Genomic DNA, 102,723 nt, shown 5'->3' with positions numbered 1-102,723 from the left:
AGGTAAATGCGGCAAGGGGAGATCACAACCACTGACTCAATTCAGGACCAAAAAGACTGACTGACTGACTGACTGACTGACTGACTGGCTTGCTTGCTTGCTTGCTTGCTTGCTTGCCTGCCCCCGCCCCCCCCCCCCCCAAAGGAGCATGTGTGCTGATTTACATAGCAAGCGAGACTCATTTAAATATAGTTAACCAATAGTGTGTGAAATGTTAATCACTAATCAATAAGTGTAGATTTAGGCATGTTTATACTCATGATTTAACCTGATAAATATGCTGTGGTTTTGTATGATGGGGTGCTTGATTTGTGGAATTTCTACTGAGCACACTGCATAGAATAAAGCAATGTCAGCTCTCTAAACTAGACTTTGGGTTTTGTTTGGAGGGTTTTCTCAATTACAAGCAATGGTTTTGGCAACCTAGATGGGACCGTGAATTCAGACTGGATCTCAACTAGGATGCTGCCACTGGAGGGAATCGCATATCGGACCCCAGCTGGTACCAGAGGACTTTCCTTGGGGACTCCTGACTTGCGATCCCCCAGTGGGTAGTGAGTACCTAGGGGACATCCAAAACTAAGACACTGCTAATTTATTTTGGGTCTATTCCCCAAGTAACTTGTATCTGCTCGAGGTGTGGATTGGTGGAGTATTTACATAAAGGTCTTGTGAATTTGAATATCCCAGGTTATCCCCGTGTGATATTACGGTGACGACTGGAGCACGAGGATTTGATTGCGGAGTACTCCTAGGTATTTTTGTGATCGTAAAGGTTATCTTGTTCTTGTTGTGTGGGTGTTACAAAATGGGTAACTAGTCATCTACCAAAGGGGGAATCCCCAAGAATTCACCGTTAGGATGTATTTTAAATCACTGGAATAGATATGGGGGTGACCCCCTAACTAAAAGAAAATTAATTATGTATTGCAATCAGTGGTAGTCTGTATATATTTTGGAAGATCAGGAGAAATGGCCTTAAAATGGAACTCTGAATTATAATACCATCTTGCAACTTATGTTGTCCTGTAGACAGGAAGGAAAATGGGATGAAATACCATATGTTGACATGTTTTTTGGGTTGAGAGATGATTATGACATAGAAAGGATTGTGGTTTGATTGCCAAAGATGCTAATGTGTTGGCATTGGAGAAAGAAAGAGATGGAAAAGTACTAAAATGATGTTGTTTGGCTTGTAGTACTGGAAAAAGATGTAAGAAGTTGAGAGAACCTCCAGAGGAGGATGTGGAATTGTTGATAACTCCTAGGAGAAGGGCAGTGCAAGTAGAAAGAGAGGAAGAGAGAGCTGAAGCCTCTGACTTCCCCCCCCCCAGTGGAGGAGGAAAGTAAAAACAGAGAGGAAGACTTGTCTGGCCCTGTAGCTAGTCGAACAAGGCCGGGGGAGCAGTGTTGCAGGCACCTTTGAGACAAGCGGTAGGACCAGATGGAAATCCAGTATACATGAAGGTCCCGTTTTCAATGGCAGATTTGAGAGCATGGAAGGAAATGGCAGGGACTTTCAGGGAGGATCCAGATAAAATGGTCAAGGTTTTGGAAACTATAATGGTGAATCATGATCTGGACTGGCGGGATACACAGGTAGTTTTGGGAAACTTGATGTCTTATGAAGAACGTAGGGTTGTATTAGTGAAGGCAAAAGAAGAGGCAGAGAGGGTTCATGTTCAGGATGCCCAAGACGGGAGGACAGAAGATAATTTTCCTTCGACCAACCCGGAATGGAATCCGAATAATACAGTACAGAGGTTGTTGATTACTGAATATCAGAGGCTCGTGTTGTTTGGAGCTAAATATGCTATACCTAAACAGAAGAATCTCTCTAAATTGTATCAGTTCAGGGAAAAAATTAAGATCCTTCATCATTCTATGGATGATTGTGTGAGACAGCCAGGAAATTCACTGACCTGGACCCAGAAAAAGAAACTGATAGTTTCACTTTTATAACCTTGTTTCCGGGGCAGTCTAATCCAGATATCAGAAGAAAGTTGCAGAAAATAGAAGGGGAGAATGCAAGGTCACTAAGTAAGTTGTTGGAAGCGGCTTGGAAGGTATATAATAATCGAGAGGAGGTAGAAAAGAAGAGACAGGAAAAGGAACAAGTTCAGAAGGAAGCTCGGAAGGCCCGGCTGTTAGTGGCGGCAATAGCTGAGGGGAATCAGAATAGAGAAAGAAGGGTTCAAGCCTCAGGAAGAAGTACGTTCAATTCAAATCGAGGGTTTAGGCCCCCTTTGGGAAAAGACCAATGTGCATATTGTAAACAAAAGGGGCATTGGAAAAGGGAATGCCTGCAAATTCTGAACTGAGAATTACCCCCCCAAAGTAGGGAGGATCCACAGGTAGCAAGTGTATTAACTATAGATCAAGATTCAGACTGAAGGGGACTGGGGGTGAATTAGGAAGAATCCCCAACAGAACCCCTGGTTACCCTGAAGTTGGGGAATGAAAAGATAAAGTTTTTAATAGATACGGGAGCAACTTATTCAGTATTAAATACTTGCAAAGGGAAATTAAGTGGAATTGGTAAGAGGAGTTTTACTCAAATTTTTATATATTCTAGGTTGCCCGATGCCCTTGTTGGGGAGAGATTTATTGAGTAAATTAAATGTACAAATAAGCTTTGAGCAAGGAACCATTCATGTACAAATACCTGAAGAAAAAGCCTTGGAGGCACAAGTCTTTGTCTTACAGGAAATAGGAGAGAATGAAAAAGAGAATAAGGACAAAATTCCTGAAGAAGTGCTGGATGCAGTAAACCCACTGGTTTGGGCAGCCGAGGGTTTTCTCAATTACAAGCAACACTGTGACTGTAACAGGACCAAGATTACAGGTTCGCATGGTAGGAAACCTTTAGCTACAGGTGTCTGCTTTTAAAAGCATCATGCCACACTGTGCATATACAGCTGTTTTCTACAAGAAAAGCTGCAGGCTAAATTGTAAATTTATGCCAACAAAGTTAAGCCTCCAATGTGGCAATATTATTGTACTGTTAGGTCTACTTAATATAACTGTTCAGAATAATGTATTTTATGTAGAATTTTTATATGACGTGATAAAAAATGCTCTTCTGATTTAATTTTTAAAACCTTCCATGCCAACAGGAACTAACTGAAGGAGACGGTCCATGTAATGCATTTTGCTAAATATTAGCAAAATTAACTAATTATTAATTAATTATCAATTATTATTTAATTATTATTAATTAATTATTAATTAATTATCACATTAACTGCAAATGATTCAATTCACATGTCCATTCGCAATTGAATTCGGCTATTTATGTTCGATTTCAGTCCAGAGTCTTGCTCTACTTGCTTTGTGAACTCCAGATAGCAATCTTCTTTCAAGATTAGGAAGATAACTGAGAACCGGGGTGCCCAGAATACACCTCAGCTGATGTTTGTATTTTGTCTCCCTGAACAGTCATAGAATCATAAATTGTTAAGGTTGGAAAAGACCCTTAAGATCATCGAGTCCAACCATTAACCTATCACTGCCAAGTCCACCACTAAACCATGTCCCTAAGCACCATGCCTACCCTTCTTTTAAATACCTCCAGGGATGGGGACTCAACCACTTCCCTGGGCAGCCTGTTCCAGTGCCTGACTACCCTTTCAGTGAAGAAGTATTTCCTAATATCCAACCTAAACTTCCCCTGGCGCAGCTTGAGGCCATTTCCTCTCATCCTGTCACTTGTTACTAGGGAGAAGAGACTGACCCCCACCTCGCTACAACCTCCTTTCAGGTAGTTGTAGAGAGCAATAAGGTCTCCCCTCAGCCTCCTCTTCTCCAGGCTAAACAGCCCCAGCTCCCTCAGCCGATCCTCATAAGACTTGTTCTCTAGACCCTTCACCAGCTTCGTTGCCCTTCTTTGGACACACTCCAGCACCTCAATGTCCTTCTTGTAGTGAGGGACCCAAAACCAAACACAGTACTTGAGGTGCGGCCTCACCAGTGCCAAGTACAGGGGCACTATCACCTCCCTGGTCCTGCTGGCCACACTATTCCTGATACAAGCCAGGATGCCATTGGCCTTCTTGGCCACCTGGGCACACTGCTGGCTCATGTTCAGGCGGCTGTCAACCAACACCCCCAGGTCCTTTTCTGCCAGGCAGCTCTCCAGCCACTCCTCCCCCAGCCTGTAGCGTTGCATGGGGTGGTTGTGACCCAAGTGCAGGACCTGGCACTTAGCCCTTGCTGACCTTTCCACCTGTTACTTCCACAGCCAAAGTTAAAGGCTTGTGTGGCGTTGTTTCAAACTCTGTTCGTGACTCGTGAAAATATGCAAGTATGTATGAAACATTATAAAAAAATCAAAATAGCACTGTCTTGTATTAAATAAAAAAGATTGTATTCTAAAATGGTGCCTTTAGAAGTTATGTTCCTGTTTAGTTTATTATTACATTTTACTATTTTTAATTATTAATGGAGGGGGTAGGGAGTAAAATATTTGTTATTTCCCCAAGGCATGAATTGACTGATTTTTTGTGAGAGACAAAGTTGGCCAGACAGTAAAGGTGACACAGTTACAATTAGGCTCATGGGAAAAGTGTTCATAGGCAACTATTATTGAAAGTGAAGACTGATAAACTAACAAATCTATACTCTGCGACTGAAATGAGAGCAAGTGGAGGAGATTTTGATGAGGTTTCAAAAAAGCAGACGACTTCCCTCATGTAAGCAATTGTCAAAATAGATTTAAGCAGTATTACCAAGCTTTTAAAGATCACAAATTAGCTACTAAAATAACTAAATAAAAAAATATTCAGTGTTCTTGTGTTATTTCAGTTCTGGTTTTAAAGCCTATATTGTGAACTCTGGTCACATTTGTAGACTTTATCTTACCAGGAAGAGAATTAAAAGGTTACATTAATGTGGAAAAGAAAGTTGAAATTCTCAGTCACTGGTCTCAGGATCCTGAGGCTTTAAGAAAATCATCGTTATATACTGGCATCACTTTTTAATATGCCAATCTTTCAAGAAAGTAAATCTCATTCTTTAAGTTATATACCTATGAGGAATTAAATGCCTCAGGTTATCATTATTGAACCAGACAACTTTTCAGTTTTGATCATAAATGTGAATTCTTTTCACTTAGCACACATTCTTTATTATCTTAATTTAACGACTGCTTGGCAACTACTTACCGTGTAGAGTGGAATGTGATCACAGATCCATCTTTTCATTACAGATGCACTACTGAGGTTTGCATGAGAGCAGTTGTGTTTGGTTGGGAACTCAATTTCTCCTCCCCAATGTAGACACCTAAAAATAAATCTTTCAGGCAGTTAAATCCAAAATTACAATCCCCAAATACTACCTACAGTAGTCAACCCCTTTAGACAATGCCTAAAATTCTGCTTAGAATGTTCTGGCCCGAGTAGCTGAGGTCCTGTAAATTACTTCAATCCTCTGAGATGAAACAGCAGAAAACTTGAGATAGCTAAGCTAGCAAGACATATCCTAAACACCCAATAACTGGATTAAAACTTTCACCAAATGTAGTTATGACCGCTTATAAATATCCACTAGAGGAGTTACCTGCTTTATCCTAAGTTTTAGACTGTTAGGTAACACGCTTAATTCAGAAGCAATACTGCACAGACCTGCAGTGTCTGGTACTGAGAAACCACAAACTGCAACTTTGTCACTATTCGGAACACAAGCACTTTTACACGTTTGGTTTTTTTATGCTGACAACGTATTTTAATTAGAAAGACAGAGAGCGCTGGTTCTACCTTTTAAAATAGAATATATTATTAATAATTGGAATTATATTGATCTCTATCATACTGATGAGGCATGTTGTTGCACTAGTCAATGGTTACTGAGCCCAAAACACAAAGCACATATTAGCACATAAGCCATAACTCTAAATGCAATTTTTCTCACAAATTTATTTAAAAGCACAGTAGTCTCCTGAACATCTAGTAGTAGGGTATCCTATTAATCACTCTGAGACTCGTGTTTTCAGTGCTTAACTTCACTTCTAGTCATAGTTCACCAGTTGTGAGACTGGAAGCTGTATGACACCGTAAAATGCCTCAGGCAAAGCATATTTTGCATAAACAGTTGCACAGATTTAAATGTTAAAAATTAAATGTTAAATTTAAAAAAAAAAAGGCTAATTTAAACCTAGAAATTACAGATTGTGTGAAATAGGGCAACATATACATGCAATAGTGTAGGCAACCTGACAAGCTGCTCTCTGTAAACTGTCTCTAAACGTGCTATTGCACGTTTTCTTTATCGATTCATATGTTAGTATTTATACAGTTGCAAGAGTTCCTCTTTTTCTTTTATCCTCCCGTATTGTAGAGAGCCGCCGGGCCACCCCTCCCCCGCGCGCAGGCGCCTGAAGCACGAGCATGAGCCGCCGGCAGCACGCAGACGCCACGTGACGGGCACCCCCACTACCTCCTTCCAGAGCGGGGAGAGGGACGCCGCATGACCCGTCTGCTCCGACCTCCGCACTCTCCTAACTCCTTCCGGGTTGGCGGGCGGGCAGGCCCGCCCCGCCCCGCCCCAAGGTCGGTCAGTACCGTGTCGGGGCTGGCGGTATCGGCCGGTGGGTGTGTTGTTCTGTTCTGTGGTGTGGCGGGCTGGGGGGTGTGTGGGGGCACCTTCGCTTTCTCCTGGCGCGGGCGGGGGGCGGCCGTTGCTGAGGAGAAGGCTGTGGTGTCCCGCTTTCGCAGCGCCCAGGGAGCGGCGGGAACGAAGGGCAGGCGGACGTATAGAGAAGGTAGGTGACGCAGAAAGGGTCCCCTGGGAGCGCTCCCAGGTGGGAGGCGGAGAGGTGGTGGCTCCAGGCTTCCCTCTGGGCGGGCGCGATGACCGCCAGCCGTTGTGGCTGTGGGAAGTGGCAGGCCCGGGCGGTGGAGGGCGAGCCGCCTGCCCAAGGTCAGTCAGTGGCCGCGGGCTATAAATAGCGGTGGGAGTGAAACGGGGCCGCTGCCTTGTGGGCCGGGCCGGCGGGGAGCGGTGGGCCGCCTCTGTGAGCCATGGGGAGGGACGGGACGGGACGGGACGGGACGGGACGTTAGTGCCTCCATAAACGCGGACGGCGGGATTCCAGACGAAGAGCCCTTCCCTTCGCCGGCCAGTAGCCATCTGCTAGCGAGGGCGGCCCAGCAGCCGGCGGGGAGTGCGGATCGGCTTCCCTGCTCGCTCCTCGCTGCCCCACTTTTCCCGGTGATGCCTTTCCCACTCTGAGCGTCTGCTTTGGTATGTTTCCTGACGCCTGTAAGCTGCTGTCCCGCTCAGGGTAACTCCTTTGGGAGGTCTGGCTGGGGTTTGAATTGTTTGTCTGGTTCCTTGGGATGCAGGAGATTTTTATTTGTCAGAGTTGCTTGTTTAGAGCAACGGTGTAAAGAGAATACGGTCTTGAGTCACAGAAATATCAATCTGTAGGTCAACTTGTAATGTCAATTCTCTCATGAGTTTACTGCTTCGGTTTGATATTTGCCTTACTCAGTTTGGAAAAAACAGTGGATTTTGTTTTCTAGCTAGAAAGAAATGGTGGGGAGAAATGACCATCTTGCGGCTAGTGTCAGTTGACTGGGCTTAAGCTGGTGAGTTTACATGCCTTCTGTCTAGTATCATTAATAATTCTTGCTTTGTTTTTACATATGCAGCAGGGATTCCATACGTGGCAAGGAGTCTGCTGTGAGGTCTGGGTGAAATGGCGAGCCTTCTGCGTATTGCTGTTAGTGGGTGCTCAACTCCTGGTTTTGGCAATGTGTTACCACCTAAGGTGCATTCTGCGAAGGTGCTGTGTTTACGAATGTTTAGAACCCACCAGATGCTCAGGTCTCAGGCAGCTCCAAAGCCAGGTAAATCGATTAAACTATTGTAAATAATTTTTTATTTTAAAACTTGAAGATAGCTTGAATTTTTCTTTCAGATATTCATTAGTACAGAAAAGACTTAAAATAAAAAACACTCTTAAATTATGTCAGCAGCTTACTTGAGTCAGTCAATTGCAGTACAATTTTACACTGGTTTTAAAGGGCTTATGCAGAAGGTGTTTGTGTTTATTATGAATACTTTGGATCCAAATAGTCTTTAAAGGTAGGTGATCAGAGCTCCTGATGACACCTTGCTTGAGGGAAGTATTTAAACAAATGCTTTTCTTAGTTAAAAGCCTGAGTTCCCCACAAGTTTTGGTAGTGCAACTCTGTGCATGCAGGGGAAAATACAGCCTTCACAAAGAGAGCATCTGCAAGCATAACTATATGTAGATGTAATTATCCCATCTAAAAAAATCTCTTAACTTTGTTCAGGAAACTTTTATGTTGTACCACGTTGAAGAACTTTTGATCTGCATCTTTACATGTAGGGTTTGTTGGTATATTTGTACTGATTACATTTTAGTGCAGATAATGGACAGGTTCAGGTATTTTTTTGGGGGGGGAGAAGAGAAGGGAATGGGGGCATCCTTGGTTCCAGTTTATGATGCGAGCCGGGTGTATGAAAATCAGAACTGACTCTTTTTTTTTTTTTTTTTTTTTCTCTGTCTTACACTGTGCATAGCCTGACAGCTAGAAGACTGGAGAATACGTAAAACTGGTTTAATGATGTTTTTGCCCATTATCCTGCATGGGTCATGTCTCCCTGAAGGAATTTGGAGACCCTGCTTCAGTGCTGATCTAGGGTCTTCTCAGTCTGGGACAGATTAATGTGGAGAGTTAGACTGATTGTACATGTGATGTTTGGTTCTACACATGCACAGTAGGTACTGCATTAGATATTTTGGAGGCTTAGAAAAGTAGCGCTGTTTGTGAACAGAAGTGTCTGGTTGTAAAAACACAGGATGTAAGATTAGACCAAATAACTCAGAGAAGCCTTTGTTGCATGGAATTTCTAGGAATACTAACAATGGCTGGTGCATTTTGGGGTCCTTTCAAATCAATGACCCAGTGTTTGGGGCTTCTGAAGAAATGTGATGAGAAGAAGAGTTTCTTTACTCTGAGGGCTCCTGGTAATCTGTATCGTATGGCTTTTTAGCACAGTTGCATGGTGAAACCTGAATTTCTTTGCTCTGACTGACAGCCCAGGGATCTGGGGTCTGTCAGAACTGATCAGGTAATGGTTTTGCCATCCTATGAATTTGTGGTGTTCCAAATTTTTTTTTTTTTCCGTATTCGGTATCTGAATGAAAGAGGCATCTGTCTGTCTTGATATGGAAAATTGTCCCTTGGTTGGGAGTGTTAACCTGGGACATAGGAAACTAGGTTCAAAGTCCTTTCTCGGATGTCCCGGGTAAGTGCCCTCGTTGTATGAGTTTGGAATCAATCTTTGTATTTGACTTGGACCACAAATTTGATCATGAAACTGAAAGATCTCTTCAGTTTTACTGAAATCAGTATGCTCGTGTGTGTGTGTGTATGTTTTCTTGTTTTTATGAATCGGTTTTCAGAAATTTTTCCACAAGGATGGAGAACTTTGATTAGTGTCGTGTGTTTAAGCATTCAGTGCTGTCTCTTCAGATCTCTCATGTGGAAGCCCTTATTTAAGGGAGAGTAGTATTCATGCAATGCAGTTATTTAATGCTGAGAATTATAAGTTTGATAAGTCTTTTTGTTGATAATTAAGCTGTCCTTATAGTTCATTTTGGTAACATGAGATTTGTCATTCAGTAGAGGACAAATCAAGGATAAAATGGCAATTGAATGACAAATTAGTAGCAGTACTGTTGCCTATGTATACTTTTTAAGTGCTCTTGAATCAAAATTTAATAGCATCTGAAATAACTATGTTTTATTTTTACTTTTTAGAAATTATCTTTGATTATAGTGACACTTGGTAAAATCACTGTAATACTAAGAAGTCTTAAGTTTTCTGAAAAGACTAGTGTCACAGTAATTCTTCTTAAGTCTGTAGTTATTACTTCCATTCTCTCAGATTAGCTTTCATTTAGTCCAGGATACGTTATATACAGGAATAACAGCTGCCTGGGGAGTGAAGAGATTTGGAGTTGGCTGAAAAGTAAACTTGGAGGATGGATGCTTTTCTTATTGCTATTTATTTTATTGCTATTTTCTTTGTTTTTTAGAAACATAGGAATTTTCATACAGGAATAAACAAGTATTCCAGTAACCTATCTCAAATAGTCGCTAGCACCAGATGCTTCAGAAACAGATGCAAAACTTTCCCAAGCCCTGGGAAAGGTGCTTACGGAGTGACCAATTCTGAGGTTTCCAATATGCTTCCAGATTGGTTTGTCCTATAGCTTTGTGACTTTTACCCCTCTCTATCTTAGGAATTTTAATGTCCTTTTTATTTTTATGCCTTTTTCTTAAAATTTCCTGTTTTTTTTTCTAAATCTTGCAGAACTTTGAAACCTATAACAGCTTATTGTCAATTGTACATTATTTATAAACCATAGACATTCTTCTTTAATTTCTTTGATTTTTTTTTTTTTTATCTCCTTACTTGTATAAGAAGAGGTGTTTGTTTAATCTTCTGTACCATTCCCCCCCCCCCCCCCCCCCCCAACATTATATTGCTGTTCTCTGGAATATTTCTTCATCTTCAGAACAGGTGAGGTGGTTTGTTTAAAGCTGATGTTAGAGTAACTTAGAAGTTAGGCAGGTTTCGTATCCTGTTTTCCCATCCCAGAACATGTGGCATATAATCAAAACTTCTCCCTTCTCTTTTCGCTGAGTCAGTCTTTAATATTTGTTGATAATATTTTGCTACAGGCTACTTCCTGAAATCAGGTTAAGGAGATTAAAAAAACCTGTATTTTTCTCTATTTCTCTACGTACAATGTTCTGAGTTTTCTTGATAGTTTTAATTTAGGATCTTCTCTAAACACTCAGTTTGTAGATGGAAGTTAAATGGAGAAGATCGCTTTTATAGTTATTTTTAATTGTTTGATTTCTAAAGTTTGGAGATATAGATTACCTACTTATTTTGTTTACTTGAAGTTTGAGACTGTGCTTTGCACATGTCCTTATTATGCAGTGGAGATTATGTTAAGGGGGTGAGAAAGCACAGTAATAAGAGTGGCTTACTTAAAAATACAGTATTCTTATTAGTTTTTCTAAATTCTAATTTACGTACGTTGCATACTAAGATTCTAAGGCCTGTGAAATTTAATGATTCTACTTTTGATAGCGGCAAAATCCTTTTTGTGTTGATTCTTTGTATCTCCTACTCAATGAACAATACATTCAAAATCATGTGACTCAAAAAGGTGCTCAAGGTATGTGTAACTTGGTCTGTTTTTGGAAAACGTTCTTGATGTCATAAAGCAGTAAGTTACTAAAACATACCCAAGGCAGTTCTTAAAGAGATTATCTGACATAGAGGCTTAGAAAGGCAACTTGGAAGCTTTGTTCCCTCACGCAGTTCTAAGCCCATGGCAAGGATAGCAAATGTACTATCTCAAAACCTAAATCAAGATCCTAAGTTTATAATTCCAGATTTCAACCTTTCAAAAATAATGACTTTGAAATTGCTGAATTCAACAAACCAAATCTGTATTCTGTGTTAATAGTATAGCTTCCTTCAAACATATTATTTATCATATCCTGTCCTGAAGTTTTAACATAGATCTTTTCTTTGCAGTCTGCTCCTTTTTGGTATTAAATGATGTGATAACTCAGGGTAGTTTGCTTGAAAAATGTCGTATACCTGTTCTAGTTGAAGGATGGCAAACTGACATCTGTTTGCTTCTATATTCACTGGTTGCTAGAAATTTGGTAGTGGGACAGAGGAGGAAAGAAGGTGAGAGATGAATGAGACTTGCTGAATGTTTAGCTTGGATTTGATCTCTCAAAGCACTGGAAGAGGATGTAGTCCTCAGTACTGGTCTCTGATCATTCTGCTTACTAAAGAAGGTACAAATACTTTCTATCTGAAAAAATTTTACTTATTTTACCTATTTTTGTTGCATGCAAGATGTAATAATGTGAAAGAAATAAATGAGAAAACACATTTTGCATATAGCGAGTGCATGTTCCTGTCCCATCCTACCTAGCCATTTACTCTTCTACTCTGGTACCTCACACAAAATCAAGTGAACAAAAAAGAAATCAGAAGCATCAGTTGTCATTTAAACTTGGGCCTTAGGAGCTAATCACTTTCCCTGTTAATAAAAACATCAATTTGGACCTAGTAAGATACTATGGAAGGCCTAGTTCTTATAATTGTTGTATACTACCCAACAAATGATAGAATCATAGAATCATAGAATGGTTTGGGTTGGAAGGGACCTTTAAAGGTCATCTAGTCCAACCCCCCTGCAATGAGCAGGGACATCTTCCACTAGATCAGGTTGCTCAGAGCCCCGTCCAACCTGACCTTGAATGTTTCCAGGGATGGGGCATCTACCACCTCTCTGGGCAACCTGTTCCAGTGTTTCACCACCCCCATCATAAAAAAATTTCTTCCTTATATCGAGTCTGAATCTACCCTCTTTTAGTTTAAAACCATTACCCCTTGTCCTATCACTACAGGCCCTACTAAAAAGTCTGTCCCCATCTTTCTTATAAGCCCCCTTTAAGTATTGGAAGGCCGCAATAAGGTCTCCCTGGAGCCTTCTCTGCTCCAGGCTGAACAACCCCAGCTCTCTCAGCCTGTCCTCATAGGAGAGGTGTTCCATCCCTCTGATCATTTTTGTGGCCCTCCTCTGGACCTGCTCCAACAGGTCCGTGTCTTTCTTGTACTGAGGACTCCAGAGCTGGATGCGGTACTCCAGGTGGGGTCTCAGGAGAGCAGAGTAGAGGGGCAGAATCACCTCCCTTGACCTGCTGGCCACGCTTCTTTTGATGCAGCCCAGGATACGGTTGGCTTTCTGGGCTGCGAGCGCACGTTGCCAGCTCGCGTCCAGTTTTTCATTTGCCGGTACCCCCGAGTCCTTCTCTGTAGGGCTGCTCTCAATGCCTTCATCCCCTAGCCTGTATTGATACCAGGGGTTGCCCTGACCCAGGTGCAGGACCTTGCACTTGGCCTTGTTGGACCTCATGAGGTTCACACGGGCCCGCTTCTCGAGCTTGTCCAGGTCCCTCTGGATGGCATCCCGTCCCTCAGGCGTGTCAACCACACCGCTCAGCTTGGTGTCATCTGCAAACTTGCTGAGGGTGCACTCGATCCCACTATGTCATTGATGAGGATATTAAACAGTACTGGCACCAGTACGGACCCCTGAGGGCCCCCACTCGTCACTGATCTCCATCCAGACATTGAGCTGTTGACCACTACCCTCTGGATCCAGCCAATTCCTTATCCACCGAACAGTCCACCCATCAAATCCATATCTCTCCAATTTAGAGAGAAGGATGTTGTGGGGGACTGTATCAAAGGCCTTACAGAAGTCCAGGTAGATGACATCCGTAGCTCTTCCCTCGTCCACTGATGCAGTCACTCCGTCACAGAAGGCCACTAGGTTGGTCAGGCAGGACTTGCCCTTGGTGAAGCCGTGCTGGCTGTCTTGAATTACCTCCCTGTCCCCCATGTGCCTTAGCATAGCTTCTAGGAGGATCTGTTCCATGATCTTCCCAGGCACAGAGGTGAGGCTGACAGGTCGGTAGTTCCCAGGGTCCTCCTTTCTACCCTTTTTAAAAATGGGTGAAGTCATCCTTCTATTCCCTATATGCTATAATTTATTCCTTCCTTCCTCTGCATTTGTGCACTGCAAAAACTTCCAAAAGGAGAAAGGGAAGGTAGTACTCCAGTTTTTATTTTCTCAATGCTTCTTGAGAAGCTTTTTGCCATCTGTCCTGGAGATACTTCCTTTCTGAAATTATGATTCATCTCTGTTATTCTAACAAATTTAAATCTTCTAAGTTTCTTTTCTGCTTTTAAAAGACCAGAGAGCTCATTTCTACTGAGTTTCTTTAATGAAAATCAGAAGCAGGACTTTATTGTGTAGTAATTAGGAGAAAAGGTGAGGGGAAAGTTCTCTTCAAATGACAAGGGTAATTTGTATGAGTAACAGCAACAGTTACCATAGCTTTCAAGTGGCTAGTGCTGCTGTGATAGGGATGCCTTGAGTTGCATGGTGATGCTTAGATGTGGTGTATGCTGATGAAGCACATTTTTGCAAAGCATTGTTACCTTTGTGGTTCTGTTTTATATGTGCATTCTTGCTTCTGTTATGACTTCATGTTCCTTTAAAGCATGTTTTTCTGAATCTGATTTTGTCTTGTAATTTCAAGAATTTTAAATGTTCTCCAACATATTTAATATCAAAACACTCGTGTCTTCAAATTATTTCTTACCATTTTATTATTTTAATTTCAAAGAGAAAGCTAAAATAAAAAAAGAAAGTAAAAATAATTAGAAGTCACTTTGATCTTTCATTCTGTCGTCTTGTTGGATGTGTTCAGTCATTAGGTTTCTTTAAATGGGTGAGAAGACTGACAAGTACAGGTAGATATTTAAGTTCCAGTTCTTAGCAACTCTATTGTTTTAGATTAACAACTCTCATGATGCTATCAACTTATGTTCTGAAAATACATTTTCAGATGTTCAATTTTAAGCACCTGGAATGTTTTTGGCTTTGTTTTGCTTGTTTCTATCTTAAAAAACAAACAGGAAAAAAAAAAAGTGAAAAGGAGGCCTTCCTAAAACATGCAACACATTACTACTCTGGTACAATTTTTGTAGCAAAATGCATAGTATTGGTGGCCAAATTAAAAGCAGATTTGTAATTTAAAACAAGCCTTTCATCCTTTTTTTGTGTGTGTATTTGGTTGTGGTTTTTGGTGGTATGTTGTGGGGTTTTTTGTGTGTGTGTGTGTGTGTGTGTGTTTGCTTGACCTTTAATATGAGTGACTGCTTAGGCTGCTCAAGTTATATTTCATTAATGTATATGTGGTGTAGGTCTCTCATGTATAAATGTCACAATCCAGGTTTAAATTCTGGATAGATATCAGTCAAAGCTGTTGCGGATAGATGTCAGTGAAAGCTGGTGCAGAACTGGGCCTGGGTGCTGGACTGCATGCTGTCTAGTGTAATTGAATCAATGTGGTAGTTTGATATACTATTATTCTGCCTGAGTCTGTGTATTTATAAATAATGTATTTAAATGCTTGATTGGATCAGAGGAGTTTAACTGTTCATGTACAATTTGCAGGCTTCCAGTCTAATATCTGAGAAAGTTAGATGTTTGTAATTTGAAACCTTAAGCTAAAACTGGTAAATGGCATCTTCTGCAGTTTTATGGTGTTATTTAGTAGAGCTCGGAACAAGTTAAGACAAGGAGATAACATTGAAGAGAAGTATAATTGAACAAACTAGTAGACAGATATTCCATTTTTCTTCCACTACTCCTGAATTCACATTTTTCATTTCTGTTGCAACTCTTGGAGTACCTTATCAATGTAATTGTGCCTTTCAATGTACTTTTGTGGTACGCTCATTAATAATGATCTGAGACAACTGTAATTTGGTTTTGATAGACATTTAAAACATGTTCAGTTAAAATGCAGTTCAGGCGTTCAAGCTCATTTGTTTATTTCTTCACAGTAAAGTTGAAGTAACTAGAGAGGGATTTAAATTCTTCTTACCCCAGTTAGAATGTATTATCACCAGAACACTGTGTATCGTATAATTGGTGTTCTGATTTATACAATCAGAACTGTATAATTTCAGATGGGTATGAACTGCACCAAACACTTGTTATTGCTTGTGTGGCTAATTGTGCTGACCTGCTGATGCCCGAGAGAACAGGGATTTCTAAAAAGATGGTATAATTTAAGGAAATGTAAACTGCGCTGCTAGAAAATATCATTCTGCTTCCTCATCCCTGAGGAGGGAGAATTGCTAGTGTGACATGTCTGCATGTGTCTATTGTTATGGAAATTACGCATGCTAGCCACCATAACAAGGTTCAACTCTATGTTTCTGTTGAATCAATAGGCCAAAAAGAGATTCTTCTATAAAGTCCTTTTTATTAATAGCGCTACAGCTCAAGCTGGGTGCCTCCAAAGAGAGACCCCGAACCAAGAAATCCCTGGGCAATTATACCCTTACAATCTAAGTTCCCCACCCCTCACGTGACAGTTCAGACCAATAGTAATATTAAGGTCTGGGATCTTCTTGTTTGTTATTGCTTTGATTTGTTTGTTGTTTTGTTACTAAGTGGTTGCTAAGTGGTCATCTTATACAATATACAGTGGTTCTATATCCTGTTTTACATCCTCTTAGGTCAGTTTCGGCTAGTTCTGTAGTTAGCTTTTCAGCATGTTGTAATATGGTTGTTGCAGTTCATGTACAGTGTTCTATAGGCTTTATTTACTCTAGCTATTAATGCTTAAGCTGCTAGTGCTAAGTTTCGACTAACTTTTTCTACAACACTATACAACACTGAAGAGTTCCGTTAATATCAATTCAATAATCTTTAGTGCAACTAATGCTGTCTTATCTGCCACTCTTACAGGAATTCCTTATAAGCAGCTGACTGTAGGTGTCCCCAAGGAGATATTTGAGAATGAGAAGAGAGTGGCACTGTCACCAGCTGGAGTTCAAGCCTTGGTTAAACAAGGCTTCAGTGTTGTGGTGGAGTCTGGTGCTGGAGAAGCTTCCAAATTTTCTGATGACCATTACAGAGAAGTTGGAGCAAAGATCCAGGGAACCAAGGAAGTCCTGGGTTCTGATCTGATTGTCAAAGTAATTGCTTTATTAATATATTTCCTACCACATTCTTTTTGGAGAAACATATAGGTCAAATTTTTTAAATAGAGGATAACTTCTTATCAAGTTTTTAACTACCTTGGAGAAGGTGTGTTTTCTAGAGTGAGGTAGACTAGTTCCAGACTCTAATCAGACAAGATCCCTGCTCTAAGAAACTTTTGCTCTAAGAGTAGTAACATAGAACTCAAGTTACTCTTCAGAGAAAGTTTCTTGGAATTTTGAAGATGCAGGTTTCTAACTTTTCTCAGTAAGACATCCAACAGCTTCACAGCAACAGTGTGTTTCAGAAGTACTTGTAACTAGAGGAGTTGTAGCTGGTCTGGGAAGACCACTAAAAGTAAAGTTGCTTGAGAGGTATTAGGTTGTGCAGAGTCCTGAAGAAAGAAGAAAAAAAAAAAAAAAAAAAAGACCTTAAACTTGATGTTGAGGCTTCCTTTTAAACGTTTTATATGGAGTTATTCTGTCAGGATTGAACAGAGAATTTCTGTGCACTAGGTTGTGAACAACCCTTTTAAGTAGGTTTCTTTTTGAAGAAAAGTGAGAAATTTCTAAGAAATGAATACAGATAAAGATGGGTTTCTATTGGACTTCATGATTGAAATTCCCTGTATGTGATGGTGCATTGCAAACTAATTAGTGATTCTTAGCCTGTAGAGTTTAATTGGCACATCTGTTCAGTAATCATTTTGCCTGAGAATGGCTGGTTTTGGGGCAGCTGTCTGTCATAAAAGCCAGTAACTGCTGGTTAGAAGTCATCAGAACTTTTCTGAAAGTGTATGATGACTATTGCTGCTCTGTCACCCATCTGCCTAGAGTTAATTCTAATATGTGGACTGCAGCTAAGAAGTGCAGTTACTCAGTCTAGTTGTGTAAACTAACATGCTCCTTCCTCATGTACTTTGTGGGTGGGAATAGACAGACTGCAAGCTGGGAGAAAGGAAGTGGAGTGTGCACTGATTTATTTCCACTAATTAATTTGGAAACTTCTTTCTTTCTTCAGGTGAGGGCTCCTATATATAACTCGGCTTTAGGTGTACATGAGGCAGATCTTTTTAAGATGGCGGCTACCCTGATTAGTTTTATCTACCCAGCACAAAATCCAGACCTCCTGAAAAAACTTGCAGAAAAAAAGACTACTGTCTTGGCTATGGATCAGGTTCCACGGGTCACCATTGCTCAGGGATATGATGCACTTAGTTCCATGGCCAACATTGCTGGGTATGAATCTTATACTTTTTTTTTTTCCTCCTTCTCTCTAGCTTGAGTAAGTATAGCTGGATTAAAAGCTATGCACTTTGATATTCATAGAATCATTAAGGTTGGAAAAAACCCTTAAGATCCATCGAGTCCAACTGTTAACCGTTGGGTATATCTAAACCAATTCTGTGTGTCTATTTTTATACAGCTGTTTCAAGCAGGATGAAGCTGTTGGAGGTACTAAACAACTTTTAAAGTTTCTAATGGTCAGTTTTGCAGCAGATCAGAGGAGGGCTTTTTAAAAACAAACAAACAAAAATTCAAGGCAATTGTTCTAATTCCTGGACTGCTTTGTCTAGTGCCTCTTTGCTCTGAACTAGATCAGAGCAGGCTCAAAGATATCCTTAAGACAGATTGAATACAGATTGTCTGTCATTGGGATCTGATGTTGTTGGAAGAAGGCTGCCAGATTATTTTGTGGACACCAGTAGTATTTATCAACATATATGTTTGGTTGCTTCTCTGTGTTTTTGTTCTGTGTAATTTTACTAAAATATCCTAAGAATTCATAATGTATTTAAAGGTATAAAATCTACAAGCTGTATTTTAAATTAAAACTGGTTTTATGGTATTTAGATCTCCATATGTCCCTGTTAGGGATGGGAAAGAGAGTGGAATGGGACTGTTGAACTACAACACTGCTAGTAAAAATGCAAGAAAATGTGCACTGTTGTTGTCGTGGTTTAACCCCAGCCACCAACTAAGCACCACACAGCCGCTCGCTCACTCCCCCCCCCGGTGGGATGGGGGAGAGAATCAGAAGGGTAAAAGGGAGAAAACTCGTGGGTTGAGATAAGAACAGTTTAATAATTGAAGTAAAATAAAAAAGAACAGTTAAATAGGCAAAGCAAAAACCGTGCACGCAAACAAAGCAACACAAGGAATTCATTCGCTCCTTCCCATCGGCAGGCAGGTGTTCAGCCATCCCCAGGAAAGCAGGGCTCCATCACGCGTAACGGTTACTTGGGAAGACAAACGCCATCATGCCCAATGTCTCCCCTTCTTTCTTCTTCCCCCAGCTTATATACTGAGCATGATGTCACATGGTATGGAATAGCCCTTTGGCCAGTCTGGGTCAGCTGTCCTGGCTGTGCCCCCTCCCAGCTTCTTGTGCACCCGGCAGAGCAGGGGAAGCTGAGAAGTCCTTGACCAGTGTGAGCGGCACTTAGCACCTATTTAGAGACAGCTTAGCACTACTTAGCAAGAACCAAAGCATCAGTGTATCATCGACATTGTTCTCATGCTAAATCCAAAACACAGCCCCATACTGGCTACCAAGACGAAAATTAACTCTATCCCAGCTCAAACCAGGACAGTTGTTAAGAAAAGACATAATTGCATGTTAATCTGCATTTTCAGATATCTCTACTGATGTTTACTTGGTGTCCAGCTGCTCATTCTATGATGGCTAAAAAGCAGATGGGGCAAAAGAAGCAGCAAGGTTAAGCTACTTGCCCTAAGCCATATAGCTCTGCAGAGTTAGGGTATCTTTTTTGAATGTGTGCTTGCTTGTCTAAGTGAGTTTACTGCAAAATTACTCTGGGTTTTGCAATTGCTTGTTCGTGTTTCCTTCCCTAACAAGCCTCAGGTTACAGCCTTTGTAGGTAGGTTCAAAGATGACAAAGTTAACTTTTGGTAAGTTAGCGTTTGTTATTCATATAAAATTTTATTTGAGAGTGTGAATAGTTGTGGACATCCAGTATATTGCAGTCCAAAAGTTCTCTCTGAAAATGCATTCAATGATTAAAAAAAAAGCAAGAAATATGAACAAAGACAGAAAGATTATTAAACTTGTGCTCAATAGTAAAATATTAAACTTGCTTCATCCTACACATGCTATGGTCAAATGTACATCCTTTTGATTGCTGTCCTGAATGGAATCGCGCTGAGCCTGGGAAAATACTGATATGCGTTTGTCCTTACTTGACAGTTATAAGGCTGTGGTACTGGCAGCAAATCACTTTGGCCGATTTTTCACGGGTCAGATCACAGCTGCTGGTAAAGTTCCTCCAGCGAAGGTATGTGCAATTAAACAAATACTGTGGCAGAAGACTATGTGAGTTCTTGAGCACAGCTAACCACTGCTGAACCCATGTTAAAGGCTTTTTTTCCTGCCTTGGGGCTAGTTCTAGAGACTTTGGAAACCCATACAGTTATTCCCATACCAATTTTGTTCACTACCTGTAGTGTAGATTTTTTTGTTTGTTTTTGTTTTGTTTTGTTTTTTTTGTTTTTAACAATAGAATAATTTGAGTTTTATGTAAGCTTGCTTAGTTTTAAACTTCAGACTAGCTATACATGGATGGATTTTTTTTGTTTTTGTTTTGTTCTTCCCAGATGGGGAAAGGTAAGGAAGCAGTTAAGAAAAGTCAGAGATGTTGAGATTTCTGGTGTGTTGAAGACTGTGATGGAAGGGATTGCTTGATTGGAATTGCAGGTGGCTTGGGATGAAGAGAAATGAAAGTAAAAGAATTAGGGAAGAAAAAAAAAGGAAGAGAAATTAAGTAGAAAAGCCTGTATTTACTTACATAAACTGTTAGCTACCGATGAATCTGCTTTCAGATAAGTGAAGTTAGCAGTTACAGCTTTTAAACTGTTACATTTACAGGGCAGCTTTACCAAAATCATTTTTGGCTCTGTGTTACAAAGGTAACTTGTTCAAATTGCTGGTTAATGAGGCATATCTGCTGTTGTGAAAGCAGTATAATGCTGCTGCTTTTCTAACCAGCTCTAGTTTTAGTTTATGCTCCAAGCATGATGATGGTATCATTCTAGGTCTTGATCATTGGAGGAGGAGTTGCTGGCCTGGCTTCTGCAGGAGCAGCTAAATCAATGGGTGCAGTTGTTCGTGGATTTGATACTAGGTAGGTATGTGAAATGGTAATAGCAATCTAAAATTATTTTAAGATTAAGTAGTTTATAGCTGTATTACAGGTGAAAGCACTTGTACTGCACTGAATCACAATTCCCTTGATACCATTTTTATTCCTGCATTATTTCTCCATATTTTTTTTTTATTCCCCAAAACAACCAAACCTTCCAAAGAGTCCATCTCATTAAATCATTCAGAACTATATGAATAAAAAAATCATTGCTTTATGAAAATGAGAAAGTTAGGGCTTTTGTCCAGAGTTTCATGTCTCCCCAGTTCTTGGGGACACGGGGAAGAATAGTAAAGAAAGAATCTGTATGCCATCATCTAGAGCTTGCTTGATCCAGGTTCATAGCTGCTCTCATTCACATCTACTCTCCTGATCCCAGAGAAGCCAGCTAGGAACTCTTTGGAGACACACTTCTTCAATCTACTGAAGGAAAGAAAGAGATCGAGTTATTTTATATATGAAACTCAAGATGAAAGATCAGGAACTGCAGTTGAAGCTGCTTTAAATGCTGCTGTCTTGGGGTCTCTTCTTTATGTTCAGAAGGATTATTTTGTCCCATAGACATTTTTAGAGAAATAGACTGGGAAAATTACAGACCACAAACGTTTTTCTTCTTATTGCTACAGGAACTGCAAACTCGATTTTTTTTTTTCTATTGAATGGCCTTCTTGTATTAAGCACATACAAATTGAATATTATATCTGCATTAAAATTACTTATATGTGTTTGTTTTTATGCAGAAGTGGCATCTAGTGTTAATTAACTATATCTAATATGAAAGAATAAAAATTAATATATCTTCAGGTTTATGATGTGCAATAGGAAAAAAACCTTCACTCTGGTTTGTTAGAAAATCTGCATATGCCTTAAAACAAACTGGAAAGAGTTTTTTTTTCTTAAAAGCATGATCAAAATCTGTCTAAAACTTTTCAGACTTTTTAAAAATTCCCTTCTTTAAGCATCCTTGTATACTTTTATCTTGATGTGCAAGAATGTTTGTGTTAAATCCTCTGCATGTTGTGAATGTTCACCTCACACTGGAATTTAGTCCATCATTATTTACTGTGATATCGCATGATGCAAAATAAATGACAGATTTACAGGATAACTGTAAAAAAAAAAAATCCCTGTGGAAAAACAGGCTTGCTGGTGTTTCCCATTTCACAGATTAAAGACAGGGCCACAGGCTGTGTATTTATCACCTATCTTAGGCATCTAAGTTTGGGCTGTAGACTTACCTAGTCATGACAAGAGAAATGGGTGAGTAGCATTAGTCAATAGTTAAGCTCCCAGCTTTGAGTCTCTTCTCGGAGCAACTGTTGACTGTACAGGAAACTGTAGGCTGCCTTCATTCCTTAGGCTGCCTTCATTCCTTATCCAAGTATCTTCATTAGGGACTTAAAATTAGTGATGCAGTTACTTTTTTTCACTAAACACAGAAAGTTGAGGACTTTAGTTAGTTATGGTCTCCTTAATCCTAGAATAAGCTTTAGATCTCTTGTCTGAAGAAGACTACTACTAAAAAGACCAGAAAAGTCATGGTGGATTGAGCTGCCTCTAAATATGGATCTCTTTTAAAGTAGTGGTTGTGTGTCCTGTCCTGTGTCCCCTGTACACACACACACGCACCCCACCCCCCCCCCCCCACCCCCCCCCAATTTTCTTTTCCTAGAGCTGCAGCTCTGGAACAGTTCAAGTCTCTTGGTGCTGAGCCTTTGGAAGTAGACTTAAAGGAATCTGGAGAGGGACAAGGTGGTTATGCTAAAGAAATGTCCAAAGAATTTATTGAAGCTGAAATGAAACTCTTTGCCAAACAGTGCCAAGATGTTGATATTGTCATCACTACAGCACTTATTCCAGGTATGTTTTACATGCAAGATACTAATTTTCCTTTAGCTTGTGTAAGTTGGCATGTTTGGAGCTGTGCCTGCAGTGAAAACAGAGGTGTTAATGAATTATCTCTGTGTGAACATGTACCTTTTCCCTTCCCTGATAAATGACTGTTTTTAAAGTGTGTGTCTTTTTTTACAACTTTTGTTTTCACAAACTAGCAGTCTTTGACTTATTAAACAAGGAGTAGATAGTAATAAAGTAAGAATATATAGTTCTCTTGCATATTTATTGCATCACTGCTACTTCTGCTATGCAGCTTGTGCACTGAAACAAGTCCAATTGAAACAGTACTGTCTTTTGTAATTGAAACATAGTAAGGTAGAACTTAGGTTTTAGTACTTTGTATTGTACAACATGTGTCTTTTAATAAGTTATGATGTGGAGTTTCTTTTTTTTTTTTTTTTTTTTCTCCCCAGTTATGACTTGAATTGTAAGATTGGATGTTGTCTGTTTACTGAGGACAAAATTGGACTTGTCAGCATCTTTGTTAGACTGCCCATGCATACTTTTTTTTTTGTAATATGCTTGGGTGCAAGATGTTTTGGCATCTCTTCTCTCTGCCTGTATAAACAAACCCTCTGTGACATTTCATCCTAGGTACCAATTAGTTGAAAATTTTGCTTACAAAAATAAGGTTTAGCAAGAGAGAGAAGGGAAGAACTCATCTCCTGAGCTCTACAGATAAAAGCTTTATTTTGTGTTTAACTTACTGTGCCTTGTCTTGTCAGGCAAAAAAGCTCCCATCTTGTTTAAGAAAGATATGATTGAATCAATGAAGGAAGGTTCAGTTGTTGTGGATTTAGCTGCAGAAGCAGGGGGAAACGTTGAGACTACAAAGCCTGGAGAAATGTATGTTCATAAGGTGAGTGTTTTGGTCTGCAGATCATTCTCTGCATGTATTTTTTAAAATGTATTTTGTAAACTGTGTGCTGAAAATGAGTAGCTGATTTTGCTATGTAGGCTTAAGTAATCCTTTAGATTTGCATTTGGTCACTAACATCTCTATGTATAACAATTTGAAGATTTTTAAAGAAACAAATACCCTTGTATAGTGTTAATTTGGTTGGTAAGTATGGAAGTGTTATTTCTTAGACTTCCAAGTCCAGTGGCTTGTCTCTGATTTCAGGGTGTGGTTTGATGTCTGTTTCTTGGTATACCTAAAGAGACAGCAGTAGCAATAGCTTCTTTGACTTGCTCATCACCTCCCACAACTGGAGGTTACAATCCCTGTCACTCTCTGAACTCTGAATTCTCTCAGTGCCAGGAGGCACACAAGGCGCGAACATCGTTCTTCCACTTCGATCGGTCCGCGGCTGCATGCTCTAGAGTCAAGGGCCACAGCGCAGTCTTCCGTCGGTTTCCCCCTCAGGACACGACCGATCCAGCTCCATCTCCTCCTCCTCACTTCGTTACCGATTTTCTCCATCCCCGCCATTTCTGATGCTCGTCGTTTCTGCAACTTTTTTATTTATTTATTTATTTATTTTATTTTTTTTTCCCCCCGGGAGGAAGTAGTTGGCCTCCTGCCCAACCCCCATGACTTGGAGGGCCAGTGGTTTTTCTGTCAGGGTGGCCTTCCCTTAGGCTGCGTTGGTTTGCGGCACCTTCTTCAATTTTATCTGGTGCACCCTCCAGAGAGGGATCCCCTATCCACCACCCAGGGGACGCGCCTTCTAGCCGTGCAGCCCCAGCCGAAGGTACAATCCCTGTCACAGGTACAGCTAAACAGGTTAAGACTATGTCAGTGTTAACTTCAGTGCAAAGTCTCTGGCTTAGCTCAGTATAATTTCAGCTTCAGGAGGGTGCCGTCTTCATATGTCTTTAGCTTTGCCAACGTGAGTGTGTCTGCCTTAGAGTATCCAAACCACTTGTAACCCAAACTAGGAGTAGCATGAATTGGTACATTAAACTAAGCAATTTTGCCCTGGACTGAGCTAACTACTTTGGTTTTGCTCCAATGTTCATTGGCTCAGTTGAGAGCTTGTTTTCTTTTTTGGGGGGTTTATTTTTGGTATTTGTGAGAAATCTACTAGCAGTTATAGAAATCTGGGTGATGAGATTTAAAGTAGCAGATTTCCAAGTTTGTTATTTGGTAATGTAAGGGCATAATGCCGTTATTATTCTGCTCTAAGGAAGCCTGTAGGACATATTGCTGTCATGGTTGTCCTTAATATAAACAGGGCTGTGTGTGTATGTCATGAGTCATGCATTGTATTTGGCTTTGTGGTTTTCTAGGGCTTTTGATGTCATTGCTTAAAAACTGAAATTAGAGTATGTAGAACAGAAATAAGCAGATACTTCCATGAAGAATTTATATGGAGTGCTTTTAACCAGAGGAATATTACCCCTGGATATAGCGTGCTGGCACTGAGCTGTGGAAAAGAGCAGCAGTGCAGAACTACTAGTAGCATGCAGGAGCATTGCATTAAGAAGCCAGAGTTCCTGGAAGCATGCATGGATCTTTAGCTGTAAGTTGCGAGGAGCAGTGTTTTAACACAAGCCTGTTTGAGCATGAAGAGTGTATGACAGCCTCAGCTTCCCACACCTTCTAAAAGCTCAAGAGCTTGATAGCCAGGTATACTCACATTTATTCTTTAAACAGTGTGGATATATTATGTTGCATCTTTACATAAATGTGAACCTGGGCATATTACTTGCACAGCTAGCTAGCTCTGAGGAAGCTCCCTTTGCTTCTCTGTCATGTAGAATGTTGCCTCCAGTGCATGTTCTCCAGAAGGACTGAGAAGATGCCAAGCACTGGGTAGGATCATCTGTTACCTGGTTGCTTTAAGAAGCTAAATTCTGAGAGAATGGTAGGATTTGGAGAGGACAAGCTCTTGCACCAATATGTTCTCCTCTCTCTGTAGGCTTGTTGCTAATAGCATTTAAGGTGTTGAGTTTGATCATGTTGAATTTTGTAACGATTGCGAATAATCCTCCCTCCAGCTAATAACGTTAGAGCTGCAGGTAACAGTTTTAGTTGGGATTAAAAACAGAAATAAATTAAACAGTTTGGATATATATTTCCAGAAGGATGTATTGGAAGAGATGCTGCTTCTTCAGCGATTGAACTAATCCTTAATATTTTTTACTTTTTTTTTTTTTTTTTTTTTTTTTCTTCAGGGTGTTACACACATTGGCTACACAGACCTGCCTAGCAGAATGGCTACTCAGGCCAGTACTCTGTATTCCAATAATATTATCAAACTCCTAAAGGCTATTAGTCCTGACAAAGAGAACTTCTACTTTGATCCAAAAGATGAATTTGATTATGGGACTCTGGATCATGTTATTAGAGGAACTGTAGTAATGAAGGTAAGTCAGTAAATATTCTCTTCTTAATTTGTGAGTACATACTTTTACATTTATCAGTGCTGTCTCTTTAAAATGCATTCAAAGATACTGCATGCCAACAGACTTCAGAGGTTGCTTGATGGAGGGTGTGGGTAATTGTGTTTGTATTCAGCTGAATATTCCCCTGTCCCTTTTTGTGAAGGGAAACCTCTTTGCTTTTGTCTTCTTCTCAAGGTTAAACAAATACCTTATGTGTCTACTGTTGAAAAATAGGAAAAAGATTAAATTTGCATGTTGTATTCGTGTGACAAAAACGTAGTTATTTAAAACATTTTTGAAACATTACTACAGGACCAGAAAAACGTTCTTTTTTTTTTTTTTTTTTTTTTTTTTTTTTTTTTAAATAAATACATGTTTCTGTTCTTATAAGAGTAACTTCAGAAAAAAACCTGGTGGAACTAGAATATGCAGGATAATTTAAGCTCTATTACAAAATAATAAAATACAAACTTGGGGCATGGGCCAGTATGGGCTCTCCTTGTGCAACTATTAGGAAATAATAATCTGCGGTTTTGGTAAGAGGTATTCATTTCTGTTGAGTTTTGCTGGATAATGTTGCCAAGATTTTGTAATGCTCATTAATATCTACTCTGGAGGAGGCTTGAATTGACTTCATCTCTCTCGGACCACTAAAGTGGCATGTACAACTTTTAGGTCTGACAGCTCCAGCAGTTGTTCCTCTAGAGGCCTGGAGAACAACAAGAAATGTGAGACATCATGTCTGGAACCTTGCTGAGGTCTGGGCAGGTACTGATTACAGTTAAGATCTGTAGCAGAACTTGCTTTTTCCAAGACCCTGTTTTATTTTGGATAAATGTTTTCCATTTAAGGAACTTTCCCTCTTTGTTTTGGTTCCTGCTTTCAAGCCCTGTGCTGTGTTTCTGCCAGGCGCTCTTGGACACTGATATTAAATCTTGTCTGAAAAATGTGTAAACCAGTATGGTTAATTTGGTCAGGCTGTACTGGTCATCTAGTCTTGCAAACTTCTGATGCAGGAAAAAGGAAGATGTTGTTCTTGTGGCATGGCTCTAGGGTCTTAAGACTTATCCGAGTTGCAGGATTAAGAAGAGTAGACTCCTCAAACTATAAAGCATCTGCCATGTTAGGGATAACTGTAAATATCTCTTGTCAGGATGGCAAGGTGATTTTCCCAGCACCTCCACCAAATAACATTCCTCAAGGAGCCCCTATGAAGCAGAAGACTGTAGCAGAGCTGGAAGCAGAAAAAGCAGCTGCTATTACACCTTTTAGAAAAACTATGACTAGTGCATCTATATACACAGCAGGTAGGCAACTTCCAAAGTTGGAGAATTGGTGTAGAGTGTTCCTCATTTGGCTAATACTTTTCAGTGATTCCTCGTTTTACTCGTTCAATTTAATAACTGGCTAGTGTATCCTAGTGCAAAATCAGTGTAGTGTAATAATTGCTTTTGAGAGGGGGAAATAATACTTTTGGTTAAACTTCTAAAATTTTAACATTTCAAACAGTGCTGACTCATGCTGTGTGCATGTATGTGTGTTTGGCTTTATTTAAATATCAGTAAAATACTTAAAATTCTGAAGGACTCCTGCTAGGGACTGTGCCCATACTTTGCAGCAGAATCAATTTAATGCCATTGTTTTCTTCAGTCTTTAATGTATTGTATGAGACTTAAATGCCCACAATCTACTGAAGTATTGGGAACAGGACATTGTTTTGACAAATAAATACTGGCTCTTCCTGTCATTTGGTATTCTGTGTGTGTCAAACTTCTGCACAAGGCAATTAATGAATTGAGTATTCTTAATGTTAACCTCTGTTCTTCATACTCACTCTGAGTCTTTCAAGTAGTATCTCAACATGATTGTGACTCTTCTACATTTTTGCTATAGAACAGGAGTGTGACAGGAGCCAGTGTTGGGGTAGAAACCTATCCTTGCTGCTTTGTCTGCATGCATAACAAAGATGTTGGTATTATATTTATAGATTTATTTTCTGTTGTAAAAGAACCGCTAGCACTTAGAGCTTTGTAGTTGACAAAGATGATCCAGCTGATCTTGAAACAAGTCCATGCACAAAACTCCTTTTTACTTTTAGCTCAATACTGGACTCCTGTTTGTACAGAGCTTAAATGTAAGAAACAATTGAAAAGTTACAGAAAAGTTTTGCTGTGCTTTTCTTCTAGGTTTAGCGGGCATGTTAGGACTAGGCATCGTAGCTCCTAATGCTGCTTTCACACAAATGGTGACAACGTTTGGCCTAGCTGGAATAGTGGGGTACCATACGGTATGGGGTGTGACTCCTGCTCTTCACTCTCCACTCATGTCGGTGACTAATGCTATCTCAGGTAAGTAGCTGTCATACAACTTCTTGTTTTCTATTTAAAATAAACACCGCTCCTTTTACTTGAACTTTAGACAAAAGTCTGCTGGTATGCCTTTTAAAATGCCAAAGAGCCTAGTACTACTTTGCATCTCTGAGTTGTCCTTGCTATTTATGAAAATAAATTGGAACATACTCTTTCCAAGAGTATGTTTTTTCAAAAGAAAGGCAAATGTGGTGCTGTGTATTTCTTATTTTTATAAGTAATTTTCAACTCTTAAACTGTTTGCTTTAAAGCTTGTTTTACTTGGAGTGCTGCAGTCTCTCCTTTCATACATCTTTCCTCACAAAATGTTGCCCTGAAAATAACTTGTCTTTCATGTTTTCTGCTTTCTCTTTTTTCCTCTCCTCAAACTATGTGTTTTGGGGGGGGGAATAAAATCTTAAGTGACCTGTAAGATTCATAACCTTATAAATATGTAAGACTTTATATATCTGTGTGTGTGTGTATATATATGTATGTGACAGGTCATGAGTCTGATCTATTTTGACTATTAAAAGCAAAGTTTCTTTTATCAAACAAGTACTTGGAGGCTGACTCTGTGCTTGAGGCACTTTACTTCAAAACTACATTCGTATACTTTTTTTTTTTTTTTTTTTTCTTTTGAAACATGTTTATATTGCTGAAAAAGATCATGGCAGTCCTTTGTTTAAATAGTAACATGTAGAGTAGGGGTAAAAATTTGAGTTGACTGGTATCTTTTTGACAGGTAGAAGGAAACTTGCTCTAGGTATAGAGCCTTTTAAGGTTCAGTAATGCTTTTTTCCCTTTTAAATAGGACTAACTGCAGTTGGTGGACTGGTATTGATGGGAGGAAACTATCTCCCTGAAAACACTCCTCAAAGTCTAGCAGTGCTTTCAACCTTTATCTCTTCAGTCAATATTGCAGGTATGAATGTTAGTTTTTTGTTTGGTGGTGGTTTTTTTTGTTTGTTTGTTTGTTTGGGTTTTTTTGGTTTTGTTTTTTTTTTCCCCCCTGAGGCTAACTTAAAGCATTTGTGTCATTCTTCTAATTCTTCTAGCTCTTACAGTGTGCAGATTCCAGAAATATTCCCAGAATAGGATCTGAGAGCATTCATCAATAAAGAAACACCCCCCACCAAATGTCATGGTAGTTACTGTATCTAGTTCACACACCCTGTGGTATAATCTCTTTTTATGGAAGCGTTTAAATGTGCATTTTTCTTTTACAGTATCCTTTGGGTGATGACTATATAAAATAGCTTTTTCCTGTATACCCCAAGATGGTACTGCATTTGTCTTTGTATTCCTTTTCCCACTTGAAAAATATACTAGTGGCATAGAACAAAATTCTGCTTGCTCGAGCTTCAAAAGTCCCAGCTTCATGAATAAAAAAAGATGTGAAAGTGAGCAATGTGACTTATAAATACTATTTTTTGCTAGAGTAGACAGGGAAAAGAGCATGATCATAAACTAATCCATACCCTATAGTCAGCGTAGAGTATGGAGCCAGAGCAAGTCCTCCAGGCTTTCATAAATTCCCTCTAAAGTTTAAAAAAGACAATGGGATCTCACCCTGATTACACCTTTGTTTCCTGGTGGTTTTCCAGCTTACTAGCTTTTCAGAGGCTTTATTAGGGTCAGTTACTAAATTTGTGTTGTAATATGGTTTAACCAAATATTTCTCTTATAGCTTGACATATGCTTAGTTTTAGATTTTATTTTTTTAAAAATTGTTGCTTTCTTTTGGCCAGGTGGGTTTCTAGTTACACAGAGAATGCTGGATATGTTCAAACGTCCCACAGACCCTCCTGAGTACAACTACTTGTACCTACTTCCTGGTGGTGTATTTGTAGGAGGCTATGCAGCCGCTCTCAACGGCGGCTATAATATTGAACAGGTAAGAAGATAACTTAGTGCCTCTCAGCCCGCTGTTCGCAGCAAGGTATGCTTCTTCACTGCTTACTCTGTTAAGGAGTAAATAGCAAATTAGCCATGGTCTTTTAGTCAGCTATGTATTCTTACAAAGCCAATATGAAGTTGATTAAGTTTGTAATCATACCTCAAATGCTGAATCTGCAAGTTTTAGAAGCTTTAGTCCTCCCCTCCAAGCAGCAGGTACTTTGTTATTTATTGGACAGTTTTCCTAAATTACAGCTTAAATATTAGAGTGACTATAGAAACCAGTCTTTGGTTTAAATGTTTCTGAAAGTTTAACTTGAAGTAACAGTTAAAGTAGGTATGACATCTGGATGGGATGAGATTTCAGTGCAGAGGGATGTATAGGGATTGTACCTATAGCACCTTTTATGGTAGACGGACTTCTGTTTGCATTTAATAGTAAGAAAAATCAACGTGTATTGCCTTTTGTGTTTGGAAAAAGCAAATCCAAACACAGCTTTATCCTGGGGGCTTGCAATACATGGAGTTTTTTTAGTTATCTAGACAGGTATAGCTCAGTTCATTTAAGCTTGTTTATACTTTTTGAAAACAGGAGTTCAGATGCACCATTATAAGAATAGTTTTGGAATTTGCTTATGAACAGGACAGTTTAGCTTTGGGGTTGTACTAAAGAAAAACTTATTCTGAACTGATGAGGAAAGTTGGCTTGATGCAAGTTTAGTATTCACAGTGCAGATAAACCAAGCTCATATAGTGGGGAAAAAGCTTTAATAGATATCGCATATTAATTGGTTGAAATCACATCCCATACAACAGTTTCTCACAGTCAAGAGTTTGACTTCTACTTCAGTTATGAACAAGCCATCTGGTGACTTATACACATTCTGGAGAAATTTGCCCTTTTGTGTAATAATCAAAGATTTTGATAATGATTATGCACTTTGTGCCTCTACTTCATGTATGCATATTGATGTTTTTCTTATTTTAAAGATGATGTATCTGGGCTCAGGCTTATGCTGTGTTGGTGCCCTGGCTGGTCTGTCCACCCAAGGAACAGCTCGTCTTGGAAATGCTTTGGGTATGATTGGTGTTGCAGGAGGTTTAGCAGCAACTCTTGGAGGCCTTAAACCCTCACCTGAATTGTTGTTGCAGATGTCAGGTGCAGTGGCACTCGGTGGTACCATAGGTATGTGTATGATACTATAAACTAACAATATATGTTCTATATGTGCACTTATGCAAGCTGTATATATGCAAAATATTGTATAGGTCACAGGCGAATTGACTAACTTACATTTATGGCTTGCTTATGTTATTTTGCAAGTATGCGAACAAAGAATCATAAGTCCCAGGGCTTTTATTAATGCATCAGGATGCGGTAAAGAATGGAGAGACTGGTGGAAAAGCAGGAGCACATCATCTCTGTTAGGGAAACTGGGTATGCAGAGGTGAATGAACTTGCCCAACTTCATACTTCTGTTCAGTTGCTGACTGAATACTGCCAAATTCTCTTTTTCACACTGTGCTTTCTTAACAGAAAATGTTGAATTTCTCAATATTTAATGAAGCTTTTAAGAACATGATATGCTTTAATCTTGTCTCTAATTTCCATTATATCCTCATTGTACAAAATGCACGTATGCAGCTTTCAGTTAAATGCCGTAGCAATTTCTAGTGTAGAACAAATTTTTCCATTGGAACAGGCATGTGTGTGCATGTATTCATTGCACACTGAACCATGATATATCGATTTCTAGCTGCACAGATTAGTTGTGTTTTGTAAGACTTCCCTCCTGTCTTCAACTCTCAATAGGTTTGACGATTGCTAAACGCATCCAGATTACAGATCTGCCTCAGCTAGTGGCTGCTTTCCATAGTTTGGTTGGTTTGGCTGCTGTGCTCACCTGTGTAGCAGAATACATGATCGAATATCCTCACTTTGCTACTGATCCAGCTGCAAACCTCACCAAGATTGTGGCGTACCTTGGCACATACATTGGCGGGGTGACTTTCAGTGGCTCTCTTGTTGCTTATGGAAAACTACAAGGTGAGACCTTCTATTCAGAACTAAGTATTTGTTAAAGGTCCCATGTCCCCCCCAAGATTTAGCTTTGCCTTTAGACTGTTGTGTAATTGGAAAGAAACATTGTATTTTGCATCAGGTAAAAGTTTATATGTTTAATTCTTATGAGTGTACATTTAAAAAATTCTGTTCTTGCTTGTGTACAGTTTTAGTTATGGTTTGTCTTCATTGCTTGGACATATTACTGCTATTAATTACCAAATCATATAAGCTTCCCTCAATTAATCTCATCTAGAAATGAGTGTTGCTTTAGTGTTGTTAAGACACTGTACCTGACTACTTTATTGAACCTTTATGATCACAACTTCGTCTTCCTGAGCAGACATTTTAATTGAAACCCTGATGTTGCTGGACTCAGTGAGCACCGCTAATATTTATGGGATTTTGTTCTTAGTGTTGCATTATCAGTTAAGACTGACTCACTTCAAACCATCCAATCCGCTATCTATTTACCTACTATGCAAGCTCCATGCCTCTTACTGTTTTAGTAAATATGCCTTCTAAATTAAACACTTGCTAATTCCTGATTCTTATGCACCTGAAGGTTTCTTTATTGCATTTATTTTTGGTTTTGTAGGCACACAGCTTTTGAGAGACTGAGATAGCTGGAACTTGTTAGTACAGGTATTAAGAGCTTCCTATTACTAATCTTGTTATTAGCCTTGCAATAGTTCCTTTGGGAAACATCTGTTTGCTTTCTTCAGTGTTTATGAGACCAGCCGTTGAAGGAGGAAGCATGATATGGATGGAAAGCTGTCTTCTTTAATAATCTTTTGAAGGCTTTGTCAGTAGTATGTATTTCTGATGTATTTCTGCTAAGTAGTTACTCATTTCTTCTCAATTATTTTCTCTCTTCTCCATCTTCCTCTCTCCACCCCTCCTAGTGATTTATGTGCATGTCCCTGGTGAACTTCACTGCCTGTTTCAGCCCATTCTCCTGTTGTGTGTGTTGTTTATTTTTTTTTTTTCCTTCCCCCTTCCATTGTCATATCAGCACCATAATAATAAGCTTGTCTATACTATTGAACTACAGGTAGCAGGTCACACACTTTGATCGGTTCATTCTTTCTCTTGAATTCAGCTAAATTGAAATGAGACACTTGGTAAGTAATTACTTACACCAAAAGTAATGAATAATTATTTTTATTCTTTGCTGTGTTGTTTTAAAGCCTAGGGTAAAAATAAATACTTGTTTGTCTTTTTAAACTGAATCACACAAATCCCCAAACCTCTCCCCATCAAGTCTGCCAATGTGGGAAGCTGTGGGAAGTCTGTGTGACTGAGGGTACTAGTGAAACTAAAGCATTTGAAAGCAGGAGTATTTTATATTTGGGGTTATCTGTGTAGTCATATTTTTCTAAGCATACAGCTTTTGAGAGACTGAGATAATACCTGTACTAAGAAGTTCCAGCTAAGAGCTTCCTGTTACAGAGCTTCATGCACAGCATGCAAAGACTTGGGGCTAGATTTTAAGTAAGTTTAATGAAGGAGGAGGGGAAAAAAAGAAGAAAAAAAAAAAAAGGTAAAAAAAAAAAGGCGCTTTTCAAGAGGAAAAGAGGTCTTCGTGATTATTCTGAAACACTTAAGAGAGATTAGGAAGTAAAACAAGAGTTTAAACAGGAGTATTTGAGAATCTAGAATAAGTCTGAATGTGTTGCAATACTGAGTCAGCACAAGGTCTCAGCTTCAACTAACTTGTTTTATCTTCCACCCCTTTTTTTTTCTTCAAATTTTTTTTTTTTTTTTTTTGCTGAGGTATTCGGTCTCCTCTGGGGCAAGAGACAGGTTCTCCTGCATGTATGTGTCAATCTCTGAATATGCATTTGACTGCAGGTATCCTGAATTCTGCACCACTGCTCTTGCCTGGTCGACATGCATTGAATGCAGGGTTGCTGGCTGCCAGTGTTGGTGGAATGGTTCCATACATGATTGATCCTAGCTACACTATGGGAATTACTTGTTTAGGTTCTGTCTCAGCTCTCTCAGCCATAATGGTAAGTTGGGGAACTATAGGAGGTGAAACAAATTAAACAAGCAGTTCATCCTTCAGCTTTGCAAGTTTCCTCTCGACGACTGTATTTTACCATCCCGAGTCACTATCATCATAGCGTCTGTATGTTAACTTGCAGTAGCAAGTAGCAACTGACTTTCCTAAATCTAGCTGTAAAACAGAACTGTTCCAAAGAACAGGCATGTATGTATATAATTATTTTTTGCGGCTATGACTTAATGGAGGCTTTTATATGATAAACTGATATTTTAAAAGACTTCTTGGAAAGTTCATCCTTAAAATAGTTATAAAGGCACTGGATGTACAGGTTGTCATGATAACTTAAGATTATCCCCATGTGTAACTTCCCCCATTCACTCACCCTAGCTGTTGCAAAATTTACCTTACATATTAACATTCTGTTAATCGAGTCTTGCAAAGTCTGCTCAGTATGAATACTTTACTGGTATGAACAATTCCATGGAGCTGGTGGGATATTTTTCTGAGTAAAAATATGTGACTAAGCACAGGATGAGGACAGTGGAGTGCCTTCCTGTCCTCTCTAAGAAGGCAGAATCAGTAAGTCAAATCCTCAGGCCACATCTTGGTGTCTCCTATGTTGAAAATAGGTGGACTGGGTTATTCAGTAACTTCATATTTATTTTTTTAATGCTGCAGGCAGACTGTCCTCTTTGCATGTTCTCCTTAGTCATGGCTTATACTGAAGTGTGTATTTTCTTTCATTTTCCAGGGTGTCACTTTAACAGCAGCTATTGGCGGTGCTGACATGCCTGTAGTTATTACTGTCCTGAACAGTTACTCTGGATGGGCTTTGTGTGCTGAGGGCTTCCTACTGAACAACAACTTGCTGACCATTGTTGGTGCACTCATTGGCTCCTCTGGCGCCATCCTCTCTTATATCATGTGTGTGGTAAGAAGAGAGCAGAAATTGTACTTGTCTTCCAAGTAATGAGAAACCTTATTCAGCATGTTTGCTAGGAAGATAAGCAATCAGAAGATCAGACTGCTAGGTGTTTAGAGACCAGAAAATTCTTGATTGAAACTGTTGGACTAGATGTCAGTCATCTCTCTCTGATTTGGAGAGATACCCACTTCAAAACTGAGGAAAGCCTTTGCATTGACTTGGGGATTCAGGGTTTGAATCTGGGCTCAAATAGATATGATTACCTGTTGTCGTGGCTTAACCCCAGCCAGCAACTAAGCACCACACAGCTGCTTGCTCACTTCCCCCCCCCCCCCCCCCCCCCCCCCCCCACCAGTGGGATGGGGGAGAGAATCGGAAGGGTAAAAGGGAGAAAACTCATGGGTTAAGAACAGTTTAATAATTGAAGTAAAATTAAAGAGAACAGTAGTAATAATAATAAAACCAAGCAGTAATAATATAATAATATACAAAGCAAGTGATACACTGTACAATTGTTCACCACCTGCCGACCGATGCCCAGCACATCCCCGAGCAGCGATCACTGCCCCTCGGCCAACTCCCCCAGCTCATATACTGAGCATGACATCATGTGGTATGGAATATCCCTTTGGCCAGTCTGGGTCAGCTGTCCTGGCTGTGCCCCCTCCCAGGTTCTTGTGCCCCTGACAGAGCATGGGAAGCTGAAAAGTCCTTGACCAGTGTGAGGGCCACTTAGCAACAACCAAAACACCAGTGTGTTATCAACCTTATTCTCATCCTAAATCCAAAACACAGCACTATACCAGCTACTAGGAAGAAAATTAACTCTATCCCAGCTGAAACCAGGACAATATCCACCCCTTATTCCATACCATATATGTCATGCCCAGGTCTTACACCTTCCAACACATTCCAATTAATCACCACCACTTTCCCGGTCTTTTGAGACAGATTATACATACATACATACATACATACATACATATATATATACCCCCACACACACCCCCACCCACCCACCCACCACTTCCTTAGTTTATGGGCTGTCCCTCTAGAACATTTGTTGAGTTCGTTTAGTCCATGACTTTGGGCTTCATCTGTCATAACAGTCTTTCAGGGCAGGAGAGATGGTGTGTGGTATTCGATTGTTGCATGCTGAAGCCATTTCTGGTTCTGTCACCTCTGCACTTTACTGAAGAATGAACTCTGAGCAATCTGAGTGATTCTTACTGTATACTGTTGATATGGCATATAGTAATCATAGAAGTGATGACATCCAGTATTATATAGCAACTAACATCATACAATTCAGTTCATTGGCTATTTTCACCCCAAATCAAATCCCCTTGAGGTACACATCGGACTTTCCCATCCTCCTGCATCACCCACCAAGTGCACACAGGTCCTTGAGCAAAAGCAATCCCATGAATGGGTTTACTTATACCTGAGGCGGGAGTAACCCAGACTGTCTTCCCCAGTATATTTTTTATGTGCACTACAGAGACTTTATCCCCCTCTACAGTACGTAAAAGTCTTGACTAGGCAGGGCCAGCTCAATTGGCAGATCCCCCTAGTGTTGACTAACTAGGTGGCCTTTGCTGAATGTGTGTCCCAATGTTTGAATGTCCCAGCACCCATTGCTTTTACTGTAGTCTTTAACAGTCCATTGTATCGTTCGATTTTCCTGGAGGCTGGTGCATGATAGGGGATGTGATATACCCACTCAATGCCATGCTCTTTGGCCCAGGTGTCTATGAGGCTGTTTCGGAAATGAGTCCTGTTATCTGACTCAATTCTTTCTGGGGTGCCATGTTGCCATAGGACTTGCTTCTCAAGGCCCAGGATAGTGTTCCGGGCAGTGGCATGGGGCACGGGATATGTTTCCAGCCATCCGGTGGTTGCTTCCACCATTGTAAGCACATGGTGCTTGCCTTGGTGGGTTTGTGGGAGTGTGATCTAATCAATCTGCCAGGCCTCCCCATATTGATATTTCAGCTATCGTCCTCCATACCAGAGAGGCTTGAACCGCTTGGCTTGCTTGATTGCAGCGCATGTTTCGCATTCATGGATAACCTGTGCAATAGTGTCCATGGTCAAGTGCACCCCTCGATCACGAGCCCATCTATAGGTTGCATCTCTTCCTTGATGGCCTGAGGTGTCATGGGCCCACTGAGCTAGGAATAATTCACCCCTATGTTGCCAGTCCAGACCCACCTGAGCCACTTCAATCTTAGCAGCCTGATCCACCTGCTGGTTGTTTTGATGTTCTTCAGTGGCCTGACTCTTGGGTACGTGAGCATCTACGTGACCTACTTTTACAACCAGGTTCTCTACCCGGGCAGCAATATCTTGCCACAATGCGGCAGCCCAGATGGGTTTGCCTCTGCGCTGCCAGTTGCTCTGCTTCCATTGCTGTAACCACCCCCACAGGGCATTTGCCACCCTCCATGAGTCAGTACAGAGACAGAGCATTGGCCGCTTTTCTCATTCGGCAATATCTAAAGCCAGCTGGATGGCCTTCACCTCTGCAAACTGACTCGATTCACCTTCAGCCGTTTCTCCGACTTGTCATACAGGACTCCGTACAGCAGCTTTCCACCTCCGATGCTTCCCCACAAGACAACAGGACCCATCAGTCAACAGGGCATCTTGCTTCTCATTTTCTGATAGTTTATTATACGGTGGGGCCTCCTCAGCATGCATCACCTCCTCCTCTGACGATATTCTGAAATCTTTGCCTTCTGGCCAGTCCATGATCACTTCCAAGATTCCTGGGCGACTGGGGTTTCCTATTCGAGCCCGTTGTGTGATGAGTGCGACCCACTTACTCCATGTAGCATCAGTTGCATGATGTGTACAGGGGACCCTCCCTTTGAACATCCAGCCCAGCACTGGCAGTTGGGTTGCCAGGAGGAGCTGTGCTTCAGTACCAACCACTTCCGAAGCAGCTCGAACCCCTTCATATGCTGCCAATATCTCTTTTTCAGTTGGAGTATAGCCAGCCTCGGATCCTCTGTATCCCTGACTCCAAAACCCTAGGGGTGGACCTCGAGTCTCCCCTGGTGCTTTCTGCCAGAGGCTCCAGGTGGGGCCGTTCTCCCCGGCTGCAGTGTAGAGCACATTTTTTACATCTTGTCCTGCCTGGACTGGCCCAAGGGCTACTGCATGGACTATCTATCTCCTGTTTAATTTGTTCAAAGGCTTGTCGTTGCTCAGGAATCCATTTGAAATCGTTCTTCTTCTGGGTACTTGATAGAGAGGGCTTACAATCAGACTGTAATTTGGAATATGCATTCTCCAAAAACCCACAATGCCCAAGAAAGCTTGTGTTTCCTTTTTGGTAGTTGGCTGGGGCCTAGCTGTTATTTTGTTGATCACATCCATTGGGATCTGACGACGTCCATCTTGCCATTTTATTCCTAAGAACTGGATCTCCCGTGCAGGTCCCTTGACCTTATTTTGTTTTATGGCAAAGCCGGCCTCCAGAAGGATTTGGACTATTTTCTTCCCTTTCTCAAAAACCTCTTAAGCTGTGTTGCCCCATATGATTATGTCATCAATGTATTGCAGGTGTTCCAGAGCCCCACCCTGTTCCAGTGCAGCCTGGATCAGTCCATGGCAAATGGTGGGGCTGTGTTTCCACCCCTGGGGCAGTCCATTCCAGGTGTACTGGACCCCCCTCCAAGTGAAAGCAAACTGTGGCCTGCACTCTGCTGCCAAAGGGATAGAGAAAAACACATTAGTGATGTCAGTGGTGGCATACCACTTGGCTGCCTTTGACTCCAGTTCGTATTGAAGTTCTAGCATGTCCAGTACAGCAGCACTCAGCAGCAGCATGACTTTGTTCAGGCCTCGATAGCCTACTGTTAGTCTCCACTCTCCATTAGACTTTTGAACTGGCCATATGGGACTGTAAAAAGGTGAGCGAGTCTTGCTGATCACTCCTTGGCTCTCCAGTCGACGAATCAGCTTATGGATGGGAATCAGGGAGTCTCTGTTAGTGCGATATTGCTGCCGCTGCACCACTGTGGTAGCGATTGGCACCTGTTGTTCTTTGACCCTCAGCAACCCCACAATAGAAGGGTCCTTTGAGAGACCAGGCAAGGTGGACAGCTGTTTAATTTCCTCCGTCTCCAAGGCAGCTATACCAAAAGCCCACCGGTACCCTTTTGGGTCCTTGAAATACCCTCTCCTGAGGTAGTCTATGCCAAGGATGCATGTAGCCTCTGGGCCAGTCACAATGGGTTGCTTCTGCCACTCCTTCCTGGTTAATTCCACTTCAGCCTCCAATACAGTCAGCTGTTGGGATCCCCCTGTCACTCCAGAAATACAGATGGGTTCTGCCCCTTTATAGCTTGATGGCGTTAGGGTACCCTGTGCACCGGTGTCCACTAGAGCCTTATACTCCTGTGGGTCTGATGTGCCAGGCCACTGAATCCACACAGTCCAGTACACCCGGTTGTCCCTTTCCTCCACCTGGCTGGAGGCAGGGCCCCTCTAGTCCTGGTCATAGCATTTGTTACTCCCTTCTTGTAAATGCGAATCAAAAGTCCCTTTATTAGGATCGGAAACAAAATCAGCCCTTCTACTCTGTCTGGGGAACTGCTCACTGGAAACTGGAGCAGCAATTGTCCTGGGAGAACCCCCTTTTGTAGTTGTTTTTCCTTGCAACTCACGTACCCGTGCCTCTAGGGTCGAGGTAGATTTTCCATCCCACTTCCTCATGTCCTCTCCGTGGTCATGCAGATAAAACCACAGGGTGGCCCATGGTGTGTATCCACTATATCGTCTCTCTTGAACAGAGGGACGCCTACTCCTAATGGCTGAGTCCTACTGGTCCGTACAGGTGAGGAGTAGGACATATCCTCTTTGAGTTGCTGGACCTTCTGGGACAGTTTCTCCACAGCCGAGATGCAGGCCTGTAGGGAGGAAGAGAGACTTTCTTCATATTGTCGGAGTTGGCCAGTCATTTCATCCACCGTCTGTCCCTCTTCATCTTTCATGTCATTACTGCCAATGAGTTTGCATGTGACGGTTTGCATGGTGCGCTCCGTACAAACTTCTGCCACATGGGTCGTGTGCGCTGGACTTCATCTGGATCTTTGGGTAACTGCTCATTGTCCAGGTCATTATAAATCACCTCCAGCACAGCTAATTCCCTCAGGTACTGGATACCTCTCTCCATGGTGGTCCACTTGCCTGGGTGACATATAGCATCTTCCTTGAAAGGATACATTTCCTTCACGCCTGACAGGAGTCGCCTCCAGAGGCTGAGGGCTTGTGCCCCTTTTCCAATTGCTTTGTCAATGCCCCCTTCCCTAGAAAGGGATCCCAGCTGCTTGGCTTCCCTACCCTCTAATTCCAGGCTACTGGCCCCATTATCCCAGCATGGGAGCAGCCAGGTGACAATGTGCTCGCCTGGATGATGACTGAAATCTTTTCGCATATCTCGCAGCTCACTCAGGGACAGGGATCAGATGGTTGCCATCTCATTTATGGGTTCTGCCTCTTCCTCCTCCTGTTCCTGTGATGGCCCTGGTTCATCTTCATCCCTTCCTAAATGAGTTGATTTCCTTGTGTATTTTTTTCTCTGTATCGGGGGAAGTGATACTGTCATGGGTTGGTTCTCTGGTTCAGCTGCGCAGGCTGGGGCTGACACAGCTGTGGGGGCTGTCATTTTGTCGTCCGATCCAGAGACTAACTCTTCCCCTTTTGCCTCTGCCACACAGCCGCTCGCTCATTCCCCTCACCCCATAGGATGGGGGAGAGAATTGGAAGGGTCCAAGTGAGAAAACTCGTGGGTTGAGATAAGAACAGTTTAAGTAAAATAAAATAGAATAGTAGTAGTAATAATAATAAAAATAAATAATAATAATACAGTAATCATATAATAATATACAAAGCAAGTGATATACTGTACAATTGTTCACCACCCACTGATCAATGCCCAGCACGTCCGCAAGCAACGATTGCTGCCCCCTGGCCAACTCCCCCAGTTTATATACTGAGCATGACGTCATATGGTATGGAATAGCCCTTTGGCCAGTCTGGGTCAGCTGTCCTGGCTGTGCCCTCTCCCAGCTTCTTGTGCACCTGGCAGAGCATGGGAAGCTGAAAAGTCCTTGACTAGTGTAAGCACTACTTAGCAACCACTAAAACATCAGTGTGTTATCAACATTGTTCTCATCCTAAATCCAAAACACAGTACTATAGCAGCTACTAGCAAGAAAATTAACTCTATCCCAGCTGAAACCAGGACACTTGTGCTCAGCTGTCTTTTTAGTCATCCCTCTGCAGTGTTGTTAAATTTAAACTAAATTTAAATTTTATCAGCAGGAGATAGTTTAAGTAGTGAGTTCCTTTAAAAAACAAGAACAAACACCAAAAGCCAAAACAAAAATGAACAAACCAACATGTTTGGTTTGACTAGAGATTAATTTAAAGTTTGTTTTTTTGTAGTGTAGGTAAGTGTGCTACTTTCCTCAGAGCAGCTACTTTGAAGTACTGTGGGGTGGCAGCAGGCTTGCATTAATGTATTGCTGATATTAATGTCTGTGTCAGAGCAAACTTGAGCTTCAGCTCTATGTGTAATCGTATTGCATTATTAGTAATGATCTCCTTTTTTCTTGGAACATTTGTACAGAAGTCTCTCTTGTCGTCCTGTGTGTGTCTCCTTTTTGTTTTTGAAGATGGAGAGGTAACAACTTAAAGAAAACTGTTCACAGTGCAACAGCTGCCAGCGTCCTGATTCTCTGTTATGTAATTCTGTTTCACTTCTGCTTGTGTTCTTGTATGATCTGTGTTGCTATTCTCCTGTCCTGATGTTTTTCTATGGTCAGCCCTGACTGTCGTCTTTTACTTCCTCTCTGCTGATAGAGTTGTTATCATGTTAGGAATATTCAGTGTCATTCATTTTCGTCTCTTTTGAGGAACAATTTTAGAAAAGCTTAAAAAAATATTTTTGTGCAGCTTCATGGAGGTGAGTTCAAATGAACAATCCCAGGTATGAATTTTGAAGAATCTTGTTCTTTCCTGAACATTTTGTATCTCCTTATCAAAAGGAAATGAGATTATGTGGCTTATAGGATATCTTTTTATATATAAATATATGTATGTGGGTTTTTTTATATAGTCAGCAGTTTAGTCAGTATCAGTAGAAAGATGATGCTTATTGGGGTAACACAGGTATGAAAGGTATGTTCATTAAAGATCAAATTCTTATAAGTCTTGGTGAAAACATGATCTGTTGAATACGTATTTACCAGTAGGCATAGTCACTCTATAGCTTCGTTTTTCTTTTACTGTCCCCTTTTTTTATTGCTAGTTCCTCTCAGAACTCACAGAATTTTGAGATACTTGAATCTGTTGTTTGGAAGGATCTAGGTAAATAGGAAGTCTGGGGAAATAATTAGCAAAATAGTTATTCAGTGACAGAGTGGCTTTCCTCTATGTATTTCTCAAACTTCAGGAAGTTTAGTTTTTGAGGTAATATTTTAGAAATCTTGTGCTGCTTCACATAAGCTTAGACAATTAAAGTTGGTCAGCTAGTAAAATTAAAATTATTTTGTATAATTTCTAAACAATAAGCAGAATAACTTGTTTCTCCCCCAGCATTTTTCTCTTCTGCTTTATTTCCTGTAATGGAAATCATTACTTTTAAAAGCATTCTTATAATCAAGGGATTCAGTATCAATATCTTCAATCTGTGTTTCAGGAGAAAAAAAGTATTCAAGAGTTTCAATAAACTCTGTTTAGGCCATTGCAACCTGTGCTAATGAAGCAACACAGTTTTTCCCCCCCTCCCCCATATGACTTTTATTTAAAGCAGTATATTTATTGAAGCTTATCTAGTACAGATTAAGAGGTGTTTGTGGAAACACCTTAATGGTCGAAAACTTCTTTTTACAATATTTCCAGTTACTTTTTGTGATAAAACTGTAGCTTAATAATCTAAAGCCTATCCAGATAATCTCTTAAAGCTTTTACATGAGTTGATAAAATTGGCCAACATATATTCTTATATCATCTTAATTTTTGCACTCATATCAGTTTGATTTTTCCACCCATCCCTCTTTTGTGCGTATTGAGGTGAGTTAAGGACAAAAAAATTTAACGTCAAAACAAAAAAGCAAAGCCCTGTACTGTTAACTCATCCTGTGAATTGTGACTTCAGCACATTTGATTGTATTAGCATGTCCTTCTCTTTTTTTTTCTTTTTTTCCCCTCCCTCTTTTTCTCCCCCTCTTCCCAGTGCGAATACTTGATGATTGCAACTGTAGTATTAGAATCGGTATGCTTAGGGATGGGGAAAATCATAGAATTATAGAATTGTTAAGGTTGGAAAAGACCCTTAAGATCATCAAGTCTAACCGTTAACCTATCACTGCCAAGTCCACCACTAAACCATGTCCTTGAGCGCCACATCTACCCTTCTTTTAAATACCTCCAGGGATGGAGACTCAACCACTTCCCTGGGCAGCCTGTTCCAGTGCCTGACTACCCTTTCAGTGAAGAAGTATTTCCTAATATCCAACCTAAACTTCCCCTGGCGCAGCTTGAGGCCATTTCCTCTAGTCCTATCGCTTGTTACTAGGGAGAAGAGACCGACCCCCACCTCGCTACAACCTCCTTTCAGGTAGTTGTAGAGAGCAATAAGGTCTCCCCTCAGCCTCCTCTTCTACAAACTAAACAGCCCCAGCTCCCTCAGCCGCTCCTCATAAGACTTGTGCTCCAGACCCTTCACCAACTTCGTTGCCCTTCTCTGGACACGCTCCAGCACCTCGATGTCCTTCTTGTAGTGAGGGGCCCAAAACCAAACACAGTACTTGAGGTGCGGCCTCACCAGTGCCGAGTACAGGGGCACTATCACCTCCCTGGTCCTGCTGGCCACACTATTCCTGATACAAGCCAGGATGCCATTGGCCTTCTTGGCCACCTGAGCACACTGCTGGCTTATAGTCAGCTGGCTGTCAACCAACACCCCCAGGTCCTTTTCTGCCAGGCAGCTCTCCAGCCACTCCTCCCCCAGCCTGTAGTGTTGCATGGGGTTGTTGTGACCCAAGTGCAGGACCTGGCACTTAGCCTTGTTGAATCTCATGCAGTTGGCCCCGGCCCATCGATCCAGCCTGTCCAGGTCCCTCTGCAGGGCCTTCCTACCCTCCAGCAGATCAACACTTCCACCCAACTTGGTGTCATCCGCAAACTTCCTGAGGGTGCACTCAATCCCCTCATCCAGATCATCACTGAAGATATTGAACAGGACCAGCCCAAGTACTGAGCCCTGGGGAACACCACTTGTGACCGGCCGCCAACTGGATTTGACTCCATTCACCACCACTCTCTGGGCTCGGCAGTCCAGCCAGTTTTTAACCCAGCGCAGAGTGCACTTATCCAAACCGTGAGCAGCCAGCTTCTCCAGGAGAATGCTGTGGGAGACAGTGTCAAAGGCCTTACTAAAGTCCAAGTAGACAACATCCACAGCCTTCCCCTCATCCACTAAGCGGGTCACCTTGTCATAGAAGGAGATCAGGTTAGTGAAACAGGATCTCCCTTTCAGAAACCCATGCTGGCTGAGCCTGATCCCCTGGTTGTCCCGCACGTGCCGCGTAATGGCACTCAAGATGATCCACTCCATGACCTTCCCCGGCACCGAGGTCAGGCTGACAGGCCTATAGTTCCCCGGATCCTCCTTCCGACCCTTCTTGTAGAGGGGCGTCACATTTGCTAACTTCCAGTCATCTGGGACCTCCCTGGTTGACCAGGACTGCTGATAAATGATGGAGAGTGGCTTGGCCAGCTCCTCTGCCAGCTCCCTCAGTATCCTCGGGAGGATCCCATCTGGCCCCATAGATTTGTGGGCATCCAGGTGGAGGAGCAGGTCAGTGACTGCCACCTCTTCGACAACTGGGGCTTCATTCTGCATCCTATCTCCATCTCCCAGCTCAGGGGCCTGAAAACCCCGAGGATGACCAGTCTGACTATTAAAGACTGAGGCAAAGAAGGCATTAAGTACCTCAGCCTTCTCCTCATCCTTCAGATAGAATGAGAAGATGGAATGCTTCAGATAGAAGAGAAACCATTAATTGGGGTGATGAAAGAGAGCAAGAGAAGGGACAAATTGTGTTAATCTTACAAAGTGTATGCTGGCCCATCACCTGTACTAGCTGTGTGGTTTATGTGGGCACAGTGTAGTGTGGAAGGACTTGTAGTTCTCAGGGATGAGGGGTTTGGTTTTCCCTGTATGGAAGCTCCTGGCCAGTATCACCTGTGTACGCACAGCAGAGAGAGCTTTTTGCTGGTAGTTGGATGATCTGTGAATGGTGAAGCCTGCACTTTGTTCATATGTTTGTGGTCTGTGGTGGTAAAGAAGGTGAAAGAGGCTATAGAAGACTTACCACAGTGCCCATGTGTTGGGTAGGTCTTAGCTGCATTGGTTAATTGTTGCCTGATGAGGTCCTGGCTCATTTTGAAGCCTTCTGTACTACCCTCTTTTTGCCAGACTTCCCTCCTCTTTCTTTGGCTCTGTGGTGCATAGCCAGGCAAGGGTGCTTCAATCTTATGCTTGCTTTGTGTGGATTCTCAGATTTCTAATATTTCAACTTTTTTTCTTTGGTCTGGTCTTACTGTTGTCTTTTGGTTTAGATACGAGTAGAAAGTGCTTTGCTTGTAAGCTTAGTGTGCGTAACATCTGAAGAGGGTATTTTCTGTCTAGACTGTGTTACCTGACACTTAACTGATGCAATATACTGTTTTTCTCTTTGAAGGTTTAATATTGTGATACATGTCAAAGGCAGTGTGTTCCTAGAGGATATGAACTACTGCTCACTGCAGTCAGTAGAAAGATGCAGATTTCACAGAGCCTGCGTTTGTGTGGCTGCCTTACAGTATCTGAAATAGTGATGATGTATCAGGATAAACATAAGTTCTTCTAACGTCTTTGCTTATTTGCTAGATGCTGAATTTCAGAACTGCACATCTTCTCAGGCTATAGCAAAAACCTGTGGAGTTGCATGATTTGAAATGTCAGTGGAAAATGGACACTTGGAAGCATACTTTTATGTGGGTGTTTCCTCTTGCTTGTATGTGTGTCTCTCCAGATCAATTCTTGAATTTTGCTGTAGTTTCTGAGCTAGCACAGCAGATCTATGAGACACATTTGTTTAAAGAAGTGGTTTATCCTGTTCCTTTCCTGCTTATGAAGTTTTGTTTACTGCAATTACAAGTTTTGCCTACTTCCAGATATTGACCACGCTCACAAGGAGATGTGCCAGTGAAAGCATTTAGCCAGTGGCTTTTCCTGGCTATGTATCTACAGAGCCAAATTTTCAGGATGTGTTCTTCTCTTAAAGCTCCTAGTTTAAGATCTCTTGTTCTTCTTTGGTGCTCTGACAGTAAGTCAATGGCCCCCTTCAGTTCATTACAATTTGTTTTGAGTTAGCATTTGGTTAGTTTTGTGTGGCTACTTAGCTTTGTTCTGTTCTTTTCTGTCTTGATGTTGTAGGAGCTTTGCTTCTGTGGTACCTGTAAGAGCTATGTGTCTTCCATGCTGCCATATAGCAGTTCTGTGCTTACATGTTGAATTGCTCAAGAACTTAAGAAAATATCTTGCAAAAATTGTGTGTATATTTTATTTATATATATATATATATATAAAAAATAAAAATCTCATCAAATATGCATTCTTTTATAGCCCTCCCTTTTAAGAACAGAAAGAGACCAATATTTGCTGAGGTGTTGTTTTTAATTTGTGTTGTTTTGTTCTTTGACTTGGGGAAATGATGATCTCTTGTTATGTGTGTAATGTGTTTAGAAGCTGATGTTTGGCTATTGCTGTTTTAATCTGGGTCTCTGTTTTAAGGGAGCCTGTTTTAAGAAGTTTTGAGTTGAAAACAGGCAAAACCAGCAGACAAAGACTATTGTCAGGAAGGCTTTAATATCTTCAGAGGTTTTATTTGTGGTCATCCCCTCTCCTTTGTTTTGGGATTTCGTCTTTAGCTTATCAAAAATCCTCTTGTCTTTCAGGCTATGAACCGTTCCCTTGCAAATGTGATTCTAGGGGGCTATGGCACCACATCAACAGCTGGTGGGAAGCCCATGGAAATTACTGGAACCCACACGGAAATCAATGTGGATAATGCAATTGAAATGATAAAGGAAGCCAATAACATTATTATTACTCCAGGTAAGACACTCTTGACTCATACAGCAAGATGTTCAGAGGATGTATTATTAAAAAAACCCAAACCAACACAACAAACAAAAAACACAAAACAAAGCAACCTGTAGCCTGTCTTGCAGTTTCAACATAGCAGCAGCAGCATGTTAAATGTTGACTGGAGTTGTGGGGTCTGTTTTTGTTCACAGGCTAGTCGTTATTCCTCTATGTAGAAATGTGTATGCTACTTTATTTTTCCTTGTGTGTGTCTCTTCAAAGTTTGTCCTATTTATTTAGATTTTAAATTCTTCAGGACAAAGGCTGTCTTTTGTAAATTATGTTTGCAATTAACTTTGTGTACAGCTGTTGTGGTGCGAGTTTCCAAGCACTACCACAGTACCAATGGTACCAATAACAAAATATCTGTCCCTTAAGTTACTGAAAGAGAGGTTTTTGTTTATGCTTCTTGTCTACTTGCTCAATTCTGCATTGTTTTGTTAAAAAGCCTGCAGAAAAAAATCTCAAACTTAATTAGTATCCAATAAATACTGGAATTAAAGTAGAAAAAAAACCCACAAACCTGAAAACCAAAATACTGAGTTCTCTGAAACTCTTATGTTGGCCATAGACTTACATAGTTCAATAGCACATTTCCTATTAGAAGTCAGGTGGGGAGTAGTTCAAGACTTGTTTTCCTTCAACTGAATGGCACAACTATTGTGTTAAATTATATTTTGGCATCAGAATGAGAAGAATGCTAAAAAACTAAGTAGTCTTTTATTTTGCTTCAGCTTAAATGAAAACATCAGTGAGATAGGGTTCTAATTTGGGAAGTTACCTTTGTTTCAAACAAAGCTTGCAAACATCTTCAAGGAGTTTGTCTTTTGCTCCTGTGGTCAAACCTTGAGGACACCATTAATAATTTATACTCTGCATTTTCTTCCTGGGCTTTATTGCTCTGCTGACTTAATTTAGATAGAAAGACTGAAAAGATTATTTGCTGCTAAAAGCCATATTCGGCTACTGAATTACAGTGGTCAGGCTGAAACTCCCCTAGGAATATATGAGTATCTGATATATATATTGGTTTTTTGTTTATTTTTAATTATGAGAGCTTCTGTTTGTGTGGAAGGTACACTTATTCCTCATAACTGTTAACACTCTCGAGGGCAGAGAGGCCCCGCAGAGAGATCTAGACAAATTAGAGAGCTGGGCAATCACCAACCATATGAAGTTTAACAAGGGCAAGTGCCAGATTTTGCACCTGGGACATGGCGACCCTGGATGTACATACAGACTGGGGAACGAGAGGCTGGAGAGCAGCCCCGCGGAGAGGGATCTGGGGGTTCTGGTCGAGGGCAAGTTGAACATGAGCCAACAGTGTGCCCTGGCAGCCAGGAGGGCCAACCGTGTCCTGGGGTGCATCAAGCACTGTGTTGCTAGCCGGTCGAGGGAGGTGATTGTCCTGCTCCACTCTGCACTGGTGCGGCCTCATCTTGAGTGCTGTGTGCAGTTTTGGGCGCCACAGTACAAAAAGGATACAAAGCTACAATATTCAAGAAGCATTTGGACAACACCCTCAGACATATGGTGTGAATTTTGGGGTTGTCCTGTGCAGGGACAGGAGTTGGACTTGATGATCCTTGTGGGTCCCTTCCAACTCAGGAAAAAAAAATTATGTAAAATTATGTAAATTATGTCAATGCGCCCAATGTTGTCCCAGTCTCCGAAGTTGGGTGCTTCCAGTGATGGTGAGAACCCTCCATGTCTCTCCTGTTCCACCTCATCCTTCTCTGCCCACCTACAAAAAAGGTCATACTGACACCAAAGTAATAACTATTCTGTCTGCACTGAAACAGAAAAATAGCTTAAAATTTGGAAATTCTTTCAGGTTATGGTTTGTGTGCAGCAAAAGCTCAGTACCCCATAGCTGATCTAGTGAAGATCTTGAGAGAACAAGGGAAAAATGTCAGGTAAGTACTTTACTTGATGAAAAGTATTACTCTTTTTTTTTTTTTTTTTTTTTTTGTCTCTCTTTCTTTCATTCCATTAAAATTTCCCACAAATCTGTATTTTGGTTTAACTTTTCTTTCAGCAGTCATTCTTATACTGATCTCTCTCAGAAATACTAGCTGGAAGAATGCTCTAGTCTTTTCTACAAAAAAGCAGTGAAGTTTCTTGAAAAATAAAATTTCAGTGTAGCTTTTTGTATTCTTTTCATTTTTGTATTCTGTTCAAGAGAATAGTTAGCAGCCTTTTCTAAAGGCGGAGTTTGGAGAACTCTGAAAGCAGTCGCTCTGTTGAAAATTGTTACTGTGCAGAGTAATCGCAACGGCTGACTTCAGTGCAGGGAGAATAGTTTTTCCTCTATGCTTGTTAGTCAATGGGGAGAGAGAACAGGCCTAACTTAAGTACTTTGAATTGCTTCCTAGAGAAACCTCTGTTAAGGGGAATTGTTTACTAGGCTAAAGTAGCTTTATTATTTTTTTAAGTCCTAATTTCCTAAGGAAATTGACCTCTCTGCTTGTGAAACTGTTCGGGAATAGTTAAAAGGGTGCGATGGGAAGAGTTGAGGATTCTAGGCAGGAAATGAGGGCCTCCTTGCAGTATGGAGAAAGTGTTTGCTGGGGTCAGTCTGGTATGAAATGGCAGAGTAGATCAGGTAGCAGCCTCTGCACCAAGAACACAGGACTTATTTCTTTCCTGGGATAACTGACTTGCATTAATAGCAACAAAAAAAACCCCAAAACAAAACCACAAACACCACCCCCAACCTAAAAAAACCCCAACCAATGGAAAAAAAAAAACCAACAAACCCAACAAAACCAAAAAAACCCCAACCAAACAAAAAATCACCACCCCACAAAAAAAATGGACAGTAACATCCAATTCTGACTGGCATGTTTGAAACAATGCTGGAAAAAATTTAACCACGCTGTAATGTTAGATGCCCTCCTTTGGTTAAAAATCCACAGTCTACATTACCTTTTTACTCTTCCACTAACCCCTTCTGCACTCTGGGATAGCTAAAGACATTCAGTGTGTATTGATGAGAGGTGTCTTGCAGATGCTCAAGAGCTCCTGTGTTTGGACTGATGTGCTGCACACAGTGTCTCTGTTTAAAAGTAGATCTCCTGTCTGTTACATTCCTCGAAATCCTCATAAGTCAATCCATGTGATCTTATGTTAGCAGCAGGATTTTAGCTTCCACAGGATATACTGACTGATTTCCCTCTGCCTCTTCCAAGCATTAGGGCTGTAGTACCTTCTCTCACACCATGCTTTTAAGGTTTCTAAAGTCTGATTTGTTTAGAAAGCAGCCAGTGAACACAGGAAGGTCTGAAGATGTAAACTTTTGTCACTATTTTAATGTAACCTGAATCTTCACAGAATGGTTGAAGTTAGAGATCTCTGGAGACTGTCTAGTTCAGCCATCCCCCTTGCTCAAAGCAGAGTCAACTATAGAAGGTTGCTTAGGATCTTGTCCAGTTGGGTTTTGAATATTCAGTCTCCAGGGATGGAGACTTGACAGCCTCTCTGGGCAATCTGTTCCAATGTTCAATCACCCTTAAAGTAAAACGGGTTTTTCTTATATTTAAATTTGTGACCATTGTCTCTTGTCTGTTCATTGGATACCACTGAGAAGAATCTGGCTCTGTCATCTTTATTCCCCTCCATTGGTATTTATACACAGTGATAAGATTCCCCTGAGCCTTCTCTTCTCCAGGCTGAAGAATCCCAGCTCTCAGCCTCTCTTCTCATAACAAATACTCCAATCCCTTAAGCATTTTAACCCTTATCAGGTTCCCATAAATTTTTGCTATTGCAAGCAATACTGTTGTTAGAGTTCTTTGAGTATTGCATGGAAGGATTATTGGAGTGCACGTGTCCAGTCCCATGGACTTATTCTGCTGGAGTGCTACTCCAAAAAGTAGAGATAATTCTTAGGTGCCAGTATTGGCCCAAGTCCTTTCCTCCTTCAGTTTTTCATAGACCTTATAGGTATTGAAAGTACTGGAATGCTAACATCATGCCTCCCTTGCTGATTTTTTGGGAAACTATTTTCTAATTATGGTAATTTAATATTTTAAAATTAGTCAAGGTTCAGTTTTCATTTGAAACAAGATATTTGGACAGACGCTGGTTAGCCAGACTCATTCTCTGATTTCCATGTGTTTTTCAATCAGATGGTGACTTACCTTTGGAATCAATACTCCAGCAATTAGTGGGTGTTTTTTTTTTTTGGTTTTGCTTTTCTTCTTCCACTATTTTTCCAAGTTCATGGAAAAATTGCATATAAGTCTTCAGTGTTTTACAGCATATATTGTGATGGATAACAGCAGGGTTGTTGTAGGGTTTAGCAGCAATTACTTGTTAATGTTTGCCCAGAATGTTGCAATTTTGCATATAAAATTGCTTTTTAGATGTATTTGTGCATGCATACATGAGAAATGAGGGTGTGTGCTGGTGTATCTGCTTCCTGGAGCAGTTCTCTTAACACCTTATTTCTCCATGTTTAGCAAAAGCTGTATGTGTGTCTAAATTGCATTAAAAATTTTGAAGACCCATTAGTTGTGCAAAAAAAGAACCTTTCTTGGCTAATGTGATGAGTGTCACGTGCTTTTGGCTTTCCTTTCAGTGCTTCTGTGTGTGCAAGCTTTATTTTTTATCAACCTTGGTGATATAAAAGATTATTGGTTTTGCCTTTTGTGTTGGCTTTGCAGGGGAGAAATGTGAATGAATTCTTGAAATAACTGGCATATACTTGAAATGAGTCAATTTCAGGAAGGGATCACTTCAGTGGTTACCTAGTATTTTAATGAAATAAATCTGTATTTACAGTTTGTGGTCATTTAGGCCTTTCATCACTTTGCAGAGCTCCCATGGTGTTCATTGAGTGCAGCTGCTGTCCCTCTGGTTTCAGTAGGCCTGGAGTGCCTCAGGACCCTAGTATGCTCACCATCCAGATGTAGTGACACTCTCACACATCTGCTGTGGAACGGTGCCAGTGTGGACATACGATTGTCATCAGTTTGTAATGCCCATAACGTGCCAAGAAGAATTGAATCTGTCCTATGGTCTTTTTTTTTTTTTTTTTTCTTTCTTTCTTCATGGCTCATGATTGATCCAGAGACACTGTTGTTTTCATTTACTTTGCCTATAGCCATAACATTCTCACTGAAGAGCACAGATTATATAACATGATGCATAAATTTTATGACTAGGATTTAAATTTAGAAATATGGGAGAGTTTGGAAACTTCAGACTGTTTTAGTTATTTAATTGCATAGCTATATCATCACTTACTTGAGATGGTCTTGCAGCAGATCACATCTTTAATGCATTAGTAGGATAACATAGAAAGCTGGATATTGCTGACCCTTCATTATAGCTTTCCTTGTTATGGATGGGTAAAACAACAAAACTTTTCATAGGCTAAATCCCACAGTCCCCAGAATTCATTGGCCAAAGTTACAACTGAGTAAATTGGTAAGGCGAGAACTTTCAACAAAGTTCTTCAACCATATGCTATGTTGTTTGTAGGCCCCTAGTTGTGAAATTCAGATTTCTTATATATAATTAAATTCTATTCTATAATAACTCTATATATAGAATATATAATTCTTCTATAGTATTATAATACAGTTTAAAACTGTATACATACTCATATGTGCATGGGTAATTGACGCTGTCCATGTCCACATAAAGTTAAGTATCTTAGCTTTTGCCACAGCGTAACTTTCCTAAGACTTTTTCTGTCAATGTGTTCTTTTTTTTCCTGCATAGTACTCTTAATAAGACAATTGAATTCCAGGGTGAAAGGACTCTTAAAATTGTGCTTTGTATGGACTTTCTAAATCTGACTCATAACTAAAGTATGGTGTTTTTCTGGTAACTCTCATAGTTGAGGGAAATGTAGATTATCTCTTTAACAATCTTTCAAATTAGTTGCTAATATGTTAGTGTGTTTTGTGTGGGTTTGTTGTGGTTTTTGGTTTTTTTGGGGTTTTTTTTGTTTGTTTGTTTTGGTTTGGTTTTTTTTTTTTACCTACTTTTTATAGGTGGATATCTTGCAGGACTTGCATTTCTGTCTTTTGATGCTGGAGAATCTAATTACTTTTGAGCACATGGAAACACAGCTTTCTTACATTATTTGAAAATGCGACAGAATGGATTTAGTGTTATATCTTCATTTTTGAATTTTTTTTTTTTGTTACCTCTACACCTGAGCTCTAATCAAATATGTTTAGGGTTCTGTTTTTTTTTTCTCTCCATGGTTCTCATTGCTTGTGAATAATAGAACATGCGGATGGGTACCACTTGCACATTTCTCTATAACTTAATAAATAAAACTGATTCATTTTAATTGTTTTAATTATTTCAGTTTACAGTCATCATTCTTTGTTGCTCTACAAGAAAGTCTGGAAGAATTTTAAAGGATGAGCAGTTAAGATGCTGTCCCAATAAATCTTAACATACTGCATAGCTCAGGTGTGCATAAGATGGAAATCACTGTCACAGTGCTGAATGGCAGCTTAAGAACAATGTGTGCTGATGCAAGTTTCTAGGAAGCTGAAGTATGTTTACTAGGAAGACACTAAGTGTGTATCAGTTCTCAGTTTCTTATAGTCAAATTAACTGGGTGGGTTCTGAATTATTAATGCTGCAGATGGAGGGACAAATGGAGTCCAGCAGATCAGTTAGCTCAAGTGCCATATCAGTGTAGCTAGAGAGAACTAGCAAACCTTTCTGTACCTGATCTCCTTCTGCATGGATGCAGCTGTAGCTGCATGCTCCTGGTGGTGTATTGTAGGTGTGCCATTGGTTCCATATGGGCAAGCTCAGCTCTGGGTGACCTTACTAGGTCAGTTTGTGATGCTTTGTGGAGGCAGGCTCTTCTTTCTTCCCTGCAGTTGGGTTCTTGGGAGGGTTATTGCATTGAGCCATGTACTTGGATCTTGCCCTTGCTGTGATAAACCATAGTGGTCAGAAATAGGGAGCCAGTACCAACCCTCACTTAAGTATGCTTAATTTAACTAATTAAATTCAGTTTAAATTTAACTGACCTGACCCCAGCAGAGCCACTGAGCTTAGTCCACACTGAAATACTGTTTCTGGGGACATCTTGTTGCCTCAGGCATGTCACCAGGCCTGAGCTAGCTTAGTTAGCTATGTGCTTTGATGCTAGTAATCTACATATTCATCTATAATGTGTGATGAGAGCATTATACTGTGATACTTAAAAGTTGTGCTATACTGCAACTGTTGTTATATGACAGGATTCAAGCTGTGGAATATCTGAATGATTGTTGTGGTTTAACCCCAGCCAGCAACTAAGCACCACACAGCCGCTCGCTCACTCCCCCCACCCCAGTGGGATGGGGAAGAGAATTGGAAGGGTAAAAGGGAGAAAAGTGGTGGGTTGAGATAAGAACAGTTTAATAATTGAAGTAAAATAAAAATAGAACAGTAGTAAGAGTAATAATAATATAATAGCAATATACAAAGCAAGTGATACACTATACAGTTGCTCACCACCCGCCAACCCATGCCCAGCACGTCTCCGAGCAGCGATCGCTGCCCCCCGGCCAACTCCCCCCAGTTTATATACTGAGCATGACATCATATGGAATGGAATAGCTCCTTGGCCAGTCTGGGTCAGCTGTCCTGGCTGTGCCCCCTCCCAGCTTCTTGTGCCCCTGGCAGAGCATGGGAAGCTGAAAAGTCCTTGACTAGTGTAAGCCCTACTTAGCAACCACTAAAACATCAGTGTGTTATCAACATTGTTCTCATCCTAAATCCAAAACACAGCCCTATACCAGCTACTAGGAAGAAAAATGAACTCCATCCCAGCTGAAACCAGGACAATGATGTACTTCTCAGTACATCTAGGTTGCTTGGTTTTTTTTTTTTGGTTTTTTTTTTTTTTTGGTGGTGTTTTGGTTTTGGGTGTCCCGTCCCCCCCTCCTGTTACCTTGAATAACAGATTATTGTCTGTACAGGAAACAGGTGGAGAAGTGTCAAAATACAAAGTGAATGGGGGGGAAGAGGGGGTGAGGCAAAACACTTGGGCGAATTATTCTCTGTATATACAACTTCTAAAGTGTTGAGGCACCAGCCAGATATTACTTGCATCACTGTCCAGTTTTGGCATAATGACAGGAATCCTATCTTTACATGGATGAAGTGATCCTGAAACACTTCTGCATTGGGTTAGGTAGGTGCTAGCTCTTTCAGTATTTATTACAAGAATATTATCTAGCCAGTTGTAATAAAGATAGATGCTGACTTTATGAACTATAGAAAAACTAATTTCCATCCTGAAATTCTTCAGTAACTTTAATGCAATAGTTGTCTTTTTCATAGTACTATAATTAACTTCATACTACTATAATTAACTTTATACTACTTTAAGTAAACACCACCCCCACTCCGAATTTAAATGCTTTCTGTGCCGAAAGTGCTGTCCTAGATATGCCGTGTATGTTGGGAGTTTTAGATCTTTAGTCTAAATTTAAAAGAAAATGTTGTACTCTCTGTATTATAAGAAAAGGTTCAAAATACGAACTAATTTTTCAGTGTGCTGTGTTGTTTTCCTAAATCTAAAAACTATCTGAAAGAGGCTGATTAAAAAGGCTGAATATTCTTGCCTGGTACTCATGCTGTTTAGGTATGAAGTCTGTTACTAGCAAGGAGGTGTATGCTCACTTCAGTATATCTGACAGTTGGAGGTGATAAGCAAGCCCCATGTTATACAGTCAGGGTCGAGAGAGAAAATTCCTGGTGAATTCTGTGTTTCAGTGAACTACCAGAATAAAGTTTCAAGTCAGACACAGCATGATTGTGAATCTTGTTTTGGGTAAAGTATATGTAGACTGAAAACTTCATGTCATGTAAACAGAAAGTCAAAAAGACTGTGAGATTTCTGCTTGATTTAAAAACAAACCAACCAACATAAGGGAGGAGTTCTTGCATAACTGATACTAAAAGCATATCAAAGAAACATAGCAATTTTTCACTTTAAAACATTTTTACCATAAAACATGCTTCTTAGTCATTTATGTTTTGAATTTTTACATATGAATGAGGTTCATATTTTGAACATCTAGGAGAGCATATGTGACAAAATGTTTCTGCTGTAATGCACATAGCTTTGAAGAACTGCTGCTGTTGAGAGTCAGGAGCAAGATACACAGCTTTCGTTAGACATGCTGTGAGCTGAGCCATCAAGGATTTTAGCTATCTTTCTTCCATGCTTACCTGAATTCTGCTTTCAATTGGACAGGCTAATATCACTTTAGATATATGTAGGTCTTATCTTGTGAAATAACAAAAGCCTTAGGAGCATATTTTCTTATGATTATTTTTGACACACTTGCACATCCAGTTTCAAGAGGTACTGGCAGACTACTGTGATATTTGGTTAACAGGCTCTCAGAAGCAGACTTCTGGGAGTCACTTCAAGATTTGTCCAAAAGGCTTTTGTATGAGCAGCTTTCTCAAACTTTGTGAATACGCAGTATGTGGTTTCAAGCAGAGTCTGTCAGAAGTCTCTACTGATGGTTCATGCTATAACTCTTCCTGAATTAAGATCGCTTGTCCCTTTCTTTTCTTTACTTTCTTTGCATCTTGCCAGGAATGGTGAAGTCAAAGGTGAAATTCATTCTCTTGGCAGCTTAAATTTTGGTTTTCCAGCCCTGGAAATAAGATTGTATATAGTATTTAATAGAAACCTCATGAGTATTTTGTTTTGTGTATTGCCAAAGCAGCTTTGGTCAAAGATGCTCAAATAAAATTATTAGAAACAAAAGAGAACTTTGGAAAATCTATTTGCGCTGCCAGAGGAGTGATGGGCTTTCTCAAGTGTACTTCAGAATAAGAGTTGTCCTTCTGTACTGTAAGTGATTGAATTTGGTACACTTTAGGACTAGCTGCAGTGCTACACACTGCTTATATTACTGAGTGGTGCGAAACATAAGCTGTTAATATTTTGTCCTGTATATTTGCTCTCCTTTTTCTGATTCTAGGTATTACTCTGCAACAGGATGCCAAATGTTTGCTAACTGAATACAATCTATTCCCTTTGTGTTTTTTTTTTTTAAAAAGCATTCCTTTTAAAGCTAGCTTTTATACTGCTGTTTGATGTAGAGCTTAAAATTGTAGTATACCTAGCATTATGTGGATTAATCATATGTCCTTAATTTTGTTTCTGGAGTTCCAATTGTCTAATATTTGCATTGTCTTAATGTTGTCTTGCTGATGGAGCACTCAGTTGACCTTTTAAGGATGTATTTGTACAGTGTTAAATTCATAGAAACAGAATGGTTTGGGTTGGAAGGCACCTTTAAAGGTCATCTAGTCAAACCCCCCTGCAGTGAGCAGGGACATCTTCATCTTCTCTTTCAGTAAAGCACTGATATTTGCTGCATCTGCTTGGATGATCTGGTTCCCTGTAAGAATCTATGTAGCATGAGAATATCCAACATTTTGACTGAAGTCTCCTCAGGGAGTGGATTGTCTTCAAGTTTTATTTTGCATAATGCAAAATGGGTTGTTGACACTTGACAAATAATAACAAATATTAATTTAAATAGTCTGATAACTTCATATAAAAATGAGTAATGGAGGTATGTTGAGATAAAGACAGTTGAATAGGTAAAGCAAAAGCCGTGCACGCAAGCAGAGCAAAGCAAGGAATGCATTCACTACTTCCCATCAGCAGGCAGGCACCCAGCCATCCCCAGCAAAGCAGGGCTCCATCACGTGCAACAGCCACCTGGGAAGACAAACACCATCACTCCGAACGTCCCCCCCTCTTCCTTCTTCTTTCCCCAGCTTACATACTGAGCACGATGCCATACAGTATGGAATAGCCCTTTGGCCAGTCTGGGTCAGCCCCCCTGGCTGTGCACCCTCCCAGCCCCCCGTGCACCCGGCAGAGCATGGGAAGCTGAGAAGTCCTTGACCAGTGTGAGCACTACTCGGCAACAACCAAAACACCAGTGTGTTATCAACATTATTCTCATCCTAAATCCAAAACACAGCACTATACCAGTGTCCTGGTTTCAGCTGGGATAGAGTTAAATTTCTTCTTGGTTTTAGGTTTAGGATGAGAACAATGTCGATGATAGACTGATACTTTGGTAGTTGCTAAGTAGTGCTCACACTGGTCAAGGACTTTTCAGCTTCCCATGCTCTGCCAGGTGCACAAGAAGCTGGGAGGGGGCACAGCCAGGACAGCTGACCCAGACTGGCCAAAGGGCTATTCCATACCACATGATGTCATGCTCAGTATATAAACTGTGGGAGTTGGCCGGGGGGCAGCGATTGCTGCTTGGGGACGTGCTGGGCATGGGTTGGCGGGTGGTGAGCAATTGTGTCGTGTATCACTTGCTTTGTATTACTATTGTATTATTATTATTTGTTTTTATTATTGTTATTATTACTCTTACTACTGTTCTATTTTTATTTTACTTCAATTATGAAACTGTTCTTATCTCAACCCACGAGTTTTCCCCTTTTACCCTTCCATTTCTCTCCCCTATCCCACCGGTGGGGGAGTGAGCAAACGGCTGTGTGGTGCTTAGTTGCTGGCTGGGGTTAACCCACGACAACCAGCTACTAGGAAGAAAATTAACTCTATCCCAGCTGAAACCAGGACAAACTCTCAAATGTTGATAATTCATATCTGCTGAAATAACTGGTTTTATAAAAGTATTCATTGGAATGTATACTTGGCGCTTGGGCACAATCCACACTCAATATGAAAACAGGTTTATATGTTTTAATGTCATAAAATTTATGATGCCCATAATATTTCACTTCTGTGAATATAGAAACTTGAGTTTTAAAGATGTGTATTTCTCTTGCTGTTAGAAACAAAATAATCTGGAAGGAATTTTGCTTCAGATTCAGAAAAAGGTTTTAAAGGCAGTCCATTCCTGTGGTCCTACCTTATAGGCTGGTTAGGGGGATTTTTTTTATCTTACTCTAAGGGGGGCAGTACTGTTCTCATAAGCATCAAGGTCTTAAGTAGATCTGGTTTGCATTCGTTTTATCCAAGTTTGCTCTAAGTGGCTATAGCTATGTTAGTAAGATATATAGCTATATTAGTAAAACTGCTCGTGTAGTTCCTGGCTGTGGCCCAAACCAACTGGTACTTTCACTGACAAGACCTGGCCCTGACTCAGATCATCCAGGGGCCATTCCCAGGAGTTGGTTTGGATGCTGCTACCTTGGTTTCATGGGTGGACAGGGAAGGGGACGCAAGCAGTGTGCTCTGTGCGTGGCCAGTTGGCCTCAGGGCCAGCAAACAGTCCTGGGCCTGTTGTGAATATAACCAAAGCATCTAGAAAGGCTGAACTGAGGACTCTCCCTAATCAGAGAAATCTTCTGTGGGCAAGAACAATTTATCAGTACCATCTAGAAAAACACCAAATGGGAAGTTTCGTTATGCCCCAGAAAACAATGTGCACAATGCTTTAGCAGAGAAGTGTGTCCAATGGAGATCTGTTCCTTAGTGGCCTCTCTTCTCCCTCCTCTGCCCAAATCATCCTCTCCGAGAAACTACAATGTATCTTTTCCTTGCTCTTCTGGGCCTTATTTCACCACTGATGTGAGCTGGAGCTGTTTCTTTGCAGATGGTGGAGACTTAACGTACCCCAGCATATTACCCTGCAGAGTTTCCCCATAAATGTAGGTGGACAGACAGCTCCATTTATCTTTCCAGCTGACGTACTGTCTCTTCAGTAGCTCGTCCTAGTGGAAAATATGCTTTCTCACTCACTTTTCATTCCTTTCAGAAGAAAGAGGGCACAAAACGTTCCTCAAATCCTATGATAGCAGTACTGTAGCCAGAAAAATAACATATAACCATGAATTTAGTCCATAAAATATTTAAGGTGAATTCTAATATTCTTTCCCCTGGGCTTGATTTCATATTAATGCGTGCCCAAATCAGGTTCTACAGCACATTCTATTGACGAATTCAGTCTCCCAGAGAGTGGGTCCCCAGGGCACTGATTATTTGAGTTAATATATTTGGCATCCAGTACATCCATCTGAAATTCATAATCTCCAGGACTAAGAGGTCAAAAAAACACTTGGAAACCACTGACAAAGGCATTTTCTTGTTGTTATTGTTTCTGGGATTAACATGGAGACATTTGTCTTCTTGCAAACATTAGTTTGAAGTCTTCTGCGATTACGTCTCTAGTCCAAATCTTCTTGTGAAGAAACTAATATCACTTGATTAGACCTTAAAATGACTATGGACATACCACCTTCTTTTGGGATCTTGCCAAATCTCACAAGCTAAGTGGGATAGGGCATGTTGGGAAACTTCTGAGGCGAGGTTATAGTCAAACCAACTGGCAATCTGCAAGCCAATTTTTGTCATAGCTTTCCTGGCCTTGTGCTCAGTTTTTCATGCGACTTCTTGTTTCTCAGTATGACTGAGGGAGTGTTTGGCCACGTGCCTGAGTTCAGCTGCCAGCCTTTTGGGAGACACAGTGGTGTGGCAGGATGCTTTGGGTCCACGCTACCCTTGTCCTTACCACAACATCATACGGTAAACGTTGTGTAAGCTGGTTGTGAGACTTTTATTGAGTGAATCCCAAAATTACGGGGCCTGGGACTATCCTGAGCTGTTGCCTGATGGTGTGGTTGTGTGTCTCTGAGCTACATATGTTCTGCTTCCAGGAACATGCACATGGAGCTCAATCAGGGAGCACAAGTGTATTTATCACCCTCTTGCTTGCACTACTATGGGCTGCAAATATAACTTTATGGGACTTCAGGGACCCCCTCTGGCGTATAAGCTAAGAGCGATCATGTATCTCCACTGGGTCTACAAAGTTCGGTGTCTTTCCAAATCTGTTGCTTTCTGTCTCAGTTTCCCACTGATTGAAAATTATATGTCCTTGTCTCAGAGAGAAGCTTTGAGAACAAACGTATGAGTGTGACATTCTAGGGTACCATTACAATAGAGGTCAGTGTATTTTCTTTTATTATGTGGCAAGTGTAAGATTTCAAATGTCCTTTATTCATTTCATGGCTTTTAAGTGTTTCACTTTGTAAATGATAAGTAAGTACACTGTCATTTAGCAATATTCACTGTTTTTACATAAAAATCACTTTCCCTGTTAATAAAAACATCAATTTGGACCTAGTAAGATACTATGGAAGGCCTAGTTCTTATAATTGTTGTATACTACCCAACAAATGATAGAATCATAGAATCATAGAATGGTTTGGGTTGGAAGGGACCTTTAAAGGTCATCTAGTCCAACCCCCCTGCAATGAGCAGGGACATCTTCCACTAGATCAGGTTGCTCAGAGCCCCGTCCAACCTGACCTTGAATGTTTCCAGGGATGGGGCATCTACCACCTCTCTGGGCAACCTGTTCCAGTGTTTCACCACCCCCATCATAAAAAAATTTCTTCCTTATATCGAGTCTGAATCTACCCTCTTTTAGTTTAAAACCATTACCCCTTGTCCTATCACTACAGGCCCTACTAAAAAGTCTGTCCCCATCTTTCTTATAAGCCCCCTTTAAGTATTGGAAGGCCGCAATAAGGTCTCCCTGGAGCCTTCTCTGCTCCAGGCTGAACAACCCCAGCTCTCTCAGCCTGTCCTCATAGGAGAGGTGTTCCATCCCTCTGATCATTTTTGTGGCCCTCCTCTGGACCTGCTCCAACAGGTCCGTGTCTTTCTTGTACTGAGGACTCCAGAGCTGGATGCGGTACTCCAGGTGGGGTCTCAGGAGAGCAGAGTAGAGGGGCAGAATCACCTCCCTTGACCTGCTGGCCACGCTTCTTTTGATGCAGCCCAGGATACGGTTGGCTTTCTGGGCTGCGAGCGCACGTTGCCAGCTCGCGTCCAGTTTTTCATTTGCCGGTACCCCCGAGTCCTTCTCTGTAGGGCTGCTCTCAATGCCTTCATCCCCTAGCCTGTATTGATACCAGGGGTTGCCCTGACCCAGGTGCAGGACCTTGCACTTGGCCTTGTTGGACCTCATGAGGTTCACACGGGCCCGCTTCTCGAGCTTGTCCAGGTCCCTCTGGATGGCATCCCGTCCCTCAGGCGTGTCAACCACACCGCTCAGCTTGGTGTCATCTGCAAACTTGCTGAGGGTGCACTCGATCCCACTATGTCATTGATGAGGATATTAAACAGTACTGGCACCAGTACGGACCCCTGAGGGCCCCCACTCGTCACTGATCTCCATCCAGACATTGAGCTGTTGACCACTACCCTCTGGATCCAGCCAATTCCTTATCCACCGAACAGTCCACCCATCAAATCCATATCTCTCCAATTTAGAGAGAAGGATGTTGTGGGGGACCGTGTCAAAGGCCTTACAGAAGTCCAGGTAGATGACATCCGTAGCTCTTCCCTCGTCCACTGATGCAGTCACTCCGTCACAGAAGGCCACTAGGTTGGTCAGGCAGGACTTGCCCTTGGTGAAGCCGTGCTGGCTGTCTTGAATTACCTCCCTGTCTTACCTCCCATAGACTTATGTACGTTCAGGTTCCTCACCTCAGGTGGTCTCGAACCTGATCTTCTCTTACAGCGGGAGGGACTTTGCTCCCCCAGTCCCTGTCTTGTGGTCCATCCACTCGAGAGGTGTGGGAAGAGAGGTTACCAGTTAAGACCGAGGCAAAAAAGTTGTTGAGTACCTCAGCCGCCTTCTCGTCCGTTGTTACCAGTTTGCCAGTTGTGTTCATCGGGGGGGTACACTTTCTTTGACCTTCCTTTTCTGGCTGACATACCTATAGAAGCCCTTCTTATTATCCTTTGCCTCCCTTGCCAAGTTCAGCTCCAGGTGCGCCTTGGCCTTCCTGACCTCATCCCTACACAACCGGGCAATGTCCCTGTTCTCTTCCCAGGATACCTGTCCCTGCTTCCTCTGCCTGTGCATTTCCTTCTTGCTCTTTAGTTTGAGCAGCAGGTCTTGACTCATCCATGCCAGTCTCTTGCCATCCTTTCCTGATTTCTTACACCTGGGGATCAAGAGCTGTTGCACTCTATGGAAAGTGTCCTTAAAGATCTGCCAGCTCTGTTCTGCTCCCTTGTCCCTGAGGGAAGTTTCCCAGGGGGTCCTATTGACTAACTCCTTGAACAGCTGGAAGTTTGCTTTCCCAAAATTCAGGGTCCTGACTTTACTCTTTGCCTGTCCCATATCCCTCAGGACTGCAAACTCCACCAGTGCGTGATCACTGCATCCCAGGCTGCCTCCAGTCTTGACGTCACCGATTAGCTCACTTGCGTTGGTGACCATCAGGTCCAGTATCGCATCCCCTCTGGTAGGTCTGTCTATTACGTGGCTTAAGAAGTTATCCTCCATGCACTCCAGGAGTCTCCTGGATTGCCTACAGCTCGCCGTGCTACTTTTCCAGCAGATGTCGGGGTGGTTGAAGTCCCCCAGCAGGATGAGAGCCTGCGAGCGCGATGCTTCCTGTAGCTGGAGTAAGAAGGCTTTGTCAATAGGCTCCCCTTGATCAGGCAGCCTGTAGTAAACACCAACCACAAGGTTCCCTTTGTTGCCTCGGTCTCTAATTCTTACCCATAAGCTTTCAACCTGCTCGTGGCTATTCTTCAGAGACAGCTCTTCACAGTCTATCCATTTCTTGACATAGAGGGCAACCCCTCCGCCCCTCCTTCCTCGCCTGTCCCTTCTGAACAGCCTGTAGCCATCAATAGCCGCACTCCAGTCACGGGATTCGTCCCACCAAATTTCAGTAATGGCAACTAGGTGGTAGCTTTCTAGCAGCACGGTGGCTTCCAACTCCTCCTGTTTGTTGCCCATGCTGCGTGCATTGGTGTAGAGGCACTTCAGCTGGGCTGTCAGCCATGTCACCTTTTTAGAGGAACACCCCTTAATTCCTTTGAGGTATTTCACCGGTGTTTCCCTGTTGGCTCCTATTACCTCAGGAGCCCCTGGCTCATCTCTGTAAGACTTCAAGTGTGCTCCAGTGTACCCAGCAAGTCTCAGAGCAACAGGCTGAGGGCCCTTGCTAGCACCCTGTCCCTCTAACCTTGGCGTGTTGTCCCTTGGCTTGCCACGGGCGAGTCTGATATTGTCCCCCTCCCCCTTCAAGTCTAGTTTAAAGCTCTGTCAACGAGCCCTGCTAGCTTGTGAGCAAAGACCTTCTTCCCCCTTTGAGAAAGGTGAATCCCATCTGATGCCAACAGGCCTGGTGCCATGTAGACCATCCTGTTATTGAAAATCCCCAAATTCTTCTGGCGGTGACACCAGCCATGGAGCCATGTATTAGTAGACTGGGTCTTATCTGTTTCTTCCAATGTCACTGAAAAAATTACCTGTGCTCCAGATTCCCTTACCAACTGTCCCAAGGCCCTGAAGTCTCTAGCCCTTGGACTATGCATTGTGGCTTCATCACCACCCACATGGAAGAGCAATAATGGGTAATAGTCCGAGGGCCGTACCAGGCTAGGAAGTTTCCTAGTGATGTCCTTAACCTGGGCCCCAGGGAGGCAGCAGACTTCCCTAAGAGGACGGTCTGTCTGGCATATTGGACCCTCTGTTCCCCTCAGAAGGGAGTCACCTACAACTATAACCTGTCTTTTCTTCCTTGTGGAGGTGGTCGTGATATTGGGGGGGGGGGGGGGGGGTAGGCCTTTCTGACCTTGGCAACACCTCTGCTGTAGATGGACCGTCACCCACATCAGCCATTGACTGGCCTTCCACATCCAGAGCCTCGTACCTGTTGTACAGAGGCACCTGGGAAGGCAAGGTAGGCAAGGAAGGGGTTTGCCTGCTGCCCCGAGTGTGGACTTGCTTCCAGTCACTCCTTTCCTTTAAGCTACTGCCTTCTGCCTGGTGGGGAGAGGATACAGGATCCCCTTGATCTTGTGTTTTTTCTGGTGGCTGTTCCTGTTTCTGTCTCAGGGAGGGCAGAGCATGGTTCCACTGGTCTATCTCTTTCTCAGACTCCCTGATGCTCCTTAACCTTTCTACTTCCTCTCGTAGCTCTGCCACCAAGATGAGCAGATCATCTACTTGGTCACACCTCACACAGCTGTTCTCACTACTGCCATCCGTTACCAGTGAAAGGCTCTGGCATGCCCTGCAGCCTGAGACCTGGATGGCTGCATGTTTTTGTGGGAGCTCTGTCTGGGTAGCCACATCCGTTCTGGTGAGTACAAAGGACACAGCTTTCTGCCGAGTGGATACCATAGCTAAGCTCCTTCTGAGAGGATGATGACCACCAATTGAACTCACCTCTTGAGCTGGTAGGGTGACGACGCCCTTCCTGCACAAACCGACACGCCATGCCCTGGCTATCATGCCACGCTCTGTTTGCCCACTCTGTTTGCAGCGCTCCCTAGGTTGTTTTTTTATAGGTGTGGGGGTGGCCGCGGTTGCTCTGGCAACGCCCAGGCCTCCTCAGCAGCTCTCCCGAGAGCTGCCGGCTCCTGGCGGGTCTCTCCTTCTGCTCTGGCGTTTCCCTGCATCGGGAAACACCCCTGTACGCCAAGATCTTCTGCTCCGCTGCCGATCGGGCCGTCTCCGGAGCAGCTCACCTCGGCGACTGACCAAGTGATTAACAAGTGATCTGTATTGATTGGACTGTGACTTGTGGATAACACATCACTGATGGTCCGCTTCCATCGCAGTGGAGTTGAAAATAAAAATATGTGACAATTCCTCTGTCATGGCAAGTTGATTTATCAGTCTTTCCCTCCTTTCTGAAGAAGTCTGTCTGAAGTCCTTTTATTGCATTCCTGACTCACTTGGGTTTCTGCTTAGAAATTTCTGTTCAGAAATCCAAGTATTTAGTTTTCTCTTGGGTATTTTCTGTCTATTGCAAAATACACGTAGAATTCCTTATTAAACATTTAGATTCAGCCCTATACAACAGTCATCTGAGGCATTTCTGGTGTGCTTGTGTCAGCATTACACTTGGTGATAGTGTTGTCCCAAAACAGGGTTCTTCACCTGGTGTGTAAAGAGCTGAATAACACACAGAGTCAAGATATTTGTTTATTCCATGTCTGCGCAGAGATGGGTGCTAGGTGGTAACTCTACAAAGCTAGCACACCTTGGCTAACACACGGTTAACATTTATACATTCCGAGCAACAGTTAGGCTTTAGTCACCCTTGTTCCCATTGGTTCTTCCGATGCCTCGTTTTCATTTAAAGTTATAGTATCCTCCCTTTTTATTGCGCATGCTTCCTGAGGAAGGGGTTTTGTTGGTAGGGGGTTTCCTTGCCTGAGGGCCGGTTTTTACTATGTTAATTACGATAGTTCACTCGTAGTTCAAGTTATTCTTCTTGGTCAAAACCAAAACAAAACAAAGGGTTTTGTTCCCTTTGCGCTTCTCTAGTATTTTTTAGTCTGCCTGTTCTATGGTGCCATCCTGTTCCTTCTCCCAGGGCCGTGTCTTATTAACTATCTTCAGAGGCTGAGTAATATCCTTTGTTTTGTTTCTCGCATGTCTCCAACAATAGCTCCAGAGCTGGAAAGACAGAAAATGCACAGGAGAGCAAGCATGATGTGCCTGTTTTATTTAGGGCCAGTAGATGAGCAGAAGAGTACTGTCTGCCCACAAGAAATAGATTTGCTTCTCACCAAAATACGTCTTTGGGAGTTGCAGCTAAACCAATTTAACATCTCTGTTCTGAATTTTGTCAGGTTTTCACTCTTACAGACCTGCACTCATGCCTTAACACCCCCCTGCTGACACCCTGTGTGTCTGTGAATTTTTAGTAACTCATAAGCAGTGTATTTTCTGTAAGTTGGTTTTGAGCTGTTCTGAAAACGTTTGTTAAGTTGTTATGCTTAAACTGGTATAGCTTCTTAGCTCTCTACCTTCTCACTCCCCCGCATTTTTTTTTCTCTTCCTAAGATCAATCATGAGAAGAAAGTGGCATGTTAACCTAATTCAGCAAAGCATTGTCTTGTGCTTGAAGTAGAGTACCTGCTAATTTTTCTGTTCGATTGGAGTGTTAGGCTGTGATAACCATGCATATTCTAGAGATATCTGAGTCAATAAGGTCATTTGCCAAGTGCATTTCTAGGTCTAGGAGTGCTTTTGCTTCAGGAAGGCTGCACACTTTTGGCCTTTTCAGGAAGAGTGTTCTGTTGTAGCCAGTTTACTTACTCTGTGGTGCTTTCACTTTTCAGTGAAAAGGGACCTGCAAAGCATATTAACGTGGGTGATACTTTTGCAGCAAATGGGCTTATTCATAAAGAAACAAAGATATCTGTCACAAGGTTTTAAATATGGTACTGCTTGGAAGGTGGACGTGAACGCTTGCTGTGCGTGATATGGATGGGGCTGATGATTGTAGCCAGACAAAATGGTAAAATAGTCCTATTACTTTAAAAAGTCATTGAAGAAAACCCACTGAGCTTGTTGGTATAAGCTTTGCTGGGGGGAAAATTTACTCTGTTGGTCCATCCTGCAGTGATGTGTTTCCAGGCATTTCTGGCTACTAGTTCCTTCCACGTTGTCACTAGAAGCATCCTTGGCATTTTTATTGCAGTAGGCTCTCCAAAGCTGCTTTGCAGGTGCAACGACATTCTGAAAGAGTTTTCTTACGATGGAGGGATTGAAAATGTACTCCTAGATTTTTTTTAGTTTTACTGGGAATTGAGCATATTCTTTTGCATACCTGTTGCATCAGTCATACTTTTAACTTTCCAAAAAAGGAACAGCTGCTCTCCAGGTGAAGAGTCAAATCTATGGGCCTTGTTCCCTTTCCCACCCACTCAGTTACCTGCGACACTGGAAAGGTACTTACAATATTGTTAAGATTTAACTGTTTCTTTTTATTAAATTGTATGTGTGCTTAAACTTCTCAGCTTTGTAGGTCACAGGTGGCAATTTTGTTATATAAAACAGAGTAGTCAGTACTTATTAATGGACTTGGAATTTTTCCTGTTAGGTTTGGTATTCACCCTGTGGCTGGCCGTATGCCTGGTCAGCTGAACGTACTCCTAGCAGAAGCTGGTGTTCCCTATGATATTGTACTGGAAATGGATGAGATCAACGAAGACTTCCCAGGTTAGCATGTGAGCTATAAGTTTCTAGTAGATTGGATTTGATCTTGTCAATTTTTATTTGATTCTTCTGTTTTTACATCACACAAGGATTTTAAAAATAATAGAAAATCTTAGGCCATTCAGTTTCTCTTTGTGCCTGTTGTGATACCGCTGTAGAGGAGCAGAGATCTTTCTCTTGCAATCTGAGTGCTCTCCTAGCTGATGGCAAGTGAGCACAGAGGAACACAAGAAATGGCCTGACTCAAAAGCAGAAAACTGAGAAGCAGAGAGTACAGGCAGGTTAAAGCAAAGGGAAATATTGGATGCAGGAGTACGGAAAAGAGTAGGTATTGAAGGGAGAGGGATAAATAGGCCTGTGAAACTTGTTTCTTTCAGAACCAAGAGAACTTTTTTTAATTGCTTGTAGCTGTGAAATAAATGACAAATGCTGTGTCTTTTTTTTATCACTGTTACTGCTCCATACAGGAAAATATTGTTATTTCTTTAGGTCAGGTGCTGTGGATGATTTGACCCTGTTATATTTTGCAAAGCAGTATAGCAATGTACAGACAACGTCTTGTTTTCCTACATCTTTATTTAAAAATAAGAAAGTTTCTAGTAAAAGGTTTTTCTAAAGAATATTCAAAAAGGAAAAGCTAGGCACGGAGACATTTGAAAGTGCTGATACTATGTGTGTATGAAACCACATTTAAATATCAAATGATCTAACTTTGTGTGGCAGAGTGGCCTAATGAGCCCCTTGAAATGGGGTTCTAGATGCTTGCAGTTTGCTGGGGGTAGTTGGTAGCACACTTGGACTCTCACGTATAACTTGCCTTGATAAATTTGTAAAATATTTGTGAATGAAGTCCCCATAAATGTTTGTAGAGTGCTTACCATAAAGGATTCTTCTGCCTCTAAAGATCAGATTTAACATACAAACGTACATCAGCCTCAGTGTTCAGGTTTTGGATAATTTTTCATCAGTTTTATTTTCTTGCTGCAGAAACTGACTTGGTCCTTGTAATTGGTGCAAATGATACAGTTAATTCAGCAGCTCAGGAAGATCCGAATTCTATCATAGCTGGAATGCCAGTTCTTGAGGTCTGGAAGTCCAAACAGGTGAGATTAGCAGGGTTGTGTTAGCACCTACCTATAGATAGCATGCTTTTAAAAACATGGTTTATAGGAGAAGCTAACAAGATTATCTTACTCTTCTGGTTTCCATGAGAAGCTTTTCTGCAAGGTGTCCAACAAAACGGTCAGTGCTCTGCAAGTGTGATGTAGTGATTCATGATTTTATAATCATCAGCAAGTGCTTTAGTGAGACTAATGGTGACTGCAGTCAAAAAGACCAATGAAAGTACTTCTGCTCAAAAAATGTGATTAGAACAAATTATGTTCTGCTCACATCAAGTTTCCTTGATATGAAATCTTTGATCTCTTGTTCTGAACCCAATCTTAGCCTCACTTCTTCTACGGGTTAACTATTCCTTTGCACCCTTTGTGCATTTTTTTAGGAGTTCAGTGTTGTTATACTGAATCATTCAAGTATCAGTGTTTTGTCCATAGCTATGTGTTGCAATTTGAGAAATAAACATTTACATGTTTAAAGTTGGTACAACTTCATAGTTTCTCTCCTGAAGATGTAGTGGTTAACTAATTTGAAATTTAATGGCTAAAATGGACTGAAATTTATTTTAGGATTTTTTTTTTTTTTAAAATCCCATGTATGAAGTAATACAATATATGAATAGATGTAGTGTCCACAGTCACTTTATCTGACATGTAATATTGTGTTTAACAATAACGTTTCTGAAACTGGTCCAGATTTCAATTTATCTGGTATATTAAAATTTGAAATACAGTTTTGTAGCAGTGAGCACCCTATTTTGGCCAGGGATTTCTCTTCCTCTCCCTTTGTTTGTAGAGGTTGGTTTTGTGTCATCTTCATTTGAGGGGGAACGATGGTTGGTTTTCGCTGTGTCAAACATGAACTCTTTATGTGCAGGTCATTGTAATGAAGAGATCTTTGGGAGTTGGTTATGCAGCTGTGGACAATCCAATCTTCTACAAACCAAATACTGCCATGTTGTTGGGAGATGCTAAGAAGACTTGTGACGCCCTACAGGCCAAAGTCAGGGAATCGTATCAAAGCTAAATACTGATTTATATTCCACTCATGGTTGCGACTACAGTTTTGTCACAGAGGTAATGGAAAACAGGAGTTAGAAGAATCTCTTACTGTTGTAATGCATCCGGCATTTGGAGAAGACTGCATTGACTCCTAGGAGATGTAGTTCAGTCAGGGATGTAGGCTTTTATGAAAGGATTGGCACATTAGCCCTTCAAACTAAATCTCCCATGAGGCAATGCATTAAAGAATGAAAAATGTGCTTTCTAAGGTTAACGTTGAGCTGTTAGAAGCAGGAAGTAATTACTGTTTGTTATCTTTAAGTAGTTATTGGCTTCCTCCTCCTAACTGTGTACTTCTGTCATGGAAATTCACTAAAAATTACTGTGCCAAAATTGTATTCTGTTTTATCATCAAAGCTGTTCTTTGGCCAGTATGGACAAAAATAGCTATTTATTTCATCAAAATTTAAAGCAGAATTACAAACAGATGCTTACATGATTTGAGATCCTAAACATAATATTCTGTTAAATCTCTATTAAAAAAAAATTGAACTGTTTCTTTTGTGGATTGTATGGATGCTGTGAATCAGGAACACTTTAGGAAAGTTATTTTTCTTTAAAATACAGTTCTACTTTTTTGTAGTGCCCACTTACATTGTGTAAAACAAAACACAGGATTTCAGGGACCTACCAAGTCATCTTCAAGCCTGACAAGGAAATGTACACTTATTTGCACTGCTTAACTGTTTTCAGCAGCTGCTAAATTCTCCATCTTTTCCAGTCGTTGCCTTTTTAACTGTCTGAGGAAAAATATGGTCCAGTTCTGCACAGGCAGAACATCATGCATACCTGATCTGTTCACAGAATTTGGACCATAGTGTTTCAGTTTTTGTTCACTTAGACTTTTAACTGTATTTGCTACTTTAAAATTTAGTGATGCTTTCTGAATTAACATTTTTGTGATGCTGGAAAAGGTACTTTTGAACATATTTAAGATGCTGGAGTTTATTAGAATTTTTCTAAATAAATAAGCTATTGTTTGGACAGCACAGAAACATACCAAACTTAAAATCCAGTGATTTGATTATTTGACTTCTCCCTAATCTAATTAAAAGCACTGTTAAATTCCCATAAGTTCAGTAAAGAATTAAATTAAATTATGATATAGATTGCTGTTTTGTTTTTATGTTAGGTGTACTTGAGTGGAATTCAAATATTTGTCTGATAAAATGAATTTATCATGTTTCCATAATGATGTAGCAACTGTCCATGGTGACAAAGGCTAAATAAATAGCTGTACTTGTGTTAGAAAGCATTCATATCTGGGCAAGACAAACTACTATGAAGTAAGTCTTGAAATTAATCCATCTTGATTGATAGAACAAACTTTTTTTTTTATTACACCATGTATTGAGACCTCATATAAAATATAGTATTTCCACTTAGCTACCTCTGTTTTTATGTGAAGATCACTTAAAACCCAGGCTTTGAGCAGGTAATATATTAAGAAATGTAACAGTGTACGAAAGAAGCTACCCTTATTGCAAATCTCTTTTATATAATTTGAAATAAAAATTATCACATAAGCATTAACATGTTGTACACTGCAGGAAAATACTTGTGATTAAATTTTAAATTAAAACATCATGGAAGCTATGTTTGAATGTAGCATGTGTGGCCTCTTGATTTCATTGTATTCAACTTTTCTTTTAGGTCTGCAAAAAAAATAGGAGGGAAATGGGAGAAGGGGAAAGACTAGGAAATGATTCTCTCTCTCTCTCCGTCACAACTAAGCAAAAAAGGGATTTGAAAGGATTTAACATCCTAAAACGTTAATTTTTGTCTTGTCAAACTTGAAGTATCTAACTGCAGTATGCAACATGTCTCTGCTTATAAGTAGCTAATATAAGACTTAGTTTTTCTTTAAAAAAAAAGGGGGGGGGATTTTTTTTCCTTTGTATTTGGAAAAAATCATACAGTTATGTTGGATCAGAGGTACCAGTGTTATCTTTAAAATTGTGCTTTACCATGGAACACCAGGTGATTGTTGAAGTGCTAATAAAATGTTGATTATTTTTCTTTATCGATCACTGTCTCTTTTCTCTCCTGTTGTATTTCCTGAGTAGATAAGTAGTCTGACTTTCTGGGAATTAGAAGATCAAAATGCCACCAAAGGATGTTGGGATTAAAGAACATAGTGAAAAGAAATCATAGTGAAATATGCATTTTTAAAATTTTTTTTTTAATTTGAATGGTTCTTTAAAATATTAATTCTAGGTACGACTGATATCACCTGACCTTAGCAACTTTTATATGAGCTCTTCTAGTAAATGAAGAGGGTTAGACAACTGCTGAGAGCAGTTGATCCCAATATGTTTCCTTTTTGGCGTAGTTCTTAAGGCTTTCTTTTTTAACTTGTCCAAATGCTTCATTTTCCATTGGCTGAGGTGTGAGATGAATCCTATCCCATTGAACCTGTTACAATATAAGTTTGCTTCAGTTCTTAGTTATTTAGTTCTATAAGGTGGTCAAGTTGATTGTTATGACGATTTCAGTATCTGCCTTCAAAGTGAATGATAAATGAATAATGTTAGCTATCTGATAGTCTGTTCGATTGTATAGTTGCACAAGTCTGACATGCAACTCATGTTTTCTTCAAGCTTTGGTCAAGCTGAAACTTGAAGCTTCTCTTAGAGGCTGCAGCCTGGTGTTGATTCATGAGGTAACCTCTCTTTCCTCTTGATTGAGTAGCCCACCTGGGGAGCATATACCCACAGTATATGGATTTGTAGTCTGACAAATGCTAAAGCTATAGCCTTTTGTGGATCTGACTGCTAGTTTGAAGATTTTACTCTCTCTCCTGTCTCCAGCTGCTTATTATCACCCAAGAGGTAATTACTCTAGCCTGCCTCAAGCAGGCTATGAAAATCTGTTCTGATCAGATAATGGCAAAGCAGTGCAGCAAGAACAAAAGGAGAGAAGATGGAAGATGCTAATTTCTGTTCACCTGGTGGAACTCTTCCAGTTAGCAGTGTGTGTCCATGGCCTCGAGACACCTTGAATCTTTGTTTTTAATAGAAGTTGTTGCATTATTAAAGTTATAGAGGAATTTAGGTTGGAAGGGTCCTCTAGAGATAATTTGGTCCAACCCCCTGCTCAAAACAGATCCAGTTAGATCAGATTGCTCTAGGCTTTGATTTGATTTGAATGTCTCCTGGTTGGAGATTCCACAGCCTCTCTGTTCCCCTGTTCCAGTGTTTGATTCTTCCCATTGTGAACAAAATTTTTTTGATATCTAATTGGAATTTCCTTTGCTGCAGCTTGTGTGTATTACCTAGCCTAACAGGATTACTGTTACTGTTACTGTGCCCCTCAGAAAAGAGTGTTTTCTCCACTGTCTCGTGGAAAGCAACAAGAAGATTCTCCCCTTATCCTTCTAAGACTGACAAACCTAGTTCTTTCCATTTCTCCTTGTATGTAATGTGTGAACGATGGTTCCCAGTTTGGCTCACTTCAGTATGTCAATGTTTTCTTGTACTGAACAAGCAGTCTCACAAGTACAAAGTGCAGGGGAATCATCACTTCCCTTACCTGCTGGCTGTATGCTTACTGATGCAGCCCAATACGCAGTTGGCCTTTGCTGCAAGGTTGTGCTGCTGATTCATGTTCAACTTGTCCAGTGGGACCATCTTGACCTTTTCTGCAGAGCTGTTTTCTAGCTAGTTAGTCCCCACTCTGTACTGTTGTATGGGGTTATTCCGTCCTGAATAATGTACTTTGCATTTGCCTTTGAACTTAATGAGATTCCTGTCAACCTGTTTCTTTAGTCTGCTGAGGTCCCTCTGACAGTCATGCCCTCCAGTATATCATTTGTTCCTCCAATTTGCTAAAATCTGTGAACTTGTTGAGAGTGCTTTCCTTCCCATTGTCCAGGTCAGTAATAAAGACATTGAAGTGTTGACTTCAGTACTGATCCCCTCATGAATGCTGCTGGTACCTCACCATTAGCTGGACTTTATACTGCAGTCACAACCATTTGAGTCTGGTGGACCAGCTAGTTTTCCATCTAGTCAATATTCCACCTGTGCAAACTATATGTCACTGATGTGCCTGGAAACTGTGGGAAACCTTGTCAAAGGCCTCGCTAAAATCAGGGTATGCAACATCTGTTGCTCTTCCTGTGTCCACAGGGTCAGCCATCTCACTGTAGAAGGCAGTCAGGTTGGTCAGGCATGATTTACCCATGTAAAATTGTGCTGCCTGTTCCTAGTCACCTTGTCTTTCATGAAGTTCCCAGGAGAGTTGGCTATGTAACTTTCCCAGGGTCAAGGTTAGGCTGTGTGATCTATTGTTTCCCTGTCCTCCCCCTTGCCCTTCTTGAGCCAGTGACTTATTACTCAGATCAGAAATTAAATTCTAACTTTGTAAAAGCTGCTGTTTCTAGCAAATACACTGTTTACTTTCTGTCCTGAAAAGTATGAAGTTTTGTTTTGTGCTGGTACATTGGCTTTGTAACTTCTTATAAGTAAGGGAATTTAACTGATTACAAAATGATCAGTTTGCAGTTATGTGATCTGTTAATCTGTCAATCAGTTTCTCAAACTCTTGCTTTAGTCTGGAGTTTTAGAAACCATATCATAATCTAGTGAGTCATACATATCCTGCTATATCAGTCCCTTGTAGCAAGCATGTGATTCTGGTCCATTCATGTAAGGGAAATTGGGGACTGAACCTACTTTTGCATTTTAGTTTGAATAAAAAGTTGGCTTTTGGAGTGAATCAGAGAGGCGGGTTTTTTTGGGTGGGGTGGCTGTTGTTGTTCCCCCCCCCGACTTGCTATGTTTTGGTTTCTATTGCGGAGCAGTCTTGGAGCACACAAACTTGGATTCTTTTGAAACTAAGCTAGAAGATGCGTTAGAGCTGTGAATGAACATTCAGTCTGCAGGACCAGGTTAGAGGTAGTCCACAGTAAACACCCTCAAACATATAGGGGTGGATTTCATATCAGCACAGAGTGCCTTGTTTGCCAGGTTTTTCTCTATTGTGCCAAAATAACTGCTAAGGTAGACTGCCAGATGTCCGGAGCATGAGAGAGAGATTAGATGGTGTAATTCACTTTCTTCCATTCTAGGGCTTAATTATTTGTAATAAGTTAACTTAAAATTTAAATTTACAAAAAATACAAAAAAACCCCACCAAAAACCAAAAAAACTTTTTGCTCCACTGACACATGTATGCTTTTGTGTAGGCTTTCAAATTCTGCAGGAAAACTTTACAGGAAGGAATTTGAATACTGGGAGATCTGGTCACTCTCTTCTGTACCTAAGCAGTGCAGTTCAAATAATACTCATTTAATGAGACTTGCAATGAGTATTGTTTTAACAATATCACTAGTGTGGGGTGGTTTAAAAAAAAAATTAAAAAATGGTAATGACTTGTATAATCCAACTGCTCTCTAGCTTTCCAGAGGATATATTATAGTAACTGTGTTAGTCTAATGTGATACATGGTTCTTTCTGAGAGGAAGATATGTATTTGCACATTTTCATAAATGAGCTTAGTAATATTCGAAGCTCCAAATTTCCAAAAGGGTGATGTTTTGAAGTAGCAAAACCAGTCCTAAAACATTAAAGTATTACTTGTGAAATTAAGAGACTAATTTATAGCCCTTATTCCAGGGTAATCATCATAATGACTTCTAAGGTAAGAACTTTTTCTCCAGTTGTAAAGATAATGAGAAATGTTAGCTAATGAGAAGAGAGTGAAGGAAAAAAATGTTAGAGGAAACATGACAACTGTTCTGCTTTCTCTATTTCACTTTTACCTGGAGACAGATTCCCCTGAAAATGAGGGGGATCGTACTCTTCAACTGAACATATGCATAGGTAGTTTGCATGCTTCCCTTAATGACAGTTGATCAGTTTTATTTTTCTCCATATACTCCAAGACTGCATGTAGCCCTGTACATCACTCTGAAACCTGGCACTCTGTAGTCCAATTTTCTGCACAGCGCACACAAATTAATACAGTTTTACTTGTTTGTTAGAGAAATGGTGCTCTCAATTCTACATTGATAATTTTTAAATTCATACCTCTTGACACTTTTTTCAGCTCTGTAGATTGTACTTCTGCAAAGCAGTTCTAGTTAGACAAGGATATAGAAAATAACTATTAAACCTTATTTACCAACTAGAGCTGTCTTGGACATTATGTGAACAAGAGGTATAAAATATGTCTGTTACACATTTTGAAAATAGGATCGAAGTGGGTCAGACAAGATGTGGAAGAAATTGTATGTCAGAAGTACAGTAGTCATGCTGCAAAGATCAGAACTTTAATTCACATGTAAATATAGCTTTGAAAATAAGATTATACATGATGCACTTCTGTTATATGTGCTGAATATAACATTTACTAACAGTGTGATGTTTCACAATTAGGCATGAGACCAGGAAAAGGCCCTATGTGTATCTTGAACTTCTTTTCCTGTCCCTTGTTGACAAAACCCATAAAACTGGTTATTATCCAACCCTTTCCCTATTAAAGGAAGGAAGCAACAAAAGAACTGGAGGACAAAAGGGCTGAGGAGGCTTCACACTCAGTAAGGAGTGTCTTCTGAAAGAAGGTTATGGTTGAACTGTAGCACAGCATGAAATTAAGTTATTCTATTACATGGTCAGTCTAACCCATAACTTAAAAAATCCCTAGCAGGATGAAAACTAACAGCTAGTGAACATAAAAAGCTCAAGCAGATGTTAAAGCTGTCTCATGCAGTCATAACTAGCAGTTGCCCATTCTCCCTATTAAAATATTACAGATGTGGATAGAAAAAAACATTTGGTTTTCTGATTTTACATTCTCAGAAGCTCATTGTTGTCATAGGTCATGGTACAATGAACTTAAGTTTTCAAGTGTTTTATGGTGGATTTGTTAATGTGCAGACACAACACAGGAAGTTGGGTCTTCTCTAATTTATAGGCACATCAACAGTCCTTATTTTTCATCAGCATTCTGTTCCCAAATGTATCCACTGAATATTAATTTAGTGAAGCATAAGATATGATGGGCAGGAGGCCAACTACCTCCTCCCGGAAAAAAAAAATAAAAAGTTGCAGAAATGACGAGCATCAACTCGGAGATGGAGAAAATCAGTAATGAAGTGAGGAGGAGGAGATGGAACTGGATCGGTCATGTCCTGAGGAAAAAACCAACAGAAGACTGCGCTGTGGCCCTTGGGACTCCAGAGCACGCAGCCGCAGACCGATCGAAGTGGAAGAACGATGTTCGCGCCTTGTGTGCCTCCTGGCACTGAGAGAATTCAGATTCAGATAAGATATGATGTGATCTAATTATACTTGAATTTTAAAACCAGAGAAGTGTAATCAACATAGTGCAATGTGCTAAGTATTGCTATAATTTTCATGTTATATTCCTGATGTAATATTGACGTCTTTTCTTAAACTTTCAGAGATATCATAAACCACTCTTTCTACCTGGTCAATTAGATTTGTGAACAGTGTTAAAGTTATCCATAAAGCTGCTGAATTTTGTCTGTAGACCTCAGAACCATTTTTTTTCTGCAGGGCAATGGAGCAAGAGTAGGTATCTGTTGCCTTTTTACCTACTCATTCCTTTTTTGGTTTGTGTGAAATTGTTATGGCATTTGGTATTTAAATGCAAACTCTTGCTGAGGGATCTAATTTCTGTTGTCCTCTGAAGGAGGTGGTCACCTTTGCATTTTTTTGTGGAGTTGATCTTACAGGAAACCATACAGTAGCTCCACCTTATTGTCCTGTATCTATAACTCTGTTATCAAGCTAGAAAAGAGAGGCATCTTCCCATCTCTGCTGTAGACTGATCATTGTGGTTGGTCCTAAAATGTTACTCTACTGCCCTTTCTAACATTTCTTTTCAAACATAAACCTGCTCATTTGCTCTTTTAAGGTAGCTGTAAATTCCTTATGTTCATTAAAAATCTGAGTAGAGTGAATATGGCCTGAATGGGAGATGATATGAATGAGAAACTTCAGTTTTAGTTTGGAAACATACCCTAGTGTATTACCTTGAGATTACCATAGTCCTCATGTTAGACACATGTTGCAATTCCTCAGATTAAACCGGAATTATTAAAATGGATTTTAATAAAAGGTTGAGCAAAACAATGCTGGGATAAAGCTGAGGTGACAGCGAAGACCAAAATACAGTTCAGAGTTCAGTTTAACAAATGGTGTAACATTGGAGGTAAAAAGACTTGCATTGGTTGTCCTGCAGATTGGTCTCCCTGATGAATTGCAGTGTACCCCTCCGGACAAGAAGGAGGCATCTGAAGCTTTATGTCCTCTGTTGATGACATGAGCAATGAGGAAATTTTCAAGAGTGGGTGAGTTTGACTTCTGTAACAATTGATTCTGTTTCACTCTATTCAGGGATCAGTTCTGTGGCTTTGGGCTGAACAGTTAAATCTCGGTGTTTGAACGGATGTGATATCTTTCCATCTCAGAAAATGTACAATGGCTTACAAACAGCAACCATTTAAAAAAAAAAAAAAAAAGTAGTAGCCTTAGCAACACATTGTTTCTGTGCATGCACTCTTCTCAAAATAATTGCCTTTAAAATTGTCAGCTCTTAAAAAGAAAAAGAAGAAAGCTGGATCTTTTACCAACCAGAACTTGGAACACACATAGTCTCCAGACTTCTACCATGTTGGTTTTGTGTTTTGTTAGGCTGTATTCTACCATTAGTTGTCAATAACCCCATACCAAATCCTTCCACGAATAAGATAACTTCTCACTGCAAATAGCTGTAAAAGCATTTTAGCTTATTTGTCTATTTAATTCAGAAATAAGTTCTAGTATTTGGAAGATATGTCTTTGAGATGTTTTGTTAGAATTGTTCCCACAGGCAATGCTTTTTTGCCTCCTCAAAAAAAGCATGTTGGTGAGGTGCAAAAGTCAGTATTTGAGCCTTAGTTTTCAACCAGTATCTTTTTTTAATCTTCAAAATATACTGATTTGACTCTCAGCTAGACTTCCCTGTCTTAACCTAATATATTCTTAGGTAAGTAGCTCAGGTTGTGATCAGTTTGACATTGTTTATCATACCTGAAGACTTATGTTCTTTGCAGGGAATACTGAAGCATTTTGCCAGATTTTAAATTCATTAATATTTTTCCATTTCCAAGCAGAAGTAATATCAACTCCCTTTTGTCTATTTAGCTCCAAAAATTGCTTCCCACATGGCTCTTTTAAGAATAGTTGTAATTAGTTTGGGGATTACTCTGATGAACTTGCAGTATAACTTTTATTGGGTTCATTTTGTGGGTGAAAATTACTTTCGGTTATTTTCTTAATTGTCTGCATTTTATGTTGGAGGGGGTGGCCATGATGTCGTGGTTTAATCCCAGCCAGCAACTAAGCACCACACAGTCGCTCGCTCCCCCTCCCCCTCCCAGTGGGATGGGGAGAGAATCAGAAGGGCAAAAGTGAGAAAACTCGTGGGTTAAGATAAGAACAGTTTAATAATTGAAATATAATAATAATAATAATAAATTGTAGTGAAAAGGAAAACAATAAAAAAGAGAGGAATAAAACCCAGGAAAAACAAGTGATGCAACCGCTCACCACCCGCTGACCGACACCAAGCCAGTCCCCAAGCAGTGATCACTGCCCCCCGGCCAACTCCCCCCAGTTTATATGCTGAGCATGACGTCATATGGTATGGAATAGCCCTTTGGCCAGTCTGGGTCAGCTGTCCTGGCTGTGCCCCCTCCCAGCTTCTTGTGCACCTGGCAGAGCATGGGAAGCTGAAAAGTCCTTGCCTAGTGTAAGCACTACTTAGCAACCACTAAAACATCAGTGTGTTATCAACATTATTCTCATCCTAAATCCAAAACACAGCACTATACCAGCTACTAGGAAGAAAATTAACTCTATCCCAGCTGAAACCAGGACACATGATTAATAGGAATGGAAACACGAAAAAAAATTACCGTGGTTTGCAAGTATTAAATTGTGTTGAATACAAAGATAATAGGAATGGAACAGAGACAAATAGGAGCTGGGCATCTAAAGCAGCTTTTTTTTTTTGTGTGTGTGTGAAAATTTTGGGGTTTGTATATTAAAGTTTCATCAAAATGAAAATACAAGAAGATATACTTTTATCTAGCTTGCATCTGACGCTGTATCCACAAATTTGAGTGCTCCTAATAGGAATTATTTGTAATTTATGTCAGTATTCACAAGCTGTCAAAATAGAGGAATATAAGAAATGTAAATGTTGATATTTTTATCTATGAAATATGAAATTCATGTTTTCTGATTAAAGTACAGATAAAACAAACCATTATCCCCTTACTGGATTGTATTTCTTGTGTAGAAAAGATTTTTTTTGAGTCCAAAATAAGGGATGATTTAAAAGGAAGCCCCTTTAAAGAACAGTATGATTCAGACCTTTGTGTCCCAGGGAAGGTTTGATACTCTGTTTGCCCCTGTACTCGGCATTGGTGAGGCCGCACCTTGAGTACTGTGTTCAGTTTTGGGCCCCTCACTACAAGAAGGACATTGAGGTGCTGGAGTGTGTCCAGAGGAGGGCAACGAAGTTGGTGAAGGGTCTAGAGCACAAGTCTTATGAGGAGAGGCTGAGGGAACTGGGGTTATTTAGTCTGGAGAAGAGGAGGCTGAGGGGAGACCTTATTGCTCTCTACAACTACCTGAAAGGAGGCTGTAGTGAGGTGGGGGTCAGTCTCTTCTCCCTAGTAACAAGTGATAGGATGAGAGGAAACGGCCTCAAGCTGCGCCAGGGGAGGTTTAGGTTAGATATTAGGAAAAACTTCTTCATCGAGAGGGTAGTCAGGCATTGGAACAGGCTGCCCAGGGAAGTGGTTGAGTCTCCATCCCTGGAGGTATTTAAAGAACGGATAGATGTGGTGCTCGAGGACATGGTATAGATGGACTTGGCAGTGATAGGTTAACGGTTGGACTTGATGATCTTAAGGGTCTTTTCCAACGTTGACGATTCTATGATTCTATGATACTCTGAGGAGGAGAGTTCTGGTTTGCCTCATGACTGCCCTGTGAAGGTAATACCTCTGCTTTACAAGAGGAGTTGGGATCTTTGTAACCCCAAGCGCTATGTAAAGGTTCAGGATGTGGAATATGAGTTGCTACAAAATAAGCTGTGGTGGGTTGACCCTGGCTGGATGCCAGATGCCCACCAAAGCTGCTCTATATTTCCTCTCCCCTGTCCAGCTGAGGAGGGGGAGTGATAATGAAAGGCTTGTGGGTCGAGATAAGGACAGTTTAATGAAAGCAGAAGCAAAGGCCATGCACAGAAAAGCAAAAGGAAAGCAAAACCATTTTATTCTCTACTTCCCATCAGCAGCGATGTCCAGCCACCCCCCGGGAAGCAGGGCCCCAGGACGTGCAGTGGTTTCTCCAGAGGACAAACACCATAAAACAATGAATGCCCCCCTGCTTCCTCCTCCTTTCTACTAGCTTTTATTACTGAGCAGAGGTCACATGGTATGGAATATCTCTTAGGTCAGTCTGGATCAGTTGTCCTGGCTATGTCCTCTCCCAAGAGACAGCCTTGATGCTGCTCGAGCACCACTCAGCAGCAGCCAAAACACTGGTGTGTTATCAACACCCTTCCAGCTATCAATACAAAGTCCAGCACTATGAGGGCTGCTATGGGGAAAATTAACTCTATCTCAGCCAGACCCAATACAACCTTCACCCCTTATTCCATATCATTTGCGTCATGCTCAGGTCCCACATAATTTAATACATGTATATATATCTCTTCTAACCATCCCATTATATTTAATTCTCATTACTGAAATCCCTTCTTACCAACACTTACAACTTAAACTACATACTTAAACCATCTTTATACCCAACATAAAGATTTATAAATTCTCATTAAATACTGTCCCCTGTCCTTTAACAGATAGATATTACTCTCCCGTTCCATGGGCTTCCTCCACTCCTCCAGGTGTTCACAAACAGGCTATGATTTGGGCCCCATCTGTCCAGATGGGTATTCAGGACAGGAGAAGCAGCATGTTTGATTGTTGGGTGCCAACACCGGCTTGGTTTGAGTCATCATTGCACTTGCCCGGTTCCTTGCAAAGCTCAGTCTTCGTCGGTTCAGGTCATTCCTGCTACATTACTTCCTACAACATACAGCTCACATCACAGATTATTTTTCCCCCAAGGTTAAATCTCCTTGAGGCACACACCGGTTCTCCCCATCCTTCTGCATTACCCACCAAGTACACCCAGGTCCTTGAGCAAAGACAATACCATGAATGGGTTTGCCTTTTCCCATGGGAGGAGCAATCCACACCACCCTCCCCAGCCACTTCCCTATGTGCACTATGGGGACCTTATCTCCTCCCACAGTATGTAGGGGTTCTGTTTGGGCAGGACCAGGACGGTTAGCAGATCCTCTGGTGTTAACCAGCCAAGTGGCTTCTGCTAAATTTATATCCCAGTGCTTCCATGCCCCATTACCCAATGCTCTCAACATAGTCTTTAACAGTCCATTATATCTCTCAATTGTTCCAGAGGCTTGTGGGTGATAGGGGATGTGATACACCCACTCAATGCCATATTTCTTTGCCCAGGAGTTTATGAGGTTACTTCAGAAATAAGTCCCATTGTCTGATTCAATTCTTTCTGAGGTACCATGTTGCCACAGAATTTGCCTTTCAAGGCCTAAGATGGTGTTTCAGGCAGTGGCATGGTTTACAGGGTATGTTTCTAGCCAACCGGTAGTTGCTTCCACCATGGTGAGTATGTAGCGCTTGCCTTGGCATGTTTGTGGCAGTGGTCCAATATAATCAATTTGCCAGGCCTCGCCATATCAAAAACCCAGCCACTGCCCTCTGTTCCAGGGAGACTTTAGTTGTGTGGCTCACTGGATTGCGGCACGTTTCACATTCATGGGTGACCTGCGTAATGGCCTCCATGGTCAGGTCCACCCCTCAATCACGAGCCCATCTGTATGTTGCATCTCTCCCTAAATGTCCTGATGTTTCATGGGCCCATTGAGCTACAAGTAGCTCACCCTTACACTCCTAGTCCAGGTCCACCTGAGCTATTTCAATTTTAGCAGCCTTGTCTACTTGTTCATTGTTTCTATGTTCTTCAGTGGTGTGGCTTTTGGGCATGTGAACATCTACGTGACGTACCTTTAGAGTGATGTTTTCTACCTGTTTTCTACCAGTGATGTCCTGCCACAATGCAGCAGCCCAGATGGGTTTACCCCTGCGCTGCCAATTGGTCTTCTTCCACTGCTGTAGCCACCCCCATAGGGCATTAGCAACCATCCAGGAGTCAGTATAGAGATAAAGTACTGGCCACTTTTCTCGTTCAGCAATCTCTAGGGCTAGTTGGATGGCTTTCACTTCTGCAAACTGACTTGACTCACCTTCTCCTTCACTGGCCTCAACGACTTGTGTGGGACTCCACACAGCAGCTTTCCACTTTTGACGATTTCCTACCACATGACAGGATCCATCAGTAAACAAAACATAACACCTTTCATCTTCTGATAACTCATTATATGGTGGTGCCTCTTGGGCACGAGCCACCTCCTCAGGCAATGCTCCAAGATCTCTGCCTTCTGGCCATGATCTCTTCCAGGATTCCTGGGCGGTTGGGTTTTCCCAGTCAAGCTCGTTGCATGATCAACGCTACTCACTTACTCCACGTAGCGCTGGTTGCGTGATGTGTAGAGGGAATGTTTCTTTTGAACATCCAGTGTAGCATGGGCAATCGCGGTGCCAAGAGGAGATATGCTTCTGTACCAACAACTTCTGAAGCAGCTCGAACCCCCTCATATGCTGCTAGTATCTCTTTTTTCAGTCAGGGTATAGTGGGCTTCTGATCCTCGATACCCCCGGCTCCAAAACCCTAATGGTTGACCTTGGGTTTCTCCTGATGTTTTCTGCCAGAGTCTCCAGGTAAGACCATGCTCTCCAGCTGCAGTGTAGAGTACATTTTGCACAGCTGGTTCTGTCCAGACAGGCCCAAGAGCTACTGCACGAGCTATTTCCTGTTTGATATGCTCAAAGGCTTGTTGTTGCTCAGGGTCCCACTCAAAATAGTTCTTCTCTCAGGTTACTCGACAGAGAGGGCTCACAAGCTGACTATAACCTGGAATATGCATTCTCCAGAACCCCACAAGGCCTAGGAAAGCTTGTGTTTCCTTCTTGTTAGCTGGTGGAGACATAGTTGCTATCTTGTTGATCGCATCCATAGGCACATGACGGTGTCCATCCTGCCATTTTATTCCCAAGAGCTGAATATCCTGTGCAGGTCCCTTAACCTTGCTTTTCTTTACGGCAAAACCAGCTTTCAGAAGAATCTGAATCATTCTTTTTCCCTTCTCAAACACTTCTTCTGCCTTGTTGCCCCACATGATGATGTCATTGATGTATTGTAGATGTTCAGGGGCATCACCCTTTTCCAGTGCAGTCCGGATTAGTCCATGACAAATGGTGGAGCTGTGTTTCCACCCCTGGGGCAGTCGATTCCAGGTGTATTGGGCACCCCTCCACGTGAAAGCAAACTGTGGCCTGCATTCTGCTGCTAAAGGAATTGAGAAAAATGCATTGGCAATGTCAGTTGGAGCATACCACTTGGCTGCCTTTGACTCCAGTTCATACTGGAGCTCTAGCATGTCTAGTACAGCAGCACTCAGTGGTGATGTGACTTTGTTCAGGCCACGATAGTCTACTGTTAACCTCCACTCTCTGTTAGACTTTTGCACTGGCCATATGGGACTATTAAAAGGTGAGTGAGTCTTGCTGATCGCTCCTTGGCTCTCCAGTTGATCAGCTCACGGATGGGAGCCAGGGAGTCTCAGTTTGTGTGATATTGCTGCCGGTGCACCGTCTTGGTAGCAATTGGCACCTGCCATTCTTCAACTCTCAGCAGTCCCATAATGAAGGGATCTTCTGAGAGGCCAGGCAGGGTAGATGATAACAGTTTGATCTTCTCTGTGTTCACAGTGGCTACACCAAAAGCCCATCAGTACCCCTTTGGGTCCTTGAAGTACCCTCTCCTGAGGCAGTGTATGCCAAGGATACAAGGGGCCTCTGGGCCAGTCACAATGGGGTGCTTTTCCCACTTGTCCCCTGTTAAGCTCACTTCAGCCTCCAGTACAGACAATTCTTGGCATTCTCCTGTCACTCCAGAGATCCAGATGGGTTCCGTGCCTCTATACCCTGATGGCACCAGTGTACACTGTGCACTGGTGTCTACCAAAGCCTTATACTTCTGTGGGTCTGATGTGCCAGGTCATCAAGTCCACACAGTCCAGTATACCTAGTCATCCCTTTCCTCCTCCTGGCTGAAGGCAGGGACCCTCTATTCCTGTTGCTGGTCAGAGTATTCACAGTCTGACCCTTTCAGTGCCAGACCAGAAGTCCCCTCACCAGGATCAGGAGAGGTGATCTCAGTTCTTCTTCTGTGCCTGGGAGATCGCTGATTGCCTTCTTGTGTCTCTACAGCAACTAAGCTGACAACCTTCTTGGGTGGCCCCTTCTTAACAGCTGTCTTCCCTCTCAGTTTGCGTACCCAGGCTTCCAGCTTAAAGGTGGGTTCACCATCCCACTTCCTCATGTCCTCCCCCGGTCATGCAGGAAGAACCAGAGTGCACCACGCGGCATGCGCCCGGGGCTCCCTTTCCCTCTGACCGGGGCAGGAGGGGACTGACTTCCTGGGGTGCCCCTGACAGACGAGGTGCTGGCCTGTAGGGATGAGGACGGACAGAGATTTTTCTTCAAAGTTTTGGAGCCAAGAAGACACTTTCTCCACAGTTGGTGTGTCCATATCCAGGCAATACATCACCGCCAAGCGATGATTCTGGGGCACCTTGAATCACCTTCCTCCACATGGCCTGTGTGCATAGGACATCCTCTGGATCTTTGGGGACCTCATCATCGTCTAGATCACTGTAGATGACTTCCAGCACCGCTAATTCTCTCAGGTACTGGATGCCTTCATCTGTGGTAGTCCATTTTCCTGGGGAGTTCACAAGATCTTCCTTGAATGGATATCTTGCCCTCACACTTGAGAGGAGCCGTCTCCAGAGGCTGCAAATTTCTGCATCTTTTCCAATTCCTCTCTCAATTCCCTGGTTTCTAGCAAGGGATCCCAGCTGTTGGGCTTCCTTACTTTCCAGTTGTTGACCATCGGCCCCATTATCCCAGCATCGGAGCAGCCAGGCAGCAATCCGCTCACCTGGCTGGCGGCTGTAATCTTTCTGTATGTCTCAAAGTTCTGATGAGGTCAGGGACTGGGTAGTTTCCACTTCCTGCCTGAATTCTCTCACTCTTTCCTCCAATTTCTTTGTCGAAGGACCGGCTTCTTGATCAAACCTTTCCTCTTCTTCCTCCTCCCTTACTAATCGATGATATGGACCCGTTGTTCTCCTTGTCCAGTTTCTTTATCACTACTGGGGCAATTACTGTAGTTGTTGTTTGGGTCCTTGCTTCAACCACAGTCCTCTGAGAGTACTGAACTGTGGCTCGACAGGCACAGGACAGGCCCCAGTACAGTGCTAGAAGCTGTTGGTTTTCATTGGAGTAGGCAAGGCACCCTTCTATCAGGTAGCGCGTCAGTTTGCCAGGGTTGCTTGCCTGTTCAGGTGTAACGTCCCAATTTATGGGAAATTACATTTCAGTAAGGCCTCACCCAAAAGTTGTCTCCTCTTACACCAGGATGAGACCAGATTCCACAAAACCCATAATATGCCAACAGTATTAATTAGTAGTATTAAACAGCTCACATAAGGGTGAGCAAGGACCTCGGGACCCTGCATAATAAAACCATCCACATCAATCCTGGGTAGGGAGAGGGAGATGTATTCCCTCATCTCCACAAGATAGCTCCCTGAGCACAGCGAGGCCATTAATGCCAGGGCAAAGCACATATAGCCATTATTTGTATTAGCATGTTCCCAAGCTCAGCAAAATAAAGAGATAAGCGGTGCAGCCAACATCTGGTGTGGGTTTTTTGCATTTATTCTTATATGACTGCCTATTTTTCTTTGGCAGCAATGGTTGTTAACCTTCTCATTTTAAATCCTAAAATTTTGAAAATTCTTAGATAACACGTGCATTCTATTTTAAATTCTTACTATTAACACAGCAAAACCTGAAGCGTCTTGCTCTAAGTAAGCTACAGCAAATATAGGAAGTTGTGCATGCATGTTGAACAGGTATAGAGGATATTTCAAGGTAGAAAAAAAAGGCAAAGTTTTTAAAATACTGTATTGTTTTTTTCTAGCATTTGATGCCTTTGAGGCCAGGGTAATTGGTTTGAATATTTATCAAATATTTCTTTAAAATTAACTGAAATATTTCAATCTGTTACAGAATCACATAGTTTAGTGCATTCTCTTATTACTTAACTGGATTCCAGTCTGTCTTGTTCATTGGTAATGAAATAAAATAAATGCCTGCTATCCTAAAGCTGTTTGGTAATCATGGAATATATTAATTCTAGCAGCTTTTCCTATGACACAAATGGTCAGCGGCTACCTTTTGATGGGACCCTAGCTTCTTTTCTGTGCTGTGTTCTTTTTCAGTTAGTTCTGATATCAGTTGTAAGAACAACAGTAAGGTATGGTAAGTCCCAGATGCTGTGACTGGGCCTTATGCTTGAGACCCTTATAGCAGATCTCTCATTTTCCAGTGTGTCCAGGTTGGAGATCTGCCCAGCCCCATCTTCCGTGGTGTATAAATTCTGCCCATATGATGTTATTGTGAAAAGTGTTCAGTAAAAACAGATTAAGGAGATGATTTCCTAGGTCTTTATGTAACATTATCTATGCCAAGCCAGTCAGTATGGAAATGCATGATTTTTGAGCTCATAAAAATGAGGTTGAATGTAGTTTATAAGTACAAAAGTACCATTGGATATCAGATATTTGTAACAATATTACCCAGGAAAAATGTCTAACGCTGCTTCTGTGTTCCCTTTCCCAGTCCTAGCAGAGTCTTGCTGGGATTTTTCAGAAACAATTTCTAAATGCGCCTACTCAATTCAGCTGTTAATGTGTGCTTTTTGAGAGTATTCTGTGTAGCACTTTATTTGATGTATATCAATCGCAGATAGGTAGCAAATTTCGTTGGAGTACCTTTAGGAAATAAAGTTTTGTTTTGCTTTTTTGAGGATTAAAACAAACTTCAACATAAATGGCTTTGTGGTCAAATGCCACTACAAACCTGAACATCAAAATCCTCATTTAAATGTGATCTGGGCTTCCTGTCTACCTCCCTAATTCTTGTGTCAATTCTCCCTTGTGATTTTTTTCAGTGAGGGTCCTGAAGCAGTTCCCTTCAGATAGAAAAGCTGGTTGACTTGCTATGGGCACTTGGAGTAAGCAGGGAGCAGAAGGGAGGAAGAAAGATACAGATGCTGGAGCACCTGGCTTGAGAGTTGAATAGTAATTGACTCTACCAGCCACTGGATGTCACTTTTTTCACATAAATATATATAAGAAATTAGTCTGACATCAGAGAAAATAGTTTGTGTGTCTGTCTGTTGTGGATGTGGAAATGGTGCCTAGGTGAGCACAGGCAGCAGAATTTTTCTTTCTCTGCCTTGTGCTTTTTCATCTGAAAATTGAGAGGTTAATTTGAAGTGACATCTTGTTATCTCGGAGCGCAAGATGCTTATAGCTGACTTTTGCCTATGTTACCCTATAATGCTTCTTTAGTGGGGTTTAGATGTTGGCTTTTCTTATAATATGTAACCATGAGACAGCCATCAGGAAGGTCCTATTTCTGCCACTACCATGCTGATCTCCATCCCCTTTGTAGCATTAGCATTGACTTGCACCATGAGTTTGAGTCAACAGAGAAATGTGGTTTTCACAACAGTGCTTTTGATCTTCTGTACATTTGTAGGCTTGTCTTAAAGATGAAAATGTGGATGTAGAGAAAGATACATCAAAGGCAGAGAAAGGAAAGATGCAGCCAAAAAAAAAAAAAAAAAGAGAGAGAAAAGACAGAAAGGAACAAAACCCAAGAGGAAGTATTCTCTTCTTGAGTTGGTGACCAGTCACTACAGAATATCTAGCTAAGGAACAGCTTGAAAAAATGCATGGGCAACATCAACGCCAGTCAAATTCTAATTGTCCTTCTGTGGATTGACGTATGTAGTTACACTTGATCTGGTCATGTGTTGTGCAAACAGAATTATGCCTAGTGTACAGCCTCTCTGTCAGTCCCAACTACAGCATCTGACAACATTATAAAAAGGCTGGAATAAAAGGAAGACAAGTCTCCTCTTGACTAAGCCATAAAGAACTCTGGTAAGTCTTTTTCACTTATGAGTCAATGTATATGCAGGTAGCCCTCTATCAGAGCACACTGTACCATCAGTTTTCTGTTCCTGGCTAAATTTTCATCTTTCTAGTAAATATGTAAAATAATAAAATATAAACAATGTTCTTAGTATATTAATATACAATATAACAAAATATGTAAAATAAATATAAAATATATAAAATGCATAATATAAGCTATATATTAAAAATATATCAAATATCCCCTAATTCATTAGCTTAATATTCTTGTCATCTTTACAATATTAATAACACAGACCCTGTATTGTCAGAATGTTCTTTTCTGCTGAAATGCTTCCTGTCTAGTTGTCAGCTCTTAAAATTTTACTTGTATTTAGGATGTAGAATGACATCTTGGGCTTGGTGAAGTGAGGTCTACTTCTTCCAATGACTTCAGGTTGAGCAGGTTTTTCCCATGTGTATTGAGTTGTTCTGAAGTGCTATGGCATTCTTGAACACCCCCCCCCCCAACCAGAACTGCCCCCCCATCATGTGGGGAAAAAAATGTATAAAAATCATCCAGTAAAAAATCAGCTCTGATTTTCATTTGTAACCAAAACTTTTTGTTCTAAATGAAAATACATGTATCTTATAAAATTCTGTGCATTTGATCTTGAAGAATAGAAGTCAATCTAAGTGTTTTCATGTCTGGCTTTTTATCACATCTTTTATAAAAAAGTTTTGTCGTCTCAGTTCTGTTGTATCTTAAAACTCTACAGTGAAGTTTTCAGTCCCAGTTTTTCATTGCTGTTGGGAATTTAATACTATATAAAGTAAAGGTTGCCTCTGTCTGTTTATTATAAAACCATATTAGATACCAATGGAGACAACTGAGCTTGTTTACTCTTAATTACATACAATTCAAGCAGTGTATAATACGAACTTTTGCTAATCTTGTTTTAATAGTTAAACATATTGGTCAAATTTGGTAAATGATGCCCTAAAGGACTGTGCTACTGCTGCAGGTAGACAGTGACATGCATTATGGCCTCACATCCTGTTTCCCCATTTGCCTTCTGTCCTCTGAGCAGTGCAGATTCCACCACAAGCAAGCCATTCCAAGTAGTTCAATTTTGTGGTGCCACTTTCTACTTCCCATGATGAGGAATTCCAAGAGGAAGAGCAAAGAGAAGGTGTCAGGGTTAGTGGGTGAGTTTCCACCTCTCCCTTGCTTTGCCTGATAACTAAGTGAGGGAGACCTCGCTGGGTGTTTTTATTCATTTACTTGTCTAGGACTCCTATGGGTCTTTTTGTTTTGGGGGCTTATCTAGCTCTAAATTACAGATGACTAGACATGAGCAGATTAATCTTAGGTTTCTTGCTTAGCTCTAATTGTATCAACTTCTTCCAAAGGAGCTCTTCTACAAATTTCATGGAATGTCTCCTATGTCTGATATATAAGATTAAAAGCATACTTTAAGGAAACATTTGCTACCTTTAAATTCATGATATGTGAAGTCACAAAGAGTGGTATCCAACAGAAACTCATGTGTGCAATGGTACCAAAAGTATAGCAGATTCTTAGGGCAGTAGTATATTAATCATACAAGAGCCCAGTGCTGTAAATTTTACTGCAGTCAGGTTGCAGGCACTGTAAGTGATGAAATGAAACAGTACTTACTAGAGTTCCTCTTCATGCAAACATTTCAAACAAGCTGAGGCAGAATGAATAATGCATGCATTAGTGTTCTGCAGGGTGATATATTCATTAATTCTTTTAAAGTATATAGTGGACCTACTTGTGAATCATGAGAAAAGACTAAGTCGTTCCAATCTGCTGAGTGTCAAAATCCATTTAAAAATTGTAGAAAAACTCATTTACGTTTTGTTTTGTTCATTCTTTTGAAAGCTTATGTGCCTGTATACTTTAAGCTCCTGGTAGGCTATAAATACAAACCTTTTTTTCCTTTCTTATACAGCAAATAATGAAACAGTCCTGCCACTGACAACTCACAAAATAAGTAGAGAGAAAAAAATCCAGGTGAAATAGTGTAGATGATAGAAGTAATTTTGTCCAAAGAAAAATAAGCAAGAAGACGTCACTCTTTTTCACTGAGTTCTGGCAAGCAGCAAAATGACTCATGGTGTAACAGTGGGTACATTTTTGTTCCATGCTAAAACCCAGGAGAGCCCTGAGTTCCATGTCCTGATACACTCATCATTAAATTGGGAAAAAAAAAACCAACTCTGTATCTGGAATCTGAGCATCTGCTGTCTGAGTCCTAAAAGGATCCAGGTTGGTGAGATGACCATAGCTTAGCATAAGAGTATCTTCTTGCCTCAGCTGAGCAGAGCTCTCCTCTCCCCACCCTTCCAATAAGGCAGATTTTGGCATCAACTCTGTGAAGTTTGTGTTAATGATCCCTTTCCAGCAGAAAATCTTTATGAGACTGGGCTCAACAGAGCAGGTCCAGCTTGAGAGCTTCAGCCTGGCATTAATGTATGATGTTAACATGGCCAATGTGCTACTGCATACAGATAGAGTCCACAGCTGAACAGCATGTAATGCTAGATTAGCGTGCTGCATCTCCAAAAGCACAGGCCTCCTGTGGTTTGAGCTCAAGAGGAATTTCTGTCAGGATAGCTGCAATGGTTTGGAGATGTTTCATTCCTCCCTAGGTCAGCCAATAGGGAAGGATCCATTTGCACGCAATTTTGTGAAAGGAGGCATTCCATCTAGTGAAACTGCATAATAGACACTCAAATGAATACATTTCAATTGGCAAAGTCGTGTAGTGTTTTCTGTCATATTTATATGACTAATCTCTTAGGAAAATAGGGAAAAAATATCAGTTTTCCCACATTTCAATCTCTAGAATGTGACCTCAATAGGAGAGTTCCCTATGCCAACAGATTTCTTTTCATGAGCAATACTCTTTGGTTTGACATTTGAAAGTTGTGCCGAAACCACTGAGGTCAAAAGGTAGAACTAAAAATCTGCTTTTTTTTTTTTTTTTAAAAGGAACAGGTATGTGTCTCTGTACAGAAGGTAAAGAGATGGAGTCTTTTTGCCTTTCGAAAAGTTACTTATTCACTTCAAGTTTTAGAGAAGAAAAGGTTATTTACACACTGGGCAAATATGTTCTGTTTATCTGCCAAGACAATTCTTGCACCATAATAATTCCTTTTGAAGAAACAAATGTCCCCTTTCACATTACAGCTATGCACAGTTTACATGAATTTTTCCAGGACTCCACTTTAGAAAAACTGCAGTAACACTTACATGTTTTTCTTTTCCCTCATGTGTAAGCTGTGACCTTTTTATCATGGCCCCATGCTTATACAACCTGTAGGTGTTATAAAAAGTACTCTGCTAAACAGGAGCGCTGCAAGTTTTGTCAGAGAAAAGAAAGTTTTACCACATCAGTGTTAGAAGGGCAGACCAGAACAGGAATTAGGAGCTCAGGCTTGATGCTAATGTGGGACTGTCTGATCTGTGAAACACATCCAGCCTTTTGACTATGTTTCCCTTCTTTTGGGTCCCCATCTAACAATGTTGAGAAGCCTATTATGCTTAAAACAAGTCTCCTAACATTTGTTGTGCCAAGAATTCTGTTACTGCATACCAATGAATGCTTTAAATAAAATCTTCTTTAAAGCCTGCCTCCCCAGCTGAAACCCCCCCCCACCAGCTCCTTCTGAACAGAGATTATAATGCCTCTTCTGTAGATTCCTTTAGCTTGGTGGCATATCAAAGGATTACCAGGAAGATGTGGAGGTAGGGGTGGATTCAGAGTTACTGAGCATCCTTTGCCCTAACAGCTGAAGGTGTTGCTAAGTCTCTCTCAACACCTGGGCTGGACTCTTTCTTGTTGTCCCTTGTTTACAGATGTACAACTAGCAACAGGGAACCAAATTCAAAAGCAGTCCAAGCCAAATCCTAAGTAGCCCCATTTAGCTGCTGCCTAATACTAGAAGTGCCTAATTTCATGAGAGACTGCATTTTTGATATAAAAATCTGAGCCTATCTTCTTTTTATCAATATGAAAATCAATACCTATTTTTTTATGAGGGTCTTGAGCCTGGGCTGAGTGATGCCTGGTTCCCCTGGGATGCCAGTCCACTGGGAATTCTCCCAGGACTCTTAACCCTTGGGGCCCAATGAAAGCACTGAATTCCTCTGGAAATACAGTTACACAGATGCTTTATTTTAAAACAGGATCAGCACACACAGTGTCAGCAAACAGTCTGTATAAAATAGCCTACTCCTCAGAGCACAGGCTCTGGAAGTAAAAGCCGTAAGCTATGAGGAGTCATCTGCCTCCTCAGAGAACTAAGACATGTCTCCAAGGAATTCCCTAAACTGTGGACTTAAAAAACATCTTATACTTTTTTCTGTTTTTAATTAATCTCGACTCTTTAACAGTAGCAGGCACAGAGTTTTCTAAAAGTGGTGGACAAGTTTGAGTTGGGAGGAGGGAATTGGATCCTCTCCTCCTTTGGTGAGTGTAGGGCTGTAATCACATTTATTGCTTCTGCTGGCTGTGTCTGGAGATATCCCAAACTGATTCTGCACAAATAAGCATCTATAAGGCAAACCCTGAGAAAAGGGAAAGTTTCTCAAGGGACCTGGCTAGAGAAACACCAGTCTGGAAGTCAGACTGTAACTTTTTCAGTACTTTTAAGTAGCAATACAGGTGCCTGTAAGTATAAATCCATCCAGAGGTAGGCTGGATTTAGTGCCATAAAAATCTTCCTTGAAGATCTAAGCTGTAGCCATTTGCCCAAGGTAACTCAGTGTGTGGCGCAGCAGTGGAGAGGGCTTCCTTACACTATGATGTCCTCCATAGGTGCCTTGCACTAGGACCCTATAGCTCTGCAACCATTCTTCTTTAATACCTCACTTTGTAGAGCTCCAGGCAGGAGGTTTGTTTATCACTGCTGGTTGCCTAAAAGACCAACATTCATTTGCTGTCAGAGGAACAGAGCCCTCCTGCCAATTTGGATGGTTGCAGTGGGTGGCTGAAGGCAGTTTCTGAGGCTGCAGCACATGACCAAGGAAAGCACCTCGGGCCTCCCTTGTTACCCATCCTTTCAGGAGACAGACCTCTCTGGCCATGATGAGTGGTCACAATAAAGCTGCTATTGCTGAACTAGCATCCTACAGCTGCATCGCTTCCACCAAGAATTCTCAATAAAACCCAAGAAGCATTTTAAAAAAAAACACCTCATAACTGCTCAGATATTCCCAATTGCAAATCTTTAAAATACTTTGCATATCACTAGGATTAAGCATTATTTGCTTTGAGTCACCTATGCCTTGGCGGTTATCAGTTACAGATTTGCTTTTACTCTTGATAGTATCTTATTTTATTGAAAAACTATTTTTTCTTGCTAGCAAGTTCTTCTTCTATTGGAACTGATGTATTATGTCATTCACAAAAGACTTGTGACATTATTTGTGACATATGAGACTTCATTCACAGAAGACCTTTATAGGTGTTAGCTGTGGAGAGAGTAATATAATCTTGATAAGCTGCATTTTCTAAACACCTCATGGAATTTGTAACTTTCTTATGCTGTCCTATGTCTTAAAAGCAAGCTAAAAATAGACAGAAATTAAACGTGCAACACAGGTGTGCTGGTTTTGGCTGGGACAGAGTTAATTTTCTTCATTGTAGCTAGTATGGGGCTATGTCTTGGGTTTGTGCTGGAAACAGTGTTGATAATACAGAGATGTTTTCGTTATTGCTGAGCAGTGCTTACACAGAGTCAAGGCCTCTTCTGCTTCTCACCCCACCCCAACAGTGAGTAGGCTGGGGGTGCACAAGAAGTTGGGAGGGGACACAGCTGGGACAGCTGACCCCAACTGACCAAAGGGATATTCCATACCATATGATGTCATGCTCAGCAATAAAACTAGGGGGGAGGTTGGTGGGGGGGCTGCTTCTCTGGGCATCGGTCAGTTGGTGGTGAGCAATTATTTTCATTTGCATCACTTTCTTGGTTTTTATTTCTCTCTCTTTGTTATTTTCCTTTTCATTACAAATTATTATTATTATTATTATATTATTTTATTTCAATTATTAAACTGTTCTTATCTCAACCCATGAGTTTTCTCACTTTTACCCTTCCGATTCTCTCTCTCTATCCCTCTAGGGGGAGTGAGCGAGCAGCTGTGTGTTTAAACCACGACAACAGGTTTTATACAAGAAGCTCAAATGGAAATGTTTCCTGTAACAAAAATATGTGCCGTTTTATAAACGTTTCCTTTTTTACTGGAGAAGAATTTGGTCAGTACTTCCCACATTTTAATGTATTGATGTATTTGTTATGATTGGTCATAGGAAAAGTAGATAGACCTTTGGCTAGTGGAAATGGAAGATATATTATTGTTTTCATTGCCAATTGCAGCTTAAGTGTTAGAACAAAGGTGTATATTTTCCTTTAAAGGGATATTGGTTACCAGGTTGTAAGTGCTGTAATAAAACTAATATCTGTGTGGTGTATATAAAGCATTAAAAATTGAAATTCCAATAATACTTTAGGGGTTTTTTCCTTGCATTTTTCTCTGCTTAGGCAGTGAGAGCAAGCTAGTGTGTTGGACCTTTTTTTAAATCTATTCAGTTTCACTTATAGACACTTTTACTAGCTTTTATAGAGTGAGACATTTCTTAGAAATGTAGCAACATTAGGGGCCTCTTAAAATATGAACTGCTCTTTTTGCTGAGACAGTTTAAAATAATCTTAAATTTTGTATTAACTTTATGTTTTTGTTTAAAAAGTTTTTATTAAATCCAGAATTTAGGCATAAGTTATCCTGACACCATTCCTTTAAGAAAATGTCAGCATATAGGAAGCACTCTGGATACGCTTTAAATTTTATTGTTGTAGAGGGGGTTTTGGGGGGAAGGGGAAGCAGGGGGATGTTGGACAATTCAGAACAAAGGGGTAGAAAACCTAACACATTTTTGGGTACTGCCCAATTCCTGAGCTAAGCCATGAGCTCTGTATTTGGCTTGAAATAAGGAATATTCTCCTCAACAGCTGTCCCTGGAGTCAATATAAACTGTTCTAAAATATTTAGTTACCAGCAGAGAGATATTACAGGAGACACTAAAACAAACCATTGTGAAGCATTGACCATTGTAAGGGAGCCCCGATTCATAGACTGTACTGTATATTGCATAATGATGCAGCCATTCCCCTACATGTTTTCAGTGTTATGGCATGTTACATAATAAAAGGGCTTCCAACGCACGTAAGTAGTGCTTTTGGAAGGAATGACACAGAGATCAATAAAGCTGTTTTTGAGGAAGGAATGCATATCCAGGCATGATGACAGAGGCTGAATTAACTTTCCTTTATTCCTTAGAAGACTTTTTAAAAGAATATGGTGTTCACCTCTTTGCCCATCTTTGTACTTTTTAAAGACTCACTGCTCTAATAAATGATGGTTTTTGGAAACAATACTTTCTGACAATGGAAGAAAGCCAAAACCCCCTTAAAACCTAACTGGAGCATTAGAAATAAAAGTACCCTTTGAGTAAAATTTTACCATTTTGAATGAACTATGTACTCAATCAAAGTCTCAAAACACTACTTAAAATGAAGCCTTCAGACAGACATTACTTCTTTCATTTATGAATCATCATAAAAGCAGGATAAAAAGTCCTTTATAAAATGCTGCTTGACGACTCAGTTGCTGAACTGAAATCCTATGCTAATCCAGTGTATGCAACTGAATAATGAACTGAGACTGAGATTACCTACTCTAGGTTTTTATTTATACTACTACAAAAGCAGCAACCTTACTGTATATTTAAACAATGTATAAAAGAGCATGCATGCAAATAACGAATGTCAGGTAGATATAAGCTAGAACTGGCTAGAGTAAGGAGGCTGTGGAGCTGTATCTTCTCTTATGGAACATTTTGCAGTCTGCTAAGAACCCTGTGTTTTTTATCATCATCATGGATGATAACTGTTGTTGAAATTTGAAGTACTGACATAGAAGGTTTGGATGTAACTTCTGCAAAGGAAGTACTACCAGAATGCATCACAGGACAGAATGGTATTTCTGAGATTTTTCCCTTCAAGGGCAGTTCAAAAGAATGCAATAAAATGGGTTTATTTTGTACTGAAATGCAACAATTGGCAAGAGTCATCTTGCAACTAAAGCAAAAGATTAAACTTGTACTGAGGTTGAATGTGGTACAACATCAAGAGGTTGAAACTAAAATCTTTAGCTCACAGGTATTAAATTAAGATTGCTGGCAGTGAACTCATTCATGTTTTTGGAAATTGGCTATTTCTCATTCAATTAAAGTAAAACTGGGAGGCTGTTTATACTGTTAGTAGAAGGAGCACAGCACAAAAAAAAAGCTTAGCACTTAGCTGAGGAGAACATAGAAGGTATGGAAACAGAGAATAAGAAGAGGATGGTAAAGGATGTTGAAGGGAAAAAAGACAAAAATTATAAACATGTAAACACATGCAATATGTAAGAATGCAAATAATTGTGGGTTCTGAAAAGATGAGGATTTTTCTTGTATTGTCCATAGTATTTGGACACTGAGCAGTTCACAATGATGACTAAACCGTATATTTTCTAAACTGAGGCAAGAGCTGGTGTTAGATTTCTGTACAAAATTGGTGTATTCCTCAGTAGAACCATTGCCGTGAATGAAGGACAGTATAATCTTAAATTTATACCTAGACATAGAAACCAGTTGTTTACATTAATTTGGTCATATGGCTTGAGCTGTAATAACTTTTTAATTAAAAAAAACCATTTTCTAGGGACAGTCTTCAAGAATAGTTTTCTCTAAAGCTGTGGCACTGGTCAAGATAGCTAGCACGTGCAGTCCGGATACTCATCTCTTTCCAGTAGCCAACTGGACTATTCCTCCAGCAGGCTAGAGGAGAACCCACACTAAAGTTAAGAGTATTTAACTGAATCTCTTTTGAACACCATTTAATTTATTCTTCAGGTAGAGTGTCAGAGGTTGGAGGGCCAAAGACAGTTTTTCTACAAAAGGCAGGGGTGAAAGGCATCAGCGTGCAAGTGGCCAAACAAGCTGCTGGAAGCAAAGGTAAGTAAACACAATGATCCCATTTGTACTTTTACCTATAGATTGCCTTAGCTGTCCTAGGCTGATGAGCCATCCAGGTTTAGGATGGATGTAGAACTGAAACATGTGCTCATGCTGCCAATGAAAAGCCTGCTAAAAATAAGAAAACCCAAGTTAGAAAGCTTTAAATTCATACCATTTCCTCTCTGTGGTTATAACCCCTAAATGAAGTCTGTTCTCTGGAAATAAATCAACTTTTTGTGTGTATATTCTTTCAGTAAAGCACTGATATTTGCTGCATCTGCTTGGATGATCTGGTTCCCTGTAAGAATCTATGTAGCATGAGAATATCCAACATTTTGACTGAAGTCTCCTCAGGGAGTGGATTATCTTCAAGTTTTATTTTGCATAATGCAAAATGGGTTGTTGACACTTGACAAATAATAACAAATACTAATTTAAATAGTCTGATAACTTCGTATAAAAATGAGTAATGGAGGTATGTTCTGAGAAGTTCTGAAGTCAGTGTCTTAAGTATATTACTCTATGTATCATTTAACTTTTCTGCACAAAGTTTAAAATTAATAATGTGTGGTTTTGAAGTTTCAGACAATTGTTGATTAGTTTCTTTATGGAACCTCTGCAATGAAAACAGTTGTTTAAAGCTGTCAATCTCATTCTACAGTAAATTTTTACTTCAATTATGAAACTGTTCTTATCTCAACCCACGAGTTTTCCCCTTTTACCCTTCCATTTCTCTCCCCTATCCCACCGGTGGGGGAGTGAGCAAACGGCTGTGTGGTGCTTAGTTGCTGGCTGGGGTTAACCCACGACAACCAGCTACTAGGAAGAAAATTAACTCTATCCCAGCTGAAACCAGGACAAACTCTCAAATGTTGATAATTCATATCTGCTGAAATAACTGGTTTTATAAAAGTATTCATTGGAATGTATACTTGGCGCTTGGGCACAATCCACACTCAATATGAAAACAGGTTTATATGTTTTAATGTCATAAAATTTATGATGCCCATAATATTTCACTTCTGTGAATATAGAAACTTGAGTTTTAAAGATGTGTATTTCTCTTGCTGTTAGAAACAAAATAATCTGGAAGGAATTTTGCTTCAGATTCAGAAAAAGGTTTTAAAGGCAGTCCATTCCTGTGGTCCTACCTTATAGGCTGGTTAGGGGGATTTTTTTTATCTTACTCTAAGGGGGGCAGTACTGTTCTCATAAGCATCAAGGTCTTAAGTAGATTATTCTCTGTATATACAACTTCTAAAGTGTTGAGGCACCAGCCAGATATTACTTGCATCACTGTCCAGTTTTGGCATAATGACAGGAATCCTATCTTTACATGGATGAAGTGATCCTGAAACACTTCTGCATTGGGTTAGGTAGGTGCTAGCTCTTTCAGTATTTATTACAAGAATATTATCTAGCCAGTTGTAATAAAGATAGATGCTGACTTTATGAACTATAGAAAAACTAATTTCCATCCTGAAATTCTTCAGTAACTTTAATGCAATAGTTGTCTTTTTCATAGTACTATAATTAACTTCATACTACTATAATTAACTTTATACTACTTTAAGTAAACACCACCCCCACTCCGAATTTAAATGCTTTCTGTGCCGAAAGTGCTGTCCTAGATATGCCGTGTATGTTGGGAGTTTTAGATCTTTAGTCTAAATTTAAAAGAAAATGTTGTACTCTCTGTATTATAAGAAAAGGTTCAAAATACGAACTAATTTTTCAGTGTGCTGTGTTGTTTTCCTAAATCTAAAAACTATCTGAAAGAGGCTGATTAAAAAGGCTGAATATTCTTGCCTGGTACTCATGCTGTTTAGGTATGAAGTCTGTTACTAGCAAGGAGGTGTATGCTCACTTCAGTATATCTGACAGTTGGAGGTGATAAGCAAGCCCCATGTTATACAGTCAGGGTCGAGAGAGAAAATTCCTGGTGAATTCTGTGTTTCAGTGAACTACCAGAATAAAGTTTCAAGTCAGACACAGCATGATTGTGAATCTTGTTTTGGGTAAAGTATATGTAGACTGAAAACTTCATGTCATGTAAACAGAAAGTCAAAAAGACTGTGAGATTTCTGCTTGATTTAAAAACAAACCAACCAACATAAGGGAGGAGTTCTTGCATAACTGATACTAAAAGCATATCAAAGAAACATAGCAATTTTTCACTTTAAAACATTTTTACCATAAAACATGCTTCTTAGTCATTTATGTTTTGAATTTTTACATATGAATGAGGTTCATATTTTGAACATCTAGGAGAGCATATGTGACAAAATGTTTCTGCTGTAATGCACATAGCTTTGAAGAACTGCTGCTGTTGAGAGTCAGGAGCAAGATACACAGCTTTCGTTAGACATGCTGTGAGCTGAGCCATCAAGGATTTTAGCTATCTTTCTTCCATGCTTACCTGAATTCTGCTTTCAATTGGACAGGCTAATATCACTTTAGATATATGTAGGTCTTATCTTGTGAAATAACAAAAGCCTTAGGAGCATATTTTCTTATGATTATTTTTGACACACTTGCACATCCAGTTTCAAGAGGTACTGGCAGACTACTGTGATATTTGGTTAACAGGCTCTCAGAAGCAGACTTCTGGGAGTCACTTCAAGATTTGTCCAAAAGGCTTTTGTATGAGCAGCTTTCTCAAACTTTGTGAATACGCAGTATGTGGTTTCAAGCAGAGTCTGTCAGAAGTCTCTACTGATGGTTCATGCTATAACTCTTCCTGAATTAAGATCGCTTGTCCCTTTCTTTTCTTTACTTTCTTTGCATCTTGCCAGGAATGGTGAAGTCAAAGGTGAAATTCATTCTCTTGGCAGCTTAAATTTTGGTTTTCCAGCCCTGGAAATAAGATTGTATATAGTATTTAATAGAAACCTCATGAGTATTTTGTTTTGTGTATTGCCAAAGCAGCTTTGGTCAAAGATGCTCAAATAAAATTATTAGAAACAAAAGAGAACTTTGGAAAATCTATTTGCGCTGCCAGAGGAGTGATGGGCTTTCTCAAGTGTACTTCAGAATAAGAGTTGTCCTTCTGTACTGTAAGTGATTGAATTTGGTACACTTTAGGACTAGCTGCAGTGCTACACACTGCTTATATTACTGAGTGGTGCAAAACATAAGCTGTTAATATTTTGTCCTGTATATTTGCTCTCCTTTTTCTGATTCTAGGTATTACTCTGCAACAGGATGCCAAATGTTTGCTAACTGAATACAATCTATTCCCTTTGTGTTTTTTTTTTTTAAAAAGCATTCCTTTTAAAGCTAGCTTTTATACTGCTGTTTGATGTAGAGCTTAAAATTGTAGTATACCTAGCATTATGTGGATTAATCATATGTCCTTAATTTTGTTTCTGGAGTTCCAATTGTCTAATATTTGCATTGTCTTAATGTTGTCTTGCTGATGGAGCACTCAGTTGACCTTTTAAGGATGTATTTGTACAGTGTTAAATTCATAGAAACAGAATGGTTTGGGTTGGAAGGCACCTTTAAAGGTCATCTAGTCAAACCCCCCTGCAGTGAGCAGGGACATCTTCATCTTCTCTTTCAGTAAAGCACTGATATTTGCTGCATCTGCTTGGATGATCTGGTTCCCTGTAAGAATCTATGTAGCATGAGAATATCCAACATTTTGACTGAAGTCTCCTCAGGGAGTGGATTGTCTTCAAGTTTTATTTTGCATAATGCAAAATGGGTTGTTGACACTTGACAAATAATAACAAATATTAATTTA

At 40.8% G+C, this 102,723-nt stretch overlaps 1 protein-coding gene across 1 annotated transcript; it reads left to right on the top strand.

Annotated features, from left to right (window-relative positions):
- The first annotated feature begins 6,681 nt into the window (after positions 1-6,681).
- LOC309601579 (NAD(P) transhydrogenase, mitochondrial-like) lies at positions 6,682-72,662 on the top strand. The gene is made up of 22 exons (XM_082334676.1): positions 6,682-6,757; positions 7,650-7,847; positions 16,406-16,635; positions 17,660-17,877; positions 19,847-19,934; positions 20,692-20,780; positions 22,471-22,658; positions 23,420-23,553; positions 25,815-26,006; positions 27,178-27,331; positions 28,211-28,372; positions 29,187-29,297; positions 30,124-30,269; positions 31,262-31,457; positions 32,085-32,318; positions 34,188-34,348; positions 35,096-35,275; positions 47,291-47,450; positions 49,315-49,396; positions 68,343-68,461; positions 69,446-69,561; positions 70,451-72,662. Exons 2-22 carry the CDS (start codon positions 7,697-7,699, stop codon positions 70,598-70,600), a joined length of 3,261 nt encoding a protein of 1,086 aa, XP_082190802.1. The 5' UTR covers positions 6,682-6,757; positions 7,650-7,696; the 3' UTR covers positions 70,601-72,662.
- The last annotated feature ends 30,061 nt before the right edge of the window (positions 72,663-102,723 follow it).

Source organism: Platalea leucorodia (genome assembly GCF_965183815.1).
Source record: "Platalea leucorodia genome assembly, chromosome: W".
In the NCBI taxonomy this organism is placed as follows: domain Eukaryota; kingdom Metazoa; phylum Chordata; class Aves; order Pelecaniformes; family Threskiornithidae; genus Platalea; species Platalea leucorodia.
This window is presented reverse-complemented; position numbering and strand designations above follow the sequence as displayed.

Excerpts from the sequence above, each read along its gene's own strand:
- LOC309601579 (XM_082334676.1), top strand. The coding sequence starts at position 7,697 with ATGGCGAGCCTTCTGCGTATTGCTGTTAGTGGGTGCTCAACTCCTGGT. Across the intron at positions 29,298-30,123 it reads CTCTTCAGTCAATATTGCAG|GTGGGTTTCTAGTTACACAG; the intron begins GTATGAATGTTA and ends TCTTTTGGCCAG. Across the intron at positions 31,458-32,084 it reads GGCACTCGGTGGTACCATAG|GTTTGACGATTGCTAAACGC; the intron begins GTATGTGTATGA and ends AACTCTCAATAG.